Consider the following 144179-nt stretch of genomic DNA (forward strand, 5'->3'; position numbering starts at 1 on the left):
CAAAAAATCTAAAAAAATACATAAGGTTCTCTTTGGACTATCGGTTACTATTCCTAGCACTTTGGAGATTCGGACTTATGGACCTAGTACCTTTGGACTCATTCTATTACTATCCTGTGATTGTTCTGTCTGTCTGGCATTGTACTGTTGTATGCTTATGTGTGCAGGTATTTCCTTGAAAGCCCTTGATGGTTAATTCCAAGGCATTGAGATAAGGATTTTACCCGAAAACAGCCGTTACTCTGCCCAATTTTCGTCAGAATCTTAATATGCTTAATGAAAAATGGTGCTAAGACAATAATTTCATCTGGATCCCCAAGTGTTAATGTGTTGGTATTGATAAATCCAAAGGATGGGAACACTACCTTGGCTCTTAATGTCAAGTGTTGGCTTCTTATTTGGTTAGACCGTTTCTTTCCTTAGCTTTTATTTTATGCATTAGGTTAGCCTCTTCATCTCCTCCCATTCTTAAATTTTCAAAATCTTCTCCCTTTTTCCAAAATATTCTTATGTTTGCAATCTTTTCAAAACCTTTTTTTCTTAAAAATATCTTTCGCCCTTAGTGGCTTTTCTTCAAAAGTTTAGACACCGTTAATTGTCGAAACGAGTGGTTATACCCCACGATTTTGAAATTGATTGATAATAACGAGATCTTTTCCGCGTGAGAGAGCTAGTGGCATACTCGTTGATCTTATCCGAGTTGGCGCCCTTCTTTCATTTGCGATGCAAAGAACTTGTTTGTTCTCATGCTCAAGATCAATGGCTGAGTATTTCTCTCTAACGATAACAAAGTGTTTATTCGTTTTTAAAACGTTTTTTCCCAAAAGCGGAACTACATTAGCTCTGACTTCTCCATTGCACCGAGGAGGTATGTAGGCCCAAAGCTTAACGCTTTGCCGAGCTTATTTTGAAAATAAAACAAACCGTTTTTTAGCACACACACAACACAGATTTTCAAAAAGGTTCCCGTGGAGTACCACGGATATGAGGGGTGCTTTAAACCTTCCCCTCATATAATCAACACCCGAACCTGAGTTCTCTTCCTTGTTTTAAAAAACAAAACTTTGGGTTTTACGTTCTTTTCCCTTTTCCTTTGAAAAAATAAAGCGCGGTGGCGATTTCAAAACGGAATATTGATTCGAGTCAATACCATGGCTTCGATATCAGATTTTCCCCGCTACACACCCCCATACTACTATCCTCACCATCCGACCCAATGGCCCTTAATCCATAATTCTACAATAATTCAACCAAATACCAAAATAATTCTAATTAATAATTTAATTTCCAATTAAATTAAAATTAGAAAATATGGGGTGTTACAACTCTCTCCCACTAAAAGAGTTTTCGTCCTCGAAATCATACTTCTAGTGAAAAGTTCCAGATAGGAGCCCTTCATCTGACTCTCCCGTTCTCAGTTAACACTTTCTTAGTCGAACCTCAAAATTCATCTGACATAACCAACATAAGCATGCCTCATGCATTCAATCCCAACTCTTACGTCGCATTTGACCATTCAAAAGTATACCACTCGCTATATCTCCAAAAGGTTAACAACGATAGAACATTGAGGTACAACCCATATAATACGCCCAATCACTGAATAATATAATTACACAACCATGGTATGACCACCCCGATCAACACTCGGTAAGGCATTTCATCTACTAAACGTACCAACCTTAGACACACCTTTCCATATGAGCGATGAAATAATACTTACACTCTTCACCAACTGCTTCCTTCCAGAAACTCAATAATAACATTCCTATACCATTGAATTTCAACTATCTGACTCCTCTCAAGTCATACCAGCAATTATCCAACATGTTACATTCCGCTTTTTCTGCATTATTTGATTACTCATTACAATCATCATTACTAATTAGATTTCTCAGTTTTATCCAATTCCAACTCTCTTTACTCATTCGTTTCAGAATCCTTCTTTATCATACATGGTACTAATCTACCATTTAGCAACACTTACTCGCACTCAAAAACAAAGTTCCGATTTACTTCCTCTATTTAAACATTCTACCATCATAACGAGTACACACAAGTAATTATAATCACACTCATCAGCCTTAATATACCATTGCTTACAAAATAGCTCAAACCGAGTCTCGCTCTTCTCTAAGAATTAAATCAACTTCGTCCTTCATAGAGTATAATTCCTCATTATATCTGGAAATCTACAATAATACCTTACAACAGTACAAAATCATTATAGCATCATATAGTATACACTCATCATCTTAACTTCGCTGCATACATACTCGTTAACTAAGTACATCCACAATAACATACTCATCATTCTCGGCAATTATTCAAAAGAGTTCTAATTCTCTAGCACGACATCCTTGTAACCACTATATTCTAAATCTATCATATATATCAATTCATGTTCTCTACGTAGGCTCCCGGCATATTAATTCCTCACTGCCCACGAGTAGTACTCGCACACCACTCCGCATCACACTTTCGCTGCGCGACTCTGATTACCCGTCTTAAATCACCGTCCAATATGTTGCACTCTTTCATATTCACTTCTTCATAAGTTCACACAACATGGTGAGTGATTATTCTCACGGCTTAGTATCCATCATATCCTAAACCATTAAGGTAACAAACAAGCTCATCCTATCTATATGATTCCGTCTACTATCAACAAGAGATTAAGGGTGATCAAGTCCTCAATTTGTCAATAGATAGCCGACAACCATATTTAAGCATAAACCGTCGTTACTACATAATAGTGTCCTTTTCCGAGTTTGCACTCCACTCATTAACATCGTCATAGTCCAATAGTTCACTCTGAGTCTTTACAACTCGCACACTTCCCTCTCATTGGATCTTGTCAGTGAGATACCAACATCCAAACATTTTACATAATTTGCTTCATGGTCACTTAACATCACACACTTGTTAAGTACTTCCAACTTCATAATCGCTAATATACTCGTACCTTTCTATTTATCTCGTTCTGAATCAAAATCCTCATCTAGCAAAAGACCGCGATAACATTCGTAACTCGTGGTTTCACTCTAAATCCCAGGACATCTTTTGCGTCCAAGTATCATTCCACTCGGAATCTCAACAATTCTTCCTCACACCAATAGGTGTAAGAAATCCTCTATAATTCTTCTTCGATACATGTTGTTGCTTTGGCATCATAAATACGACTTCAACCGTACTAAAACTTATTTCACCTTTTCTACTAATTCACTCCTCACTAAAATCCATTGGTACTCAAATCTTCTTTATTACCGAACATCTCATCAACTTATTCCTCAATAACATATTCTACTCAATTTTGTTTCAAACAATCACGGTAGTAGGCATTCCTATTCAACAAGTTTTGCGCTTCCTTAACCGACTTCAGAATATCTCCTCATAGGATCAAAAGTTATGGGTTTTTAAAGTAAAAACAATTTTCCAAAACATACAGTAGAACCCGGTTCCTCCCACACAGGAACCGGTTCCTGGCTGCTTCCCATAACTCGTTTCTGATTTTTACTATGGGGAACCGGGTTGTCTCTATCTGGGAACTGGTTCCCAACAACCCAAAATCCCCACGCCTCTGTTTTTATAATGGGAACACATTTCAAACAAGTTTTAAACATCAAATAACAACATATATCATGGGTATTAAGTCAGCTTCGCAATGCCCCAAACGACACTTAAATCAGACACTCGGATCTCAAGATATGAATTTTCCAATCGTTGTCTGAAATTGCAACACTGACGCCATGCAGCGACACCTTAAATGATATTTCCAAAACTCCTCAAATGGTACACATAATTCCTAAAATTGCTTCTCAACAAACCTTTTAATTATTCCTTCAATCCGCTCAATTCTGACACTGATGTCCCGTGCAGTACCAACAAACAAGTTTAGTTCTAAGAGCACGCGTAACCGCAACCTCACCTCTTTGCAACATCATCCTGTCACAATTAAATATGTTACAGCTGCTGCAACCATTTTTATAACAAAGTTCATCTCTTTAGTTTTCCGACGCTTCAAACGGAACTCAAATCAGATGTCCAGAACTTCAGTTATGATTTTTCGAAGTTCTGCAGCTATTCAGCAATTTTCCTGCGTTTTGCTTACGAAAATTTCACTCCAAAACTCATTCTCTTCAACTCGATCATATTCCAAACAGCCCCTTATCATATCTCTTCACTTCCAAACATTCTTATAACTTGAGTAACACATCCCATCGCCGAAGTGCGATTTCTGAAACCTTACGACCGCAAACTTCTTTGTAACTTGCAGCTGAACCTCTTCCGAGACGCACGACTACTCAACTATGCAAAACAAGAGTAACCACATTTGAAGAAAACGATATTTTTCGAAATAAAATCAAGTTATTGTTGTTTTCTTTATTTCATATGGTAAAGCATTCAATTTAAGGAACAACGTCCAAAACGGCGTATAAAACGAACTTACGGTTTGAAAATTAGAAGCTTTTAAAGTTAGAACAGTTTTCAAAACGTGCTGCTGGAATTTGTACTGGAACCCGGTTCGTCCCACATGGGAACCGGTTCCTGGACCCAAAAATGCCATTTTTAACGTTCTAACACAGTGGAACCCGGTTCCTCCCACATGGGAACCGGTTCCCACTAACCCAGTAGCTGAAAAACATGATTTTTAAGACTTTTATGCATCCCAAACACATACCAACTCATACCATTACGAAATTGATCATCGATAACATCAAAATACTCCAAATACATGATTCTAATGCACAAACAACATACCACAACACCATGTAACAATACTACATCATCAATTGCAGTCAATTCATCAAATCATACATGTCAGTGTTGGTATTTCACAAAACCTAACATCCCAAATAGAGATTCTAATCCCTTAATTCAATCCTATCATCATCAAAATCATAATACTACATAATTAGAGTAATCACCCCTTACCTGGAATTAGGTTCTTGATTCTCCTTGAGCTTTGGGGTTTTTCTCCTCCTTGCCCCTCTTCCTCTTTGGTTCCTCTTTACGTTCCTCAACTCTTCTCTTCCACTTCTCATTTTTCACGTTCTGACACTTTTTCCTTATTTCCCTTATTTTATGAAAACATAAAATAGTTAGTAATGGGCTCACTCACTTAGCACCCCCATACTACTATCCTCACCATCCGACCCAATGGCCCTTAATCCATAATTCTACAATAATTCAACCAAATACCAAAATAATTCTAATTAATAATTTAATTTCCAATTAAATTAAAATTAGAAAATATGGGGTGTTACACTCTAGCAAAGAGAAAACTATCGTTTGTAAAAAGAAAATGAGTGAGAGCCAGAGCTCTCCTAGCCACCTGGATGCCATGAATTTGCAAATCATACGCCTACTTCTTGAATAACTCTGACAAAACACCATCACAAATTACAAATAAATAAGGGGAAAGAGGATCTCCTTGACGGAGCCCTCTCACTAGCTTGATGAAACTTGTTGGCATGCCATTAACCAGAGCTTGGTAAGAAACCGGTTTCATACACCTGAAAAATCAGGTTCACCTTCCTCAAAGGGAAACCCATACACTGCAACACCTCCAAAACGAAGTCCCATTCCATTCTATCATAATCTTTCGACATGTCAAGCTTCAGCGCCATGAACCCCTTTTTACCATTTGTTTTCTTCTTCATCCAATGGAAACATCTAAATGACCTTGGTGAAAGTGGGAAAAAGGAGGGCAAATGAAACAAAAATTCCACTAGCACAAAACAAAGAGGTGAAAAATTCCTAAGCGCGCTAAGCGGGTGCAAACCGCGCTTAGCGGCATCAGGGAAACACAGAAAAATCAGAATTGCATCTAATCTTTTAGCCAACTTACACTAATCACCTACACTAACTCAACTACAAAAAGTACAAAATTTAAAACTGTTGGGGTGCCTCCCAACAAACGCTTGTTTTACGTCGTTAGCTCGACGCCTTTATTATTTTTGGTGTTTGGCAAGTAACCTCCTCTTGAAACGCTGAAGCTCTCGCCTCAAGGGCAAGCCTAAAGAAAATGTCCTAACGAAACACTTAACAAATATTACGAAAACAAGAAAATTTACAACAACACTTGAACACATTGATACACAACACATATTTACACAAACTTGAACACAATAAAACACATACATAACGAATATGGAAAACAAACACAACTAACACAAAAATAACACATTAAAACAAACTACTATAAACATATTAAAAGACCGGGTGAAATTGGATACGCAAGTTGAGATGTGATGAATGGAATTTCAAAACTGGTGCAATTTTAACTTGTTTAGCCAACATTCACCATGCTACCTATACTAATATGTAAACATATACAAGTAAAAATATACAAGTGAAAAGATACAATATATACGATAAATACAAAGCTCAAAATCATATAAACTATTGCGATGCAATTCAATATCAAAACATAGTTCCCCGGCAATGGCGTCATTTTGTTGAAGCGGTAAAGTGGAAAGCAAAAGATTGAAAGTATTCCAGGTTTTAAAGTATCCAAAGGGAACGGTGCAAGGGAAAGAATTCACTTCAACAATTTTTGCGGTTCTGAGCTTAGGTTAAGATGGGTTTAAAGTAAAAGGTATAAACAGGAAAATTAATACATTCTTCGGAGAGGAAAACTTATCAGGTATGAATATAAACTACTCGTCACAAACTTAAACCTAAAGACCAGTATTACTCAACCTACAATACTCGTCAAAATCATCATGTATCTCTCACATCAGTGTCCCTTTCTGCAACACCTACGAGACATATCAAAACCAAGGTTATGTCTAACGTCACATTTTTTAGCCAAATAACACTATGAAGCCATGAGATGAGAATTATTAGGGACCCCACTCAAAAGTACTCCACACGCATAACACTCACCTTCAGTAAAAAAACAACATTCCAAATATTTCACAAATTCCCATTTTTCATTTCAATTACATTCAATCTCCACCTAACAAATAAAATCATCAATGGTCCAAAATCAGCCCAAGTGTCTCACACAGATTGATACATGAACCACTCTCAAAAATCAGAAAATTGAAACAAACTTCTTCCATTCAATCTAACTGATTTTCCCACCTTTTTACATCCAAATTTTCAGTTCAATCTCCCTATAAAATTACATGATCAGAAGCTGAAAAAGAGGGGAGGAGAAAATTGCAAAGAAATGTTGTAGAATTTATTTGAAAGCCTCCTCCAAAATCTTTGAGAAACCAACTCCTAACATCACCATAAACATCAAATTCAATCCATCATCCAAAACCTCAACTCATTTTTAACCGATCCATACTTCCCTCCATAAAAATCCTTCAGAACAAACAACTTTCATCAACCGAAATTCACTAATCCGCAAAATTTGCACTAAATTCTTCAACCAACATCTCTTCAACATCCATATCACAAAAGATTACGCATCTATTATCACCTACAGCTTTCTCGTAACACATTGTGACATCAATTCCTAAACCGAACTCATCATCACTTCAGTTCCAACAATACCGACGCATCACACATCAAAATCATCATCTAACTCAGCATTTCCAAATCTGCAGATCAACATCTACCTCACAACTTTCACTATATTTTTAGCAGATCTTCACAAGTGCTCTCCACATTAACAGCTTCCAGATACAACATCTTCACGCAACATCGATTCATCATCAACACCGTACCATCGACGAATCTGCATCATTCATCACCAAACCGACTTCAATCTTCATCGAATCCCATTGCAACAACTTACAAATCACCGAATTCAGCATCACAACCTTCATTCACGCAACATCATCAATATCAGAGTATCAAAGCACAGATCTGCAACAACAACAATAACCATTGATGGACTCTTCATCTCTGCAGGTAGCGTTTTGATACACCATATTTTTTGCTATCTATTTACATCATGTCATTATGCTCTAATTTTTGTCCTGACTGATTTTTAAACCGTTAAAGATTTAATTAAAAAAAACCAGAATATGGAATATTCAGTTAATCATCACAGGCGAAGGCAATCAAGGGATGTTTAGTACAAATGCAGGTTAGTCTCTGTTTTTAGCAAAAAGAATCTTTGAGATTTCTTTTGGAAAAATAAAATTTGATTTGATTTGTTCCTAATTTATGATAAGATCTTGCATGTGTTTAGAAAAGAGACGATTGAATTCAGAGTAAAGTCCAAGCCCATTCCGCAAGTATCTATAAAAAGAAACTTAGGAAACCTAGTTTACCAACCTTTCTTGAAAGGAAAACCATAGGAGCAATACGGATTGATGTGTTGGGAGTTCTTCAAGCTCTTCGTGTTTTCTATTTATTTGTGTCACTCATGTATCGTCTGATACATTCAGGTGGACGTGTGTTCTCACTCTTGAAGCTTTTAAGCAAGAGAGTTGAGTGTTGTTCTCGATCAAAACTTTTAAGCAAGATTAATTATTTTTCTTAGTTAGGGTGATTAACTAAGTATTTTGTTTATTGGAAAGTGTATATTTCTACTTGGGTTCCCTTGTTCACAAGGTATGTGATTGTTTTATCATTGCAGTGATTGGAAGTGGGATGACAATTTCTCAGGTCTATGTGTCGACTTCTATGCAGAAGTAGCGTTGGGTAGTGATTAGGCGAGAAGTTGTAAACTAGGGTGTTTAGATTTGAACTAATAATATTGATAGTGGACTTTTTTCCTGGCTTGGTAGCCCCCAGATTAGGTGTTGTTTGCACTGAACTGAGTTAATAATTCATTGTGTTATTTATCATTTTATCATTTACTTTCAGTTTTAATAAGTGAGTTGTAAGTCAACAGATGTTATAACATATGTTTTGACATTGGTTATTGTTAGGACATCTGTCTTGATATTTGTTATAAGTGCCAAAATTTCAGTTTTAATTTTACAATTCAATTTAGATTTAAATTGAATGTTTAATTAAACATAATAAATCATTTGTATATTTTTTATTTGGTGTTGGTTATTATTTGTTATAGGTGCAATTAGAAGAAGTTATTTGGTTCAAGAGAAATTTACAAGGCCCATTAAGTTTGCAAGCCATATACCAAGTCATAGTGCACTCTTTGTAAGTCGATTGCCTTGTGCATCGCCATCAACCTTACTTTTCAAACTTCAAACCTTTTTCACAATAAACCTTGACTTTGTCAAGTGAGCAAAAACACTTTTTCTCAAATAATGCTAAAACACTTAAGCATATTCAAACACCTTTTCAAAAACCCTAAAAACAACTTCACCTCACTCAAACCTTTTTGCCACTTGGCTTTTCAATTTAAAACATTTTCATAAACGAGACACTTAGTCAATTTCAAATGCAAATGCGGTTCCACATGTGAGGATAAAATGATTTCCACTCAAATGTGATCCAATCATCTATTCTTGTAGTGATGTGAACAAACTCTTATGCATGTGCGCATATCTTTGTTTTTTCGTTTGAACGCGATCGAGTACCTCTCGCTAAAATAAATTAACCCATCTTCATGGTTACTATCACCACGAACTACGAGGCTCTGACTTCTTCATTGCACATGGAAGATACGTAGGCACAAGACTCATGGAAGTCTTGCTGAGCTTACAAAAAACATTTCTTTTCTCATCTTTTCATTCTCTTGCAAACAAAATTGTTTTAGCTTTAAAAATACAGATTTTCAAAATGTTCCTATGGAGTACCACAAATGTGAGGGGTGCTAATACATTCCCCTTATATAACAAACCCCTTTATCCAAATTTCTCTTTGTGGGTTTTTTCGATATTTTCCTCTTTCCTTTTTAGAAATAATAAAGTTCGGCGACAACTCTTGTTTTGTGAGTTAAGTTAATCAATATCTTAATCTTTGATTTTCCGTCACTACAGTTGTGGATTGATGTCTTTGCAATATCTTAAGCATTATTTCTTTATGACTGAAGGATATAGATTCGTTGTTGTAACTGTATAACAAAACCAATCGGTTATGTTAAAAGCCAAGGGAAAATGTATTTTCTTTTTTAATTAAAAAATAAAGTAATAAGGAAACCCCTCGGTTTTAGAAAAAAATTGAGGTAATAAGTTTCAAGCAAAAAATAGTGAGTGATAAAAAATTGAAAGTAACATGTCATGTTTCCACCAATCACCATTTTTCTGTGCAATTTACACAATGTTTAGGAATAAATTTCTCAATGTTTTGTCAACCGAAGAAAGCAATATTGTTGTTTTTATTGACAACATAGGAAAGTTATTACAAAAATACAAGAACAACATCAACACCATTATGTGAGGTAAATTGTAAGGCTTGGAAAAATATTTTGTTCAAGATAGAAGAACACAAAACATTGAAGATTTTTTTGGGTCTTGCAATCCATTCTAAAGAATGATGCATACGAGTTTGGGTCGGCTAAATATAAGTTAGGATTATGGCAAAATCAATTTAACGAGTACTTTTATAGTAAAATTTAATTCTTTTATCTATCGGTTATTACTGAAACCAAAAGGATAGATCATTTAGCTTACAAATAAAAAATAAAATAAAAAAGATTCCATTTATAAAGAAATAAATACATAAATTGCATAAGTTGTCGAAACATGCCCTCAATTGTTTTCCCCTGAGAGAATATGTGGTTTTTATTTTTAAAACAAATAAAATATGGCGCACCTTAGCATTATACCTCAGTATTTTATTGGGTGGGGTGAGAGTTTTGTCATTAAATATATGATTCGTGGTAATGTTAAGTCGTGTCTATTTGAGTGACCATAGTTTTGTAAAAGTAAGAGAGTAACTCCTAAGATAATAAGACAATTCACACACTCACACACGCAGACTTAAAAGCTCTTTTGAACATCTTTTTCAACCACAAATCTCTTAAAAATTCTTTCGTCCGAGTAAACTGATTAAGAAACTATCAGCTTTTTTTAATTACCCAATTGATTGTGTCCTGAAACCTAATCGACAATGAAGAGGGTTACAATTCCTTTTTAAAAAATATTTGCAATTGTTTTTATTATTTTTAATTCGGTCATATGTTCTTTTGATATAAGAATGACATTTTTATATGAAAATATGAAAATGAATCTGAACAATTAGATTTTAAAATAAATGGTTTAACTTATGTGTCAATTTTTTTTCTCTCCTCCATTATTATAATAAATGATGGAGGAGAAAGAAAAAAACAATAACACATAATCTCCATCATTTATTTTAAAATCTAATAGTTGAGATTCATTCTCACATTCTCATATAACTTATCTATTATCATAAGATACGCCATTGGTTGAGAGAGAAATTAATAGCCTCATTAATTTATTAACATTCTCTCTCTTGATGAATCCAATGGTTGATATTTCTTCCTCTCATCTCTCATTTAAAAATGCTCTCACTTGATATGCTATATATATATATATATATATATATATATATATATATATATATATATATATATATATATATATATATATATATATATATATATATATATAGGGAGCATATCAAGTGAGAGCAATTTAAAATGAGAGATGAGATGAATAAATATCAACCTTTGGATTCATCAAGAGAGAGAATGTAATAACCACATTAATGGATTAACCTTCTCTCTCTTGATGAATCCAAAGGTTGATATTTATTCCTCTCATCTCTCATTTTAAATTGCTCTCACTTGATATGCTCCCTATATATATATATATATATATATATATATATATATATATATATATATATATATATATATATATATATATATAATCTCTCCTTTTCTCCCTATAACTTTTATTAAATAGACTTTTCCTATCATGAATGCCACTAATGAGTTGTATTAATTAATATTGTTCATCGAAATAATTGTAACTTTAGAAAAATTATTTCTCACAAGTATTTGTCATTTTACATTATCAATTTAGTTTTATTTTTAATTTTTCAATTGCACCCTCTAATAAATATTCTTACTTGATTCATTTTTCATTTAACATTAATATTTATTTGACTACACCAATAATTAATAAGATATTTTAATAAAGTCATTATTCTCTCTTTTTTATTTATTATAATTTCTTAATCTTTATAAAAATGTCAATGACAATTATTTTGGATGGAGTGACAGTATCAAATTAACCCCAAACAAAAATTAAAAATCTTCAACAAGTAGACGTCCTATCTATTTTAAGTTATTGTTAGTGCGAGGAGATGTCAATTCTCGAAGCTTCCTCTCTTGTGAAAGTATTTTTGCAAACCTGCAAGAATTAAAGTTAATATTTAACTATTGAACATATATATAAAGAATCATCAGCAAAAAAAAAATGGTTGATACTTGATAATCATAGAAAACCATAAATACCTTTTGAGAGCTTCTTGGTTGGTCTGAGCATTTCCAGTAGGCTCACACATACCGTTCTCTAAATTGACCTTAGTTACAGGTTTCTTCAATAACCTTTCTCCAATTTTGCATAGCTTTTCTAAATTCTCTTTTGTCGCAATATCAACGGAAGAGTCTATACCAGTCAATGTATCATCTTGAATTCGGAGATACTTGTCTTGACAATTAAGAGCTTGAGTGAAAGTAGCAATATAAAAATCAACCATATCTCCTGAGGCTTGACTAAAGATATCAATTAAGGGAGTGGATCCACTTTGAGCTAACCAATTCAGGAGACCCCATTTTGCTGTCATTTTTGCATCAAATTTTTGTTCATTCTTTGGGGTACTGTTAAGAGTCCCACATCGGACAATATATGGCCTAAACATGTCCTTATAAGTGGGGGCAATCCTCACCCTACAAGCCGGTTTTTAAGCCGGTTTTGTAGGGTTGAGTTAAGCCCAACCACATTTCTTAACATGGTATCAAGAGCCTCGTTTAAGATCCGGTGGGCCACCTTCTATGGTTTCCGCTATCGGGCCACCCACCGTTCATTTCCACGCTCCAGTTGTCTAGTCCTGGGCGTGAGGGGGTGTGTTAAGAGTCCCACATCGGACAATATATGGCCTAAACATGTCCTTATAAGTGGGGGCAATCCTCACCCTACAAGCCGGTTTTTAAGCCGGTTTTGTAGGGTTGAGTTAAGCCCAACCACATTTCTTAACAGGTACCGGTTCCCAATGAGATTATCAGAAAGCGACTGTATTCCATAGGCTTGATGGCAAAAAAGTCATTATTTTGATTAACTATCTGCTTCGTTACTTCATTGACGGCTACTAAAGTCTGGAATATTGATCATCGCCAAAAATAAATAAAACTAATCAGTAACATTCATTACAATATTTTAAAAGTTGATTTTCAAAATATATATACCGGATTATTTGCACAAACACCACCATCAATGAGGTTAAATTCATGTACGTTTCCTTCAGTGTCTTCGGTTTTGAAATTGTGACCTGGAAGATATGTGGGAGCAGCGGAAGTACTAATGCATATGTCAAACAATCGAGCATCCATGCATGGGGTTCTCTTGCTTTGATATGTTGAAAAAATAATTGGCTGCATCGACTTTATATCGAACGTAGGGATCACAATATTGGTGAGAGTCTCATGCACACGAGTTTCTCCAATCTTCTTCCTCACCACATTGTGAAGGTATTTTCCATTGTATTTTGGACCGGCCAAAGACCTAAACAATTTTCCCAACGGGCCCAACATGTACCTGCAAATCATACAAAAAAATAAAATTAAGCTATTCGTTTTTTTTTTCTCGGATTGAACTAAATACATATTTAATTTTTATATATACATACTTATTTTGTGGAAAAATATTTGGACAGTGTTCCAAGTAAAAAGGTTTGATTTCTTTTGCAGAAAAAAGTGGACGTTGTATATCATTTGGATTTGGAGCAGTTAACATGGCAGTTACAAGACCACCCGTACTTGTTCCTGTAATCACATCAAAGTAATCGGCAAGTCTGGCATATTCACCGTCCAATTCTTGAAGTTCTGATTCAAGGTACTCGAGCATAGTTGCGGGAATAAGGCCTCTAATACCACCACCATCGATGCTTAGAATTGTCACTAATTTTCCATAAGTTGGAGGCTGAATTTGTAGAAGTGAGGATTGTGTTCTCTCCATTGTTGAAGTGTTTTTTTTTGGAAAAAAGTTGAAGTTTGGATGTTTATACTAAAGGTGAAAGCTTATGAAATATTAATTAAATTATTTGGACAAATAGAAAATGTTGGAAGAAATTGAACAAGCTAGAATTGAAAATATTAAGTTGATTGTTAGATTGCATTTTATAAAGCTGTATTTATAGTAGATTTGAAGTTGGAATTGGCATAATAATTTCGTGGTAAAAAAAGTGTTGAATGCTTACTAAGTACGCGTTGAATATTCTGTGTAATTTGTGATTTTATAATTAGTTAAGGCAAAACAAAATGGAATAATCAGTGTTCTGGACTTTTCCAAATCTTAATTTCTTAGGTGGGGTTCACAAATGAGTGGTTCATCATTTAACCAGAACAAATCTAAATTTGATCAATTCCAGATTTTATATTAAAAATTGGATATGATTTTAAAAAAAAATGGTCAAAAGATAGGATATGTTTTCAAATCACTAAAATCTAAATACTTTGTGAATTGTTAATCTAAATTTAACAACTATCCATGGATTGAAGGTAGAGAATCCACTCTCAACTTTAAGTTAAAACAACATGATCAGTTAAAAAAATAACATCTCAAGAGACCTGGGAAAACAACCTAAATTAAGGCTTTGTTTGATGGTACAATAATACAGAGACAAAATAAAATATAAAATTGAATAACAAGATATGAAGTATTCTACTATCTTGTAATGGTAAAGCTCCGAAGAATTTCACCGCAAGTTCACTTGTTGGGGCCTTGGGGGTGTTGTTGTATGGGCAATAGAGCAACAATATGAAATGCTCTTTCACTTATGCCCACAACATGTTTGATAAAAAATTTCAACCAAACTTCTTTTGCATTGCGAAAAGAAGAGGCGCAATTTTTTATGGTCTAATGGTTTCTACTTTAGTTATGAGGTTTATGTTGTGCTTTCCCTTTTATTTGGAGAGACCCAATTATATGTGGGTTAGTGACTCATATGTGTAGGGGTGTTTAAAATCGAACCGGCCCAATAAAAATCACATAATCGAAACAAATCAAATTGAAATCATAAAAAACCGTATTTGATTCAAATGTGTTTGAGTTATTTTATAACAGAACCGCGCGGTTTGGTTCAATTTGCGGTTTGAATATTGCAAATTGAACTAAAACAAACCAAACCAAACCAAACAGCATTATATTATAAAATCTTACTAACAAATATATATATATATATATATATATATATATATATATATATATATATATATATATATATATATATATATATATATATATATATATATATATATATATATATATATATATATATATATGAGGAGGGATCAAATTACACCCGAAGAGTTACACCACGAGTTACACTCGTTCAATAACTACATCTCGAATTAATATTTTATAAATTCAACCGTTGGATTGAAACATAATATCATATAGATCATACCTATAAAGTTTGAGCTTAATCTATAATGATTTACTATGTCATTGAATTACATTAAAATTAACGTTATATGAAAGCTCATTTTGACGTTAATCTTTGGATATCTTGATGATATAGTAAATCATTATAGATTAAGCTCAAACTTTATAGGTATGATCTATATGATATTATGTTTCAATCCAACGGTTGAATTTAAAAAATATTAATTCGAGATGTAGTTATTGAACGAGTGTAACTCGTGGTGTAACTCTTCGGGTGTAATTTGATCCCTCCTCTCTCTCTCTCTCTCTCTCTCTCTCTCTCTATATATATATATATATATATATATATATATATATATATATATATATATATGAGAAATCAACTAGTATTATGTGTATATTTTATCATATTCTTTGTATGATGTTTATTTTAATTTATATCATCAAAAATAAATATCATTCATTTATAAATACTATTTTGACAAAATATATTTTATTGTATTCTTTGTATAATATTTATTCATGAATTCAATTTCATGTATATTATTCTTTAAACTTAAGATAAATTGTAAGACACATTTTTATGTATCAAAGGTGTGAAACACATTCCAAAGCTTCGATTCAATCATTTATCCGTTGGAAAGTTGGATAACGAAGGATATGATCATTCTTTTTCGGGCAATGAATGGAAGTTAAAGAAAGGCTCAATGGTTGTTGCTAAAGGAAAAAGGAATTCGAACTTGTATGTCGTCCAACTTGGAGTTTCAAAGATAGCTCATCCGACTTATGGCACAAGCGTTTGAGTCATATGAGTGAAAAAGATTTGAGCATTTTGGCAAAGAATGTGTTGTATGGTGTTTCCGATGCAGAATTGAGAAAGTGTTCGCATTGTTTGGTGGGTAAGCAAAGGCGAGTCTCATTTATGTCATTCGAACCAAAGAGAAAATCAGAAGTGTTGGATTTAGTACCTTATAATGTGTGTGGTCCGATGAAGAGACGGTCACTTGGTGGTGCATATTACTTTGTGACTTTCATTGATGATTGTTCTAGAAAAACATGGGCATATACCTTGAAGACAAAATATCAAGTGATAGATACCTTCAAGTCGTTTCAAGCATCGGTTAAAAGAGAAACAGGGAAAAAGCTCAAGTGTATCTAAATCAATAACGGGGGAGAGTATATATGACCTTTTTGACAAGTATAGTCATTGTGTGGCTCGCTATTACGTGGACTATTTGGTTACTAACGAATAAGCTTTGTTTCCGGAATGATGTTTGGAATATTAACAATACCGTTTGGAACATTAAGCTCGTGGTTTGGAAGTGATCTTTTTGCAGAAAAATTACTCACCCCAATTATTCCTTTTACGAGTTTAACAAAGAACTTTGTTTTTTCTCTCGTAATTATAATTGGTTTGTAATCTTTCTTTTTGTCGAGATTTTCCGTTTTATTGTATAATCGGATTGGAGAACCTTTAATTACCTCTTTTATAATATCTTGCTTAAAAAACAAACTAACATTCTAACTTGTAGCCGGTTGTGAACATTAGAAGATGTATAAGATACAAAGAAAAACATTAAATTAAATATCTTATTAATAATGAATGAATAGTTAAATACGTTCACATTTTTCTTTAATCCAATACCAACTATAAATTTAGAAAAAAAAAAGAAATATACAAATAATTGTACTGAAATATAACATAAAAAGTACTATAAAATTAACCTAAGAACAAAAACTAAAATCTTCATGAACAACAAGTAGAAGACGTTCTCTCTATTTTAAGTTCTTGTTAGTAGAGCTGTCAAATAAGCCCTATAACTAAAGGCCCTAATAATTTAACCCCATTAAAGCCCTAATATATTGAGCCCCCAATTATTAAAATTTATTTTAGGCCCTAAAATTTTAGGCCCTTTACAAAATGCATTTGTTTTTGGCCCCATTATGAGGGCCTTATTTTATTCCACTCAAAATTTTGTGTTGAACTAAAAAACGCTACATTCTGTAAGAACTAAAAAACGGTACATTTTTTCCTCTTCAAAAAAAAACGCTACATTTTTTTAATGAAGATGGAAAAACTTAAATTTGATAATTTAAGAAAAAGCCAATAAGGTGGGGAGGCAACAATTTCATCGTTTCAAATAGAAAATATTATAAAAAAAATAATGGAATTCGAAAAAAGATAACAAAGAAAAATAATAGAATAAACTATGAAGAAGTAAAAAGATTCCATTGAAAATAATTATTTAGCCAGACAAAAAAAAAAAGAGAGAAATAAATTAATTGATGGAAAAATAAGGAAGATTTAAAGACATGAATTTTATTCTCACAAAAATATCACATTTAAGCAATGGACAATTTTATATTTGCTATTCAAAATTCTTCACATAATTTTTTCATAAAAGTTGTTTTTATTTTAGAATTTTTTTAACCGAATCTTTTATTTTTTCTTAAAAGTTATTTTTTTGTTTTTAGAATTTCTTTAACGGTATTTTTTAATTTTCTTTTAAAAAAAATTAATTTTTTTTTATTTATTAAAATTTTAACCTATTTTTTTATTTAAAAGTTTTTATTTTTTTATTTTTAAATTAAGTTTTTTATTTTATTTATTTGGGGCCTAATGGCCCTTTTTTAAATTTTGGGGCCTTTTAACTTTGGGCCCTATGTGTTTAAGGGCCTACTATTTTTGAATTTTTTTTAGGCCCCATTATCATGGGGCTGGGGCTCAAATTTATTAGCCCCATAAATTGACACCTCTACTTGTTAGTATGAGGAGATGTCAATTCTCGAAGCTTCCTCTCTTGTGAAAGTATTTTTGCAAACCTGCAAGAATTAAAGTTAATATTTAACTATTGAACATATATATATATAAAGAATCATCAGCAAAAAAAAAAAATGGTTGATACTTGATAATCATTGAAAACCGTAAATACCTTTTGAGAGCTTCTTGGTTGGTCTCAGCATTTCCAGTAGGCTCACACATACCGTTCTCTAAATTGACCTTAGTTACAGGTTTCTTCAATAACCTTTCTCCAATTTTGCATAGGTTTTCTAAATTCTCTTTCGTGGCAATATCAACAGAAGAGTCTATGCCAGTCAATGTATCATCCTGAATTCGTAGATAATTATCTTGACAGTTAAGAGCTTGAGTGACCGTAGCAATATGAAAATCAACCATATCTCCCGAGGCTTGACTAAAGATATCAATTAAGGGAGTGGAACCGCCGTGAGCTAACCAATTCAATAGACCCCATTTTGCTGCCATTTTTGCATCAAATTTTTGTTCATTCTTTGGTGTACCAGTTCCAAGTGAAATTATCAGAAAGCGACTATATTCCATGGGCTTGATGGCATAGAAGTCATTATTCTGATTTACTATCTGCTTGGTTACTTCATTCACGGCCACTAAGGTCTGAAACATATCGATCATCACCAACAGAAAAGAAACCTAATCAGTAACATTCATTACAAGATTATAAAGCTTAATTTTCAAAAAATATTTTAAAATATATATACCGGATTATTTGCACAAACACCACCATCAATGAGGTTGAATTCATGTACGTTTCCTTCTGTGTCTTGATTCTTGAAGTTGTGACCGGGAAGATAGGTGGGAGCAGCAGAAGTACTAATACATATGTCAGAGAGACGAGCATCCATGCATGGTGTTCTCTTGCTTTGATATGTTGAAAAAATGATTGGTTGCATGGTCTTTATGTCAAACGCTGGGATCACAATATTGGTGAGAGTCTGATGCACACGAATTTCTCCAAGCTTTTCCATCACCACATTGTGAAGGTATTTTCCATCGTATTTTGGTCCTGCCAATGATCTAAACAATTTTCCCATTGGACCTAACATGTGCCTGCAAATCATACAAAAATTATATAATTAAGTCATTCATTTTTTTTCTTCTAATTTTTGAAATTTAATGAGATACAATTGTACTTTTGTATGTGGACACATACTTGTTTTGTGGAAAAATACTTGGACAGTGTTCCAAATAAAAGGGCTTGATATCTTTAGCAGCAAAAAGTGGACGTTGTTTATCATTTGGAGCACTTAACATGGCAGTTACAAGACCACCCGTACTTGTTCCGGTAATCACATCAAAGTAATCGGCAAGTCTTGCAGATTCACCGTCCAATTCCTGAAGTTCTGATTCAAGGTACTCAAGGATAGTTGCAGGAATAAGGCCTCTAATACCGCCACCATCGATACTTAGAATTGTCACTAAGTTTCCATAAGTTGGGGGCTGAATTTGTAGAAGTGAGGATTGTGATCTCTCCATTATTGAAATATGTTTGGAAAGTTGAAGTTTGGATTGAAGGTTGGAAAGTTGAAGTTTGGATGTTTGAAAGCTTATGAAATATTAATTAATTGTTTGGACAAATAGAAAATGTTTTTGGAAAGTTGAAGTTTGGATGTTTGAAAGCTTATGAAATATTAATTAATTGTTTGGACAAATAGAAAATGTTGGAAGAAATTGAGCAAGGTAGAATTGAAAATATTTAGTTGATTGTTAGATTGCATTCTATAAAGTTGTATTTATAGTAGATTTTAGGTTGGAATGGGTATAATAATTTCATGGTAAAAGTGTTGAACTTGAATGCTTACCACGGCTAAGTACGTGTTGAATGTTCTGCCTAATTTGTGATTTTATATAATTAGTTAAGGCAAGACAAAATGGAATAATAAGTGTTATGGACTTTTACAAATCTTAATTTCTTACGAATAATTTCTACGAAGGTGGGGTTCACAAATGAGTGGTTCATTATTTAACGAGAACAAGTCTAAATTTGGTCAATTTGAGATTTTACATTAAAAAATCAAAGCAAGTTAGAGTTTTCTTTGAGATAAAATATTCGTTTTCCTTTTGTGTGGAGGTTTAAAACTATGACTTGGACTCCTTCCGTTTGGGAGATCCTGTCCGTTTAGAACATAGACAATCTTTGGATAAGATCAAAATCAAACATTCGAAATTCTTTTTTTAAATAAAAAGTATAAAAAAAAAAATCTACGTACTTTGTGATATATGCCTAATCTAAATTTAACAATTATGAATGTAGTGAAGCTAGAGAATCCCCTCTGAACATCAAGTTAAAACAACCCGATCTGTAAAAAAAATGTTGGAGCGTTTGGAAAATGTCCTTTTAAGGAAGTAGAGATATGTAGTGTAGTGATGGAATAGAGACTTTGTACGGTAGAACAAACTTTTCGTATAATGGGTAAAGGTTTCATGGGCAGGATTAGCACTTGTGAAAAATAGTTTGTAATTATGGAAATTGCAGGAATTGGAAGTTGATTCCAATAGACAGCGCCACTGTTCTGCTGCGGAACTAAAAATTGAGACTATTGGGGAAACAACGGCGAGCAAAGTTTCGTTGAACACTACAATGAATTGACGTTGTTAATCTCCTACATGACAGATCAAGGGGGTGGGGGTACATGCGTTAACATTCCAACGCCCGAGTCAGTTTAGGATTCAAGATAGTGGTAGTGAAAGTGGAGATTAGAGATTTGTATATGAAAAATTCTTTATAAAGGTATTTATACTTTAGATTTATGAAGTGGGCTTATTAAGCGAGCCTTATGTAATTACCTTTGGCCAACATAGAAGACCTAAATGCCCCTATCCAAATTCAAATTTCCAACTTTTGTCCTTGATGATTCTAACTTGCCAGGATTCCTAAGATCAGTAACATTGCCAACATTATCTAAGTCAACACACTTTTGTCCCCTCATTTGTTTTGGGTCGTAGGGACTTTCCGTTTGTTTTCCAGTATCCCTTATACTCTCTTTAATAGTATCATTGCCAATTAAAAAAAATATTTTGCTAAAATGAATTATGAGATACTTACAATAGTATTACAATTCAATTTTTGATGTATTGAAGGGTAATTTAGTATGTAGTTTTATATGTATAAATAGACTAGTAGTAGTTGTCATTTAAACCTAATAATTTTTTCTTTACACTTTTGTAGCTGTCATTTGCAGAGCATTTAATATATTCTCATTCCTTCAGTTCTTCATAAAATCTTGTGCACTAACAATTGGTATCTAGAGCTCTGGTTCGGATCCGCGGGGAAACACGAGTGACACAGTGAAGTGTTGTGTGATTGATTTTGGTTCTTGTATTCATGTTGAATCTTGAACAAAATCGAAACAGAATCATATTTTCTGATTCTGCGGGATTGGGAAACACTGTGTTTGGTGAGATCAGAGTGACTTGCACAAGGTTGAGGATGAACGAAAACGACAGATCTGAGTAACTGGTTGTTCAAATCACTTCACTAGAAACAAACAATGGCTGATAAATTTTGACTCCAGAAGGAGGACAAAGATCAGATGTGCTAATGATAAGTACCTTAATGCAGAAGGTATGGGAAATGTCAAAGTTAAAGTGAAGAATGGGCAGACTGTTCTGATCAAGAATGTTTGGTATGTCCTGGAATTAAGAGCAATCTGATGAGTGTGGGTCAGCTCATTGAGAAAGATTTCTCAATTGTAATGAAGGACAACCTCCTAAAGTTGTATGATTCCAAATCAGAAGCTGATTAAGGAATATGAACAGGGAAGCAACAGAAAATTCAAGGTGAATGTGGAGACAACTGAAACAGAATGTCTTAGTACAGAAGACGCTGAAGGTTATATAGTAAGTTGTGGCACAAGAAGTTGGGGCATATGAACTACAAAAGCCCAGGGCATATGAGTTCTAAGAAGCTTGTGTGTAGCATTCCGAAGATTGTGAATCCTAAGAAGCCATTTGAGGTATGCATGAAAGGAAAGCAACCCATATTTCCATATGGGTCAGAAGTAGTCCCAAGAGCAAAACATGCTTTGGGAGTAGTGCATTCTGAAGTGTGTGGACCATTTCCAAAACCTTCGCTTGGAGGAAATAAATATTTTGTGTCTTTTGTGGATGAGTTCACAAGAATGATGTGGGTAACACTCATTAAGTTTAAGCATGAGGTGTTTATCGAATTCCAGAAGTTCAAGGTGAAGGCCGAGAAACAGAGTGGTCAGAAGCTGAAAATCCTCATAACGGATGGTGGAGGTAAGTATAACTCTACAGAATTCCAGAAGTTCTGTGATGAGAATGGAATTAAGAATGAGGTTACTGCTCCCTATACTCCTCAACACAATGGTCTTGTTGAAAGAAGAAATCGTAATTTGTTTGATTTTTTTTTTGTAAGCAAGAAATTTATTAATAGGAGAACCCAAGTTCTCTAAAATTTGATACAAAAAAACGAGCATGAGCTCCAGAAGAAAAATTACACGCCAAATAAGATTTATGATAAGTACAAAAGAGGCATTCTACTAAATTCGTAAAAGTTACATTTGGGTTGAGTAATTTTTCCTATAATTTGATACAAAAAAACGAGCATGAGCTCCAGAAGAAAAATTACACGCCAAATAAGATTTACGATAAGTACAAAAGAGGCATTCTACTAAATTCGTAAAAGTTACATTTGGGTTGAGTAATTTTTCCTATAAAAGCCCATCTCCGAACCATAGTTTTAAGGGTAAAAAAATTTAGTCTTCGCCCTTATTAATAAGTTGCAGAACCTGGGATTCGAACCCAAATCACAAGGGAAACAACGCTGCCAGCTTACCACCAAACCATGCATGTTTAGTTGTATATATTTGCAAAGGAGTTCTATATATTAATGCTCTATATTCTTTTTCAATAATATATATATATATATATATATATATATATATATATATGTATATATATATATATATATATATATATATATATATGTTTAATTTTATTAATGTATTATTTAATAATTTATTAACCTGTAATTTATTAATGTATTATTTAATAATTTATTAATGTATTATTAAATAATTTTATTAATGTATTGTTTAATTTTATTAATGTATTATTTAATATTTTATTAACCTGTAATTTATTAATGTATTATTTAATAATTTTATTAATGTATTATTTAATAATTTTATTAATGTATTGTTTAATTTTATTAATGTATTATTTAATAATTTATTAACCTGTATTATTTTAATAAGTTTAATTTTATTAATGTATTATTTAATAATTTATTAATGTATCATTTAATAATTTTATTAATGTATTGTTTAATTTTATTAATGTATTATTTAATAATTTATTAACCTGTAATTAATTCATTTATTATTTAATAATTTTATTAATGTATTATTTAATAAATTTAATAGGAGAAAAAGGTTCATACTGACAGTGTAAAATTATTTTACACTGTCAACCAATCACAATCTTTTATCAGAATAAATCACACTTTAAATTAAAAATTCTTTGAATGACAAGACACTTTCTTAGTTTTCTATTGGATGACAGTGTAAAATGATTTTACAATGTCAGTGCATATAAATTAAACTCATTTAATAGATTATTTATTTAATAAATCATTAAATAATACATTAATAAAATTAAACATATATATACTCCAAAAAAATTAGGTTTTTACGATACAAAAATTGCGACAGTTACTTGAAAACCGTCGTAACTCTAATATAGAGACGAGTGTCACGACGGTATACACCTACCGCCCTTGTAGTTTTTAAAAATTATTAAATATAACGACGGTTATCATTAAACCGCCTTAAAAATACATTCACGACTGTCTTGAGAACCGTCCTTAATTTTACATCACGACGGTGAACCTACCGTCGCCATCTATTACTGAAAAATTACCAAAGGTCACAACGGTGAAAAAAAATTTAAATAACCAGGTTTCATAAAAAAAAATACGAAAAAAACCATGTTTTCGGGGTATTTACCAAACTGTCTAGGTTTGGGATATCAGAATACTGAATGCGCCAAATGAAATGGCGTATAAGTGTAAATTTTGGGTGCATGCGCCAAATGAATTGGCATGCCCTAAAATCCAATATGTTTGCGCCAAATGGAATGGCGCATAAGTCTAGGGTTTTTGCCCTAGAAGCCAAACCATTTGGCGCCTTAGTTCTAGGGCTTTTTTTTTTAATTTTTTTTTAAATTTTTTTTTAATTCATTTTAGTTGAATATATTAAACTTAAATTTTTTTTTTTTTATTTTATTTGTTATGATATTTACAGAAATAAATTTGTAAAATATTTTTTTCGCCTTATAAATGTAATGCAGAAAACGAAAATCAAAATTGTAACATCGATTACAATATAATTTAAGAACTAAACATCGATTACAATATAATTTAAAAACTAAACATCGGTTACAATTAATTTCAGAAACGATACCAAAGATTAATGAAAAATACAACAACATGATCAATGACGTCCATCACCAAGATAGCCATCCGTTCCGCAACCTGGTCTTGTAATGACACGTTTACCGCGATCGTTGATTCCGCCGCGAATATTGACACCGCCTCTTTCCCTAGCTCTACCCCTACCCCTGCCCCTTTGTGCTTCTTGTTGGGTTTGTGTCACGGGGGCTGGTACTGGGATGTCGCGTGGATCGCTGTCTATGAATTCGTCGACGCCCCCATAATTATCCGGAAAACCGCTGTTGTAAAGTCGGCTACCCATTCCCTCAAATGTGTTTATTCGTGGTGGTGGAGTGGGGTGGGAAAAGACCTCCGGTTCGTAGCATCCCGCAGCACTAGAACTACCTTGGTTAAAGCCGAATTGGTTTGTAGGTGTTGCGTAGCCGGAGGGGGCGCCACGGTGAGAGGATTCACCATAAGGACCATCGTCGGGACTAAGATGAAGGCTAGATGAACCGGGAGTTAGGTTTTGGCCGAATCCCCTTGAGGACCCAACAAATGTTGCAAATCCGAATGGTTGTGAGTGGGTCTGATATTGGTCCGAGGAAGGATGGCGGTCTTCATACCCTTGTAATGGTGGAGATTGGGATTGGAACATATTTGATTGGCGGATGTTGCGTGCGGAACGGGATGGAGTTCTGAAAATATTTTGTTGTTGTTGCTGGATTTGTTGTTGTTCCTGGAGTTGTTGTTGTCGTTGCTGTTGTTGGCGGTGTTGCAGGCTTTGTTGTTGTCGCTGCTGAAGTCGTTGTTGTTGCCGGAGTTGTTGTTGTTGTGGTTCTTCTTCCGGTTGTTGTTGTTGTGGCAAGATGTAGTTCTGTGCACGGGGATCATTCAAATAGAATGGAGCTGCAAGAAACAGGTTAGGGGTTGTGGCTGTACGATACCAACTCATGTACTCAGGAGAAGGTTTCATTTCATGGTCACTAACGGGGAAGTTTAGGACATACTGGCGACGGTTCTTCCACATCTGGCGATGATCGGGTGCAAAATCCTTCCAGTTTTGGTGTGTCCATTGATGGTTCACTCTTTTTAGGTGCCACACTCCCAAGTCAACAGGAGGGTCGGGTATCCGTTGACGCATCCCAAATTGAAGCATCACCCGGTCACTTTGATGCATTTCTATTATGTTGTACCGGATTAAGCAGCATTTTGTCGTCCAGATTTCTGCATCCTGAGCTATAGGCTCATACTCACACTCGAGATACGGTCGCCATATGAACTGGATGCATGAGATTTATACATTACTTCGGGAAAATTTTTTTAAGGAAAATACTTATAAAAAAGAAGAAAAGAATTAGAGATAATACTTGATGGGGTCCAAGGTGATCAATTAGCGAGCGGTACATTGTGATATTTGACCGCGGATTACGTGTGAAGTCCATTTTTTTCACACAATATCTACAACAAAAATATAATGATTTAGTTAGAATGGAGTAGAATGTGTAAGGAGAAAATGGTATACTAAAAACTTACCTCAAGGCATAAGGAAAGTCCCAACTTCCGTTGTTAACCGGGGCCAGTATGGGCATCCTCCACCACCCCCACACCTGCACCAACAGGGCGCATCCATAGAATGTGCAGGACTCAGCAACCGCGTTTTTGCATAGTGACTGGTACAAGGTAGCCAGTACCGCAGACCCCCAGCTGTACAGACCTACTCTACTAAAATCCATTAGCAAACGAAGATACATAAAGTTAACCGTGTTACCCGTGCTATCCGGGAACAAAACGTTTCCAATAAGCAACAATACATAACACCTAGTTTTCTGCAGTATGGTCTCTTGGGGAGACGCATCATTCAAGTGAAAATTTTTATAATGCTCCTTTAACCTCTTGAGGTTAACACCTTGCCCCCTAGCACCAACGGCTCCTTCTATCAAGTCTATTCCAATTGCCTCTTGGCATAAGCTATTCGCCTGCATAACACAACCATTAATTGCCTTACCATCAACAGGAAGGCCGAGTAGCATATGAACATCTTCAAGGGTGATGGTGCACTCCCCTGTTGGAAGATGGAAGGTGTGTGTCTCGGGCCTCCAGCGTTCTAGCAAAGCAAGAACAAACTTGTGGTCAATAGAAGACTCGGCGATCCTGCTAATCGGACCGAAACCAGCAATGTTCAGGTATGGTATAATGCGGTCGTCCGGAGCGATGGTATGTTTACTACGAGTGCGAAAACGTTGAACGTTCTGAAAAGAGTAAGCATGCCCAAAAAAATCAGTTAGTTTATCAGGGACAGTTGCATGATTTTAAAGTAATACTAATACACTTCCGAAGGTTGCGATGTTCTGGGGGGTTCCTCTGTGTGTTTCGCCCATGGTTAGGAGAGACATGGTTGAAGGCTGAAAATTCGTAAGCTGATTGCAAAAGGATTGTTCTAAGAGTAGATGAGTGATAATGGTGATGTATCTCCAGAATCCCAAGTGCTTTATATATTGATGAGGAAAAAAACGGTAACATCATGCATGCTTGACATGTCAACACAGCCATAAGTGTTTGGTGTTGCTTCTGCAGGATGTGTTGGCATGCATGCAGTCAAACTATCGGTGACAAGGCATGGTGGGATGCATGCAGCTCAGGTCTAGGTGACAGCTCGAGTAGCATGCATGCAGGAGTAGGAGGAATCCTGGCAGGAAGCTGATCAGGAATCTTATCAGAAATTTTTGCAGTCGCATGCTTGTTAACAGTAACTCCATGCTGGTTTACAGTAACTCCTGGAATCGTTTCAGAACATGCAGGTGGGACCATGTGGGACCAGGTGGGCCCCTGGGGGGTCCACACATAATACATATGCGCCAAATGATTTGGCTTCTTCTCAAAAAATTCCTTCTTATGCGCCAAACCATTTGGCGACTTGCAGTTGAATTTTTTAACTAATGCGCCATTCCATTTGGCGCATTAGAAGGCCCTATTTTTTTTTTTCAAAATTAGGGTTTACGTGTATTATTTCAGAACTAGCTGCTAGATGTAGGGCTGCATGCATGCTTTGTCTAGGGGGAATCGTTGCAGGAATCTTATCAGGAATCGTTGCAGGAATCTTATCAGGAATCTTATCAGACGCGTGATGGGGTACTTGACATAGATCAGCGTGTCTATGTGTTGGCAAGGATGTAAGAAGCACAATTTATAAGGCCACCCAATATTTTCTAAACGTTACAGCCCACACCAACACTTTTATCCAATCTGACTTGAGCTTACAACACCCAAACACTTTCCCAGTCAAAATGACTTCATCAACCCAGTACCTTGTGCATGCCCATCTGAACGGTGAGACCTACTCTCATGAGATAGCCGGTTTTGTGATGAGAAACACTCAGGTTGTACCATTGTTGTTGAGCAAAAGAGCAACATTTTCGTACTTCATTCAGCGACTATACTCTAAGATTGCAATGGGTCCTATTGCAAGCGTTTTTTACCAATGTCCCAATTTCAATGAAGACAACACCGTCAAGTTTTACGAGATGGAAATTGCCAATGACGAAGACTTGCAAGATATGTTTACCACCCACGAATACTCTGGGTTGGATTCCATCGAGCTGTACGTTACTCTTCGGGTTGAGACACAAGAAACTAATGTTGTCCAGTCACAAGTTATTGACCCACCAGTCAACGAGCAAGACGAGGTTGACGTCATTGACGAGGAAGAAGACGATCTGGAAACTAAATTTGACGACATGGTCAACGAGGAATCCGACGACGAGCAGCAAACGTTGGTGCCTCCAGCTCATGCGTACGCACCTCCAGCACATATGAGTAACTTGAACCTCCAAGGTGACGAACCATCATCTGACATCTTCTTCACACCCTACATACAAAATGACGAAGAATTAAAGGAAGGAGACAAGTTTCCTTCTAAGGAGGCATGTCTGAGAAGAATAAAAAAATGGCACATGGCGAACAACGTTGATTTTGAAGTAGACCGTTCAAACCTGGAACGGTATGTAATCACTTGTAAAAATCCAGAGTGCGGGTTCAGACTGTTGGCCTCTTATAGGAAGAGAAGTAATGCATGGAAAATAGGGTCGATTACGCAGAAACACACGTGTGTCAACCCTAACAATTCCCAGGATCATACAAAACTCAGTGCCGATCTTATATGTCAGGAGATCTTGCCTCTCGTAAGCTCTGATCCGTCTCTGAAGGTTAAAAATATAATATCACACATCGTTACAACCTTCAACTACACTCCATCTTACAGAAAGGCGTGGGTTGCAAAAACAAAGGCAATTGAGACAGTCTACGGCAACTGGGAGGAGTCATACAAAATTCTACCCCGATACCTCAATGCGCTACACAGTTACGCACCTGGCACTGTTACTATTCTAGAGACACTGCCCGCGCATGCACCGGATGGAAACCCTGTCCAAGGAAACGGAATATTCCATCGGCTTTTTTGGGCGTTCAAACCTTGCGTCCGAGGTTTTGCACACTGTAAACCCATACTTCAAATTGATGGGACATGGTTATACGGCAAATACAAAGGAACAATGCTCATGGCGGTTGCACAAGACGGGAACAGCAACATATTTCCAGTGGCGTTTGCTATCGTCGAAGGTGAAACTGCGGCGGCTTGGAGTTTCTTTCTAAGGAACCTCCGAGAACATGTTGCTCCCCAGCCTGACATATGTTTAATCTCTGATAGGCACGCTTCCATAGAGAGTGCTTACAATAATCCAGCGAACGGATGGCATGACCCCCCTTCAAAACACGTCTATTGTATTCGCCACATCGCCCAAAACTTCATGCGGGAGATCAAGGACGGACATCTAAGAAAGGCCCTAGTCAATGCTGGTTATGCATTGACCCAACCCACATTCCAGCATTATAGGAGTGAGATTGTAATGACAAATCCAGAGGCAGGTACTTGGGTAGATAATCTTTCCAGGGACAAATGGACAAGGGCATACGACAATGGCGTGCGATGGGGCCATATGACAACTAATCTTGTGGAATCCATGAATGGCGTTTTCAAAGGCATCCGTAACCTTCCAAACACAGCACTTGTGGAGGCCACATACTTTAGGATGGCTTCACTCTTCTCAACAAGAGGCAGGAGATGGGGTGATGTTAGGCAAGCTGGTCAACTATTAAGCGATAGTTGCATGAAATTTATGCAACAGCAATCGGCAAAAGCGAACACTCATCAGGTGACTTCTTTCGACCGATTCAATCGCACGTTCAGTGTGCGCGAGACAATTGACCACAATGAGGGACTGCCAAGGCAACAATATAGGGTTCTTCTTGACGAAGATTGGTGCGACTGTGGAAGGTTTCAAGCTTTTCGTATGCCTTGCTCACACGTCATAGCTGCATGTGCGTATGCCCACCGCGACGCTATATCACTACTGTCTCCGATTTACAAGACTCAGACATTGCTCAGAGTTTACAGTGTTGCGTTTCCTGTGGTGGCCAAGGAGGATTACTGGCCTGAGTATGAAGGAGAGGTAGTTTGGCACAACGACGCAATGCGGCGAAAGAAAAAAGGGCGTCCCAATAGTACACGGATTAGAACCGAAATGGACGTCCGCGACAAAATGGAACGAAAATGCAGCATTTGCCGTCAGGTGGGGCACAATATCAAAAGATGCCCTAATCGTGGCTCGACAACGTCGCAAGTTTAGTATAATCTGTATTTTTTTTTTAATGCAACGTATCAGTTTCGCTTACCGCCTCTTGTAACCTTGCCTCCGTTTTTCATCAATAAATTGTGCTTTAGTGAATAACCGAAATTGCCAAGGCAAACATTATTCAGACATATTCTTCTGTTTTTCCAAAATATATTTTTCAGACCCTTTCCAGAATCGATTTATCAGATATATACCCGAACCGGTGTGCGAAAATACCGGAAACAAGTAAAATTTTTTTAAAAAAAAAGACACAACACATAGTAGCCAAATGAAATGGCGCCTATGTGTTGTTATAGGAGTGCATGCGCCAATTGGATTGGCTACTCCCATTTGCCCTAATTTTTTTAGGGTTTACGCCAAATGGATTGGCTAGTTGTGTATATATGCGCCAAATGGTCTGGCGCATTCACTTCTAGTCAGTCCCAAACCTAGACAGTTTGGTAATTTACCTGAAAACATGGTTTTTCTTGTATATTTTTTATCAAACATGGTTATTTTAATTTTTTTTTCCACAACGGTGACCTACCGTCGCCCCCTTAAGACTTTCCACTTCCGTGGTTTTGCTGAATATTTATTAAATGGCACTGTTTCACTTTCACATGTGCAAATATATTCATTAAGGTTGAGCGGCAATAAATCTGCAAAGTACGTTGTGAATCTGCAAATTCATAATGAATAGAAGCTGAATTCTGAAGGCTTCTTGGTTACTGAATCCTGAAGGCTGCAATTTGAAATATGAGAACTGTGAAAGGTTCTGTTGCAGGAGAATACTTTGGCCTATGCATTTTCTGGTTGGCACCAGCTAGTTATGGCAATTGATTGGACACAATTGGTGAAAGAAGAATGATGTGTTATTCTCACTCATGATCTTAGTTATTTGATTTGTTTATATAATATTAGTATCATGTTAGTCACATGTTATTTGTGAGAATTCTTTCAATAATGCATGATTTTGAGATGCCTCTCTCAACTTGCACTATGAATGTTTTGACTATATTATCATATAATATAATAGAATATACTTAGATACCATGTGTCAAGGAATGAAACTGAAATAATCTAAAATTATTTTATTCTTAATAATGTGGTAGTAGCATCTGATTCATATGCTCTCTATACGTGAAACACACTACAATGATGTGTTATTCATATGCTGAAAATTTTAAATAGCTAACTACAATGTCACTTTTTTTGTTGTTGTTGATTATATATGTTGTGTTAACTCTTTTTAATGTGGTAGTGAGGTTATCAATTTACAAACATAATTAGACTAGCCGGCCGTAATTTTTTCTAGAGAAAGAAGCTCAATTTCCCTTCTAATTTCTCTCAGGGGGTTCAAAAACAAACTCATGGTCTCTTGGACTCAGGTTCAAACATATTATTTTTCTCCCAGGTTGCAAAGGCCCTGAACCTGACCTTGTACTCAGGTTCAAACATATCATTTCTTTCACTTCATGATGTTGAATTATTGTTGTTGATGATTGTTGTTGTTGTTGTTGCAGGTTGTGGTTTATGAATCGGTATCGAATTGTTGACGTTACCATTGCGCGCCAAGTGTTGGTAAATTGCTTCAACCAAATTTCTTTCCTCTTTTCGGTTCTATTTGGATGTGAATTGTAATGCTGGATTTTCTGTTATTGTTTGTTGAATTTGTTGTGATTATAATTTATTTTAATATGAATATAGTCCCTAGATGAGATAAAAAAGAGTGTAACCATAACATCCAAAATTATTCTTTGCATAACATTGACAATTCTTGCAAGGTTCATTAATGCTTAGCATAATTGATTTATTGTCGAGTCACAGGCAAACGAGAGTGTTGAAATAACATAAAATTTGTGCCAGCACTCTAAAGAAAAGACATAATGGTAATAGATAGATTGGAAATGGGAGGATTGTTTCTACTCTACCATTATAGATCAAAGTTCCTTTTCATATGAGATTTGTAAATTCTAAGATTTATATAGTTTTGAAAGTTTTCTTTACTGTGAAACTTAGAAAAACTGGGTGTTATATTCTCCTGCTATCATGTTTGAAGTCGTCAGAGGACTCAGACGGGGTTTAATACATATTAGTGGTTTGATTGCACACAACATATAATGAAGGGTCAAAATGTGTCATGACTGTTATCTTTGTAGATTATCTGGTTTGAGGAGAAATTAAATTATATTTGAAGTAATTAGAATCATCACATCATTTCATAGCCATCATCTACGGTAATTCTGATTTCATAAGATAGTTACTACAAACACTGAATTCATGTCATGCAATGTCATGCCAAGCTTCAAAAGCAAGTGCTCTGTTCTCATCATACTTCAGATGAATTTTGGTGCTTCATCCCTAATATGGTTCAGGAATGTATCCCAAAGTGGAATCCCGAGCTCATAGATTACGAAAGCTTCTTACTAGAAAAATTCCATTAATGCTTCCTATAACATAAGTATTGTTTGGCTGTGCTAGTATGAAATGAGTTCCTATTTGTCTATTTCAAAATCATTTTATTACAGGTACACCTTACCTTGCCGCCGTTGTTAAAACTATATTCTACTGCCGTTGAAGATAGAGATAAAAACTTAACAGTTGTTTTTGATATGTTGGCAACGTTTATTGGTACTCTATGGAAATATTTTTTACTTTTTCTTGGTTGCTCTTGATCTTCGTCGTCAAAGTCCTCGTTCAGTTCAAAACATTATGGCATGGTTAATAAGGTTGCCGAGAGCATGTTCAAGCCTCTTTTTGTAAATAGTATTGAATGGGCAGAATCTGTAGTGGATGAAACTGCATCGGCGGGAAGCATAGATAGGGCCATATATTTTTATGGCATGGTAAATAAGCTTGCTGAGAACCATCGGTAAGTCACTTCCTAATTTCTCTATATTCCTTAGATAATTAATAGTTGTAATAAGAGCTTTACGGGTTTACGAAAGCTAAAGGACACTTTGTCCATGTATCTCTAGATTTTTTTTATAAGTTTCATTATTGGCAGAAGATTTTATAAATTAGTGTATTCAAGTGAACTACATAATCATGTCAACTATTGTTGTAGTTACATTACGAGATAGATGCAATTTTTTTATAGTATTATATTGAAAATTTTAACATGAGTATATAATAAGTTATGACTTGTTTTTATTTGAAATAATTATTAAATGAAATCCGTTTCTTATTTCTAGGTCATTGTTTGTTCCTTACTTCAAATACCTACTTGGTAGTTGTGTTCATCATCTTGGCGACGACGGAGACTCTAATGTGTCTAGTCTGGGCCTGAGAATTATTAAACATTTTGTAGATAACTTGGAAGAAGAATATTTAGTATTATTAGCGGAAACAATCCTCTGCCTTTGTGAACTTCTCGAGGATGTGGAGCTTTGAGTTAAATCTCTTGCTCAAGAAATTCAACAAGAAATGAAGTCTATGAGTGGGGAAAGCATTCGACAATACTTATGATCTTAGATTAGGAAGGTAGTTTTCATTGTATCGTGATGTGATGAGTGTGAGCTAGAAATGTGTAATCAAATATATGGAAATCGTATTGTAGTTCAATGTACATTATGTCTATTTTAAAGGAAGGTTCCATTATTTTATTCTGATAAAAGTTAAGTTCAATTATTTTTTTCACATTATAATGCTTATTTGATATTAGGAGAATAAAATAATAATAATTTAAAGAAAGTTTTAATATTTAAAAAATAATACAATTAATAAAAAAAAATGAGATGATAATAATTTAAATAAGAAAATAGAATATTGTAAATCAAAATTACGACAGTTTGAACTGCCAGGATTTCAAACTCACGACGGTATGAAATTGTCGCAACAAAAATTTGAAAAGATAATTCAAAAAATCAAAGGAATATTCACGACGGTTTTTAACCGTCGCCATTTCTAGTTTAAGTCAGTTCCAAGCCCGTCGTGAACTAGCGCGACGGTTGGCATGACGGTTTTGGCAACCGTCGCGAAACAGGTTGGGGACACACGATTCTGCGACGGTACTACAACCGTCGTAGATTATAAATTGCGGCAGTTTTAACTGTCGTAATCCGTCAAAATAACCGTCGCAATATGCCAATTTTCTTGTAGTGTATATATATATATATATTATTGAAAAAGAATGGAGCATTAATATATAGAACTCCTTTGAAAGTATACACAATTAAACATGCATGGTTTGGTGGTAAGCTGGCAGCGCTGTTGCCCTTGTGACCTGCGTTCGAATTCCAGGTTTTGCAACTTATTAATTTGCAATTTTTCCAAGCTTTCCAAAGACAACCATGTCATGCGCCCAGTCAGCCAAATATGGAATATGACGCCCAATCAGCCAAACATGGAATAGGGGGTGTCTGAAAACAGAATCTTTTTTCTAAGGGGCGAAGACTAAATTTTTTTTAATAGGGGGAAAATCAAAACACGCTACTATTGCAGGGGGTGAAATCTATTTAACCCTAGTTTTAACATCCCAAACAATATGAACTATGTTCCACGAGTCTCCTCCGAAAATGATCCCATTCCTTCTTAACCAAATTGACCAACACGTAGCCAACCAAACCACTCCCTCCTTTCATTTTCTAACCTTAGAACCTTTACAAAACAAGAAACATTTGATAAAACTTTCCTTAAAACCCGTCGCCTTATAATCCAACAAACCGATGCACTCGGTAATTTCCCTCCATATCAAATTCACGTTGTAACAGCACAACAAAGAATGAAGCGTCGTTTCAACGTTGCAAGAACAAAACACACACGAAATACTAGAAGAAGAAATGATACCTCTATGAGCTAATAAGTCTTTCGTAGGGAGTTTATTGAAGAAACACCGCCATCCAAAAATCTTCACCTTAATTGGAACATGCATCAAAGACTCCGGAATGCTGAAGTCTCCCCAATTCCAGCTTTCATTGCTTCATATGACGAGAAGCATGTTGAAGGAGAATAGGCTTCCTAACATCTTGTGGAGAGAAGTTATGGTCACGTCAGCGTATTTGCTCAACAAGTGTCAAACGAAGAAGATGAAGGAAATTTTTCCTTTAGAGAAGTGGACTGGAGATAAGCAAAGTGTTAGCCATCTGAAGGTGTTTGGTTCTGTATGTTACAAACACATTCCAGAAGCTAGAAGACAGAAGCTGAATGATAGAAGTAAAGTAATGATTCTGGTGGGGTATCACAGTGCAGGTGCTTACAAGGTTTATTGTCCATAAACTAATAAAGTTGAAGTCAGCAGAGATGTCATTGTAAAAGAGTCAGAAGCATGGGATTGGAGCAAGTCTCAATTCATTTGTGAAGATAAGTCAGAACTTGAAAGTTCTGAAAAGGAGTCATAGTCAGAAGATGATTCTGAAGATTCTGAAGATGAGACAAATGGTGAATCTGATTCTGATCCAGATTTGAATATGGTGGTAATCATGACTCTGCAGGTGGACCCTTTAAAGGATGAGCTTCTGAAGGTAGTCCAGCCTCTGACCTCGATCATGACTATGAAGTTGGAACTTTTTAAGAAAGAACTTCTGAAGGCGATCCAATTTATAAAGGTGGTCAAGCATTTGATATTGTTCAAAGGCCACAAAGAATTAGACGAGTACCCAGAAGGTTTGCAGAGTTTGATATGTTACAGGAAACTGAAGTAGACTCTGGACTCTGAAGGAGAAGTTGTTCTGTGTGCTATGTTATTAGATTCTGAACCCGTGGGTATTGAAGAGGCTCTCAAGAAGAAATTATGGCTAAATGCCATGAAAGAAGAACTTGAGGCTATAGAAAGAAATAAGACTTGGGAGTTGATTAAGCTTCCAAAGGAGAAGAAAGCCATCATCGTCATATGAGTTTTCAAGATAAAGATTAAGCTAGATGGATCATTTGGCAAACACAAGGTAAGGCTGGTGGCTAGAGGTTTTCTTTAGAAACCTGGGGCTATATTAATTTTAGATGTTTGCGTCTATAGCTAGACATGAAACAATCAGACTGGTGATTGCTTTAGCTGCAAATAGGAATTGGCCTCTGATGCATATAGATGTGAAGCATGCATTTCTGAACGGTCCGTTACAATAAGATGTATATGTGCTACAACCTCCTGGATTTATGAAAAAGAATCAGGAAGGGATGATATACAAGTTACATAAAGCCTTGTATGGATTAAAGCAAGCGCCCAGAGCTTGGAACTTGAAGATTGATTCATTTTTCAAGAAGAAGGGGTTTCAGAAATGTGAGATGGAATATGGAATTTATGTACAGCATTCTGAAAGCAATATGATTTTGGTGTATCTCTATGTTGATGACATATTGCTAACAGGTAGCTATTCTGAAGAGGTAGTCAAGTTCAAGAAGATTCTGATGAATGTGTTTGAAATGACTGACCTAGGAAAGCTGGTATACTTTTTAGGGATGGAGGTATTGTACTCTGAGAAGTGTATAATTTTGCATTAAATGAAGTTTGAACTTGATCTTTTGAAGAGACTTAAGCTGCAGAATTGTAAGGCTGCTATCACTCCATAAGAAACCAATCATAAATTGGATTATCACTCTGATGGTGAGGATGTGGTTGCTACAACCTTCAAACAGTTGGTTGATTCTCTAAGGTATTTGTGTAATACCTGACCTGATATTTACTCTACAGTTGGAATGATTAGTAGGTTCATGAGTAAACCTAAGTGGTCCCATTATCAACCTGCTGTCAGGATTATGAGGTATATCAAGGGAACTTTGAAGTTTGGAGTATTATTCCCTTATGGAAGAAAGACAGATTCATATTTGATGAGTTACGCTGATTCTTATTGGTGTGGAGATAGAATTGATAGAAGAAGTACTTCTTGATACTTGTTTAAGTTTTTGGGAGGTCCTATTTCGAGGGTGGTAGTGGAAACAATGCCTCTATTACCGCCACCGTCAATGCTCAGAATAGTCACTAAGTTTCCATAACTAGGAGGCAGAATTTGTTGAAGAACTGATGATTGTGTTCTCTCCATGTTATCCGTGGATCTGGACACAAACCCTAAGCTCCACCACGTAAAAATAGCTAGTGAATGTTAGACTGCTAAAGTTGTATTTATTAAAGATAAGAGGGATGGAATCGGTGGATATGGACACCAACCCTAGGCTCACCCAATAATGCCAAAAACCGTAAAATGTCTTTGAATTTTTAATTTGACGATTGAAAAGTCAAAATAAATGAATAACTAGATTAAGACCCTTAAAAATTAATTTTTATTTGCTTTTATTGAATTTTAATTATGTTAACAATTATTTTTTTCAATAAATATGATCGATAAATTTATATCATTAATGTTTTTTTATAAATTGTAATTGAGACTATGATATCGAATAATGCAAATAAAAAGTAGATTTTACTTGAGAGAAAACATATATGTTTGGAAGTTTAAAAATACATCTAGATTGTTTTCAAAAAAAAAAAACATCTAGATTATAATTTTGAAAAATCAAATAATTCAAAAAGATATCATTTGTGGTTTTTTTTTTAAAATTTTGATTTGCATGCCTTTTTGGTACTTTATTTATTTATTCATTTTAACTTAACTTGTTAATGATATGTATTTACTTTTATTCTTGAATTAATTTTAAATTTTATTTGTAATTATTTTCAAATAAATTTTTAAAACCTTTTTAGATTTATGTCTATTAGTGTGACAAAATTGAATTACGGTGGAGGTAATGTTTTTCAAAATAGAATATATTTCATAAGAGTATTAATGCAGGAGGATATAGTTTCATAAATTCACATTTGAACAACTATGGACTACACTTGGAGTTATTGAAATATGCATCAAGGAGGAGTGTTGAAATTGATGCACATTTCTAGAACATTCAATCAAAAATAAATGACAATGTTTAGAGAAAAACTAGAATAGTCTAAAGTTCCTACGTGTTTCTTGATTGTTTCAATAATTCTTAGATTAACTTATAGCCTAGAAAGTTCTATGTCAATGTAATGTAGAAAAGACAAACAAAAGTCTAGATAATTCTATTCTAGAAACATCCTTAAGCAACCAGAGCCAGATCTAACTCAGTGCTTGAATCTTTGCACAAACGACCCCGCGAAACTCTATACTCTCCTCCATGATGCAGATTGAATGAACTCGGAAAATGATCAGTTAGAACTTCCCTTGATGCACTCCTTTGGATTTTCAAACCAGTAATTGAGGTCGTAACTGAAATCGGCCACCTTACTATGGATCCACTTTCAAAATAGAAATTGAATATCTTCAAAGATAGCTGGATTTTCTTATCCAACATTCATGAAATCTTCTCATTTCGATTCCTCCACAGTGTCCAAACACACGTGAACCAGATGACGGTGAACTTCTCAATGATCTCTCAACCGCTAATTAAACCACGAAATTGAAACAAATTCTGCAAAACATTATTGTGAAAGACAGAAGATAAATTTAGTCATCTTAGGATTTCACTCCATATCAAAGAGGCTATCATACATTTGAAGAAAATGTGAGCCACATTTTCTTTCTTTCCGCATCTAAACGAGCATGAATTTTGAGATGCAACTAAGATGCCTCTTTTGATTTGATTATCCATAGTCGGAATTTTATTCTGCAAAAGTCTCCAAACAAATGTCGACACCTTTAGAGGAGCAAGTTTACTCCAAGCAATTGCACAAGCCTTATCCTCATTGTTACCTAAAGCCATACTATTCAAGATTGAAAAGTATGCATCTTTGACCGAATAATCGTTATTGGACCATCTCCACCTATCCTTGACATTTTCCTTCAAATTGATTTTCCCCAACCTATCTCTAATGCATTTTTCTAGCTCAATGTAATCATCCTCTAAAGGATTTGTCCAACTGATGATCCACTCTGAATCACCTCTATCAATCTTAATAAATTTGCTTACCGAAGTATCTTTTTTTACAGCTAACACATATAAGTTTGGGTATATATCTTTCATCCTCCTTCTCTTTTCCTTGTGTAACATGATGGATGTTGGTGATGATGGATGGAACATCACAGAGCATAAGTGGAGTTTGATGATGATGCAAAGATTTAATCATGAGGTAATAGTGAAGCATGAATAGGAGATTTATAGATTAGAAAATTTGTCGGTGTAATAAATTGCATTGCTTGGGCATGATGATGATATGTTTAGATGAGTTAGTGAACTGATCTTATGCAAGTTATGGGACTGGTGTAACAGGTTTTGTCATGAATATTGGCATGACATAGATTGGTTTTGATTATGAATAAATGACCAAGCCAAGAGTACTCAAATGGTGTTTGGAAACATGAGTCAATCGACCTCAATTATGTAATCCATGTATTTAGTTTCCTTGTAACTTAAGGCTTTGGATGACTTAGAATCTTATAATGTAAACTTTGTAATTTACTTAGCTTTCCATGGAAGTGGGCTTGTAAACCTCTTGGAAATCATAGAAAATGATTCAAAGACAAAGTACATTTGTACCTTTACAAACTCTAGTCAAAAGCTTTGTAAGTTATGCACAAATCTTAATGGTAATGAAATGGATTACTAGAATGCAAGTTTGATTTAAACATGCAAATTTCCTTATGGCCAATGATTAGAAAACAAAGTATTTAATGATGAGATTGTTGATAATTCCTCTTTTTGAGTGGTTTTGAAAGGATTTGAAGAGTGGATAGACAACTTCAAAAGATCAAATTGATGTATTCTTCTTTGTAATTTTCACTTCTTTAATGTGATTGTTGAAAGTATTTTTGGGTAAATATTTTCTGTAATATATCGTATCCACAGGGATTGGTTTAATATCACTGCCGTTCTATAGTTGATTATTTTGAGTGAGAAAAGTTAATTGGATTTGTTTTATGATTCTAATACTATCAAATGTAAACAATAATTTAAATGCAAATGATGAACGTTTGTTAACGATTAAGGAAATATGTTGAGCTTTAGGGTTCATCAACCTATTCCTATACAATTTATCAATTAATTCACAATTGAACAATCTTTTGAATTACTATCTTCACTTATCCTCAAATATGATTCCATGTCTGCAAATCAAATTAGATAGACTTTTACCGGTATGAGATTCGATCTCTCCAAATATCAATATCGATAATAGTAATAAGGAACGATAATTATGAAAACTCAATCACAATTCCATCTCTGCAAATTGGGATTGAATCAATATAGCAACCTAGGGCAAAAGTTAAATCCTTTCTTTCGATCAAAGATTCAACAATGGTGTAAAGTAAAAACAAGGTTTCTTATTGATAATAAATTCAAACAATTGTTCATAGGAAAGAATCAATGATATTGTATATTCATAGGTTAATTACTACCTTAAACTCAACAAGAGGAATTTAGCTCTCCATAGACATGAAGAACACACAAGAATTAATAGAGAGATTCATCTTCATCAACGGAATATCTTCGATTGGTAAAGATTTGGCCTTCAATTTTTGTTCTTGGCTGCAAACTCAGAATGCTCTCCTAATTTCGCTCACAAAAAAGTTCTCCTTACTTGGAAGCTAGGGCTTCTATTTATAAGTTTTGGGCCTTGTAACGCAGCCACCGCGCCTCGGCACGCATTGGCGCGGCGCGAACCCAAACAGAGAGTTTGGCGCGTCTCGCCCCTTTATTGGCGCGGCTCGCCCTTTAATTCTTCCTCCTTCTTTGTGATTCTTCCTCTCTGGAGCTTTACGCCAGCGTGTTTCCTAGTCTTTGCCTCTTAGCTTCAATATCTGCACAATTAACACCCAAAGTGATTCAATTTGTTCTAAAATTAGCTTCGAACCTTGAAAGTTCAATTCTAACTATAAAATCCGTAAAATGCACAAGATCTATTCACTTTTAGCTCAAAAGGTAGTTAATCTAACACATTAAATTACCATTAATTCACTCCTAACAGTGATGACCTGTGATCTAAATAGTATCTTAGAAATGACAATTCCCTCCACTTCAATTTAAATTCAAACCTCCTTTTTTGGATGAAACTCTCCAACACTTGAACTTTAAACATCATCAATGTAATATGTCCAAAATTCCATGTAGCATTGCAACAAGAATCAACTCATTAGAAGGTTGACACAAATTGATCATCTTTGCGAATCTTCTTCCAAGGCTTCCTTCTTTGTCAAATGAAAACTACAAATCCATGTATCCCACATCATAAGTAACAAGAGAGCAAAAATCCTAAAGAATCATCTGATCATCAATGACAAGACCCTTAACCAAAAGATAATTGATAGCTCAGCTTGATTTGCATGTTGAAAATGTGAATGAATGATCCCTTAAGTGAAACACTATAAGATAGATGAAAATAAGATTGGGGAGAAAAATTTTTGGGGTATGACATCATGCTTGATGAATGTGATAGTAGATCTGTTGGAGGATGAGGTTGAAACTTCTAGAAAAGGAGATATGAATCTTTGGTGGATAGGCAGTAGTTTTTTTGTCAAATTAGAGAGAATTAAAAGTCGATTCCTACAGGATGCGCCACTATTTGATTAGGGCCTAGAAATGAAAAGGTGAGGTAGTGAAGTTGTATCTTGATGTCATGGATTTGTAATTCTAATGCAGTGGAGAGGGGGCTGACTTACAAGGTTAATACTGCAACGTCCAAGTCAGTGAGAGAAATTAGAATTAATGTGTACGTGAAAATGTATTTGAATATCTGAAAATGAGAGGTTGAAAGTGCTCGCATGTGAAGTGGTGTGTTTTGCGTACATTTTTCAAATTGGATCGAGTGGTGACTGATGTGTTAGAGGGTGGAATTACTTATTTTTGGTTAGAACGAATGTGTACCTACTTTGCATGCCTTTCAATTTGAGGTTTGTTCTTGTGCCTTTCTCTATTAGATTGAAGAACTGCCCATAACACATATGTAAGAAGGAAAATTTTCATCTAGGTCTCTCATGTCTCTCTATATGGTTTGTTAAGTTCCCAATTGAGGATTGCTATGCTTACACCAAAAATGTTACACCATGTATTTACACCCTATAAAATACAACATTGCCATGTATTTCTTTATATAAAAACAAATAAAAAATAATGATAAAAAATTTTAGAAAATCAAAACCGTATAAGAATATGGTGTAGGTGTTAGTTTTAGTGTAAAAATAACATTTCTCTTCCCAATTAGCTCATTTTTTATGTAAGGATTATAGTGATTTTAGATCAAATGGTGAGAATCACCAATATAAATATTACTCCTAATATTTATATATAAATAAATATTAAATATATCATATCCATGATATGTGAGATATGATTATCAGTCTTTTTTTACCGATTGAATTGTCTTATCGTAAGACTTGATTACATATATTTTTATTATGACATCTTTAATGTCTCACATATAAATCATAGTTAATATTATAAGCACTTTTATTATTTTTAAAACTAAAAAATTAATTCAAAATTTTATTATAATAAATGACCTTATACGTGATAATGTGTGTGGCCCTTCATAATGTCCATAAACTTAGGCATTATCTGCATAACATTGCATATTTACTTATTCAGACAAATATTTCATGGCCACGATATTAATTTGAATTATAAACAGAAAACATAAATAATTAAGACAACCTTACTCTCTGACCTCTTCTCTCGCCATGCATCTCTCAAGCTTTGAAATCTGAAACTAATAGCCTTTCAATATTCTTTGGATATCTATTCTATTTTTCTTTATGGAGATCTTAGATGGAAACCAAAGTAAGCTCCAGTTATCTTTTCTTCTTATTACTATTGTTATTATTGCATGCACTTTGTTAACTGTTTGTATTCTCTTTAACTTGAGACTGACATTGTTAATTCATGTGATAGTTACGGGAACAACCAGTACTAGATATAAAATCTACAAAGAAATTTCCATTAACATTGAGGTTGATAGTTTTAGCTATCGCAGTGGTTTGTGGAATATATATTTGCTCAATTTGCTTAGAGCTAAAAGGTATACGCACAACTTCCCAGTTATTAGGTATTAGTGTCTTCAAGCAACCATGTCCTCTTCCTTCCAACGTCCAAGATTGGGAACTTCCATATTTGCATTATCCACAACCCAAAACCTATAGCAGGTATATTTATAGTGTTGATTATATCGTTAATAATGAATTTGCAGAGAGGAGTGTAGCTTCTTGTCTGTTTGTCTGCTATTTTTATATGATCTTTATTATATATATTATGGTTGATGAATTTGCAGAGAGGAGTGTAGTTGCAATCCGGTTCGATATTTTTGCATTATATCAATGCAAAGATCTGGGAGTGGATGGTTCGAGACGTTTTTGAACAGTCATATTAACATAAGCTCCAATGGAGAAATATTTTCAGTTAGCAAAAGAAGAGAAAATGTTTCTTTAATTTTGAAGACGATAGATGAAGTGTATAATCTTGATTGGTTTACCAGTGCCTCCAAGAATGAGTGTTCTGCTGCTGTTGGCTTCAAGTGGATGCTTAATCAGGTAGTAACCATATATATTAAGGGTTTGTTATTGGATGTTTTTTCACAACTATCAACTGAGCTGGTGTAACGGAAAAAAGATATACACATTATGAAATCACATCTCTAAATCATATTTTTCAATGTAGGGTTTGATGGAGCATCATAAAGAAATAGTGGAATATTTGGAGCAGAAACAAGTTTCTACAATATTCTTGTTTAGAAGAAATTTGCTACGTAGAATGGTTTCTGTGTTGGCCAATACATATGATAAAGATTTCAAGCTACTAAATGGAACACACCAGTCTCACGTGCATTCTACAATGGAGGTTTCTAAATTCTTCCCTCTTTATATGTCTTGTTATTATCTCCATTGTCAAAACTGATTTGGTTATGCTTTTGCAGGCTTCGATACTTGCGAAGTACAAACCACAAATCAATTGCACGTTATTGATTCCAGAGCTTAAGCAAACCGAGGAGACGATCAGAAAAGCGATTGCATATTTTAAGAACATTCGTCACGTTGTTCTTTACTACGAGGATCTTGTCAACAATCGCAATGTAAGACTAAGTGTATGTTTGAATTGACAGTAACATTGAGAAAATTACTATAAAGTAAGTTTGTTTTTGAATATTTGATGATACAGAAATTGAAGGATGTTCAAGAATTTCTTAAGGTGCCATGCAGAGAACTAGAGAGTCGTCAAGTGAAGATACATACTGCACCATTATCGTTGCAAATTGAAAACTGGGATGAAGTTCAGAAAAAGCTGAAAGGGACCAAGTACGGGAGTTTTCTTTATAAAGACTAATCAAATGTAGGAGATTTTGTCATAAGATCAATAGATAAAAATCTAATGCTCCTTGATTCTTGAATATTGTTTGTACATATGAAGAATTTTATCTTGTCGTTAGGCATAATATTATTAATTCCAAGCATTTTCTATTGCAAAATCATCTGCAAATATTGGAGGTAGCCTCTAGATAATTTGGGTTGAAGCATAATGTATTAGTTAATATTTTCAAAATTTTGAAGATTCATTTTTGAAGAAGCATAATGGTTTCATAACTTTTCCCATCAAAAAAAAACTATAAAAGGGAATCTTTGGCATTATTAGAAAAAGGGAATCTTTTTCATAAATCCTAAAAGAAGATAAAAAAAATAGAGAAACAAATTTTAAAAAGAAATTTTAAAAATCAACTTTTAATCTAAAAAAACATAGTGTATTTTTCTGAATTTTCTAAAATCTCTCAAATGTTAAAGTGTGTTAATAATGATTAACATAAAGAAATATAGGAGAAAGGCCATTTGATTTAGAATTTCAATAGAATGAACAAAAAATTTTAGAGTAATGATTACACCAGAGTATAAATACTATATGTTAGAAAAGATTAAATTATCCTTATAAAGATACAATAAAATAATAATAATAATAATAATAATAATAATAATAATAATATAATAATAATAATAACTAAAATAATAATAATATAATAATAATAATATTAATAACTATAATAATAATAGTAATAATAATATCATCTAACATCTCCCCTCAAACTCACGATGCTTTAGCAAAGAACATCGAAAGTTTGTCAATCAAAAAACAAAAGTGATGATGGAATGTGTCTTCATAAACAAGTCAGCAATATGTAAAACAAATGAGACAAATAGTAGAGTAATTATCACATACTAAAGATGGTGATGAGTGAAGTGACAATTAATCTCAATGTGTTTGATACGTTCATGAAAAACTAAGTTAGGGGTAATTTGAGTGGCACTCATGTTATCAATGCACCATGGTCAACATCTTGTAGTTTAAGCAACACATGAACCTAATTGCTCGACGGAGATATAGATGAATCTACACCCATATTCTCTTGCTCATAAGCCATGGTCTACATCTTGTAGTTTAAGTAACACATGAATCTCTTGACTGATGAAGGATAGTTCCTCAATGAAATATCAATGCACCATGTGATAGATCTTGCCAAAACCTCATCTCAATAGATATACACAACATAAGAGTAGATGTCTTAATTTAAATACCACAAAAGATATCCTTACTTCCCAAATTTAGGACTTGTGAAACAATTATCTCTAGGAACCCCTTAGATGAGAATCAAGTCCACAATGCTGAAGGAAATATGCTCATGATAGTGATGGAGCCAAACCCTAATTCAGTTGACCTCAGTTGAAGAATAATTGTCAACCTCATGCATAGGGAAATAAACCCTAATTCCTAACCATCAAAAACCTTTGATGGATAATAGCTTTGTATGATGATGAGAAAGAAGTCCACAGTGACCATAAGTCAAAACCATAATCCCATTGATCCATGCTCAAAGAGAATTCCATTTGAACCAAGCTTGCTTGATGTGGTAGCTCCACACCATAGGAAACCCTAGTTTATTCCATGATCCTTGATTCCATGCTTCAGATGTTTATTTAATGAATGAATGCAAAAATATGCAAATGACCTAATAGAGGTATGCAAATGAAATGAGAAGTCTAAGCCATATGGGTTGAGAAGGATAGGACAAATTTGGGGTATGACAGGCATACATCAATAAACGGGTATCTATGAGGAGTTTCAAGCGTTTCGGGATGACTTCATCCTTCAAAGTAACGCTCCCGAAATAACCCAAATCTTTGACAAAGCTCATCAACTACGTCTTCAGATACATCTCTTCTTGCGAAAAGGTCTTCCCTTTTGTATACATAAAACCCATTTCCTATCAGGAAATGAACCTTGTTCCAATACTTGGGGAATAACTCGACACATTTACCCCTCACTCCTTCTTTGACGGAACAGACCACTGCATGAGCCTCTAGACGGAAAAGGGTAACCCGGAAGAATATATTTTCAAATGGCCTCAACTTTTCAGAAAAATCCCCAAAGCCATGAATGGTCACCACCGGGGAAATTAAGCCTCAATCCCGAGCCTGAGTGATAGGGCCACAATGAACTCTGAATAAATGAAAGAAAAGGGTCAGAGAAGGCTTCCCTTTCAAGTATTCACACCAATAATATAATACTTTCACATATACCCAACTCGCAAGATGAAGTTGCGACTGAGCCATTATCAAATTCTTAAGAACTTCCATCTCAAATACATTGAAGGTATTCAAAACCCTATGATTGAGAAAATACATTCATAAAAAGGATGGCGCAATCACCATACTCGTTGTATATTCTATCATTTTCACCAAGAGTCAAAACGCCTCAAATTGTTGAAAATGGCCAACCCTCAAACTTTTCTAGAATGCTCCCACGAACATCTCTTGGTTTGGATAAATTGCCTTGATAACCGCCTCATTGAAAGAGATGGGGTACTCTCTCAATGACTTGGAGTGTCCTTGACGAACATTGAGCAAATTAGTTGGGACACCTTTTGGTGCTTAATCGCTGAAAATTAGTGGACCGGTTTTATGAAACGGTCTTAGTAACTAGTTACTAAGAGCCCCTGGTGGCTCGTGAACTACCTCAGGGTCGCCTCTTTGAAAGTGTTGTTCAAGAGCTTTCATTTTAAAGAATGAAACACATCAATAATTTCCATCTGAGTTTTGACGGAAGTGGCATGTTCCTAGGAGTCTCTCTTCCATTGAATTTCACCATTGATGAAGGTTAACATTTCTATAGAACTGAAGTGCTCTAAATCTCATCTGAGAGAGGGTAGAGGTGTAGGACCTCGTCTTCAATTTGAAAGTATTCATGGTGTCGCTCTTGGAGGGTTAGGAAATTCTCTTCCAAAGTTTGATTTGAACGGTGTAGCTCTTCCATTATAACATGCATCTTTGCTAAGGTTTCCTAGTCGTTATGGTTTATACTATTAAGCCTGGTGGCGCTCCGTTGTGTCACCATGTTGAAGAAGGTGGTTGATGCGATTGAAAGTTGGATTTGTATGTTAGTTTTGTGGAGGCACCACCGTGTGCCCAATTGTACTTGTGAAATACAATAATTGGGAAAAGCCTGCTTGTGTGTGCGGCTGAAAAATGCACTACTAGGTTTGTCAAAATTAGTGAATGAATCTCTAAGCCTTAAGGTTGACATATTTATTGATAACTTCTTAGACTAGATAATAAAGAGAAAAACAATTCCCCCTAACTTTCTAACGAGCATGTAAGAGTAGGGGAAGTTTGGTTCTTAAAAAAAATTGAATGTACAATTTCTTATTTGACTGCCATGACCTAATCTGATTTCTCCTGAACGTCTCATAGGCGTCACATGTGCTAAAACAGATGGAACATAAGATGATTCAAGCTAAACAATCTAGACCTAATCGAACAACCGAAACTCGCCCATTCGATTATTCAACAACTTCTTTGACTTACTTTGTCTCTCTATAAACCCAATAAAATCATCTCATCCCAAATTTACATAAAAAAATATTATTTAGTTTATTTTATGTAAGAATATTAATTAATTGTTGAAAGTGTTCTTTCTCTCTATGTTTAGGGAAAGATTGAAAGTTTCTTAAAACTTTAATCAATGGGCTCGTCAAGCTAGGGAAGTGACACATTTTGAAAAGAAAAAAAATTTCAATAACTAAATATAAGTTTTTTTAGTACTATCTCAAAATAAACAACTGTGTGTTTGAACATCAAAATGATAATATTTTATATATTCAGCTTTATCTCTTTCTTAATCTTATCCCCTAAATTTACATATTATTTTTTGTATCTTTTCTTTTTTATATAAAATCTTACATGCATTCCAAAAATGCACATACATAAAAATTGACATAATATTTAACATCAATTTTTAAATGTAGAAACACCATTTCTCCAAAATAAATAATTCCAATTTTCATGCAATATTAATTATTTATTACTATTATATTTTTTAATTAATACTATTAATTACACTATCAAATCAATATCTTTTACTTTAAATTTATCATAAAATTTAATTCAATCAACGTAATATTTTTTTGACAATAAAAATATTTCATTTTATAAGCATCACTTTTGTACAAATATTTAGTATACACTTGTTTAGGCAAATTTAATAATTATACTCTACAGTATAACATTAAAAGAAAAGTAATAAAGTGAAATAGTGAGCCATTTATGATTTATCTGTATATAGTAAAAAAAAAACATTGAACGGTAAGAAAAGAGAATATTACCGCTTACGTGCCAACACAACACACACGAATGAAGTAAAAAAAAAAAAAAAAACAGAAACAGAATCCACAAATAAGTGAGTGAATGAAAAGAAAGAGGTGGCGGCGGATTCTTCATTAGGATTACACTATTACTTCTACTACTACTTAAATAGTGTTACGCATATCCCTGTTTAACAGATCCAACGGCTTAAATCTAATCCTCTCACTTAATCCAACGGTCCAAACTACACCCTCGTTCACATATCAATCTAATAAAACCCTCTTATACCCTCGCCGCAATCTCTTTCTCACTCACAAAACAAATTCATCATTCTTATTCTTCATTCATCATATTCATCTTCATCACAACAACATAAACCTCTTTGTAACAGAGAGGGTGCGATTAGTAATTTATTAACCGTGAAGATGCAATCAACAAACGGTTCTGAATCGAAACCGACCGAACAGAATACTCAAACTCAACAACGGCCACCGAAAACGCCGCCGCATTCACTTACAGTTCCACCGCATCAACCGTGGGTTCCGATGCAATACCCGGCCGCAATGGTAATGCCGCACCATATGTTACCGCCGCAACATTATGCACCGCCACCGCATCATTACGTGCCTTATCATCACTATCAGCATCACGCGCCTCACGTGCATCAAGGATCTAGTGTTCTTGAAAATAAGACGATCTGGGTCGGTGATTTGCAGCATTGGATGGATGAGAATTATCTTCACCGATGTTTCGCTTCTAACGGCGAGGTATTTTCTTTTTCTTTCTTTTGTTTATATACTTTTTGTTTTTGTGTTTTTTTTTTTTTTTTGCTTTTTGTTGATTTTTAGGAGCATTAAATCGTACTTTTTTGTTTTGCTACTTTATGTCTTTTGATATTGATGTTATTGATTGTAAAGTTAGGGAAAATTAACGATGTTGGTCATTGGTTTGTCGTTTATACTTCATTTGGGTTTTCTGTCAAACTCACCAAGAATGAAACGGTTTTTTTCTTTTTCTTTTCTATATAATTGTTAGCTTTAAATTAAAGGTTGAGTAATTGAAATGTCTGAACTCATCATCAGTGTGATAAAAGATTTTGTTTAACAACGGTTGCCCGATTTCGACCGCCGTGGTGTGAATTAATCAGAATTTGTTTACCATATAAACTGTGAATATGAATTATTCAAAATTTGTGTGAATATGAATTAATATCATAAAAACTGTGAATATGAATTAAGCAAAATTTGTTCTTTATCACAAAAACTTAAAAACTGTGAATATGAATTAATCAATATTTGTTCTTTATCATAAAAACTGTGAATAACAGTATCGGCACCTTCCCATACCGTTTGTCGGGGCCGTTTTCACTAACATTTTTTAAAACCTTGATTGAAACAATTAAGAGTTTAGAATTAAGGAGAAGGTTGTAGTTTTTACCCTTTTGACTTGGGCTTAAGTGGTGAAGGTTTCAGGTACAGTTGTTTGTTGCAAGTTTAACTAAAAAAAGTGACATCATTGTTTTTTCTTTTGCCACTTTGTTTTGTGAAAAATAATATACTACTATTTTAATTTTGAAAACTTAATGTATGTTTGTATTCACGGTGAGAATGGCAGAATCGCGGTGATATTGTGATAGGAGCTACACGAAATCACAATGTCTCAGTGATTTTGCCAAACTCACGAATCATCCGAATATACACTTAGTTGTCATAGGAAATTGGTTCATGAGTTTCTCGTTTTGTTTGAGATGGACAAGCTATTGCTTATAATTGTCATGCATTTTTTTCTTTTGCAGATTTTCTCAATTAAAGTTATTCGCAATAAGCAGACTGGTCAACCAGAGGGTTATGGATTTGTGGAATTTCATTCACACGGGATCGCTGAGAATATTTTAGTGAATTATGCTGGGATGTTGATGCCTAATACAGATCAACCGTTTCGCCTTAACTGGGCAACATTTAGCACAGGAGATCACAAACGATCAGATAATGTTCCTGATCTTTCTCTTTTTGTAGGAGATTTAGCTGCAGATGTTACAGATAGCACGTTGTTTGAAGTTTTTTCTAATAAATACCCTTCTGTGAAAGCTGCAAAAGTTGTTTTTGATGCCAATACCGGCCGTTCAAAGGGTTATGGTTTCGTCAGGTTTGGAGATGATAATGAAAGGACCAAGGCTTTGAGTGAAATGAATGGTGTTTATTGTTCTAGTAGGCCTATGCGAATTGGTGCTGCAACTCCTAGGAAATCCTCTGGCTATCAACAAGGTATGCCAACTCATATAGTACCTCATATCTGAAATTTTACGATTTGGGTGTAGCGTGATGGTATTTGTTCCTTAGTAGGCAAGTAACAAAATCATAGTACTCCTTTAATCTATTTACACATTCATTTCCCCTTGTTACAGTTTCCAATCTCCATTGACTTGTTTTTTCATGTCTCTCAAGTTTAAAATTTGCATTTGGTTTCAACTAGCTGCTCGGAAAGTCTCGAATATCCCTACTTGTATTGGGTATTGATTAAGTTTGTTTCTTTGTATAGGAGGCCACTCAAATAACACATCCAACCAATCTGAAGCTGATTCTACAAATACAACCGTAAGTTTTTCAGCTTTTTATTTAGAACAATTAATTTGTCACTAATTTTTAACGGATGGTCATTATAGATATTTGTGGGAGGACTTGACCCTAGTGCTACTGCTGAAGATCTTAGACAACCATTCTCCCAGTATGGCGAGATAGTCTCTGTTAAGATACCTGTTGGAAAAGGATGTGGTTTTGTACAATTTGCCAACAGGTAAAATTTATATCGGTTTTCAAATCTATGTGTGATAAGAGATGACATGTTTTTTTTCCCTCTCTATGTGTGCTCACTAATTAAACATTCTAAATAATCTGCAGAAATAATGCAGAAGAGGCACTGCAGAAGCTAAATGGTGCAACAGTTGGCAAGCAAACAGTTCGCCTTTCTTGGGGCCGCAATCCGGCAAATAAGCAGGTAATCATTCTCGGTCATACTCTTTAGACCCATCTCAGAAGCTTGGTACTTTTCAAATTGTGAAGTACATGTGGTTCTAGATACGTACCATACTCGTGGTACTTCACTTTCAACTCGCAATCATATAGTTCATCAATGAAGTGAAGAGTGAAGAGTCTAGCAACTTATGAAATACTAAATTGTCAACATGCTGTTTGTCATTAATTGCATTTTTTTAATTATTCTTTTATATATCTCAACCGACACATTTCTTTGGATAGCAGCATAGAATGGACTTCGGTAGTCCTTGGAATGGAGCCTATTATGGGGGAGGACCTGTTTATGACGGTTACGGATATGCTTTGCCGCACCCTCATGACCCGAGCATGTATGCTGCTGCTTATGGGGCTTACCCCGTTTACGGAGGAGGACATCAACAGCAAGTAAGCTAAAACACTGCAGAGCAAAAGTAATACTCACAACAGCATCGTGTTTGAACGAGAAAACTGAACTTTCCTCCCTTGTAACTTGCTTGAATCCCTCCTAATTGTGGAGTGGAGTTGAATTTTGTTAACCTGGGGTAGCACGGTAGGAATTCAATTAATCATTCGTTTAGACTCGTAGGAGTAATGAAGAACTTAAACTTGTTTATTAGAATAATTATATCTATATATGACTGCACTAGCTATTGCCCGAAATCGAGAGTTCCTTGGCTTTTTGCGCGTTTCTTCTGTGCCAATATTTTAACTGCATGCTATCCAAAGTTTGTTTTCCATCATTTACTCTGTTTATGCTTAAAACTCGTTCACTTTGATGATCTAAACTAATATAATATGATGTTGACCAAAATTGTTTTGCACTTTGCACCCAACACATTTAATGATTTTTAAGCACTTGATTTGATTTGGCATAGCTACATGGTTCGAAACTAGAACTGTTTCAAGAGACAAACTTGCTTCTGCTGTTATTTTAACTGTACCAAATTTGCCTTTGTAAAAAGTTGTGTTTAACTTGTGTTTGTAAAAATAACTTAGGTGGCTGTGTTTATGTTTGTTTGTGTGCATGTCACAAAAGCAAATGTGGAGGTATATTATTTGTTGAGTCATTATTTTTAAATAAAGTGGATGAGATGAGATATTCGATTTCAAATAAACATAGGAAAAATGGTCAATATATTTGTTATCTTGGTTGTGGTTGAATCCGTCTCAAAATTAACGTGGAAAATTTAATTTAAATGGGGCGGGTTAGGGAAAAATCCAATTTTTATTTAGGGGTGCGGATGGAGGATGCTAATACCGTCTCGCATCTGCCAATTAATTTTTTTTTAATTAATTTTATTACTCATTTACACTTTTTAATTTTATAATATCATGTTTCTTAGAATTATTATTTATTTATTTTTGAAAATATAGTTTAACTAAAATTTGTCAAATATTATAATTATTCTTAAAATAATTAATTGTTTAGTTTAATTATTGATTTTTATTTTTATTGTTATTGAAAAAAAATATTTTTAATATATATATATATATATATATATATATATATATATATATATATATATATATATATATATATATATATATATATATATATATATATATATATATATATATATATATATATATATATATATATAAAATTTATGCGGATGGAACATGGCGGATCCGGGGAAACCCGTTTTTTGTTGGGGGCAGGGGAAATAATTAAGGAATGGATAATCCATAAGGAATGTTTCTGTTGACGCCTTGGATAATTGAATTGACTTTAATAGTTTACATATTATAAATATATATGATTTGGCGCACTTTTGGACATAATAACACTACCTTTAGAAGGTTTGAAGATTTTAGTAGGGTTTCTTTGTTCAATTTCGGGAAAGACGATATGGAGAGGCGCAATCTTAAGAACATCTTTTGATGGTTGTTCTATAGCATTCTATTGAGTATTAGGTTCCTTGTTGTCTTTCAAAGAATTATTAATATCTTATTTCCATTTTTTAATAATATCAGACATTGTTAAGGGTACTCAAGTAGTGAGATCACCCTTCTTTTTCAACTTCTTTCTTCAGAATTTCCTTCAATGGTTCTATGGTGGGAGGACCTCCGGCTGGACCATCGACCTTCCTTTCAAGAACTAATCCTTTCATCTTTACTCTACTCTATGCATGTTAACCATAAGCTTGTGCTCCATGGTTGGTTTTTTTTTCTTTCTTAACAATTTTCTTTTCCTTGCGGGGTGTGTTTGTCCCTTGTCTGGTGCATACCATGGTTGAAAATTTTTAAGATAAAGATTAATGGACATACTTAACGTTAGGATGAGGAGTTGAGAAAGGGGTTCAGAGGGAAAGAATAATGATGAATGTTTGAGTAGCTTGAGGCACGTAACGTAAAAAAGGAAATAAATTTGAATATGAAACATTTTAAGAATACTATTGCCAATAACATTTTGCAGCGCACTTTTCTTGGAATTGATGGACTTGAGAGACATAAATTCGACCTAATAACTTCTTTCAATGATATTTATGCCACACCATATTAAATAAATAAACTTTCATAACTAATTCTATTAATATTTATGCCAACCAATCACTTCGTCCATTGTCAAAAAGTAAAGGGTGCTTACATCTAAGAATATCAACAATGGTTTCTAAATTTAACACCTTACTTTTTTCACTTTTTACACTCCACATCATCATCTCTCTCTTTCATCTAATAATTTAACACACATTCAATTTTTACTTACTACAATGATTTTGTTTAATAAAATTCAACACCCTACCCCACCACTTTTATTTCATATTATCATTTTTTAATGTTTTTATTTTTGTGATTATATATTAATAATAATTATCGATTGAAATTAAATTAAAATAATTAAGAGTTAAATAATTTATTTTAATTTTTTTCTAATTTAATAACATTTTAATTTTATTTTTTTAATTTTATATTATTAATTAATTTTTTTCCTTGCAAGTAATAAATACAAAATATAGGATAGTCATTATTAAAACAAATAAAATTACATAAAACTTAAAATGCGATACAATATACTAAACACACAACACACCTAAAATGAAACACACATAACGTAATTAGTACAATAGACTCAACCCACAAACAATCTATTTAATCATGAAATATTCCGAACTTTGCTCATATGTGTTTGACTAAATCTTTTTGCAATTCGTGATGTACATGTGAATCACACATTACAGATCTAGCACGCACATGATTCGCAAATGCAGGTAGCACCTCGGTTGAGAATGACTCCGGTGTACTAGACCCACTTGCCTCAAGTTGACCATAATCTGTCCAATGTTGAGCATATGTATCTCGTTCATCCTCAACAATCATATTATGCAATATGATACATGACCTCATGATGAGAGCCAAATCGGCTATGTCCCACAAACGGGCTAGTTCACGAATAATTTTAAATCGAGCCTACAACACCCCAAATGCACGTTCAATGTCCTTCCGACATCCCTCCTGATATTTTGCAAATAACTTATCTGGTTCACTTTGAGAAAGTCTAATTGATTTAACGAAATTTGAATATGAAGGGTAGATACCGTCGACAAGATAGTATGCCATATTATACGGAAGTTGATTCACAAAGAAGTTCACTCTTGGAGTATTTCCCTGTTCAACATCATCGAACACGGGTGAACGATCTAAAACGTTTATATCGTTCAATGTGCCCGAATATCCAAAAAAGGCATGCCAAATCCATAGATCATAAGTTGCAACTGCTTCAAGAATAACAGTGGTGGTTCCCTTATCTCCCCGAGTAAATTGACCTTCCCATGTTGTAGGACAATTTTTCCATTCCCAGTGCATGCAATCAATACTCCCAATCATCCACGGGAACCCCCGCATTTCACTAACATGCAGTATTCTTTGCAGGTCATCTTGAGTTAGGGCTCTAAGATACACTGGCTCATACAAATGTATGATTCCTTTACAGAATCTACGCAAGCACTCCAATGCTGTAGTACCTCCTATTTTGATGTATTCATCGACCGCATCGGCCGCCACACCATATGCTAACATTCGCATGCTCGTGGTACATTTTGCTATTGGAGATATACCTTCTTTTTTGGCTGCGTCAAATCTTTGGGTAAAGTAGTTGTCACTACTAGATAGGTCCTCAACGATCTGAAGGAACACATGTTTTCGCATCCGGAATCACCGACAAAACATTGCATCGTCATATGTAGGTTGTTATGCAAAGTAGTCATCAATTAGTCTTTGGTTTGCCGCTGCATGATCTCTATTGAGATATTTTCTCTTGACACGAGGTGTATATTCTTCCTCTATTTGGTTCCTTTGCTCCCTGAACCGGTTGACGATATACCTCTCTTCAATTTCAAACTGCCTTTTGTAAGCTTCGATATCAAAAGGAAATTCTGATGAAGCCATTGATATTTTTTTAGTAATATGAGATTTTTGGTGTTGATACATCAATGGAAGAATGAGCCCCCATTTATAAGAAATTGATTGGTTGAAATGGACGGACTCCAAACAAATATTGCAATGTAGTTAAATAATTTATAATAATAGAAATCAGATTGAGTGGTTGAAATGGACAGACTCCAAACGAATAATGCAATGAAGTTAAATAGTATATAAGACACAAAGTGACAAAATACAAACAATGACTTGACAACACTTAATTTCCAAACAAATAATGCAATACAATAAAGTAACAAAATACAAACAATGACAATAATAATGCAAGACATAAAGTGATAAGATACAAACAAATATAGTAATAATGCAAGACATAAAGTGACAAAATACAAACAATGACTAGACAACACTTAATTTCCAAACAGATCTTTTTCCAACTTTTACAACAGCTCTTTGCTTCGGTCATCGAGATGGTCCTTTGAACTTAGCTTCATAAACATCTTCATCTTCTTAGCCTCGGTATTTTCACACGTTATGACGGGTAGGCCGTCATACACCATAATGCCTAGACTCAATTTTTCTAAGTTTTTAGTTACGATTTAGCCCCATTTTCTCCATGTTTTGCCCATGATTCCATACGATTTTTGGGACTTTAGGAGTGCGAATTTCTCTATAAATAAGCTTGTAATCCATTTTAATAGCATCCGAGTATATTTGCACTATATTTACATTTAGGTTCAACATAAAAATTATACATTGGAGTTTTAGTGCAACTTAGTTTTCTGCAAGATTTCAAGTTATTTTCTGTTGTTGTTTATTCAATTCTTCATTGTTATAGTTGGATCAAAGTATCTCTATTTGGAGCATATTTAATATCAAGTTCAGTTTCTATTATTTAAAGGTTTTATTCTTTACTACTTGTCATTATGAATCCATCAAAAGAATGTTTTGTATGTTTATTTAATATATTTGAGTAGTCTATTTTAGAGTCCGAAACGTGATGACTATTTCACCGACTTAATTTATGCAATTGCTTAGTTACTTAATTGTAATGAGAATTACAATGTTGTTTTGTAATTCCCATTTTGAAAAGAAGAGCATGCTACGAAAGTAGAAGCACCGAGATACCATTTACACGTCGAAATGGTGGAAACAGTATCCGACCTTGATATTCAAAATTTTAATTTAAAGATAGTGAACGCATCTATAAATTAATCAATAAACTATTTTCAACTTGTACAAGAATTTTTAAACTTAATATATTTACACTGTGAAATGCGGTATTTTGTGGGTTTAAGGTCTGGTGACGCACCGACAAAAGTGGTCGTCAACACTAGTTTATTATTTTCTATAGATAACAAAGTTCTAATTATGATTAGGTGCTTCATTTTACATGAATAAAATGGATAAATATGAATCATTGTTTCTGTCTCTTATTATTATTGAATTAAATTAATTATTTCCTTTTTCACACAAAATCAAGTTTTTCGCATAGCCTTGGATAAACATAGAAGCAATTGATAACAATACTTGTCAATTGGTCTATGTGGATATGATATTTTTTATAATACATTGATATAGTTGTATACTTGCGACCTATCATTTAGTGAGCTTGACATAAATGGCAGCAGAAGTACGCTTGTGTCTTGCATTCTCAAGATCATCCTTTTTCACAATCTTCTTAGCATACTTACTTTGGGACCCAAACATACCATATTTCATTTGTTTAGCATGGAAACCAAGGAAGTGATTAAGTTCACCTACCAAATACATCTTGAATGCTGATTGTGTTTACTGATCAAAATGTTATAACATCTTGCTTGACATTTCTCCAAACACAATATGATCCACGTAAATCTGAGTTATCATGAACTTTCCTTCTTCTTTCTTGAAAAATAGGGTTTTGCCGATTCCCCCTCTAATATATCCATTTTTTGTGAGAAGTTCATTGAGACGTTCATACCGAACTCTTGGAGCTTGTTTCAACCCATAAAGTGTCTTCTTAAGCTTGTACAAATTATTTGGTGAACCAAGACCGATGAACCCTTTAGGTTGTTCAACATACACTTCTTAATTCAAGAATATGTTAAGAAATAAAATTTTAACACCTATTTGATATAACTTTAATTTCAAGAGGCAAGATATTCCTAGCAACAATATGATGGATTCCAATCAAGCAACATGAGAAAAAGTTTCATCAAAATCAACTCCTTCTATTTGGGCATCATGAATCTACTCGAAGTTAATGAAGTATCTAAGATAAGCCACATCGATTTAATAAGCATTTTTGTCCATATCATGTCAACCAAATATATTAGGTATGACCTCAATGCACATGCTCTGTGATGTAAAAACCATGCATCATCACCATCATCCTTCACTTCCGCAAAAATGCAAATATAGAATAATTCCATATGATGTCATCCATCTCATTTTAGGTATCACCTGGGCCAACTCCCAAATAGGTCACTATTATGTCTAGTGCATTAGGCTTGGTCATTATGGAGTGGTCTTATAATCTTCCCATGATTGGAAGATGTGACAAGAATGACATTTCATCTAGTGTGATGGACATCTCACCATGTAGAAGATGAAAATACGACGTCTCTGAGTGACATCTCTCAATGAAAGCTAACATCATACCATGCATAAATCTTGCAGCCCAGATAGATGCATGACATCATGAAACTATTGTTCCTCAGACTATTGGAGCTTCGCAATATTTTTACCATGATTGATGCATATTAAAGCATCAAGATACTACAAAAAAATATACCATCGTCAGAAAGTTCAAATATTATAACACATGTGTTTCAAAAAATTAATACACTCACACACACACACACATTACTTCTCCATCCCACACGTGCCTAACAACATAGTTTGCATACAAAACCAATAGTGAAGTATCATAGGGGCCACCTCCAAATATTTCAGGAACCACATCATCAGCAACAGGTGCATCAACATAGACTGGTGGGGGATTTTGGGGCAATATCAGGTGACACTTTTCTTCAGGAAGGCGAAGTCGGAAACACTTAAATTCCAGAAGTGGACGCTTCCACATCAAATGAACTAGCACCAACCAATGGTTGCGATGGTCTAGCTCTCTCTGTGAACAAATACATGTTGGGACAGTCTCTCGTGCCTTAACAGATCTTGGTTGTCAACCATTATATCTATGATTAAACCAGACAAAATAGACTAATCAAACCTAGATGAAAGACATTCAAAATCAACCAATGCAGCTTAAATAGGAAGTGCACTTCCATATTTTTGAAAAATCAAATTTAGACAAAATACAAAAGTGCACCTCCGTATTTTCATGAAACACAATGAAAAAGATACAGAAACGTCTCATACCCTATGCTCTAAATGTAAATGCCTACCTCAATAAACTACCTAACTATGAATGTAGCTACCACGTAATGTACCTTAAGAAACCTATTTAATAATACATGTATCACAAATAAAAAAAAAAGAGAAATAAAAAACTTACCAAATGTGAGAAATGTAAGCTCTTATATAGAATGAACTTGAGTTGTGATTGATACAACTCTTGAATTAGACGCAATACTGTAGAAAATTTGAGCAATATTAAAAAATAATAGATTTGAAAGTTCTCACCCACACTTTTTACTTTAGTTTATAAGATGTTTTGCTGGAAACTCTACGGCGAATTAATATTATTCTTACCCCACCCCATAACATTTAGGCGCACCATCGAATTGACAAATTTGCCCTCGTGCTTCCGTAGATAAATCTCCGGAAGCACCCATTTTTTTTGTTTACGTTTACTTTGTTCCGTAGATACACCTACGAAATAATTCCGTGGATCCATCCACGGAAGCAGACAAGAACAGAAGCATTTTGAACCATAAAAGACCATTGATTAATAGAGTCATGCTTTCATGCTTTCATGCTTTCACGATCATCAAAGTCGTGCTTGTTAATAAAGTCACCTCCGACATCTACCACATTTGCGACCACCTCATCGATACTCACACTAACATCGACTAAAGAAGCTAATTTACTTGAAATATTATCTGGGTGCACCATACCTATTTTGTCAAAAATCACACAGAATTAAAAAATGTTGGAAAAAAACTGCAGGGACTATTCCGTAGATCCATCTACGAAAGTGTTCTTCCTTAACACGTTCCGTAGATCCATCTACGGAAGCTACGTTACATTTTTGCACAGAAAATGATTGATAATGTGAACAATGTAGTGGTTGAAAGTGATTATTTACCTGAAATTCAGACTCTTCTAGCTCCCTTTGATTTGTTGCACCAAAAAATTTGAGTCTTGGAGTGACATAAGGTATTGATGAATTAGGGTTTTTAGGGTGTGGAGTATGTGGTGTTTGGAGAAATGAAACAATGAAGGGAGTGATCATGCTGGTTCAAACTATATCAGACACTCTCGTAGATGCATTTACGAAATAATGCGACGCTAAGAGCATTCCGTAGATGCATCTACGGAATAATTCCTGAACTGATTTTATGTGTATTTTCTTCTAATATGTACCAGTATATTACGCTTCCAGAGATCCATTTACAAAAGCTGAAAGCAAAAATGAAAATTCCTGTGCTATGTAAGAAATCCATGAGGTTGGTTGAGAAATTTTCTAATATTATTCAAACCTCATTCCAAATTATATTTTTATATTTTTTCCTAAAATGAGTGAACACGACTAGGTGTAATAAGCAATCTCTCAAAAATTAATTATAAGATCATAACCATAGTACTTTAATGTAAAAACATTATTTATAGATTACTTAACTAATTATTTAATTAAAAGGGCCTTTTCGTGGTTTCGTCGTGTTGTCTTATGTCAGTGCTGCAACGTGTTATAACTTTTTCATTTTACTTTCCTTTTACATCATAAAATAAAATAAAATAGTACCAAAAAATAAAAAAAGGCAGTGTAATTGATATGATAATAACAGCTGGAGTGGGAGAGGTATCTTCTCCCAACACGTTTCAATGGCAAAGTTTTCTGTCTCCCCTCTCTGCTCTCCCCCCTCTCCTCGTCTTCAACTTCACCGGCAACCATTCTTCACCGTTTCTCCACCAATCGCTCATCCCGCTTCCTCCGCAACCGATTCCAATTCCACTTTCACTTTCGCCACCACTTCCAATCTCACTCCCAAAGTCGTCGTCACCAGAGAACGCGGCAAAAACTCCAAGCTTATCAACGCTCTGGTACTCACTTTAACAATTCCACTTTCTCTACCGCATTATATTACATTATGCTTGATTTTAACGCCTTTAACTCAAACTAACTATACATGCTTTATTTTTCTGATTACATGCAAGTCTGATATGTTTTTGCTTGATCTCGCTTTCACATGTTAGGATTCTATCAGTTTTTTTTTTTTTAATAAACTGAATGATATTTTGTCATTTACATGTTCGATGAAAGGTTTGAATTAATGTTGATATTGTAACATTTTTATCTATTTTGTTATGTTTCTATGTTTAAAATTTTTAATAATAAAAAATATTTTAATACAGAAAAATTTGTGCATATCATGTGTTTAGATCGCATTAGGTTTGTATAAACATAGGTGATTTAGTGTTTTATGGATGGGTTGAAGAGAATTTTTACTTGGGACTTCCCTATTTGAAATTCATAACCTAGACCGGTTACTCAATACTACCTCCGGTCCTATTTATAAGATAAATTTTACTTTTCAAATTCATTGAATAATCAATATAATAGACCAAATACATTGATTATTCGGATACTTTGAAAAGTAAACTTTCTCTTATAAATAGAACTACATGGAGTAATAAATACTTAAATATCACTTTCTGTATGATGATTTGGTTTTCCTTTCTTTTTATAGAGTTCTATGCTAGTAGGTCTATTCCATTTACTAAGTGTGTGTTTGAACTTTGAATTGCCTCTAAAAGTGTACAATACAAAAATGTACTGAGAGGGATTTTGAAAAAGGATAAACCTAAAAAATAATCAAATCATTGAGAGTTTGAAGGAATATGTTATAGTAGGACTTTGGGAGAAGGAGAGGAAGGGAAACACAAGGGAATCCCTCACAGTTTTTTAGAGTGTTTTTGAAAGGAGTGAGATGAAACAACATGAGTAGTTTTTTTTCTGTAAGTATTATAAAAAGAAGTAATGAATTTGAAAATATATTAAAAATCCTGCCACAAAGCATTTTTTATGACACCCCATATCGGTGTGGGGAGTACTCACCCTTCCAAACTCCCAAACAAAGGGAGAGGGGGGCAAACTTGCATTGAGATGATCAATTAACTTAGCTTATGTCAATAAAATGAGAAGGAGGATTCAAATGATACCTGCAGTTGTAAGATTAAGTTTGACTGATCTTATTCACTGAAATTATTGTGATAATTCCAATGTCAAGTGCAGGCCAAACATGAAATCAGTTGTTTGGAGCTTCCACTCATTGAGCACCTACGGGGACCGGATTTTGACAGGCTTCCTTGTGCATTAAGTGGTAAGCTCTTGGATAAACCAATGTCTTCAACATTTAATTATTTTGTGATGTAAAAGTTGTTATGTTTTTTTAATCTAGTACATATATTATATGATTTTATTATCTTTTCCTGGCAAACTTTTAGAATAAAATTTATATGTGTTTGATGGGAAGATGATGCAGAGGTGTCACTTCTGAATTCTATGTAAAGTTGATGACACAATATCATATCAGAGGCTGATAAGCTATTTCCCATCACAAATGGTTTTCTCTCATGGTATATGGTTCCTTTATATGGATCGATATCTAAATCGGAATAGCATGGAGAAATATGGAATTTGTAAATCCAAGATGTTCTTTTTAAACTTAAAAAGTCATTTACATGTTATATCTCTGATATCTTTTTTGTTACACATGATAGCACAAATGGAGCTTTCAACGTCATGCTTATTATGAATGCTTTATCACTTTTCACCCATTAATTTCTTCCAATGATTCTTGATTCTGGCAGATAATGCATTTGATTGGGTTATCATAACTTCTCCGGAGGCTGGTTCAGTCTTTCTGGAGGCATGGAAGTAAGGGTTTAGGTTTGATTGGGTAAATTGTGTAAAAGAAAAGCTTGAGTAGAATGTTATTTAGAGCAATTATGTCTGAAAATTCAAATTTCAATCGAAGTAATACATTTGTACAGAAGTTACCATTAGTTGTCTTCAAATGATTTTGAATGTATTTTCGGTGAATTACTTCTGAAAATTCAATATTTAAAGCTAACTAATTCATTAGTTACATTCAAATGATTTTTTGATTTGTTTTTAGCAAATCATGTTCCCCTTCAAAATTAACTTTGGGTTATTGTGGAGTGCAAGCCAAACATGCACCCCTCCAAAGTTAATTTATCAATCATGAGGTTTGTCTAAAATTTGAACAGGTTGTTGATGTTCTGCTTCATAATTTGTTATTTTTCTTCTGTGAGTTGTCATCTTTGCCCTTTCTTTTCTCTAATGAAAGTTTTATACCATTTTAATGATTATGGTAATATGTTATCCAATTGTCATTCATCTTCAATCTAACTCGTGCATTAGTTGTTAAAGATGAAAATGTCAATTTGTTGAATATTAATAATGTTTTTAATTGTTGTGGTCTAATTTGTTGATGCGGTTTATAGTTGGTCAGATTCAGAAATACAAAGAACTTTATATAATTTTGTGGAGCTCTTAATTGTCTAACAATTGATTAGCTCAGTCTTAATTATTGTCCTTAGAACTGCTGGGATGCCTCGCGCCAGAATAGGTGTTGTTGGATCAGGTACTGCAAGCATTTTCAAGGAGGCTTTGCAGTCTTCAAACAAATCACTTGATGTTGCCTTTTCACCATCAAAAGGTATCCATGTTTCTAGACTGAATTTTAATGGCTCCTACATTGATATCTCTAGTTTCTCTTTTCAACACTCTTTTTAGCACTCACTCTTTTATTGGGTAAACCACATGTGGGTCTTACCACTATATGTGAGATCTATTTCCAAAGTAAGGGACTCACACGTGTTTTAGTCAATACGAGAGTGATGTTAGAAAGTAATATCCTATATCTTTCGATTATTTTGTGGGTATTCAAGGAATATATGCTACAACAATAGTTCCAAGATATGCATCCAGATAGGTAAAATAAGGACTTGCTTTTACTTTGATTGTGCTGTGAATCACTAGGGTTACTACCAGAATTTTGCATTGGAGAATGTGAATATTGTCAAACCATCTTTATCATTATGTCAGTAGGTGATCATATTGTTAATTAGTATGAAGTATGATAGTAACGAGATTGAAGCTTGTTTTTAGTAAGTGACTTGTTAAGGATTTGATATTTTCAGCAACCGGAAAAGTTTTGGCTATAGAGCTTCCCAAAATCGGAAATAAAACCACCATTCTATATCCTGCTTCAGCAAAGGCTAGCAATGAGATTGGTATGTGAAACGTTCTTGCTGCTTTGAAAAAACAGCATTCACTATTTTATAGTTATTACTTGAGTTTTGATATTCTCATAGTTGTGATATTACATAAACAGAGGAAGGGCTTTCAGATCGCGGATTTGAAGTTACTAGGATGAATACATATACAACGGTATAATATTTTAGTCTCGCTGTCCTCTTGTTTTTCCAGAAAATATGGTCCAATACAAGTTTTTCTCGCAAGCACATTTGATTTGTGTTTTGTATAATTAGCCGAGTTAAATTATGTAGTGTAAATAATGATTCATTCCTTATAATATGTTTCGTGGTCTGTTTGGAAGTTATGTTTATGAAAATTATTTTCCAGCTATGATGTATTTGTTAAGTGTGTCACGTAATGCTGTTTCAAGGAAAATGTTACAAAAGCTTGAAATTGTTTCCCTTTCATACAATTTTTCCCTTATATTTATTCATTTTATGTAGCATTTTACAATTTTAGAATACTGGGCATGCATATATTTCTACACCAGCATCAATAGCTTATGTTAATTGTCATTTCCGAAAAAGTTTGATTGCGAATGGTTTTCTAGCTTTGGTCATAGCGAACTATTTCCCGCACCTGGGAACGATTAGTTTGGACTATTTATGGTTATATATGTCAGATATTTACTGTTACCACTAATTCTAACTTAGCTGTCAGGTACCAGTTCAACATGTTGACCAGATGGTTCTAAAGCAAGCACTTGCTGCCCCTGTTGTTACAGTAGCTTCACCATCTGCAATTCGGTGCGTTCTTTTTTTCCCCTTCCCCTTTTGCCTTTTGGTATTTTAATATTTTACACCCATTTCAAAAATCTGCAGAAATTTATCTCTTCCGTGCAAACTAACTGTGATGCTGTTTTGTACCTTAGTTAAGCGTCTAAATGACTCTTGCGGTTATAAAAGTCTTGAAAAGCTTGCTTTATATTCTTATTTTCACTTTAGAAATTAGTAGGGAATTTCCTTAGAAAGTTCTATATTATTTAGTATTTACCCACTGATGTTTTTTCCTGAGACAATTGACCTAGTTCATATATTCTGCCGCAACAGGGCATGGAAGAATCTCCTTTCAGATTCTGACTGGAGCAATTATGTTGCATGCATTGGTGAGACAACTGCTGCAATGTCAAGAAGATTAGGCTTCAAAAATGTGTACCACCCAACACAACCAGGCCTTGAAGGGTAAATTACAAATCCTCCTTTGAGAATACTTTTGGGGTTTTCTTGTGATAATTCTCTTCATAAAGTATTCAATACCTGTTATGTATATGCTAAGAGTGTTCTCTGTCTGGACAGTTGTCACAACTCAAATAGAGAAGATTTTCCTCTTCTATTTCTGAAAAATGCAACTTTCACCACTTAAGAGTGACTCAAGTTTTAATAACTTACCTACTTTATAAAAACATGAATAATCATTTCCATGGCTTTTTACCAACTCGATTACTTTCAAATCTACACCAGAGGATCACAAACTATCGGATTTCACTTACCTATATGGAAATTTCACCCTGCAAAAAAGCTATATGGAAATTATTTATCACATGGTTCATGTTTATTATTAATCATTATACATGGCAATCGCCCATTTGTGGCATTTTATTTTCAATACATTTTGAAAGCAGCTTTTTATTTTTTTAATATTAGTATTCTCCAATGTTAGTTTATTTATTTATTTTTTAGACTGATTTGAAGTTCTTTAACAATCTTCTTTCTCTGACAGCTGGGTGGAGAGCATCCTTGAAGCATTAGGATCCTATGATGAATTATTGAGGTAGTTCTCTGCCCATCATAGCAACCTGAAGGTGTTTCCAGCTGTTTCTTTATGTAGAGTATTTGATTCATTTATTGCATTGAGGATGGGTTTACTTTCTCTGTTCAGCTGTATTCTCGAGACTTCTGAGGTTATATCATGTACCAGTAGTAAATAATTCCCATCATGTAAATATTATACCTCTATTTATTTACTACCTATTCAATTGAGCACTCAAGGTGCCACTATGAAGATGTCTGGGTTGGAGATGTCTGGTTCAATCCTGGTTGAATTGAGACTGCAGTAGTTCAGCCATTCAGCTTTAAACTAGAGTTTGATCATAAGAAAGACTGAGATAAAATACACAGGGCGTGCCAAAATCGCAAGGAATTAAAAGAACGAAGGAACTTGCTTGGAGATTTGTTTAAACTGAAACTTCAAATGATAAGAGTGAGTGGAGTTTTCTAGTTATGGTGAAACACAGTAAAATTGCATATTTGATAAAACCATGCGCCAAGTAAAAAAACACAATAGAAGGTGACAAATTTTCTTCTGTTGCCACACGGTTATATAGTGAAAAGGACAATATCCAAATACAACATTGTGTCAAGATTGCAAGTGCATAATTTTGGATAGATGGTATTTTTGATCTAAAATAAGATGCAACAAAATTTGGAGCTATAGTATCTCTTAACCTTGGATTATTCTTTGTTTTTCTCTTTTATTTTACAAAATTGTCGAACTCAGTTAATAAAACGACAAATTATGTTTGTTAAAGTGGTTATAAGTTTAGATAGTCATTTTTTTCAGTATTAGGCTATTACTCATTTTTATAATGTTAAGTTTTATTTCTTTTTTCTTTCCTTGTGCCAAAATAGTGCCTTACATCCATGATCTAATTTTGTAAGTGGTACGACATCCGAGAAGTTGAAATATAAAATTTAAAAAGATTGAGTTAATTTTTGTTTAACTTTAAAAGAGTTTTCTTCTAAAATTTAAAACAAAATAGCATTTTAAAATTCTTGTTTTTGTTATAAAGTTAAGATAACACCTCCAATGATTACGAGACAATTCTATGCAAAACTTTAGTGAAGGATCTTTACTGTCTTATGAATTAATTTTACGGTGAACATTCATCGAAGGATACTTAGACTTTCACTCAAGGATACTTGTCACTCTACAAGGCAATTCTGCATCAAACTTTCACTAAAGGATTCTTATTGGCTTACAAGATTATAATACAATAGATCTTTGGACATTCACGAAAGATACTTGTCACTTTACAAGGGAATTTCTTATTGGCTTACAAGATTATAATACAATAGATCTTTGGACATTCACTGAAAGATACTTGTCACTTTACAAGGGAATTTTGCGTTAAACTTTCACTAAAGGATTCTTATTGGCTTACAGGATTATAATACAATAGATCTTCGCTAAAGGACATTTTCTGCCTTATCGGATATCTTACTATTGGAATAGTCGCCAAAGCAAATTCAATTTGCCCACAACAATGATGGCCCTATGCAAGGCTGACCCCATGAAAGGCAATCAAGACGACATAAAGGAATACGCCTCGAAACTTATGAAGAGGGAAGTTCGAATTAAAAAGGGAAAATTACTATAAGCTCTAAACATTTTCATTATAAGGCTCTAAAGGGCGATATTGTAGAATACCTCTTACGGGGCAACAAAACAAAATCAAGGGCTTAAGAGTTAGATAAAATCGTCTTTATAAAGTCTCGAGTGAGAGACTCAACATAAAGTTTTGTTTGAGGGACTTGACTTTAAGTCGAGTCCCTCATGCGAGATTTTATTTAAAGTCTCGTCTGAGGGATTCAACTTAAAGTCTCGCCCAAAGGGCTTGATTTAAAGGATTTGGCTTAAAGTCTCTCATGAGGGACTCAACTTAAAATATTGTCTCGGAGAATCGACTTAAAGTTTCGCTTGATAGACTTGACTTAAAGTCTTTTCCAAGGGACTAGACTATCTAAGTCTCGCGCAAACATAAATTACATTTGTTCGGATTAATCACTTTGTCCTTTTTCAAGCCCTCGTACTTGAGAGACTGTGTACCGATATAATTTTATTAGACTGTATGAAGGGATAATCCATGAAAGAATATGGAATGTCCAACAAATTGGCAGAGGGAGGGAGATTTGCTCCGCGAAGTTATATGTCGTCCAAAATGGGTCGCGTGGCCGTCTAAAAGTCCGTATTAGGTCGTCAAATTGGAATTCATCCGTTTGGACTAATTCTTACATTCTAGTTATCCAATAAACATAGTAGATGACGTGTCCCAATACAACAAACTAAAAGAAAAAATTAAGGAGGATAATCATCTTCTCACTCAAAATTAATTCTATCAAAATTAATTTTGTCTACCGCAGAACCAACATTTAGTTAATAACATCACCTCTAAAATCTTAAAATTGTAAAAGGGAAAACAAAAAAATCATCTCATTTTCTTTAAATGAAAAAAGTTAAAAGCTTTAGCATATAACATCAAACGTGAATTTGTGATTTGGAGTCACAATCATGTGGTGGTAGATGAGGACATAAGGGCTTACATGTTTGAAACACAAGCTTTAGCTTTTTCTTCATATCTTCTCAACTACCCGTCATCATCTATTTTCCGTTTCGTTTGCGATTTCGTATATTATGTCACCTCTTTCCACACCCTTTTTCAATCCAACATATTTTTATTTTTAATGCATGCCCCAAAATTCTATGACGTTTTAAACATTCCAGCTAAGCTTTTGTTTAGTACACTACTTGTATTCATATCAAATATATATTTGACGTGAATGTGGCAACTACTTGTGAATTGTGACAATATAATACTCTTCCTATGTCTTTATTAGTCATTCTTAATTGTTTGGTTTAGCCAATAAATAGAATGAAGATCTATCCAAAAGATACTAGTTAAAAAGAACGACAAACACAACATTGTCAATTGCCAGAAACAAAATAAAAATTATGCAAGTTTTATCATGTTTCACCTGCTACATAACTTTTAGAAAATATTCATGAAGGATCTTAATGATACTTATATTACAATATAAATTAAAATTCATTAAAACATGATTTCTGAAGTCACTGATTCTTTACAAAATATTTTAAGAAAACACTTTTTAGTTGTTTTCAAACGGGACATGTTCAAGATTTTTTCTTTCCTATTCTTATTAATGATTATATTATTTCATATTAATAAAGTTTGTCCTATTTATTGGAAGACATGCTTGAATACATTTGAACTTTGTTTGAAAATTTGAAGTGGAATAAAGGGGAGGATTTTAAAAAATAAATTGAGTAAAAAGAATAAAAAAATTTAGGTGGAGAGAGTTTTGGAGAATTTATTTTTATTTAAATTAAAATTTCTCTAATTTGGAGAACTGAAAAATTATATTAGAGGAGGGTTTTGAAGACTTAAATAAATTGTTCAAATATAATTTTGTTATAGTATTTCAAAAATTAAAAATATCTTAATAATAAACACTCTTTTATCATTTTAAACAATTTTTGTTTAAAAAATGTCAGATTTCTCTATATTTTTTTAAAAATTGTTTTTCAAAACCTTCTCTTTCCCTCTCCTCCGAACTCCGAAACAAAGCATTAGGAATATGTGTTTCATTGTAAGCAACTTCCTGATCACTTCAAATACCGACATGAGTTTGTTGTTTTATTTGATGTATTTCGACAAACACTGAATTTTTTGACTGATCTATAGAAGGGGAGATTGACACTTAGATTTGTTCTAGTCTACATATGAATAGAAAAAAAACATGAATGTGTGGACTTGATTGAATTTTCCTCGTTAGTGGGACCGAAGACCTAAAGTTTTATTGTGAGACAAACAAGCCTCAAACTCACTTCAAATAAAATGATCAAACATGAAAAAACGTGTTCCGACAATCAATACGCTTTCATACCATTTATATCTGATACTTTTAATTTCTTAACATGAGAGATATTGAAACTTTTACATAGAATCCAAAGACTCACACATAACAATAGTGTGTCTCTTAAGTCAATGAATATAATTTTAAAATATTTGATTTTGCAATAAAAAGAAGACATGTCCGTTTGCCTTTCAATAATTTACATAATAATTACCACAAAAGAGTAAAAAGGTTTGGTTGGCAAAGCACATGTGAAGTATGCAGCTTTTGCCTGGCCAAAACCCCTCCCTTAATCTCAATTATTTAAAGGCAATCACTACAATATAGTTCACTGGCAAAAGCTACCAACCCCATCAAATTTCACTTTCATTAGTCTTTAGGAACATAACAATTAACAAACCAACAATATGAGAATAAGTTAAATTTACAACATAGAGTAATAACCAACAGTTATTTATATATATATATATATATTTTTTTACAATGAGAGGAGCGTTAAATTAAATTAAAAGTAGTTAAATGGAAAGGGCACGTTTGGTTGATGATGACATAAACCTTTTGATTGAAGCCTCTACTTCTGCTACATTGTTCCCACCTTTCTATAATTAGTGCTTGCGTTCCATTCCAGCTTCTCTCTTCTTTTTTTGTCCCTACACTACTTTTTATAACAAAATCATATTAATTATAATGAATCAATTCTCAAGTTTGAGTTTCAGTCTCTCCCTGGATCATTCACTTTCATGCAGAGGGTTCAATGTCAAATGAAAAAGTAATTAAAATTTCTATAAATTCAGAACTTATAAAAAGGTACATTTATTTATTTCATTTGAAAAACGGTTTCTACTGTAACCAAAGTTTAATGTTATTATTACTATTATTATTATTAAATTATGATGCTGCTTGTGTAACAGTTCTTCTCCTAATTCACAAGCTATGTCTTCAGTTTCAACAACCAAAGATCCCAGAATTCCTCGAAAATTGCGTAAAGACAGAAAATTGGCCTTGCAACAAGATGTAATGTTTTTGTTTTCTGGTTCTTGTTTTATTTTCACTTTCTTGCTTGGAAACTGATATATGATGAAGTTTTCGATTTTCAGGTGGAGAGGTTGAAGAGGAAGCTTAAGCATGAGGAGAATATTCACAAGGCATTGGAGAGAGCTTTGAATAGGCCGATGGGAGCCTTGCCTCGTCTTCCTCCTTATCTCCCTCCCTATGTTAGTAAATTTACTCTCCCTTTTCGGAAGCAGACACTAGACACACCTTTAATCTGAAATTGAGTATTTGAGTGACAAATTTAATCTTGAAAATTATAGACACTAGGACTTGTGGCTGAAGTGGCAGTACTTGAAGAAGAAATTAGAAGGCTTGAAGAAATGGTTTTACATTGTAGGAAGGATTTGTATCAAGAAGAAGTTAACATGTCATCCTCCAAGATGAAACTCGAGAATTCACTTGAGAACAATGTAAACCCAAATGAGAATTCAAAATCAGCCAATGCTGCAACTAGGTCTACAACGACACTTCCCGGTGAGTAACTAGTCTTTTCATTTTAAAATTACCGATTAAGATTAAGCTATTTCAAGGCGAGTTTATCAAATTTTGCCTTATCAGATGATAGACAAGGAAAAGAGATTCAATCATGTACTTCTTCTATCAAGAGCAGCAAGCAATCCATATGTAAAGGTCCAACGGCGAAAGTTTCTATTAAGAAAGTTCCAATCGATAATAAATCATTACATAAACGTTCGGAACCTCCCAAAAAGAAGGTATGTCATGTATAACAATAGTTTCAAAGGAAAATGCAGTTGAAATTGCAAAACCTTAAAAAAGTAGATATTGCAGCTGCAATATTGCGATTTGCAATTTAAAACCATTTACTGTATGTAAAAGATGAAGAATTTTTCTAATTTTGCAGCAGCAGGAACAACGAAATCCTCGTCTACAAGAAACTCCACAGGAAGATGAAAGTCCAAATATAATCTCCGAAAATATTCTCAAGTGCTTAACTAGCATTCTCTTGAGAATGAGTACACTACCTTTTAGGCCTCTAAAATCTAAAAAATGTATTCAAGGGACAGAATTTTTGGATCCCTATGGTATTTTGGAATTTGGAAAGAGAGACATTGGTCCTTACAAGCAATTAAGTACAAGTAATATTGAAGCTGAATCTTTCAATCCAAATCAAACTGCTAAGTCTTTGTTTCTGCTGCATCGGTTAAAGTATGTTATTTATATTCTACTCAAATTCAAGCTATAATACTATTAGTACTTTTTAATGTGTTCTAATTTCCTGAAATTCGCAGAATTCTTTTCAGAAAACTGGCATGTACAAATATCGATAATCTCAACCATCAAGAGAAGCTTGCGTTCTGGATCAACATATATAACTCGTGTATGATGAATGTATGTCAAATGTTCCTATTTGAAAAACATCTAAAACACAGACACAAGACACGACACTGATACTGACATATCGACACTGATAGCCACATGTATGGATCCGTATAGGCAACTGCTTATTAAAAGTTCTGCTTTGTTTCAGGCTTTCATAGAAAATGGCATACAAAAGAGTCCTGAAAAGGTTGTTGCATTAATGCAGAAGGTGTGGTTTCACTTTTGTTTGTTCTTCAAATTTAGCATATAGTAATGGTCATTAATTAATGCGGGTTTCTTGTTACGCAGGCTACAATAAATGTAGGTGGAAACTTGTTAAATGCAACAACCATAGAACACTGCATTTTAAGGCTTCCATATCACTGGAAATATGTAAGTTGTGTGTCCTTTTCAAATGTAACTAACTTTTTCTGTGGCTGGGAAGTTATACAAAATTAATAAGTTTGTTACAGCTAAACACCAAACAGATCATATTATTAAAGGAAGTGAAAAATCATGAAACGGCATTAAGAAGTACTTATGGACTCGAATTGTCAGAACCGCTAGTCTCGTTTGCTCTCTCTAGAGGAACTTTGTCATCTCCTGCTGTAAGTTTATCTCATAAATCACTTCTTGACGCGCAATTTATTAGAGAAATAATTGTATATTTCTTATTGATGGAAATAGTGAATGATTACATGAACTTATATAGCTGATTACATGAGAGAATTATGACAGAATATTCTCCAACAGCTATATCAGAAGGCCTAAATAGGAAAGAAAATAATGCTAGAGAAAGGAAAGAAATAATAAGTAATTAAGTCCTAAGGCTAGCAAATAAGAAAGAAATATCAAGTAATTAATTCCTAATAGCCCCCCTTTAAGCTGGAGAATGTATGTTTAACAGTCCCAGCTTAGTAAAAATAGCAGAAAATGGTTGAGGTTCCAGCGGTTTGGTGAACAAGTCTGCCAGTTGATTGTTAGAAGTAATTGGAAGTAAATGAAAAAGGCCGGCTTGAAGTTGTTGACGGACGACGTGACAATCAATATCAATATGCTTGGTTCGCTCATGGAATGTTGGATTCATAGCAATATGTCGAGCAGAGTTGCTGTCACAATATAAAAGGGCCGGTTTTGTTAATGGGATGTGTAGGTCTTGAAGTAAGTATGTAAGCCATTGAAGTTCACAAGTGGTAGAAGCTAGAGCTCTGTATTCAGCTTCAGATGAGGAACGAGATACCGTTGTTTGCTTCTTTGAACGCCAGGAAATCAATGAAGAGCCCATGAAAATGCAGAATCCGGTGATGGATCTACGAGACACAGGGCAAGTTGCCCAATCTGAGTCACTGAAGGCCTTGAGATGAATCGGTGAATCAGAAGAAAAATATAAACCTTGTCCAGGAGCATTTTTAATGTAACGAACAATTCTAAGAGCAGCTTCGTAGTGATTTCTAGTTGGATTTTGCATAAATTGACTTAAATGTTGAACGGCAAAACTGATGTCGGGGCGAGTATTTGTCAAGTAGAGAAGACGACCAATGAGACGTCGAAAGGCAGTTGGATCATGAGGAGGAGAAGTAGTATCATAGAGAGGTTTTGTGTCTTTCAACATTGGAGTGGTAAAAGGTTTGGCTGCAAGCATCCCTGTATCAGCAAGAATATCTAATGCATATTTGCGTTGGCTTAAGTGAATTCCTTTGTTGGTGCGAGAAACTTCAAGGCCAAGAAAATATTTGAGATTACCTAAATCTTTGATGCGGAAAGTAGAATGAAGAAAACTTTTAACGTGATTTATTTCTGCTAATGAATTTCCGGTGAGGACAATGTCGTCTACGTATACTAGGAGAGCAGTGAAAGTGTTGAGAGATGACTTGATGAATAATGAGTGATCATATTCTGAATGATGATAGCCGAGACTAATAAGAGCGGAAGACAGTTTGCTGAACCATTGTCTACTAGCTTGACGAAGACCGTAAAGGGATTTGTTGAGACGACACACTTGATTAGGAGAGGTAGGAATGAGACCGGGTGGCAACTCCATGTACACTTCTTCATGTAAATCACCATGAAGGAATGCGTTGTCCACATCCAATTGTTGAATGATCCATTTTTCACTGGCTGCAATAGAAAGTAAAAGACGAATAGTAGTTAGTTTAGCAACAGGGGAAAAAGTATCAAGAAAATCTACCCCTTCTTGTTGAGTGTAGCCTTTGGCTACAAGACGGGCTTTGTAGCGTTCTATAGTGCCATCAGCTTTGTGTTTAATACGGTACACCCATCTGCAACCAATAGCAACCTTGTCTTTGGGTAAGGTGGTGAGGGACCAAGTATTGTTAGTTGCAAGTGCTTGAAGTTCATTGTTCATGGCATCAATCCATTGTTGGGATTTGGTGGCTTGTTTATAGGTTTGTGGTTCAATAGCATTGGTAATTGAAAGTGTGTAATGAAGATGGGATGGTGATAATTTGTGATAAGATAATACAGAATGCAAAGGATATATTAAGTTAGTGGTAGAGGAGGGAGGTGGAAGTTTAGCAGAACAATGAAAGTCTTTGAGATAGCCAGGGGCTTTAGTAGTTCTAGTTGATCTTCTTAGGTTGGTGGTGTCAAAGGATGGATGTGGGTTGGGTGGAGGAACAATGGAGGATGAAGGATCACATGTCAAGTTTGGGACAGAAGTTGATGGAGTGGAGATAGGTTGTGATCTGTCATACTTTGCAGAGTCAGCAGTATCATCAAATAGAAAAATGGAATAATCTTGATCTGCAAAGTCAATACTAAGAGAAGGATCAGTAATTTCAGCATAGGGAAAAGTAGATTCATAAAAAACAGCATTGCGAGAAATGAATATTTCTCTAGTAGAGAGGTCAAAAACAACATAACCTTTGGTACCAACTTTGAAACCTAGGAAGATACATTTTTTAGCACGTGGGTCAAGTTTAGTGCGATGTTGTTCTAAGGTAGAAACATAGCATAGTGAACCGAAAACTTTGAGGTCAAGAAAAGTAGGAGGTTTATTATAAAGTAATTCAAAAGGAGATTTATTTTGCAAAATAGGACTAGGCAATCTATTGATCAAATAAACGGCATGAAGAACAGCATAAGACCAAAAACATTTGGGAAGTTTGGCGTGAAAAAGAAGGTTCCTAGTGACATTAAGTATGTGACCATGTTTCCTTTCAACAATAGAATTTTGTTGAGGAGTGGCAACACAAGAGGTTTGGTGTAGGATTCCAAACTTATCATAAAATTCTTGATAGAGAAATTCTGATCCATTGTCTGATCTAATTGATTTGACAGATTTGTTAAACTGAGTTTTGACAAAAATAACAAAATTTTGCAATAGACTTCTTGTTTCAGACTTAGCAGTCATTAAAAAAATCCAAGTATGCCTAGTATGATCATCAACGATAGTTAAGAAATACTTATGGCCATGTAAAGATGGAATAGAGAGTGGTCCCCAAATGTCAACATGTAATAAATCAAAGGCATGTAAAGTAACAGAAGAGCTTAAAGGAAAAGGTAATTTGCATTGTTTAGCATAATGACATGAGTCACAAATTATTTTATTATCATATTTGATATAAGGAAAAACAGTACACACTTGTTCAAGGACCTTATTTGAGGGATGTCCCAAACGAAAATGCCAAGTATCAAAAGAGGAAATAAGATTTTTAACAGTAAAATCATGAAAAACATATGAAGATTTGGGCAAAGGATCTTTAATATAGTAAAGTCCATTGTGAAGTCTAGCAAGACCAATCATCTTCAAACTTGTAGCTTCCTGAATATTGCAAACAGATTCATGAAAGGTTAACTTGCAATTAGAATTGAAAATAAGAAGATGAACAGAGACAATATTCAATTTGAATGTAGGTAAATAAAGAACATTATATAATTTTAAAAAAGGAGAGAATTCAATTGTGCCAGAAAAATTTGCTACAACAATCGATCCATCGGGTAAAGAAACATTAATAGGACTGATTCTACGAAAAGAAGTAAAGTATTTCTTGGAATGGGTAACATGATCAGTTGCCCCACTATCAAGAATCCAATAATCTTTTGTAGGATCAATTATACCTGGTTCGGTGGATGCATTTTGATGATTCATCGAGGGATGGAGTGGAGCAGTGTGTGTAGTATTGACATTGTGAGCAGATGCTGTAGTAGGTTTGGAAGAATTTGGTAACAAGGAGAGAAGTTGTTGAATTATCTCAGCACTCAATTGTGGATTGGATGAATCATTTGCAGCAACATTTGAAGAAGTTGAAAAAGAACCGTCATTAGAAGAAGTGGTGTTATTGACGGTCGATTGAGTTTTTGGATGGTACCCAGGTGGAAATCCGTGTTTGAAGTAGCAAGTGTCAATGGTATGGCCGAGACGTGTGCAAAAGGTGCATTGTTTGGGTTGACCACGACCGCCAGACGAACTTCGACCTCGGCCACGTCCTCCGTTGTTGGAACCACGATTTTGAAAACGGCTACCATTATCAGAGGCATTGTAAAAAATTTTTGAACTTTGAATAGAAATATTTGCAGGACTTGATTCTTGTTGAAGAACCAAAGAAAAAACTTTGTTAATGGAAGGCAGTGGATCCATGAGAAGAATTTGAGAACGAACTGTGTTATAATTGTCACCTAATCCTTTTAAGAAACAAATAACCAATTCGGAATCACGTTGTTGTTTGATGATATTGAAAGCAGCACAATTGCAAGGTGTGTGGCAGGTGCAAGAAGGGAGGGGACGAAGATCTTCGAGATCTTCCCAAGATGTTTTCATAAAATTGAAAAATTCTGAAATTGATCGTTCACCTTGTTTTGTGGAGTGAATTTCTTGCAAAAGATCAGAGAAGCGGAAGTGATTTCCTTTGGTGAATCGTTCTTTCAATTCTTCCCAAAGAACCTTAGCATTTTCGACGTAAGCGACACTTTGAGCAATCGAAGGTGTAAGAGATCGAGTTATCCACGAGATAACAAGACTATTACACCGCTCCCAGACATCAAACAGAGGATCATATTCTGGTAAAGGTGGTAACTTTCCATTGATGAATTGTAGTTTGTTCTTGGCAAGAAGGGCTCGCTTCATTCCACGACTCCAAGTATGATAGTTGCTGTTGTTTAATTGTGGAGAGACCAAAACCAATCCTGGATTTTCACCAGGATGAATGTAATAAGGTGATGAGTGTGATTGGGAGGGATCTTTGATGTGATGAATAGCTGAATCAGGCTTTTCACCAGAGGAAGATGAAGAAATTTCTTCTTCTGCCATTGGAGAAGATGAAAAAAAAAACGTGTTTGTTATGATATCACTGATACCATATTAGAGAAATAATTGTATATTTCTTATTGATGGAAATAGTGAATGATTACATGAACTTATATAGCTGATTACATGAGAGAATTATGACAGAATATTCTCCAACAGCTATATCAGAAGGCCTAAATAGGAAAGAAAATAATGCTAGAGAAAGGAAAGAAATAATAAGTAATTAAGTCCTAAGGCTAGCAAATAAGAAAGAAATATCAAGTAATTAATTCCTAATACAATTTCTAGTTGGTGATTCATGAAGTTTGACAAATGCAGGTTAGAGTTTACACGGCACAGAATGTTGAAAAGGAACTCGAATTGGCTAAAAGAGAATACTTGCAAGCAGCAGTTGGAATTTCAACATCAAAGTTTGTTATTCCAAAGATGTTGGATTGGTATTTACTTGATTTTGCAAAAGACTTGGAGTCATTACTAGATTGGTTATGCCTCCAATTACCAAATGAACAAGGAAAAGAAGCAATTATGTTCCTTGAGAAAAGAAAAACCCAACCCTTCACACAGTTTGTAAAAATTATGCCATATGAGTTCAGATTTAGATACTTGCTGTACACATGATTTTGTTACAATTTTTTTTGTATATTTTTTATATGGCATTAGGGGAATAATTTGTACACAACATTACAGTTCTAGATCATAGTCACACACATAAAATATGTACATATATTTAATATATTCCCTTATCCCTTTGAATGAAATTTCTAAGACTATTGTTTTGTGCCCCCATAAGACCCAGGAAGAAAGGCCCAGAGGCAAAGCAAGGAAACACATGCGAGAAATAGATGTTTTCTCTGTCCTCCACCTCTGAAATATTGCCAACTGTCCAGATCAATCATATTGTTGACTGCGATCCACGTCACACTCCCTGCTTTTGGTTTAAACCGCTCCCACTATATAAGAGAGGAAGTGCGTCATTCTCATTACATCACTTCTCATTCTTTCATTGATTTGAGCGTTAGAGTGTTAATCAGGTCACGCTCTTTCCACCTTATCGGAAGCTCAAGACCACTGTAACGAAACACTACTTCATTGTTCATGTTCCCCGAACAACTCTAGTTCCACCCCATAACTAAGTACTTCTTCTCAACTATAATTAGGAGTGGGAATAGGCTAGGCTAGGCTAGGCTAGGCTTTATAAAGCCTGAGTCTGGCCTACGATAAGTTTACAAGGCCTGAGCCTGGCCTATGGCCTACTATAGGCTCATTTTTTCAGCCTGACCTGGCCTTTTTAAAGCCTGACCTGGCCTGAAAGCCTATTTAAAAGCCTTTTTTATTAATGTTTTCAATTAATTCATATTATTTAAGAAGCCTTATAGGTCGCATATATATGAACATTTAGACCGACTTGTTTAGCATTTTTTTCTAATATATATGCATATATAGACCAATCTATTTAACACTTTTTCTAATATATATGCATATACAGGCCAACCTATTTAGACTAATTTTAATATATATGAAAATATAGGCCGGCCTACAAGGCTTTATAGGCTTTTTTAATAGCCTAGGTCTGACCTATTTTATTAAATAGGCTTTTAAAAAAGCCCAAGCCGGACCTTTTTATCAAATAAGTCTGGCCTGCCCTGACCTTAAGTAGGCTAGGCTATAGGCCCCTGTAGGCCGGCCTGGCCTATTCCCACCCCTAACTATAATGTAGGAAAAAAGTTCAACAAGGTACAATCTACAATCTGTAGAATTGATTATCATTAATCTCACTTTATCATCATTAGTATTTTGAAGGACAATAGAAAAGGCGTGATTATAGGATCCTGATTTCTTATATCATCACTATTGCCTAGTACAAAAAATTATTATTTTTTTGTGCAATAGTCTCCAGCAATATTTACAATGACAGTAAGCAATGAATGCTAATGAATATTAGTTGCATATTAATTGGTACTTATGCATGCTATTAGTGTGTCAATGAACAAATGATGCATTTTACATAGAACAGAATATTACTGATAGTAGTAGAATTACTGAAGGACTTCCATATATGGTCCAACATTTTAAAGCATGATGACATTGGAATTGTTTGGTTATACAGGAAATAAGGATTGGTTTGTGGTCCAAAAGATTCATGATTATTGTGTCTTTTTATTTATTTTATAAAATATTGAAATTAACTCATTATAACCTTCAATTAATGTACTTGACATCTAAGTTAGAAAGTTGTGTTGGATTTTCCAGCTTAGAAGAGTGTTGTAACGAGTGAGATTTGAGAAACATTGAAAAACAAGTAAAATAATAGATTTGGATAGACTCCAATATCTGAATTGAAACCCCTATAATTTGATATATGACTTATTTTGAGTATTAAGACAAAGTTGTGCAACATTTATACCATGGAATATAACAAATAAATAAAAAAAACAAATTTTTCTTAGATGGAAGTTTCATCTTCTCTCCTAGATCTCCCTCTTTATTTTTTATTTCCAGAAAGGGTAATGCTAACGAGTGCCCCAGGAGCACTGGTTAAGAGATTAAAAAGGTAAGTTGAACATTGTTTAATAAAGTAAAAAGACATGTTTTTATCCAAAATATGTGTATTAAATGCATTGAAAATATAAATAATTAATTTTTTAAAAAAGATCAGGTGTATTCAATGTATTGAATCTAAAATATTTTCTTAATTTTGAATGCTTAACCAGTGCCCCTGGGGCACTCGTTAGCATGACCCTTCCAGAAAAGGTGGTAGTTTTTGGTCGTAATTTGTCTCAAAATTACTTCATATTATGAATCACACATTGAATAAGAAAAGATCTGAAAAATGTTTAGAAATGGAAATAGTCCACCTTATAAGTCCATTTTGTGAGATATAGTTATAATAAATAATAAAATAATAAATAATAATAAATGATAAAATAAGAATTCTCTGCAATTTCTTACTCTCCCTAACTTAAATGTTTTAAATGAATACAATCAACCTATTTATACTAAGGATTACGATATAAGAGCTTGAACATCATATAAGATGATGATTTCACTTATCTTCATCAAAACAAAGGCATTGATTAGCACTTATGATGAAGTGTTCAATTTAGAGTGTTATCATCATCAAAATCAAATGGGTTGTTGTATACGTCATATCTGCAAGCACATAGATTCATAAAGTTGTTGACATTTTTAAAGGTGCGTAAAACACAAGAAATGAGAGTTTGAATTAGATTTCACAGGAAAATATAAACTGCTTCCCAAGTCAAAAACAAAGAACTCAAGAACAAAAATAAATGACACAATTATTTTTATCCTGGTTTAATGTTAACGAAGTTAATCCAGTCTACCGCCAAAGTGATTTTTCCTTCTCAACAAAGACTTAATCCATTATAACCAAAGTGATTACAGAACTACAACAAAGATCAACTGTTAGTGTTAAAAACCACAAAGACTACCTGTCAATGTCTATACCCTAGTCTCTAAAAAAACTATCAACTTACAAGTTGAATACAAAGAGTTGTGTCTACAAAGATTCTTCTTGAAAGCAGATTACACAAATTTGAATACAATCAAATAACACAAAGTGTTAAGCAAGTATATGAACAAAAACTCAGTTGCTACAAGTTAACGAATAAAACTTCACTTGCTTTACAAAACTATACAAAGAATTAATCAGAGAGAATTATGCTGCTTTTCAACATAAGTTTTGTAGAGTGTGTTCAGCATTAGCCGCTTTCTTCAATCTTGTAAGTCTTCTTTTTATAGCCAAAAAGAAGTTTGTTGAAGGGTGGAATTAGAATACTAAATTCTAGTTGTTTTGTCCACAATGGTTAGTAAAGGAGTGATCGATAATATAGTATCAAAGTACAGTCCTTGCACCACCCTATCCATGTAGTGGAAACATATGTACCTCGTACTATTTCCTCACGCAAACCAGTTTTGATATTATCTTCTAGTCTTCAGAGGCTTCTGATAGTTGATGATGAAGAATGTTTAGAAGGACCAAAACTTGAATCTTCAGAACCTAAGTCTTTAGAGTCTTCAGAACTTGTTCATCCAGAATCTTGTCTTCAGAGTCTTCAGCATTTGGTCTTCAGAATCTCTGTCTTCAGAATCTTCAGAACTTGTTCTTCTAGAATCTTGTCTTCACAATCTTCAGAACTTAGACAACAGAATCTCAAAGCTAAATGAGTCTCCAGAAGCTCTTTCACAAGAGTCACAATCAGAAGCTCTATCACTAACGTTCATCAGAATCATTGTTATAGAAACATTCTAGAGCTTGACTGAGTCTGTAAACACCACTAGTTTCTTTTATAGTCAGAGTGTGTTGAGTTCAGAACCTGATGACGTCACACACCTTTTCTTCAGAGTCAAAACCTGTTAGCAAAAGCTACACACTAGACATAAACCATTAAAGTACTAAATTTTTCTCTAAGATATCATGTAATGTTATCATTAAAACATAAGGTCAGATGAAGAGCCAAATCTTATTCTTACAATTTTCCACCTTTTTGATGATGACAAAACCATTTATTTTAGTCATCAATTGTGTGCATGTAAATTAATTTAGAAAAAAATAATAAAAAAATTAAGATATATTTGAAAACCAACTTAGATCAATCAATGGTTTTCGAATTGCATCCATCTCATGATTCATATATCATTCTTTAATATATATATATATATATATATATATATATATATATATATATATATATATATATATATATATATATAGAATTTAGTTCAATGTCCTAAGTTCTGAAGGTGAGAAAAACACAAGAAGGGGGTTGAATTGTGTTGACTTTTTCTTATATTTATCTTTAAAATATGTTATCAGATTATGATTGCAATGGTTAGAATTTGATTCAGAGTCTGACGAATAGCAGCAGAATAATATTAAATATAAATGAAGGATAGGGCAAGATAACACGCAAGAAATTTATCTTGGTTCCTGCTACAAATCAGGAGTAGTCCAAATCCCTTGCACTTTCAAGAGATTTCAACTATAACCATATCTGATTACAAGTTTCTCAAGCACACAAACAAGGGACTTCCAATGCCTAAACACACAAGTAAGTGACTTTAATGCTCATGCACACAACTGAGAGACTTCTAATTTCTCAAGCACATAAGCAAGGGACTTCTGATTACTCAAGCACACAAGAAAGAGATTTATTATTTTCCAAGCTCACGAGAAAGAGACTTTTGATTGCTCAAGCATACAAGCAACAAACTTCTAACAATCTATCTAACAAATAAATGATAGGGATAAACAGATTACAACACAGAAAACTCTAAGACTAAGAACTTCTATTAATGTACAATTGGTAAGAAGTTCTAAGTTAGCTTGTGTTATTTGTTTTGGCATAGTAACTTCCCTTTTTGTTGTCAAGGCGTAGTGTTGTATATTTATCCAAATCTGCAACTCCTTTTATAGAGTTACATGAAAGTTTCGTTGGAGAGAACCTCAAGCACAAGAGAGTCAATGAAGAGAGATATCAACAAATATGTTGCAAAGCTTCCTTAAATGGTTAATGCCTTTGCAAACTAATTTGAACTTCCTTTGATACAAAAGAAATTATCAAATGTAAACCTTTAGGCTTATGCAACTTTCTGCTGAGTTATCACGTGATTAGAACAGGACAAATTGACCTTAGAGCCTGACAGCGACGTGTCAGAAAGTTCTCGATTCTTGATCTTTGAATAAGTTATGGATCCTGGTCCTTCAGAGTCTGAATCTTAGCTTCTGATCCTTCCGACTCTAACTCTTCAGAGGCTGGCTTGTTCACAGTCTGGAGACTTCAGGTTGTGATCATCTTGATCAGAAGTTAATTCTTCAGAGCCTGGTTTTCGGAATCTTCCTCTTAAGAGTTTCTCTTTTAGTGTTCAATGATATTTCAGAACTGACTTTCAATCAGTATATTGATCTGTACATCTGCATATTTGAACATACATTAGTCTATCTGATTGTTCTTTAAATACTTTGTTATCATCAAAACCTAAGGAATATGATATAAACCAATATTGTCCCAACAAGTTATTCATATCATTGATTCCTTTACTTTTGGTTTATTTTGAAAATCATCAATTTTTTCACTAATTCAGACTCATTTTTTCAATATATAGGCCAACCTATTTATCATTTTTTCCTAATATACATGCATATATGGGCCAGCCTAGTTATCATTTTTTCTAATATATATGCATATATAGGCCAACCTATTTAGCATTTTTTCTAATATACATGCATATATAGGCCAACATATTTAGACTATTTTAAATATATATATTAAAATATAGGTCGGTTTATAAGGCTTCATAGGCTTTTTTTAATAGCCTAAGCCTGATCTATTTAATTAAATAGGCTTTCTAAAAAGCCTAAGCCTGACCATTTTATTAAATAAGTCTGGTATGGCCTGGACTGAAATAGGCTAGGCTATAGGCCTCTGTAGGGCGGCCTGACCTATTCCCATCCCTAACTCCAACCCAGTCCATGTTCAACTTGCTACTTAACCTTCTTATCCTTGCCTAACACTAAATCTTAGCCTTCATATGCAATCTGCGCCACACTCCATTTGCATCGTTCCTAGTCTAGAGATCTTTGTGTGTTCTGTATCCCACATCTTTCACCGCCGCTTAATGTTTCTTCTTCACGCCTTTATATCTTCATTTCACCGATGATTTCTACTATTATCTCAATATTCAAAATGTTAGAGTTTTTTCTTTGTGATTTCTACTCTTTTATGATTTAGGGTTATGTTTGTTTGAAGTTAAGATTTTTGTATGTATTTAAAGTCTGGGTTCATAAATCTTAATAGTTTTATGTATGTGTTTTTCCTCCTTGCAGATAGGATCAACTTTTAGGACATGAACGTACTCATGAAGTTTACCCAAAAGGCATGTTATTATGTAAGTTCTTAATCTCAGATATATTATGTTATGGTTTGATTTGTTTTTGAAAGATTTGTTTTTAAAATGTATCAATGTAAATTATGTTTCTTAATTTTCTTGTGTTTTCCCATAACTTTAACTTTATTTTTTCCAACATGGAAGGGCTTTATAACAAGCAGAAGAAGCAGTGATTTGAAGCATGAAGCATATTTGAAGCAGATCTGAAGGGGATTTGAAGCAGATCTAAAGCATAAGTTTGTTTTCTAAATCATAAGTGTTTTTTTTTTCATTTTAGAATCACAATATCTATGAAGATTTTGTTTTGTAAAGTGTGTTTTGTTGTTGTGTTCTGTTCTCAGGTGATGAACTGATTTTCACCATGAGAGGTGATTCAACTGCTTGAATGAAATGAAGACAATATATGATTAGTTTTTATTGATTTTTAATTTTTTTAAGGATCTATGGTTACAGTTTTTTAATCTGTATTGTTTATGTTTTAAAAAGTTGACTTAGAATTTGGTTACAGTTATCAAATGAAGGTTGACATTAAGAACCTGACATGAGCCTTTAATTTTTCTCTCATTGTTATTTTTTAATATGTATACTCTTATTGCAGCTTGAAAGAGATCTATTGAAATATGAGTTCATACTAAAAGTGAAATCGTTTCAAAGAGTTATGATTCAGGTTTGTCAATAAATCATGTAATAGGATATAGTTTTGGTTATGCATCATAGTTTTTATCCTATTTAATAGTTAATGCATCATTGTTTTAGATCTGCATCACAGTTTTGGATCTAACAACAAGTTAATATGATGAGTCTAAAGCTTTCCTAAAAAGAATGATGGATCAAAAGAGGAGATGATTGAGCTTCTTAAATAAGGGTATGTTGATAATGTCATTTTTGATAATGTGATACTTTTTAAATATCAATATTTTGTTTCACTGATATGATTTTTTAATATTTTATTATAGATGAGTTTGTTTCTTAATCTCACATTTGAAATAGAAGATGAAAGCTTGGTAGATGAATTTGTTTCATAAATAAGATTAACATTAAAGATCAATAAAAAGTCTTCTTTAAAATAAAAGTTTGAAATGAAGCTTGGTAAATGGGAATGTCTTAATTTAAAATGAAATGAAGCTTGGATGAATGACTATTTCTTGATAAATGTCCATAATAAGAAAATAAAATATATCTTAAGATGAAAATGTAATTTATGTTATGAGTTTGTCTGTCAGAATTTTGTTTTATTAAGGCTTAAATGTATTTTTGGTCTCTGTAAGTTAGCGAGTTTTTTATTTTCTTTCCTGCAAGTTTTTTTTATTTGTGTCCATATATTTTACTTTCGCGTTCGTTTTAGTCTCTAAAATCAAAATCTGCAGGAAAATTCGCAGGAAATCTGCAGATTTTGATTTTAGGGACTAAACAGCAAACAAAAAATAAAGTATAGGGACTCACGCAAAAAAAATTATAAGGACGAAAATCAAAAACTCGCAAACTTACAGGGATCAAAAGTGCATTTAAGACTTTTATTAATTATTTGATTGGTTGATTTAGTAACATGTAATAAAAACTTGATCAAGATCAAATGGTAAAATGAGTTTAAATGTTTTAGATTTTTTTAATATATAATTAGTTTCAATGATAATTTTTTTTAAAAAAATGTAAAATTTGATTGTTTTGTTTGATTTTAAGTTTAGAATGATCTGAAACAAATAAGGGTAAAAATTTGATTGATTGAATTATTTTTAAATGGGCCAAATTTGTAAAAAAAAAAAAATTAAATTGATTTTAAATTTGGGCTTGAAACTCAATTTGGCCCAGATACAAGCTTAACCGAAAAAAACCTGACATAACTAACCGAATTCAATTGAACCAAAAGTTAAAATAGTCGGAAGTGGATTCATTGGACTCAAGGTTGGTCCAGTTTAAAAAAAATTTAAACCCGAATACGAACCGATGTACACCTCTAACTGAAATAATTGTAGACGTATATCCATTAAAATTTTCAAAAAAGGGTCCATTTTTCTCTTCTAGAATCCATCAACCTTAATGGATAAATATCCACAGATTTCATATTTTAATATCAAATTCTAATTGGTCAATAAAAAAAAGCAGATCCAAATTGACCGACTTAATATTGTCAAGCTAGAAAGGTAAACTCCCATAACTACCACTCCAACACGTACACAGTTCCGTATATACACACGTATACATACATTTATTTAATTTAATAAAAAAAACTACTCATCTAGAAGCATTATATAAAGCCAATATTATATTTTTTTATTTAAAAAACTCATATATAGAAACAACCAAATAAGTTAAATAATCCGACCGTCCTTTTCAGACCATCGCACGTGCAACATACAATTTTATCAATCAGTTAAAGCTCACACGTGCTAGATCTAAATAAATTATTTAGATACCATATGAAAACGATAATCGATGCAAAAGATTTTCAACAAAAAACCAAAGCATCGGTATACAAAGGCGGCTGGAATTACAACACTGTCCCTTAGGGCCATGACATTAGCAGTGACCCATACCATACCATATATGCCACTAGTCAACCAAAAAATCACAACCCTTTATCAATCAATCTTACTTTCGTAACATCTGTCTCTATATATATTATTACTCAACAATACTGATCCATAACCATAACCACATTGATTCATCAGGAACAAAATGGAAGTGATGAGTCCGAATCAGAACAAGGAGGATCATTTTGATTTTGATTTCAAGAGGTTTTCATATCTAAGTGCTCCTTCTTCACCGAAACGGTTTGGTGAGGCTTTTTACTTAAGTGCCCCTACTAGTCCATCAAGCTTTTACGCCCAATTTGAAGATGAAGATGATGATGGATTCGCGTTTCCGGTTAATCGAGAACAAGATTCTTCGCCTCGCTCGGCTGGTGAACTCTTCGACCATGGGAAAATCAAGCCATTGGAGTCTGTTAATTCGCCTCTTTTATCTCCGAATCGAGTCAAGCAATCTCCAATAGCGAAAGGAAAGAAAGCGATTGTAGAAGCTTTTTCATCTAAGAATAAGAATGATTTACCGGAGAGAAGAGGTAGAGATAGAACACCGTCTTCTGAATTTTCAACATCGAAATCTGGTAGAAGAATCATTCGTTCTGATTCTCCGTTTAGAAAACCACAATACACATGGATAGAAGAAAAACAAAGTAAACAATCGGAGGCTATTAAAGAGGAATCTTCTGAATCGGCTCCTTCATCTCATTCTTGGAAGAGTTCTCGAATATGGAGATTGAAGGATTTCTTGTTGTTTCGTAGTGCTTCAGAAGGGAGAGGAACGAGCAAGGATCCATTCAGGAAATTTCCTGTTTCTTACAACAAGAAATCGTCTGAAGAAGGTAAAGGTTCGTCGTCGCCGTTTAGATCGAATATACCAAAGGCTAGAAGAAAAGAACCGGTAGTTTCTGCACATGAATTGCATTACGCTAGAAAGAAAGCTGAAAATGAGGATTTGAAGAAGAAAACTTTTTTGCCTTATAAACAAGGGATTTTGGGTAAGTTAGCTGGGTTAGGATCAAGCACAAGATGAATGTGATGAAATATTTTATCATTCTTTCAATCTATGTGATAGTTTTTTTTATTTTCTTTATTATTTTCTGCATAAACAAAACTGTATTCTTTTGTTGAAATTTTAATTAATATATATACATTAATTGTTATTATGCATATTATTTATTTATTTTTGTTAGAATAGTTTTATAGAGACAAGGGCATGTGATGAATAGATGAAGACAAATGAGAACGCATATGGGCCGAATGATAGTATGATACTTTAACAAATTCAATTTGATAACGATCTTGCAGTGTTTGAAATTATCGGTTATAAGTTAGAAAACGGATAACAACTTCAAAATGTGCTGCACAAACACAAATGCACATGTTTCAATCTTTGCTTAGGGGAATGAAAAACTGAGAAATGAAAAGATGTCTTTTGAATGAGTGATTCAATGTAAAAATATTGTTAATAATTGCTAGGATTATGTTGGGAGTGAAAATGGAAATATTAATCTCTTTATTACTGTTTTTTTTTTGTTTTTTTTTTTTACTTTTTCAATTCCCGAATCAAACTTTATGTAACATTTTAACCACATTTAATTTACTTTTATAGATTCCTTAATTGAGAAAAGAGAAAAAAGTTTACCTTACAAAATTCTTCATTATTAGTGTTTACCAAAAGAAAACTTTTCATATAGATTCCTTACTTTTACCATGTAGAGATTTTTTTATGCAAAAAAGTTCTTAGTACATGCATTGTACTGAAGTAAAATAGAGATTCGCGTTTGTTATTTATATATTTTTTAAGTTAGTAAAATATTTTTATTGGAAATTTGTTTAAAATAGAAATTGTTTTAAATTTAATGTTTATAAAATAAAACAGTAATTTTAATATTCAATAATTTTTTAAAATATCTTTTGAATGAGTGATTCAGCGTAAAAAATATGGTTAGTAATTGCTGGGATTATGTTGGGAGTGAAAATGGAACTATTGATCTCTTTTTCACTTTATTATTTAACTCTTTCAACTCCCAAATCAAACTTTATGTAACACTTTAACCACATTTAATTAAACTGATTTGATATATATATATATATATATATATATATATATATATATATATATATATATATATATATATATATATATATATATATATATATATATATATATATATATATATATATATATATATATATATATATATATATATATATATAAAGACTTTAATTATTTTTTTATATAAAAGAATATTTTAAAAAATAATTTGATTAAATGATCAATTAAAACCGTTGAATTAATGAAAATCAATAGTTAAGATTTGAAATAAATTTTCTACACTTATTTTTGGAGTAAATATATCCCTCTTTATATATATATATATATATATATATATATATATATATATATATATATATATATATATATATATATATATATATATATATATATATATATATATATATATATATATATATATATATATATATATATATATATATATATAAAGAGGGATATATTTACTCCAAAAATAAGTGTAGAAAATTTATTTCAAATCTTAACTATTGATTTTCATTAATTCAACGGTTTTAATTGATCATTTAATCAAATTATTTTTTAAAACGGTTTTAATTGATCATTTAATCAAATTATTTTTTAAAATATTCTTTTATATAAAAAAATAATTAAAGTCTTTATATATATATATATATATATATATATATATATATATATATATATATATATATATATATATATATATATATATATATATATATATATATATATATATATATATATCAAATCAGTTTAATTGGGAGTTGAAAGAGTTAAATAATAAAGTGAAAAAGAGATCAATAGTTCCATTTTCACTCCCAACATAATCCCAGCAATTACTAACCATATTTTTTACGCTGAATCACTCATTCAAAAGATATTTTAAAAAATTATTGAATATTAAAATTACTGTTTTATTTTATAAACATTAAATTTAAAACAATTTCTATTTTAAACAAATTTCCAATAAAAATATTTTACTAACTTAAAAAATATATAAATAACAAACGCGAATCTCTATTTTATAATTATAATTTTAAAGAATAATTTTATAATTTTTAAGAAACGTTATTCAAAGTAGTTTTAAACTTTAAAAATTTTTAAAAATTTTGATATCCCAAAAAATTATAATATAAGGATAAATATTTAAAACCATTTTTTATTAAATTTATTAAAATTACTTTTTTATTCAATTTTTTTTAAATGAATTTTATGTTAATACAATACTTTCTTTTTCAAAAATATCCTTATTAATATTATTAATCTTATCTTGCTATAAAAAAAAAGTTAATATCAAAGATATTTAGGTATAATATAATATTTTAATAACATACATACAAAATAAGTATTCGAAGTAGGCCTGATAAAACGTGTCTGACTCGTTGGACATGACTGTTTTATCCGTATTTTTTCGTATAACATATCAAAGTTTTATATATTTGTCTCGTCCCGTTTATTTGCAAGCTTTTGTAAAAATGTTTTTACAATTTTAAGTTATAGAGATTCATTCGAGTCTTTATATTTTTTTCCAGGACAATACAAGATTTTAAGCTCTCACCCTAAAATATTCGTCCCACAAAAAGTTATATATAGAGAGGCATGATCCATTGACATTAGATGTAAGTCTAAAAGACTTACACCAAATTTCAACTACTAAAAGAATTGACCAAACGATCATATTAAATGAAATTAAAAAATTAAAAAACAAATACATATTTCCCTTTGTTTGTTAACCAAGCCACATTACAACCTTGAAAAGCCCTTGTGATTAATGCTTTTATATTTTCAATATAATTTTTGAATGCATAATTTAATCTTTTGTTTGCAAGATTGTTGGATGAGTATAAAGTCCCTCACCTTTGTGTGTTTTTCATCCCTTGACGAATTTTTGCTAGGTGTGGTTCATGATTAAGCCTGTATAGTTTTAGAATGCTTGGTATGATTTTTGTACTTAAGAATGATTCCGTTTATGGTATGGTATGTATTACTTAGTTTGTACGTTTTTAAATTGAGCCATACATTTTTTTGCCTTTCGAAACTTGTTGGTTCACGATTCTTTGGTTTATTACTTTTGAGTCTTTGATTTGATTGATTTTTGTTTGAGGACAAACAAGTTTAAGTTGGGGAGAGTTTGTTGAGTGTTAATTTGTTGTGAATCTGAGTATGAATAATTAGCATTCATCGGCTTAAATCAATTTCTTTTTCGTCAATAAACCTCACTTTTGTGTACATTTTGTATAGTTTATGTTATATAGTGTGTGTTATCGTGTAAATATCACTAAGTTTAATTGTGTTTATCTCATTTTTAGGTATTCAAGCAGTAATATTTATGCATTGCAAGATAGAGCATTGAATAAACTTTCTAACGCTTCAAACCATGCGTAAATCGGAGTTACAGTTCTCAAGTTATGGCGGAAACAAAATATGAATTTTTCGCATTAGAGCACAGTGCACGCACTAAGCGGGCTCTGCTACCGCTAAGCGTGATTTCACTTTTCAGCACACTATATTTTCACGTTTTTTTTCATTTCTAGGGTTATGGTTAGGGTATTTTTGAGTCCAGCACCATCATAACCATTTTTTTTTTGAGTAGAATAGCTTAGAAAACAATAATGGGTCTTGCATTTGGATGATCGAAAGTGAATTCTTCATCAATCGGAGCAGACAACATGTGAGATGTTTGTTTTATTTCTCTTCCTCTTTGTGTATTTCTCGTTTGTTAGGTTTTGTTTGTATATTTACTCTGAACATATGTATATTTGTCGATCATGGTGTTGTATAAAATTTGCTTTACAAATCAATCTTGTTGCTTTCCTTGATCTTTTTGCATTTATGTTTGGATTTGGGATGTTGTAGAAATAGACATCACAATTCACAAGTCTCGATTAGGAAGGAAATATGTTAGTTTCTCGATTCTAGAGATAGGGTCAGAGCTAACAATCACTTTTGTATAAAAACTTAATGCTTCCGTGTTTGAGTTTCGCGCGAGAGATCGCTGACGCGAGAATACGGATATTCTCGCAACTTTGTGTTAAACATAACCTTGGTTGTGATACCTCTCATCGGGGTTGCAGAAATGGACATTGATGTGAGAGATATATGATGATTTTGATGAGTATTGTAGGTTAAGTACAACTGATCGATAGATTTAAGTTTGTGACAAGTAGTGTATATTCATGCCTGACAAGATATTCTCTTTAAAGAATGTATTTATTTTCCCGTTAATACCTTTAACTTTAGTTCATTTTAACCCAAATTCAAAAACGAGAAAACCGTTGAATGACATTCTTTCTCTCCACTGTTCTTTGTTGACACGATAAATCACAAAATACTTTCAAATCCAATATTTTGCTTGTTGCTTTCCCGCGTCAACAAACTTCTAAAGAGGATAAAGTTTTAATCTGTTCTACAAGTCTTGGAACAACTCCAACGCCTTACCACTGGGTTGAAAAGCTTATTTTGTAATGTTATTGCCTTTAATTTTTGTTATAATAGTCTATTACTGCATTAATATTAAAAAATATGATTTTAAATTGCTTTAATTTCATTAACAATTTAATGACAATTATTTATTTATTTCAATTGCTTGTTTAATATTTCTACAAAAATACTTATTTAATTATTTAAAATAAAATATAATAAAATATGTTTTAAATAAGATGAGATTAAATTTCATAATTAGGAAATATTCAAATATTCTAAAATAGTCATATATATTTAAATTTAAATATAAATAATACATAAATATCTATTTTTTAATTTTAAAATAATATACAAATAAACACTTACTTATTTTAAATAAGATATAAATAAATATTACTTATTTCAAATAATGGATAAATAAATATTTAATTATTATTATTATCTAATTTAACTAATATTTAATTTATGTCTTACTTAAATTATAAAGAAATGCATAAATGTAATTTGATTAATATTTAATTTGTTATGCCTTTATATTTGATTAATATTTAAATGCTTAACTATTATTTATTTAATAGTTTATATTAATTCATGAAATTATTTTACTATAAGTATATTTAACACTATTATTATGTAATATTACCATTATATATTACATTTACCTGATAATTTATTTAATAGTTTATATATAATAATAATATATACATGTAAATAAATTACTTACATATGGTAATATATTTATATGATATAATGATAATATTTACTTGTAAATATATATATATATATATATATATATATATATATATATATATATATATATATATATATATATATATATATATATATATATATATATATATATATATATATAAATATATACAGTTACATGATAAACCATTATCAAATGATACTAAGATGTTAAATTTAGTAAGAAAACACATCCGATAACTATTCACCCTATGTTTGTATGATAAAATTCACGGTTGTATTGAAAGTTATTATCATATAGATCACGTTTGTAAAATTCCACATCAATAAAAAATTCTTTGATAGTTAAAGAGAATGATAAAAATTAACGGTTTTTATGAAGTTTTGTAAGACGTTAATTTTTATGCATCCCGTCGATATGTCAGATGATTTCCAATTGATGTTAAATTTATAGACATGATTTATACGATAATATATAGCTTTAAATCTAACGGTAGATTTTAATATACGAAAATGAGATGAAAAGTTATCGAATGTGTCATATTATTAAGTTTGACACTTTGGTGTCATTTGAAGAGTTAAATGCTATATGAAGAGTTAAATGCCTTAGAATTACAATAAGATACATGCACCCCAATGAATAGACACTGTTGTCAAGGTCGCGTGGATTCAACTCTCTATTAAAAAAAAGAGTTAAGCAAAATATTAATATTATTTCTCAACAATTTTTTCAGTTATATATTTCTAAATTGTTTTATAAGTAAGAATACATAAATGTAGGCTTTAAAAATCTTTTATTTTTTCCTTTATGTTAATTTTAGAGTTTATTTTAAACTCATAATTAAAAAAAATATTGATTTTATGACTCTTCAAATTATATTATATTATTTTTTTTGTCTAATTGACGACATAAATATTCAAAAACCATAGTTAAAGAAATTACATTCACATCCTCGAGTTTTATTAAAATGACATTGATACCACTCTATTTTTAAAACTTACATCAACATACTCTGAGGTCTATTAAAAAGACACTTACATTTTATTTAGTTTTTAGTGACAGACAAAAACTATAAATATAGATGACATTTACTTATAATTTTTGATCTATTACCACAAATCTTTGTTGAAATATATATGTCTGAAAGAGATTAGTGCATATTTTAAAATTAGAGGAATATCATTGTTATTTTAACAAACCTCGAGTAAACTAGAAAGTGAGTGTAATTTTTCTTTAATTACATGATAAAAGACTAACAAGGTGTTTTTTTTTTATTTATAAAAAGGCAATATATTCCAAAAAAAGATTGATACACAAAAAGGTAGGGGAACTAGGCCAAAACCTACTCAAAAGTATCTAAATCTGTAAAGAGGAAAATCAAGCCTATTTTTTACATAATCATTCCTAATATCAACGGATAAAGAGTCAAAAAGAGTGAAGGAATTAGATGTGCAAGGTAAATTAGCAAAAAAATTCGCACAACTATTATCTTCCCTACAGATGTGAGAAATAATGAAGTTAGAATCTAAAACGAACTTAATGCAGTTGAGCCATCTTTTATGAGCTGCCAAGGAACATGATCGAAGTTCTCCGGAGAGAAGGCCTTTTCCACCATAGAAGAAGTGACTCCATCCAAAAATTAGTCCAACCTCTATCTTTTGCCAATTCAATACCATGCAAAACTCCACAAAATTCCGCCAAGACCGAGGAATTCTAACTAAGAGGCTCAGTAAAAGCCAAACAAAAATCTCCCGAACAATTTCGAAAAATGCCACCACAACCCGAAGACGGAGTATTATGAACAAAAGAACCATCCACATTATTTAAAGGAGTTAAAAACTCAATATAATTTTTTTAAATTAAAGAATCAAATTGAGTTCCAATGTTAACGTACCAGATATAAAAAAATTCAACTTGATAAAAACTAAATAATAAAAATACATAAAATATAAAATAAAAATTAAATAATAAAAATTCATAAAGTATAAAATAAAAACTTAATAATAAAAACACATAAAATATAAAACTAAAACAAAACAATAAATAGATAAAATAAAACATAAAAATTAAGTAATAAAAATATATAAAATACAAAATAAAAACTAAATAATAAAAATGTAAGGCAAACATGAGTTATATTAATCAAAATGACATGTAAAAATTACTTTTTATTAAAATTACTGCATTAACAATACAAATAAACATAAATTTATTTTTAATTAAATTATAGAAATTAAATAAAGTAAACATGTTAGAGAAAAAATTAAACAGCTAAAAAAATTAAGGCTAAAATAAAAAAATTGCAAAATGAGAGAACGAAGTAGCAATAAGACATGTATAGACACGGTCATCATCATTAAAAAGAAAGACATATTATTGATGATCAGATATATCTAATGCGCATGAATTAGTGAAAGTCACATGCTTTTCCCACGAGGAATGCAGAGAATCCAGATCTTAGTGAGATCAGAGATACTTATAATTGAGGAATTAACCTAGCAAGCAACACTTATATGTGACATCCTTAATGATAGTGTTATTACTCTTATGCTCCTAAAAAAAAATAAATTTTTTTACATTGGTCGGAAATTTTATGAAAATACTGAATTTTTTTCAAAATTTCTAAAAAAAAGTTACCAGAATTTTTGAAAATTTAACAGATATTTCAAAAAAAATCTAATAGTGCATTTTCGAAAAATATAATAAAATTTTACACTACTGAAATTTGAAATTTTTGGTAATTTGTCAAAAATTTCAATACATTTCAAAAATTTTAGTAAAATAATTTTTTTTTTCAAAAAATTATACTGAAAATTTGATATGTTACCGGAAAATTTGTTCTTTACCACTCCAAATTTATTCATAGACATTTTTAAAATTATAGAAAATGGGGCGTGTCAGGTATAATTTGGGGGGTGACAGATTAATTTTTAGTTATGCAACATAATGAACTTGTTTTAGAGCGGGCCGTGTATTGGTCCAAGAAGTCATGACACGACACAACCATGAACCACCCACCACATAAAGCCTTTTTGCTCCATCTTATCATACCAAGAATTGCTATATTAGTTTGCAACATGTATTGGTTCAAAAAGTCACGACACAACACAACCATGATTCACTCACTTTATAAATCTTTTTTTCTCTTTCTCATCGCATCTGAATCTGATGTAAGACTTGTTCTACTAGTTTCTAATACCCCTTCAAATCTAATGAGTTTATCTTCTTTCTTTCTTTTTTGAAATGACTTGCATCTTTTTTGTTTATCATTTTGTTTAGTGTTTGAACCAGAATAAAGTGATGTCTATCTATATGAAGGTAAATGTGCAAAATATTTAGCAAATAAGAGAAGTAATTGAAAATTTTATTAAGTAGTTGGTGACTCTGATAAAATTGTTGTGAACAAAATATCAAAGAAAAACCAACTCAAAACAATATTGAAAAGAAAATTATTGTTAAATATATTTTTTTAAAGTTTTTCTAAAATCATAAGAAGTTATGAAGTGTGATATTCACTTAGATAGGGATGTTCATTGCTTCGGGTGAATTCGAACCAAACCAAAATTCGAATCAACCCATAATGTTTGGGTTGAATATTTTTTAGTTCGGGCAAAAACCAAATCAAATCAATAAAATCCAATAAAAATAGGTTCGGGTATCGGATTTTCAATTTTTTACCCGCAAGTCCAACCTAAACCAACCATATATGAACAAATTATTATATTTTAATTTGTTATTATAAAATTGCTAGTGTATCGTGGTAAATGAGCATAGAGCTATGAAACACATTATTATCATACTAACTCAAGTGACCGTTATAGATTCAAAAGCTTTAACGCCAAATATTTTTCTTGTTAAATATTTTTGAATCTATTAGAGAAAAATTGCTAGTATACTATTAATGATTAAACAGTATTAATCATTTTTTCTATTATCATGAAAAAAAATTTGTAAACAAGTTATTTCTTCAAATATTTTTATATTTTTTATCTACCCGATCAATTCAACATAAATTAAATTATTATTTTACGGTTTGGTTCGGTTTGAATTTTATCGCAAAAATTTGAAAATTCAATCCAAACCAATCCACATAATTTTAATCGGTTCGGATATCAAATTCTCTCAAACTGAACTACACCGACTTGCGAACACCTGTACACCTTATGCCTCATATTAATAATTGATCCACATATATTTTTAAAATCTCAAAAGACATTCTTAGTGAAGATGTTGTTAGTGTGGATATTTTACAAAAAGATTTGTATACTTCAATGATTGATAAAAATGGTTCATAACTATTGCTGCTAAAGAAAATAAGCTCGTTAGGTTTAGTTGACACTTTTCGTTTAGTTGTTAAGGATCGTATTGTTAATAAATTATCTGACAAAATTGTTTGTTTTCAAGGGTGCTTCTCATCATTCTCAGTAGTTTTTACTCCCTTTTAGTTTTTTCTTGTTTATGTATTTCCTGACATAACTTTTTTTTTTTTTTGACAATTTTTAATAATATTTTTGTTGTTTTAAACAAAAGACATTTAAATTTTTTTTATAAAATAAAATTCTAGATAAATCAAAAGCGTCAATTAAGTTCATCATTCCTATATCATTTTAAACTTCAAAAAAAAAATCAACCATCTCAAATTAAATATTTATTTTCATAATTTGAAATTTTAGATAGAGAATCAAACATGTGTTAAAGATCCACTTAAAATAATTATTTCTTTTTCAAAATTTTAATGAAAGTCCCGGATGAAGATATGAAAATAAAAACATATATTTATCTTAATAACTTCATCTCAATATTCATACCATCTGAATCTCTCTTTTCTCATACTAAATAAGCAACATCTCTGTTTTATCTTACTAAGACTACATATAACAGACACTAAATAATTTTTTAGTTATCAACACAACACTAAAGAATTTATCAAATTGTATATTTTATAAAGGAAAGGGAAAATTCAGTAGATAGCAAAATAAATAAGTTACAATTTAAACATTCAATAAAAAGAAGAAAAAAAAAAAAACTAGAACTAACACACCCTAGAGCTTCCTAGAGAACTCCATAACAAGGTTAGTATGATATGAGCTGCTTATATTACTTTTGTGTTTAAGGATACTATTGAGAGGTTTGTGTAAGTGTGGGTATTGGGCCAAAAAATCATGATATTGAGTCTTTCTTTTTAAAGTTTTTTCTTTAAATAAAATAGTCTTATCAAAACAAAATCATTTTAAAATTTTTTATTTGTGTTGAATTTAAATGTGAGCGGAAAAATCTTTCATCGATTATGAGTGAGTAAAATATTATATATTTTTATAAAAATAATTAAATGTTTTAAAATTTTAAAATATTATATATCGACAATATAAAGTAACATTACTTATAAAGTATATTATTAGTTATTTGTGACCATTATTTTTTTTATGAAGTTTGACTTTTATTTTAATTATTTATAAAGTAATATGTATGAGCGGTTGTATTTGTTTTAAAAATTCAATAATAATTTATAGCAATTAATCTCAATTTTAAATACATATTAATTATGTTGTTGTTCATATCTTCCTCCCAACTAGGGGTGAAAATAAGCTAGGATAACAAGGGTTTACAAGTTAGCCTACTCATCTTCAGGTCAAGCCACATTTTTTTTTAAATAGAAAAGGCCCAGGCTTTTTTATAAGTCTATTTAGTTAAAAATGCTAGACCTCATGCCAAAAAAAAAAATTTAAACCTACCAGACTAACCTATTTAAATAAATATGAATAATTTTTTTATTATCATTATGTTATGTTTTGTACTTTAAATTAAAATACATAAATAAAATGAGATGAAAACACCTGATGAAAATTATTTTCATGAGTTCTCTTAAGCAAATAGTCTCAAAGAACTTATGGGAGTAATATGTAAGTTAAAATAGGTCAATGCAAACAAATTTTTATTTTTTCGTCTTTTAGTTAATTAGTTTATTGGGTTAAATACGTTTTTAGTCCCTATAAATATGCAACCCTGCAATTTTAGTCCCTTCAAAAAATTTCTTCAACAAATGATCCTTGCAAAATTTTCCGTCCTCAATATTGGTCCCTCTCGTTAGTTTCCACTAACGGAGACTAACGTGACACGCCACGTGGAGGGCAGCTTGACAAATATTTGAAAATGTTTGAATTGCGGGGGTTTTAAACCTCTTCTAAACTAACCCAGAAAAAAACAAAAAAGTTGGTTCTGGATTTTTCTCAAACACCTTGTAAGCAAGTTTGACACATGTGTTATTACAAGGTTTCAGAACTTATCAGCCATGATCTAAGATGGGAAGAATGACGGCGAAGATGGGAAGAGTGAGAGAAAGTGCAAGAGTAAAGAAATTTGTGTGGGATTTGTTGCTAAAATATGGTAAGACAATTACTTAAACGTGACCTTAAGGAAAGAGTGGTTATAGGTTGCTGAGTGAGTAAATGAGCCATGTCTCCATCAGAAATCCTCAGAAATCTTCTGAATGAATGGTTCAAAATCAGCATGAGAAGCAATAGGAACCAAATAAATAAAAAGAGATTCCAATGCACAAGCTTTCATTTCTAGAATGTTGTAAACCCCATCCATTTCTTCAGATATTCAACACCATTATTCTGTTTCAGAATATTGCTTAATATCTCAGTTTGAACATACCCTATGTTGTTAGATACATCTTTTCATAGTCAAAATTTCCACTTCCATTGTTGTTGTTGTTTTTGTTGTTGCTGACATGTTTTAGCTCAATTAGAGTATGTTTAAACAAATTTGGGTAGAAAAGAAACAAAAGAGCACACTATTGATGAAAATGGTTTGGAATATTGGACTCTATAGAAATCTAAGATCTAAGGTTCTGGACTTTTCTTGGATCAGCTTTTATGATCTCAACGGCGAGGCTACAGCAAAGAGTGGCGACAAAGATGGGAAGAATGAATGGTGGGTCAGGGATGTTATTGCATGAGTTTAGAAGATCGAAGTTTGTTATGGAGGATATTAGGGGAAAGATAGAGATGAGATGTGTACAAGGTGGTGGTGTTGTGGAGTGGGAGAATGAAGATGGTGTTGAGAGGGGCTTTTGGTGCTTTTAGGTCTGGTGTTGATAATCTTGTGGCTAAAAAAATTCATGGCTATGTTACAAGGTTTCTGGGTTAGTTTAGAAGAGGTTTAAAACCCCTGCAACTTTAAACGTTTTTAGATATTTGTCAAGCTGCTCTCCACGTGGCGTGCCATGTCATCCTCCGTTAGTGAAAACTAACGGGAGGGACAATAAATGGTGACGTCTAATTTTGCAGGGACCATTTCTCTAAGAAATTTTTTTCAGGGACTAAAAGTGCAGGGTCGCGTTTTTGTAGGGACCCCTGACATAATCAACCCTAGTTTATTTAAACATTATTTTAATTGCTTATTTACATGTGTTTAAAACAAATAGGCTTTTATGTAGGCTAACAGGCTAAGCAGGCATTCGAAAAGGCCATGCTTAAAAATAAGTCTATGTCAAACTACATGTCAGACTAACTTTGATTTTTATGACAAGTCAAACTTAGGCTTGACAAAAGCTTAGCTCAGCTCAGCTCAACCCATTTCCACCCCTACTCCCAACCCATATATCTCTATTAGTTTAATTTGTTTTATAATAATTTTTTAAATAGTTATGATTAATAAATAAACGTAAAACAACATTTGTTTGTCTTAATCTATGTACTCCCACCACTCTAATACAAATAATTCTATCATTATATGTATCCTTGTCTATGTTCAACATAAAGATATAACTAAGTTTTGAGCAAACAAGTCATTACAAAAGAGTGTGATTGTTAAGTTTTTTATTTGTTTAGCAAGGTATGGTTGTCAAATCGTAAATTCAGCATTTTTTCCACTAATGCTTCTCGCTATCTCTAGAAAGAGTATTTACTAGTAAACTGCTGTTGTCATCATGTTTATAAACCACAACAAACAATTCAGTCCATCACACAATAATCCGAAAAAGTACACAATTAATCATCAATCCAATCACTTCACCTCCAATAATTCCAAGGCAGTGACAATGTAACCCTGATTTGAGTTCGAGAATAATGTGTTTTAGGCTAATTCAGTGATTCCAAATTGCCCCTGATCTTCCCCTAATAATAATGTCAAAAGTTTAACCTAACTTGATGTTTCACTTTGAAAGAAAATAAGAATAAACATTTTCTAAAAGTAAGGACATTATTCTATGAAAATAGTGATTGGTGACCACCGGTCACTATTAATTTTGTTGCATCAAATTCCACCAGTGGTGCCATAGCTGGCTCCAATAGCTAAAGACATATACCTTAGTTTTTTTTTTTGTTGGCTACATTTTAAATCTATATCTATTCAAAGTCACCACAAAATAAACCAGAACTTTCTACAATTGATGGATAAATTTGTCACCATTGAACATCATAGTCGTAGGTATATGGTTTTTATATATCCGTGACAGGATATTAGTGCAAATAAAATAATACAAGCAACTTGGTTTTGCATTGATTCTGTTAATTGAACTTCAAATATGAAGATGAATGCATATTTCGGTTAGGAATGTTTTGCAAGGTCATGACTAGCGCTCCAATAGATATGCATTTGAAGCATTTTTTTTTAAAGAAAAGAAGGTGTTTAGTTTCTCATTACTAAGACTTGGTGTATTCTTATTTGTATGGTTTTCGAGCACATGATTTGGTGGAATCTATGTAATCTTTCATAAAAGGCGGATAATTTCTTATTTTCGGATGCTAGACTCACACCGAACATGTTATATGAGTTAGAGTATTCTATCTTTCATAAAAGACAGGTAGTTTCTCATTTTCGGATGCTAGACTCACACCGAACATATTGTATGAGTTAGAGTATTCTATCTTTCATAAAAGGCGGGTAGTTTATCATTTTCGAATGCTAGACTCACACCGAACATGTTGTATGAGTTAGAGTATTCTTTGCTTAATAACTTTAAATTTTTGCTCAAATTAAAAGCATTTCAACAAATTATTCATATATAAATTAAAGGTTTCATTAGTTTGAAAATCTCTTAATTTAAGTTTTTTAGTTTATTCTCTTCTTTAATAAATATTACTTTTTAGTCTCTTAAAAATTATTTTGTAAGTCAACTTAATCCTTTCAATTAATTTTAAATTTTAAATATATTAAGTAGAATAAAATTATTGAATGTCCACCATAAATTTTATTAATTTTTTTATTATTGACTGTTTGATCATTTTAATAAATTTCATACAATTAAATTTTGATGGTCTATTAATTCTAATAATATCCTACTAATACCTAATACTCTTTATATATCTTTTTCTTCACCATATTTATTAACCTTCAATCCTAGTAAATTAAAAAAATCATTTATTTAACTTTTGTTTTTAATTTTTTTTTATACTTGTGATTTCTCAATGAGAGTTGTATTCTCTAAATTGGGTTCTTCCCAAAATCAAAAGAAAAAATAATCGAGACGTTAGCTATCATCCAGATCTCATTCACATCAGACATAATTAATAAATCATCATCTTTAAAGAACAAAAAACAAGTTTTTTTTCCAAAATTCTACAAAGAGCAAGAACACACCAATATTTAAATAAGCTTCTAATTTATTAGTGACAATAGATTTAAAAACCTTCTATATTAGGCTTATCTAATCGATTAACCCTAAGACTTAATCGATTAGAAGTATTAAAAAGTTCATGTATCATTTTTTTAGATATACTTTATCCTATAAATAGAGAGATTATCCTCATTTCAAAATATACCATAATTCACTTTGAATCTCTTTTTTCTCACTTTCTACTCTTTCTATTCTTTAGTGAAATTGTTTTAATGTCTTGTAAGTGAAAAATACTTGTGAGAGTTTAGTTGTACTAGTGTCTGTGTTTCCATTGTTATTCATCAAGAGTGTGATTCTCTTGATTGAAATTCTTGATATTGTCATGTTAAACTTGTTGTTTGGTTCTTGAGATTAACTAGTCGAAATCTCTATTTGGTTCATGAGCTTATCATGTTAAAAGTTTATTTTGGTTTGAAGGATAGTTTGTATTAAAAGCTCAAGATATTTTATTAGTGAAATTTTCAAGAAGAAATTTTTGGGGACATGAGTAGGTCAAGTAGTTGGTTGAAACAAAATAAATCCTTATGTAATCCCTCTAACTATATTTTTACTTTTTGTTATTTAATTTTCTTTCCTCTCTAATTCTTTCTTTCCTATTTTTTTTTTTTAATTTATCTCTGTTTAATTGTTGAACTAACTTAAAACTTTTTTTAAGAAATAAATTTTGATTTTTAAATGTACAATTTGTCTCCCATCTTGTGTTTGAAGTCACTTATTCAACAAATAACATTAGGACTTAATTGGTGTCTTAAAACTACTCGTTCCAGAAAAAAGGAACATTAAATGGTTTACTAAACAAACTCAATTCTTTAGTGGAAAATATATTGTTTTGTGGAAAGAAAATATGATATTTGGAATTTTTTTAAGGAAAAGTCCTTTCCTTTCACAAATCAACTTAATAGTGTTATGGTAAACAAAGAGACATATGATTTAAAAAAGAAGAAAAAGAAAAAGTGAAATATAGTTTGTAAGCAAAGAATATTATTTCTACTACTCTTAACATTGATGAGTTTTTGTGTGTTTCTCACTGCGAGTTTGCAAAAGAAATGTGAGATACTATTCAAGTTACCCTTGAAGGTAAAAGGCCTAAGAAAATACCAAAGCAACACAAAACACCTTTCCAAAGCACCTTTCCTGACAAATAAGTCTCAGTAAACTAAGAACAAAGGAAGTTTTAGCGATCAAAAGGATGAAAAGAAGACTCTATGGCCAACCAACTTGAAGGTTAAGAAACTAACCTCGCTTAGCACAGTGCCAAAATGTGTTTAGAAAGGTAAGGAAATTCATGACTTTAGGACTAAGTTAATTCAATATGAAGGAAGGATTAATGTTCTGGGCGAGGATGAGAGGCGCGCTTAGAGAGATAATACGACAAAGACAAGTTATAAATGAGCTAGTATTTCTTAGCAAAGAAGAAGGTAGGTGCGCTAAGCGCGGATGGGCGGCGCGCTTAGTGAGCATACCAGTTCTTACCTTTAAATAGGGGTGCCATTCAATTCAAAGGGTGCCCGTTAGTGGATCAGAGGTAGTTCTTAGAGAAAGTGAGGTTAACACCATATATCATAACAAGGGAGAAAAGGATATGGAAATTAAAGGAGAAAGTGCTTCTCAAGGAATCTTTGCATATGGTGTTCAACTTCTTTCTTCTAGGACTTAATTGTAAAGCAACATTGAGTAAGCGTAACTAATTTTCTCTTTTGTTGGGATTATATGTAGTTTTCGTAGTACACATTTTTTATTCCGATCATGGTGTTCTACGTAATTATTCTTAAGATTTAATATTGATGAATTCTTTGTTCTAAATTCATGTTTTAGATTAGCTACCTAAAATATATTTTATGGCATGACTTGATATTCGAAAGGTAATTGTCATTATTAGATCAAAATGTTCACTACTACAAAAAGTGCTTCTAACGTCAGACACGAAATGTATTTTACCTCAGCAAAAGAATCGAGGTAACAAAGGGCGTCATGAAAAGTAATGACTTAACACTTCGGTTTTGAAAACACAGAGGTAAAGGTTTATTATGGCATGGGTTCGAACCCCAGTTTCTTCACTTTTATTATTTACAAAAACTAGCACATTTTTTATCTCGTTTATCATAAAAACTCAGGAGTCATTAGTTTTTTTAATAAAACTCGTTACGGTGTTTACAAAGAATATTACATTATTTGTCCATGAAAATCATTTGTTAGATCTTCAATTCCTTGATATTCTAGGCACGGTCAAATATTGGGAACCTCTTTTCTCAAAACAAAACAAAAGGGTTTGTTAAAGGATATTCTCTACGAATCTTGCATGAATTTGTTTCTGGTGAAAAAAAGGGTAAGATAATTAATATCAATAATCAAAAATATTTTCGGTATATATAAAAATTTAGTAGACCTTGAATCCAATTGATTTTCTACTCTTGCAATCCATCGAAGAGAACTTTTTCAAGTTTCCTTATGTTTCAAGCGCTTCATATGTTTCATTTAGACTACCAATATCGTAAGAGAACTTATATAATGGACGTCCCTTAGGTTGTACACGGATCACTAATGGTGGATTCTTGAGCGATGATAACTTTTATATGGACGATAAAGATTTGTTTAAGACCGTTTATGAAAATAGTGAAAGAAACACTTAACTATCATCTCGATTTTCAATAAAATCGAGTGGTTAGAGTAAAATAATTTTTTTCCAAAAATGGTTACAATGTTTACCCAGAATATTAAAAATACATTGTATGAAATAAATCTTCGCATAATATCAAATTATTTACCCAGAATATTAAAATTACAGCATGAGCATGTCACATACAATATTTGTTTCATACAATGTATTTTTAATATTTTGGGTAAACAATGTAACCATTTTTGGAAAAAAATTATTTTACTCAAACCCCTCGGTTTTAAACCAAAACTGATGGGTTAGAGTAGTTTTTTAAAAAATGATTACATTGTTTACCCAAAATATCAAAAATACATTGTATGCAACAAATCTTCGCAGAATATCAAGATTATTTACCCAGAATATAAAAAAATGTAGCATGTCCAAGTCCCATACAAGGTGATAGAGACCCGTCTTGAATGTCAGATATGCCTTCACCAAGATTGATTGTTGATGTTATGATTATCACTGCTTTCGCTAGCGTATACAATTTACATGCTTGAAATGCATCCAACTTCTAATCAAGTGTGTGCATCATAAAAAGAAAAATGTTTTTTCAGCACTTGCAATCCATCAGTAAAGACTTTTAGGAATAAATCATAGTTGTTCAAAACCTTAAAGAACAACAACAACAACAAAAACATCAACAACAACAACAACATTTTTTGAGATGAATTGTAAAAGTTGAAAAAAATATTTTGTTCAAGGTAGAAAAAAACATTTTTTTCAGCTTTGCAATTCATCGTACAAAAATGATGTATTCGACAGTGGGACGGCTACAAATAAGATAGTATTAGGGTAACATCTATTCAGTGAGTCTTTTATAGCAAAATATGATTATTTTATCCCTCGGTTTATCAAAGAAACCGAAGGGTTAATTCATTTACTTTATAGTTGTTAACAAATAAAAACATAAAGTGCATTAGCTGGGATTCCAAGCATGTCCTGAATGGTATATCACCTCGGTGTTTATAAATACCGAGGTAACGATTTGTTAAATATATATATATATATATATATATATATATATATATATATATATATATATATATATATATATATATATATATATATATATTTATGGCACGTCTTGGAATAAAACCTCGATTTTTTTCTGGATGAAATGAAAGTTTCGTCATGAAAAATGTTATTTGTATAGTTGTTTCATCTATTGGATATGTTCAATATCTGTACTAACTTTTGAAACAGAATACTTCTTGTATTAGTTAATAAGCTGCGAGATCTTCTATTAGTTAATACGATTGATCTCAAGTTGTTGACTTGGAAATGAGTTGTGATGAGAACTTCAGGAAGTAATTTTAATAGCTGATTAAAATTGCATATTATTGGTCAATGACGCTACAAGAGAATATGTCAATGAGATGTAATGCAACTATATCACTGTTAGCATCACAAGTTCAATCTATTTTGTGTTACTCCAATTTCACGAACAAACAATTTTGAACAACGCATTCTTAGAATTATAAGAACTATAGAACGATCTTTGAAACACAACCAGTGTTTATGGATATGATAATTTGCACTTTCTCACAAGCTACAACAATTTTCTTAGTGCTTTGAGAGTCAAACATATCTATGAGAATTTTTGTGTGTTGGTGCAGTGCTATTTTTGTAATTTAGGCAAAAGGATATTGTCTCTTGTGTAAATTCTTTTTGAAGAAGTTGTTTGTTTGGTACCGAGCTTAACTTATCAAAAACTCATGTTTGATTTGTGAGTTTCGCCAAGTAAAATCTCTGTTTGGTTTCGAGCTTAGCTTGTGAAAAGCTCTTTGTTAATTCTTGAGACTAGCCAGGTAAAATATCTGTTTGGTTCCTGATCTTTTTCTGGTGTAAAAGCTCTACTAGATTTTGAGATTAGTCCGGTGTAAAATCTATTGTTTGGTTTAGAGATTAACCAATGTACAATCTCCTATTTTTTTATAAAAAAAGTTCATGAGCATAGGTTGTGAAAAGATCACTTATCATATAATGAAAACTCTCAAGAAGAGATTCTTGGGGATAAGATTAGGTTAAGTGGTTTGACTCAATACGTATAAATTGCTGGCTTATTTCCCTCTTCCGTCATCTCTTTATATTTCTGTTCTTTATTTCTTTTTATTGTATTTTCATCTCTTCATCTCTCAAAATTTCCTTCTATTATTTACTGGGTTAAATATACAACCCCCGTGTAATATTAGTGAGTTTTGATTTTAGCCCCTGTAAAAAAAATTGGATTCTTCCTTGTAATGTTAAGATTCTATGTCTTTAACCCCTCAAGTGACATGAAATCTTCAAATTTACTTACGTGGCATGTCCACTTGGATTTTATTTATTTATTTATTTTGAAAATCCACATGGAGTTTAATCTTTTTAAATTAAAAAATTTAACTTTTTTTTAGAATTTTATTACTGTTTTTATTATGAGAGGTAAATCAAAATTCACTAACATCATAGGGGTAAAATACTCTTTTTGTTTTTGATATAAAAATAATTATTTATTTGAATATTTTAATTAAATTATATTTTTTAATATAACTAGTGTCCTCGTTTTGAATTTCTGCGTTTGCACTTTCTACTGCCACTCTCTATTCTTGGTTGTCTTATTTAGTCCTCTAATATTCTATGAAATTATCATTTATTCAGTAAGGGATCATTTGAAGGGTCATCCAAAATCTCCAAGAGCCAAATCCATTAGAACATGTTAACTGGTTACTTGGTCCTCCTTCCATAATTCGCTTGCCTGTGTCTCTCAGCTCCTTGTTAACTGCAGTCCATTTGCTTGCATCATCTGGAGTTTCATTGTCTATGCTACTTTGCTTGTTCTCAGTTGCTTATGTATGTTGTGTGTTCAACAGTTTTGATTGATAGGTTGCTTCTTCTCTTTATGGCACTTATGACATACCTTTTGACATTTATCACAATATTGAGGCATTCATTCATACTTCACCTTTTGCTGAATTTTCCTTCCCTCAATGTCCTTGATGGTGATCGTTTCACACAGCTCCTGTGTCACATTCACTTCCACCAAGATTCAGGCATATGTTACTTTTAGTTTACCCGCTGTGCACTCATATGTGAATATAGAGTTACCAATAGTGCCCCATATCTTTTCCAAGCTCCTAGCTCACCACAAACAGAAATGCAAATGTGGTAGTTTGATCCATATAAGAGCCCTTCATCATCATTGTATTCATATCTTGCGTCGTATTGAATTTGAGGATGAAATATCCTTCTTCGTTGCTGTACATAGAAGGCATTTGGCTCCTTAGGAGCTCGGGATGACCCTTCAAAGGATCCCTTATTGAATAAATGATAATTTTATAAAATATTAGGGGGCTAAATAAGGCAGCCAAAAATAGAGAGTGGCAGCAGGCAGTGCAAACACAGAAGTTCAAAACAAAGACAGTATTTTATATTCAAAATTAAAATTTAATTAAAATTTTCCAATAAATAATTATTTTTATATTTAAAAATATAATTTTATTAAAAAATTCAAATAAATAATTGTTTTTATATCCAAAATAAAAAAAGTATTTAAACCCTATAATATTAGCGAATTTTGATTTATCCCCTCTAATAAAAATAGTAATAAAATTATGATTTTTTTTTTAATTTTTAAAAATTTCTACATGGATTTAAAAAATAAAACAAAATATCATGTTGACTGTCACGTAGGCAGCTAGAGAGAATTTTCGCTGCAATGTGGCAGTCAAAGGGTACTTGAAGAAATCTGGAAATTGTAAGAGAGACATTACAAAAAAACTTTACTAAGAGCTAAAATCAAATCTCGTTAATATTATAAAGAATGTTGTATATTTAACCCTTATTTATTTTATTGCTTTATCTCTGTTTGATTTTTAAAATTAGCTAAAACATTTTTATAAATCAAAATTTTAATAATTGGACATTAGTTTTCAACTTTCACAATTCACTTTTTTCTCATCTAAAATCACTTGTCCAACAACTTATCCAAATAAGACCATGCAAAATTTAGAACGAAAGAAAATACAATCCGTTCTCAATAAGATTGCACATAATCTGAACCAAAAGAAATATTTTCAAAAATATCACCCTAGTAAAATTTAAAATATCTAAACAATTTACGTGATAAGATAAGAGACATCTTAATATTTTTTTATAAAAATAAATCTATATATATATATATATATATATATATATATATATATATATATATATATATATATATATATATATATATATATATATATATATATATATTTGTTAGTAAGATTTTATAACATAATACTTTTATTTTTAATATATATATATCAATTTTTAAAAAAATATAGGTGATATTCAATTTAAAAAATATATTTGTTAATATTCAATTTAAAAAAATATATTATATCAATTTTTTATTTTTAATATATAGATGATCAATATACTTTTATTGTAACAATCATGATTTTAATGTTCAATTTTATTATAGGTGATATTAAAAACACGTGAATATAAAATCATCCCAAAAAAATCTTCAACTCATTTGAAGAAAAGTTGTAAAGGAAGATTAAATTCATATTAACATTTTTACCAACTTTTGAATCAAGTATGGTTGAAATTGCCATATTAACATTTTTACCAACTTTTGAATTCTTCTCACGAAAATAAATAAAGTATAATCTTCTATATAGTCCCATGAATAGCCATGTTAATCAACATTATTTAAGAATCACTCTCCACCATAACTTTTGCAACTCCATCACCCCAAACTATATCTTCACTAATTCCATGTCCCATAGCCCACATATCAACAGTAAGTGTGGTCACGACATAGCCCATATCTTTGAAGAGACACCACTTTGTTAGATTTTATTATTTCTAAATCTATCATCACATAAAAACTTCCACTTTCAATCCAGCTTTGTGACTACGATGCGACAATTAATCACGCTTCAATTTTTGTATATTATAAAAACCGGGTCATGAATGATGCAATAAAACAGAAGCACATGCAAAAACAGAAAAAAATTAGGAATGCCTAAAATCTAATCATTGATTCCGATATGCACCATACGTAAAAGGAACTTTATTTTAATATATACTTGTCAACCTTTCATAGTAACACCTTGATTACGACGCAGCTACTGCCAAGGTCCCCCCACTTTGGAAAATAAACTCACATCTGTTAATTTTTTTGACATTATTAGTACTAATTAAGTAATTATGCACCGATTTAATTTATCTTTCTCCTATAGTTATTGATCCCTTTTCTTTTGATGAGATAAGGATTGCATGAAGGTACATGTGAAAAGATATATTAAAAATATATCTTGACCAAAAAAGAAGATATTAATCTACTTTTGCGGTTATATGAACAAAATAATGATATTTTAGCATATAAGCATGGGAACTATGGTGGGTGAAGAGTGGGATATGTGCCTATGTAGCACCACATGTATTATGGGACATGGTACATGTAAGGGCATAGGAAGGGGGGTAGCCCACTTTCTAATATTGTTTTTGAATATTTGTATTTTATTATTTTCCACTTAAATATATAGTTCTTTTTTAATTTAAGTGTATCACTAATAAGATAAAGGAAAAGTGTTTATCAATTAGAGATAAGAAATGAAACAAATTTTTCACTCAAGATGCAATGGCGTTTCTGCTGACCTAGATCTCCTTCTTGTCTGCTTTTCTGCCATGAAAGCTTTCTTTTTCTCATAAGCGCGTGTCATCTAACCTCCTGAACGACAGGTTATATCATGTCTTGTTATTGGAATTTTAGACTCGAAAAAACCTCACAAATTCTTCGCACAAGCTATTCTTAATGTCTGTTACATTCCCATAAGCCAGCTTTCTAAACCTTGTGTTAAGGGAGACAGATTACCGATTACAATTCCTGAAGATGAATATCAGCTAGGTTTAGATGCCTGCAAACACAATCTCCATGGGAAAATCATATGGCCCAAAGGCTCAAGCCCTCTCACTATTGTTGCTTTAAGATATAAGCTATCTGAGCTTTGGAGCTCTATTGATAAATGGGGAGTTACCTCCCTTGGGACAGGCTTCTTTGAATTTTCCTTCTCCGCTCTTGAGGATGTCCACCGTGTGAGGTCGATTAACTCGTGGAACCTCAACCCTGGTGTGCTCAAGTTGTTCCCCCAGTCTATAGATTTTATTCCCTCGGTGGCTAATCAATCTTTGGCTTAAGTTTGGATCCGTATTCACGGTCTTGCTCAAGAATATTCGCGACCTAAAATTATCTTCGCGATTGCAAGCAGCATAGGTACACCCATCTGTATTGATTCCTCTTCTAACAAGAATTCTTTTGAAAGGGCTTTTGGTCACTTTGTTAGAGTCTTAGTTGATATTGATCTTACAAAAAAATTGTCGTATATCTTAGTTGAAAGAGTGGGATTTGCTTTTTTTTGTTGAAATCAAATATGAGAAAATGTCGGTTTTCTGTAAGTTTTGTAAATGCATTGGGCATGCTATGGAAGAATGTAAAAGAAAGAAAGCAGCAGAGAACAAACAAGAAGGTAAAAATCTCATGGAGGAACAGGGAACATCGCAAGTGCAGAACAAAAACAAGCAAAAATAACATTATCAAAAAATCATAAGAACCATTCCCATCGAGGAGGTTGTTTTATCTAAACAAAAGGCAGCATCCGTTGGACAGTCTAATGCAGCTTATCAAGAATTACCTAGAAGCAGGTCGAATATGGATATTCCTACCCACAAGGCAACAACAGTTAGGCTGCCTATTGCTGATTCTAACCTCAATACAGACCCTATAACCAGCCCTTTGGTCCCTAATAAACCCCCTGACTCTACACTCTTGCTGAAGTCTCCTCTCAACAAACAAGTGGATCTTACTCTTGCGGAGAGAGGAAATTCTGACGTTGGTCATGTCAGTTCAGAGGACTCAGAATTTACCGATGCCACACAGATGGATCTTGCTGATCCAGGTGCTCAAATCCTCAAAAAATTATGGGCAGACTTAACTGAAAGGTTGGAGAATGATGTTTCAGATAATGATGATGAGGATTTTGACCTTGAGATGCTTAAGTTTCAACTAGTCACTTCTAAATCACACAAAGAAAATTCGCCAAAAAGCCAAGTCCAAAGCCAGTTATCAAACTAGATCCCAATCTGGTACCTCTAACCAGTACTGATGAAGTGCATTTTTTAGAATGCACGGGGCCTGGCCAATGCCCCCACTAGATTGGTTCTAAAAAAATTTCTTCTTAATCACAAGCCGGATTTTGTTTCCTTGCAGAGCCTTAGATGGATTTGCAACACTTCCTTCCCAACTTTCTCAACTCCCTCAACCTGCATATCTTTGCTACTAACCTTAGACCTCTCAACCTTCCCAATTTATGGTATATTTGCTCCAATAACTTCTCTCCTCCGATTATTTACGTAACTGACCAATTTGTTGCTTTCAAAATTGTTATTGATAACATCTCTGTTTATATAGCCGTTGTCTATGCTTCTACTAATGTTGTGACGCGTAAGATTCTATGGGCAGATCTCTCTCCTGATTGATTCTTATCCTGCTCCTAGGTGTTTTTTGGATGATTTCAACACAATTCTTGGTGCGCATGAACATCGTGGTAGGAACACTCCCTCAAGATCTTCTATCTCTGACTTTCGTGATTGGACTAACATGCACTGTCTCTCTGATTTACCCACTAATGGTCCCTTTTTCACTTGGTCGAATGGTAGAAATGGTGCCCATTTGGTAGAGAGACGCCTTGATAGAGTGCTTTGTAATCAAGCCTGGATTTCTGATTGCTACTCCTCTCAGGCTTTCACTCTTCCTAAACTTAGATTGGACCATTTCCCTTTGTGCTTGGACGTTTCTTTCTCCCCTATCAAGTTAAAATCTAGTTTCAGGTTTCTTAACATGTGGACGTCTCATGAGGGTTGCAGAGTGCTTATTGCGGATTGTTGGTCTCAAACTGTGGTTGGCTACCCTATGTTCAATTTGTCCCATGAGCTGAAACTTCTGAAGGGAAGACTCAAAATCTGGAACAAAGAGGTCTTTGGAGACGTTCATAAATTGGTCCAGGATTCCACCCTTCTTTTAAATAATATTCAGAATCAGATTCATCTTGTTGGCATGAATGCTTCTCTTAAAGCCCATGAAGCCAAAGCTCAAATGGATCTCGAAGATACATAAGCTAAAGATGAGCTTTTTTGGATGGAGCAGGCTAGAGTGAGATGGCACAAGCATGGAGATATAAATACCGTTTACTTTCATAGAGTTTCCAAAATCAAGAGATCTAAGAACAAAATCACTAGTTTGCGACATGGTGATAACATCATTTTGGATCCCGGCGCATTGGCTGCTCATGCCGTCAATTATTTTACTAATCTTTTTGGTTTTGTAGGTACGGTGCTGGATACTCATCTTACGAGTATTATTCCAGTGACGGTTACGGATGCCATGAACTCTATTCTCAGTGTTCTTCCTTCCATTGAGGAAATCTCTATTGTGGTTTTTGGTCTTAGAAAAGAGAGTGCCCCAGGTCCAAATGGTTTTAGGGGATGTGTTCGAAAATTATTGCGGATAGGCTTTCTAACATCATGCATTTTCTGGTGTCCAAGGAACATAAGCGTTTCATAAAAGGGAGAAATATAAAAGATTGTTTATGTCTCGCATCTGAAGCTTCGAATCTCCTAGATAAAAATTTTGTTGGTGGGAATTTTGCTCTTAAGATAGATATCTCAAAGGCCTTCGATACCTTAGATTGGAGTTTTATCATCAATGTCCTAAAGCAATACGGTTTCAACAACATCTTTTGCCATTGGATTTCAACTATTCTTTAGTCTTTTCACATGTCAGTGGCTTTCAATGGTTCTACACATTGATATTTCCCCTGCAAGTGGGGTGTCAGACAGGGAGATCCCTTTTCCCCTATTCTCTTTTGTCTTACGGAAGATGTATTGAGTCGGCACATTTCTTTAATGGTTAATTACGACAATCTCATTCCCATGAAAGCTTCCAAGAACACAAACATTCCAAATCATATTCTCTATACGAACGACATCCTTATCTTTTGTAGAGGTAATACCTCCAATATTATTGCTCTCAGGCCCCTATTTAAGAATTACTCCTTAGTCGCGGGTCAAACTGTCAACAATGCCAAATCCACTCTTTATTGCAATGCAATGGATAACAACAGAGCTACTCACCTCACTCGTCTTACCGGTTTCAACAGGGGTTCCTTACCTTTTCTCTATCTCGGTGTGCCTATTTTTAAAGGGAGAGTTGAGCGTGCGCCTTTTCAATCCTTAGCTAATAGTATGGCTTCCAAATTAGCAGCTTAGAAAGGTTCCACCCTTTCTTATGCAGGAAGGTAACTTTGGTTGGTTATGTGATTCACAGTATGGTTTATTGTAACACCCGAGGCCGAAGAAGGCGAGGGTTGGTTGCACCGCATGTAACACCTGAGGCCGAAGAGGGCCAGGGTGGTCGCCACATCGGAATGAGAGGAATCCTGAGGCCGTGCAGGTATGGGACTGCATGGTTGAAGAAAAAGCTTATAAGGATTGATGGGTACTACCTATATTAACAAGATGCATCTTCTTTTCGGTAGCTCGTTCCATAAGAACTCCATAGTTAAGCGTGCTTGACTTGGAGCAATTCTGGGATGGGTGACCTTCTGGGAAGTTTCCTGGAAAGCGTGCGAGTGAGGTCAAAGCATGTTGAAAAGATCCGTGTTGGTTTGTGGGGTCAGTCGATCATCCCGAAAGCAGTCTGGGGCGTTACATTTATCACTCTATATCTATTTATTCTTGGCCGGTTTCTCTTCTTAAAGACGTTTAGAAATCTTCTTTTCGGTAGCTCGTTCCATAAGAACTCCATAGTTAAGCGTGCTTGACTTGGAGAAATTCTGGGATGGGTGACCTTCTGGGAAGTTTCCTGGAAAGCGTGCGAGTGAAGTCAAAGCATGTTGAAAAGATCCATGTTGGTTTGTGGGGTCAGTCGATCATCCCGAAAGCAGTCTGGGGCATTACATTTATCACTCTATATCTATTTATTCTTGGCCGGTTTCTCTTCTTAAAGATGTTTAGAAAGCTTCTTGCAATTTTATTTGGAGCGGTAATATCAACTCTAAACAGCTAGTTACGGTGGCTTGGCATAAGGTCTGTCAACCTAAATCTCACGGTGGTCTCGGCATATGATCTCTTATCGTTCTTAATAATGCTTCTTATTTAACGTTATGTTGGGATTTCCTTAACAATGACGAGAGTTGGGCCACTCTGGTTAGAGCTAGAGTGTTACAGAAGTTTGGAATCATTTGGCATCATATTTTCTCGTCGATTTGGTGCATTATCAAGTCTGAATTTCAGTGTTTACTCTCTAACACTTCTTGGTCGTTGGGAAATGGAAATCGCATCAGATTTTGGAAGGATGCTTGGTGTGGCCCCCCTCTGTTAGATAAAACTCATACTCATGTTCTTGTTGCAAATGATATAGATCCTAATATCCTTGTCTGTAAGTTGCTGGATAGAGGAAACTGGAGCATACCTTCATCTTGGTTCATGTTGTTTCCTTTTATTTCTCATGCCATTTCGTTGGTTTCGCCTAATATTTCTCTTCCGAATTTATTGGTGTGGCCTTCCTCTTGTGATGGAAAGCTCTCGCTAAAGGATGCGTACCATTTTAAAGTTGCTCCCTTGATCAAACTCTTCTGGGCTGCTACTATTTGGAACCAAGACATCTCTCCCTCGAAATTCATTTTGGTCTGGCGTCTCTTGTATGATAAGATTCCAACTGACGACGCTCTTCAAACTCGCGGTTGAAACCTCTGCTCCATGTGCAGTATTTGCAGGCTTTAGTGTGAATCTACATTTCACATATTCTTTCAATGTCCTTATGCTTCCAAGCTTTGGAGTTGGGTCTATAATTTTCTAAATTCAGCTCACAACATCACTTCGATTGATTCCGTTTGGTCCTGTGCCGAAATAGCAGCTCCCTCAAGGTTCTCTCATCATCTCGGCTGCCATTGTCTATCTTATTTCTTTCTTATGGCAAGTCCGAAATAGTGTTAGACATCGTAACAACATCCCCTATTTTAATATTGTTGTCTCGAGTATCTTGGCGCGTATTAGCTTGACTGGTAACCTGTCAGCCTTGCGTGCGTCTTCTTCTATGTCAGATTTTTGTTTGCTAAAATCTTTCAAAGTTAACATCAATTATCCTCGTGCTCCCAAGGTTATTGAAGTTCTTTGGCATCCTCCGATTATGGACTAGCCTAAATGCAATTGTGACGGTTCTTATGACAGTTCTTCTTGCCGTTGTGGTGGTATCTTCCAAAATTCACTTGGTAACTTTATTCTCGCCTTTGTTGAGCCGACTTTGGATCTAAATTCCTTACATACGGAATTCTTTGTTGTATTCAGAGCTATTGAGATAGCTAAAGATCGAGCATGATTGAAGTTGTGGATTAAATGCGACTCCTCCATCGTGGTCCAAGCTTTTTCAAAGGAAACTTTGGTTCCTTGGCATTTAAAAAATAGGTGGTTTACTTGTAAAAATATAATAGCTAATATGACTTTTGTTATTACTCATATTTACAGAGAATGTAATTCCTCTGCAGACTCTTTTACTAACTTGGGCCGCACTTTCCAATCACTAACTCTTTTTGATGTCATCCCCTTAGATATTAGAAGTGATTTTGTAAATAATAGATTGGAGATGACTTTTTTCTGATTTGTTAACTCTTGAGAGGGTTTGGTTTGACCTTCTCCTTTTTGTGTATGATCTTATTTTGGGATAAGAAATGATGATCCTAAATCTACTAAATAGTTATAGTTTTTTTATAATTAGAAATTTTTATTAAATAAAATCATTGATATATTCTATAAAAGATTGCAAGAGTGTAATACTTAAAATAGTATGAGACTTTAAAAATAGGCATAAAGCTGAAAAAACGATATTAGAAAAAATGTTTCAACTTTGCTTAAAAGATTTAATCTTCATTGCAAAATTAAACTACTATTTTTTTTCTAATTTTTTTTTTTTTTAGTTTTCTTATTTTGGGTTAAGCTACTGGTCAAATGACAGTTTGTATTCTAGCTACACTTTTTAATTTAAACTTGCAATTAATATACTTAAGTATTTTATTTTATTCAAAAAATGTATTAGTTAAATATTAATTTTTTTATTTTACAAACTGATTTTTAAAGTAAATTATATATGAATATACAAAAGTTACCATTTATTGCTCCCATCGTTTTCCACCGTTTACTCCATTGGCATAATTTATTTGTGTATTATCAATTACAATTGAACTCATTCCAAAACAACACATATCCACAGCCACATGCAATATTAACACCTTTTATTTAAAGTTGAGTAGTTGTTACCTAAATTTTTCTTTTATTTTGTTGAATTATACCAAATGAACAAACTAATCGAATTGCAAAATTGTTCGATTTCATAAGAAGTGTTATCGACTGACTTTCAATTATACATAAGATTCTAGTATCAAAGTCTCTAGGTTTAATCCACTCTAAGACAAGGTTGAATTATCAATTCTAACAAAACCTACAATTTATGCACTAAATCGTTACCAACAGAAAATCCTATCATCATGCAATTATTGAAAACAATTAAAACAATCTAATCATGTGATCAACTACGAAATTAAATAAGAGAGATAGTACTGGCACATTCCTCCTTTCTTTGTGATTAATCCACTCTCTAATGGCTGCCCATTGAAAATTAGTTGGACTTCCAATATAATTTGTAACAAAATTACAAGAGTTCCTATAACCACTAGCCCAAAATAAATGTTGAAAAATAAATATGTTCTTTTTGGATTTTGACTTGAACACAACTCCACGAACTGAACTCTATGGAAAATCTTTACTCGAATTTGCTTATTGAATCTTCTAGCCCTAATAACCTGCCCTTAAGTCTTGGTTTGCAGCAATTTCCACACAATTCTACCTGTATCTTAAGCATTGGTCAGTGGCGAAGATTGACAAGAACTCCTACCATGTCCGTAGACTTCCACACAACACTACCAAGGTAAACCTTCGGATAAAAACCTCCTTCTTTTTCATTGGAATTGTCAGAATCAGTTCACAACATCACACACTCTTGTAAGCCTTTGCAATCTTAAACAATTCTTCAAAGAAACATCAAATTTAAAGCGAATCTCCTTGATTAATCATGAATCTTGAAAGATAAGATTTGAATTCATGCAATGATTGAAAAAGAATGAGATAGAAGATGAAAGAATCTTTTTACAAGTGTTCTAGAAAAATTCAAAACTCTTTTAAAATGAGAGAACATGTGGTTTGTGAGTTTTCAAATATCAATGGAAGTGTAGGTTTTCTAAGATTGTGAAAGGTTTGAGATATAAAAAGATGTATAAGTGTTGGAGGTGAAACACAAAAATGAGTGAAAAATCACGTTTGATTCGAGTCAAGAACACTTTGTGATTTGAGTCAGGTGGCAAAGTAATATGGAAAAATATTTGCACTTAAAAAGATACCCATTTTATTGTGATTCGATTCAAGCAAATTTTGATTCGAGTCATGAGGAAGCCATGATTCAACTTAATTAATACAGTGGCTGATAGGAACTTTGTGATTTGACTCATGTAGAAGTTATGATTCGACTCACAGGACTGCATGATTCTAATCATGTAGAATTTGTGATTCGACTCACAAATTTGTAGACCCTCATGTTTTCCCTATGTTTGATTTAATTCGACTCATATGATGTGTGATTCAAATCACACAACTAAAATTTCAATTTTTGAAGTTTTTAAAGATATATTGAGATTCTACTTACACTACAAAAAAACATTTATTAGCCACGTAATTTTCATGCCACAAACAACAATATCATGTCATAAACCATCAATTAGCAATGTGAGTAAACACGGGGCATGAGCACATGTGGAAACTAAAGTGCCACATAAAAATTACGCCACAAATATGTCATGTGATATTCACGTCGCAACACTTTACCACTTGAAAATCACGCCACAAATTTCTACATAAACTACAGGTTTACTCAGCTACAAGTCAGATTCCAAAGATATGCGCAGAAGTATGGTGCAGTTTGACCAATTTGCGACGAGGTAAACTGATAAGTGCCTAATTGTAGTTATTTTTGTATACAACTTTACGGCACTTATCGACATTTTGATTATATTTGTACATATTGTGTATAATTTGAGTTTTTGATTCATTTATCTTTTGATCGTTTTTCATTCATTTTATAGGTATTGATTCATATTGGATCCTCGAGCAATAAAGTTTCGAAGACACGACTTCAAAAATGCAATTTCGGAAGAAAATCAAGTCTGAGACCGCTAAGCCCAAACTGCAGCGCGCTAGGACATTTATTCTTTGGCAGAGGCAGAGCTGAATTTTTGAGCCCACTCAACTGGCTTAGAACGGCCCCTCTTAGCTTGCTCAGCTGGCTTAGTCTGGTCCCCTGTTTCAGCATAGATATGTTTTAGCCTGGTACCGCTTAGCCCACTCAACTTGCTTAGCCCGGTCTACAGTATTTTGTTTTGGTATAAGTAGATTCTTTCATATTTTTAGGTTATGGTTTGGGTATTTTTGTCACAATTCCATCAATTTCATTCTTAGGTTATATTAGCTTAGAAAACAACAAATGGAGCTTGCATATGGATGAATCAAAGGTGGATTTCTCATCAGTCGGAGCTGACAACCCGTGAGATGTTTGGTTTTTCTCTCTTTATCTTTGTGTATTTCTCTTTTGTTAGGTTTGTTTGTATATTTTCTCTGAACATATGTATATTTATCGCTCATGTCATCTTATAAAATTCGCTTTACAAATCAATCTTGATGCTTTCCTTGATCTTTTTGCATTTATGTTTGGATTTGTGTTGTTGTAGAGATAGACATCACAAGTCTTTATTATGGAAGGAAATTTGTTAGTTTCTAGATTCTATAGATAGATTTGGAGCTAAAAATCACTTATATGTCGAAGCTTAATGCTTCCGTGTTTGAGTTTCGCGCGAGACATTGCCGACGCGAGAATATGGTTATTCTCACAATTTTGTGTTAGACATAACCTTGGTTGTGATACGTCTTGTAGGTGTTGCAGAAATGGACACTAATGTGAGAGATGCGTGATGATTTTGATGAGTATTGTAGGTTTAGTGCAACTGATCAATAGGTTTAAGTTTTTGACGGGTAGTGTATATTCGTGTCTGATAAGTTATTCTCACCGAAGAATATATTTATTTTTCTGTTAATACCTTTTACGTTTTAATTCATTTTTACCCAAGCTCAAAAACGCAGAAACTGTTGAATGGAATTCTTTCCCTCACACTATTCTCTATGGATACGATAAAACCCAGAATACTTCCAATCTTTTACTTGTCGCTTTACTGCGTCAACAAAATGGCATCGTTGTCGGGAAATGGTGTTTTGATATTTAATTGCATCGCAATAGTTTCTATGGTTTTGAGCTTTGTATATATCATATGTATTGTATATGTTTACTTGTATATTTTCACTTGTATATGTTTACACATGAGTATACATTGCTGGTGAATGTTGGCTAAACAAGTTGAAATTGGACCAATTCTTAAATTTCAATCTTCACTTCTCAAGTTGCGTATCTAACATTCACCTATTTCATCTTTTAGTATGTTTATAGTTGTGTTTGTTTTTATACTTTTATATATGTGTTAATTAATGTTTGTATACATATGTGTATATTTGCATTTTCTTTTATGTTCGTGAAAATGTGGTATATAATTGTACCCGTAACATTTATTGAGTATTTTGGTTATGACACTTTCTTTAGGTTTGCGCGGGGAGACATCACTATGGCATGTCGAGAGAAGGTTACTTGTCAAGCAGAAAAACAATAAAGGCTAAACAAGTTTACACATTTATGTTTACACATGAGTATACATTGCTGGTGAATGTTGGCTAAACAAGTTGAAATTGGACCAATTCTTAAATTTCAATCTTCACTTCTCAAGTTTCGTATCCAACATTCACCTATTTCATCTTTTAGTATGTTTATAGTTGTGTTTGTTTTTATACTTTTATATATGTGTTAATTAATGTTTGTATACATATGTGTATATTTGCATTTTCTTTTATGTTCGTGCAAATGTGGTATATAATTGTACCCGTAACATTTGTTGAGTATTTTGGTTATGACACTTTCTTTAGGTTTGCGCGGGGAGACATCACCATGGCATGTTGAGAGAAGGTTACTTGTCAAGCACAAAAACAATAAAGTCAACATAAAACAAGCGCTTGTTGGGAGCCACCCCAACGGTTGTAAGTTTTGTTTATTTTGTAAATGAGATGTTCAGGTGAAGTGGAAATTAGGCTGAAAGATCATAAGCAAATATGATATTTCTGAGTTTTTTTGAGATTGCTAAGCACGCTAAGCAATTTTGGCCTCTTTTGCCTTGATCCAGTAGAATTCATGTTTCACTCGGCTGCTTCTTCCCACTTTCACCAAGGCTATTTAGTAGTAAATAAAAATATTTTTATAATTCATTTGAATGGTTATTTGTCGTTCAAATTTTGGTCCGTTAGCTTGGGGATTTTTAAGGTGATTTTCCAAGTTTGAGTGTTTCAATATACAGATGTATGGGCATTCATTAACCCTTTTTAGCCTTTTTGTCAATATCCATGTTGCTTTTGAACTTAGTGTTTGTCTATGAGTATTTCCTTCTCCTTTTTGCATGAATTTTGATCTTTGTTTTCTTGAACCCTTAACCATGATTCGTGGTTTGAATTTTTACCTTGCCTTAAAAAGTAGGGAGTATCTTTGATGTTGGATGAATTCAATTTAGGGAGAGAAATATTTACTTGCTTATTGGTTGTTGCTATGAGATTGAGAAAAAGAAAAGAAAAAATGTGAAAAAAGAAAAGAATAGAAAAGAAGAAAAAAGTTTTGAAAAAGAAAAAGAAAAAAGAGTAGCGAATAATTGTGATATTAAGTATTGTGTTTAGTTTGACAATTTGGGAATGTAGAAGAAATTTGATTGATATTTTGTTGTTTGAAACTTTGTGGATTGATCACCCCCTTAGGTTTAGGCAAGTTTTTGTTTCGATTAGCTTTAGAAATTGTCCCCTGTTTGTTAACCAAGCCACATTAAAACCTTGAAAAGCCCTTGTGATTCCTGCTTTTGTGTTTTCATTATGAGTTTTTGGATGAATGCATAATTTAGTGTTCTGTTTGCAAGATTGTTGGATGAGTGTTAAAGTTCCTAATTTTTGTGTGTTTTTCATCCCTCGGTGAATTTTTGCAAGGTGTGATTCATGATTGAGCTTGTATTGTTTTAAATTGTTTGGTATGCTTTTTGTACTTAGGATTCGTTTTTTTTCATGTTGCCGTTGTAGGATTGTAGTAAGTATTACATTGTTTGTACGTTTTTGTACTAAGTCAAACATTTGTTTTTGTTTTTTTCGAAACTTGTTGATTCATGATTCTTTAGTTGAATACTTTTGATTCTTTAAGTTTATTGATTTTTGTTTGAGGACAAGCAAGTTTAAGTTGGGGAGAGTTTCATAAGTGCCAAATTGTAGTTATTTTTGTATATAGTTTTCTGACACTTATCGACTCTTTTCCCTGAAATTGTGTGTGACGTTTTCGTTATATTTGTACATATTGTGTATAATTTGAGTTTTTGATTCAATTATGTACCGCTTGATCATTTCTTATTCATTTTATAGGTATTGATGCATATTAGGGCCTCAAGCAATAAAGTGTCGAAGACACAACTTCAAAAATGCAATTTTGCAAGAAAATCAAGCCTGAGACCGCTAAGCCCAAACTGCAGCGCGCTAGGACATTTATTCTTTGGCAGAGGCAGAGCTGAATTTTTTAGCCTGCTAAGCCCGCTCAGCTGGATTAGCCCGATCCCCTATTTCAGCATAGATATTTTAGATATTTTTGAGCTCGCTAAGCCCGCTCAGCTGGCTTAGCCCGGTCTGCGGTATTTTGTTTTTGTATAACTAGATTCTTTCATAGTTTTAGGTTATGGTTTGGGGAATTTTTGTCCCAGAACTACAAAAAATCACTTTTAGTGACTGAATTAGAGACCGAAAAAAACTTAAAAATCGCTCACTAAAACATTTTGTGACCGATTTAGCGACCATTAATTTATGGTTGAAAAAGTGCTAGTTGCTAAGCTTTTGTGAAGGATTCAGTGAGCGAAATTTAACGACCAAATTGGTGACTCAATTTAGTGACCGAATTTAATGTTCTTTTTTATAAAACAAAATTAAAAAGTTATGATACCCATGAATCAAACTCATGACCTCTACATATTTTAACAAGATGTTGCCACTATACCACTTAACATCTATTCTTTTATTTTATATATATATATATATATATATATATATATATATATATATATATATATATATATATATATATATATATATATATATATATATATATATATATATAAATATATTATTTGTTAAAACAATAAAATAGATGAAACTTTTATAAAAAATAAAAAATTGAAAGAGAATTAAAATCTTGAGAAAATAAAAGGAATTAGTAACATAATAAAGTGGATTAAAAATAGAAAAATAAAATAAAAAATATTAGTGATCGAAATTTCGGTCACTAACTTATATATAAATTAAATTGTATATAAAAAAAATTTCGTGACCGAATAGGCGGTCACAAAATTTTAGTCTCTAAATTGGTAGCTGATTTATTTTAGTGACCTCTTAAAATTGACTTATGAATATCAAATTTTGGTTTCTAATTCGGTCACTAAAAGCGAAAAAATCTCGGCGTAGATATTTTTAGCCTTCTGCTTAGCATGCTCAGTTGGCTTAGCCCGGTCTGCTATATTTTGTTTTTGTATAAATAGATTCTTTCATAGTTTTAGGTTATGGTTTGGGAAATTTTTGTCCCAATTCCATCAATTTCATTCTTAGGTTAGATTAGCTTAGAAAACAACAAATGGAACTTGCATATGGATGAATTGGAGGCGGATTTCTCTTTAATTGGAGCTGACAACTCTAACACCCCCACTTTCCCTATGAGCTAAATATAATCTATTAATACACATATTAATAATAAAACAAAGTGGAATGCCACATCCTCATAAAATCTACAATATGAAATTCGAGTCATAATTAAACTCTCTTTAAAAAATGTCAATAATCGGAAGTCATAAACAATTATCTATCGGCACATAGCCTCGACAGCTCAACGTAGAAATGCTGCACTCTTTTAAGGCCATACGCGTATGTGGCCTATTTCTAGAGATTTGTTGGACCACTTAAGTGGATTTTTATGGTTGAGCTGTCGAGGCTATGTACCTATAGATAATTGTTTATTAAGTGGATTTTTATGGTTGAGCTGTCGAGGCTATGTGTCGATAGATAATTGTATTTAACTTTCATTGGTTGACATTTTTTTAAAGAGAGTTTAATTATGAATCCAATTTCATATTATGGATTTTATGAGGATGTGGCATTCCACTTTGTTTTATTATTAATATGCGTATTAATAGATTATATTTAGCTCATGGGGAAAGTGGGGTGTTACAACAACCCGTGAGATGTTTGCTTTTTTTTTTTTCTCTTTATCTTTGTGTATTTCTCTTTTATTGGATTTGTTTGTATATTTATCGCTCATGGTGTTGTATAAAATTTGTTTTACAAATCAATTTTGATGCTTTCCTTGATCTTTTTGCATTTGTGTTTGGATTTGTGTCGTTGTAAAGATAGACATCACAAGTCTTGATTAGGGAAGGAAATCTGTTAGTTTCTAAATTCTAGAGATAGATTTGGAGCTAACAATCACTTGTGCATCAAAGCTTAATGCTTCTGTGTTTGAGTTTCGCGCGAGACATCGCTGACACGAGAATACGATTGTTCTCTCAACTTTGTGTTAGACATAACCTTGGTTTTTATACATCTCGTAGGTGTTGTAGAAATGGACATTGATGTGAGAGATACATGATGATTTTGACGAGTATTGTAGATTGAGTACAACTGATCGATAGGTTTAAGTTTGTGACGAGTAATGTATATTCGTGTTTGATAAGTTATTTTTATCGAACTGTAGCTTTGTGACGATAGGTTTAACTACGATTCTTCATGGTATCAAGGATCATGATCGTGGAACTGTAGCTTAACAAAATTATTCAAGTCCCACATCGAAAGTTTCCCAAAATATATTTGTGTTTATATAGCTTAGATATTCATGGACTGTTGTAATGTTTGTGTATTGGGCTAATGCTACAACTAAATAGGTATTAGGTCCATAATATTTATTTTATGGATTTTAATAGATATTAATTAATTTATAAAACTTTAATTAGAAGCATTAATTTAGTTAGAAAAACTATTAAAGATTTATTAAATATTAAGTCAGTTAAAAATTAATTAATTAATAAAATATCCTAGTTTTTATATTTTATTTTCCCAAATACAAAAATATATAAACAATATTTACAAAAATATTAAACTGCCCACAACTTAATATGTATGAAAATGCTTTAATCAATCAATATAGTTTTAGAGTTTTGATCAACTTCAACAAGAGAAAAATTAAATTAGACAAAATTCAAGAATGGAGAAATTAAATCTTAATAAAAAAATTACATTCCTTTGAGTGAAGAAATGAAATGAGTCGACACTTTGCAAAAATGGTGAGGAAGGGATGGAAAAATTGTGAGGGATGAGGATTGTATTTAAGGGAGGGAAGAAGATGAAAATTTTAAGTTTCTCTCTTCTGATAACGTGAGAGGGCGGTTTTGTGGATATTAAATAGGCAATTCATAAATGTGATAATCACGTAGCAAAAAAAAAGTAACCGTTAAAGTAGCGACGTGATTACCATATCGTTAAAATTGCAACGTCAGTACGGAAAAATATTAGTGACATAGGGAATATTTTGCAATATTAAAGGTGTTAGTCAACCTGCTACTCAGTCGATTCCACCCGTTAACATTTCCCTCTCAATTTTTTAATTTTTGAAATTTAATTAGAGATATATTTTACACGCCACAATATTATTTTTTGAAAATTTCAAACTTCCCCCCATGTGAAAACATGATGTCTATTTTTTATTATTGTAAATATTAATTACAGACGTGCTTTAAACGCCACATCATTTTTGAAAATTTTCAAACTTCCCCCATGTAAAAACCCGACGTCTATTTTTTTATTGTTTTAAATATATAGCAACGTGTTTATCGCGTTGCAAAATAATGTCTTTGGGGACATGTTTCTTGTAGTGTTGTGATATGACTTGAATCAATCTCAATTATGGTTTTTGTTCTAAAGACTTAACTAATTGACCTAAAAAATACTATTCATACTCAAACACAAACAGTTTTAATTAAGCATGCTAAAATATATATAGATCCAAAACTCGGTCCTTAAAGATGCAGAATTGAAGAGGAGACTCAAATATAATAGTAACATTAAAGTAAAGCATAAGAGAATAGCCACAAAATCATATTGTAGAGACACGTAGTATCCCTTTTAATGTATCTAAGACATGCAACTTCATAGTTTTCTTATGATTGGGCCTTGGCTCAGTCCAGAATAAAAGTCTTTAACGCCTTAGTTGGCAGAGACAAATTATGGATTTTTTATATTTCTTTTGAGACACTTTGAAGTATGCACAATGGATGTCACATGTTCTTCATATTTTAGAATTTTCGGAATATGAATACCCTGTCCGAGTCTGCACTTATACATACTCTTTATATGTCATTGACAAACAATGACCTAACTCGACCTATACTTCATGTTTCTTATTTTGAATTGTGGTCCTTGGATCTAGGGTCGTTCTACAATAACTATGGCCCGGATAGCGAAATGGCTCACTAGACTGCATGCAGAACAGGTGCACTATCCTAGACGGGAAAGTAGGTAATCTCAATCCAAGATCAATCAAACTTATGCTCGTATCTCGCAGCAATAGATTAGGAAGATGTTATAACCGCCCTACTAAATAAGAGTGAGAATGTTTTATCTCTCAGGTAATTTGAATTAAAATCTCATTCACCTCATCTTACTCTCATACTGAGTTAGGTGTTAGAGTGCTAACCTTCCAGGTCAACCTCTCCTCCACCGTATCAGAAGATAAAGTACACTCTTGCAATCCACATACATTGTTCATTGATCAATTCTAGTTTTCGCGTGGAACATTTGTGTCGTCTGTTGAAATTGGCATATGATTTCCGCATTTTTCACATTCATCATTCATTTCTCCTTTTAGTGAATTAAAGCTTCCTCGATATAGAAATTCAAATCTCTTAAATCTAAACTATAGGTCTCTATTCTTGATCCTCTCCAATTTAAGACTGATATCGCTTGTTAGATCTCCTTCAAGATCCACAAGCGATAACAAGTTCTAGAGCTACTCATTTCGCTGCATAACGCAAAGCATCCACAACTACTTGAGCTGTCGAAGATCCACTACCTCTTCCTTAAAATGGTACCGATAAACTCCTTGTGGATTCTCCATCCTCACTATCACCTAAAGATCATATCCAGCCTAGGACGTCTCAAGGCGTTTCTAAACCTCTCATTCTTAGGATCGACTTTGTGGTTCCAACCAGGTGAATCATCGCTATGGCCTCTAGCGCAACCGACCACTACTACGAAAGGTATATACTATACCACCCATTTCACAATAATTCATTGAAGGACTATGGTGACTTCTTGAAAATCAAGCATAATCATTTTTTTAATTATTTTTTAGTTAAAAATAAGTTATATTTTACCACGATGGGATAAAACAGTTGTTGTGAAATCTTGAAAAGTTCATGGGTTCAAATCTCAGTGCCGGCAAATTTATGATTTCTTTAATATTATGGTGGGGTCTTTCTTTTTTATTTACTTTTAAACAAAATGTAAGCAAGATTTCAATATGGTTAAAAACTAGTGTTTTGATAAAATAAAATAAAATAAATGGGATATCACCACAGTTGGTTTATCCAACCGTGGTGAAATGCTAAATTATTATTTAAGAAACACAATTTAGTTTGTCATGTTTATTCAATTTCCATTTCCTTACGAAACACACATTTAGCGCTTAGGAAACCATCTGAACCCTAACAATTTTTTTCATTTCCATTAACAGTGAGAACCCTAAATACTTTTAATCTTCAACTCCTTCACCATCTTTTCATCTCCATTTCTTTACCATCAAATCTTTTCAACCTAGTTCTTCAGTAAACATGGAAAAACTCCATCGATATCTCTCTATTAAACGTACAAAGCAACCAAATATGAAGGAACAACTCAAAGGAGGAACACAAATGATACTTTTAAGAAGTAAGGATGAAACTTATTCGATTTAGATCTTTGACTTCATCACGTTTATGGTACGTAAAATATCTCTACCATGCATGTAATAGCAATGTTGTTGAGATATGTTATGATTATGTTGTTGTTGTTGATGATGTTTAGTGCCTAAACCTCAAAGGTTTATTTGTTGTTGTTGTTGCTGTTATTTTATTATTATTATTGAATGAAATGATGGTCAAATTTAGTGTTGTTGTTATCGAGTTATTGATGGTTTCTTTATTGAGATGTTGTAGTTTTGTTTCTATTAGAAAATGAAGGTTTAGTGTTTTTATTGTTGTTATTGAGTTATTGTAGGTTAATTGTTGTTGTTGTTATTGAGTTATTGAAAGTTAAGTGAGGATTTTTAGTTATGTTGTTGCATGAATGATTTGAGGATAATGTTGTTGTTGTTGTTGTTGTTGTTGTTGTTGTTAAGATTGATTTAATGTTACAGTGTTGTTTTTCTTTTGTTGTTGTTTTGAACATATATGGACTACTAATCTAGCGCCACTCATAAAAATGAGTGTTCTACTATATATGGAACAAAAAAATTAAAGTCTAAAGGTGCCACAATGATGGCTAAATTAAAAAAACTCTGTAACTCGAGTTTAATGATAAAACTTGAACTTTTTATGTACAAATTCTTCCCTTTTACAGGTTATATTGTGTTCCTTGTACATAGCAAAGTGGGTACTTTGATAAATGTTTGGACACTTTTAATTGTTCAAAAAGGTCCACGTTAGTCCCGTCCAATTTTTTGAAAATTACGTTATACCTTGTCAAAGATTTGAATCAAGGATACCTTGGTTACTACACGACATCATTACCACTAGGCCACCCAGCTCCATATGTAGTTAAGATTTCTGTAAATTAATTTAGTTTCTTTACCGATGACAATAATAATTATCCAACAACAATAATAATAATAATAATAATAATAATAATAATAATAATAATAATAATAATAATAATAATAATAATCCAATGGTTTGAATAATAATATTGGTTAGTAATAATAATAACAATAATAACAATAAAAATAGTAATAAAGTTTTGAGTAATAATAATAATAGTAATAATAATAATTATTATTATTATTATTATTATTAATATTATTACTAGTCGAAGATTCTTGCGTCTGCATGGGTAAGTTCATTTATAAATACAGTCATTTGATAGAAATGTAATCTTAAATTAAATTAAAATTATGTTTATGTTTTATGACTTATTTACATGTGTTAATAATAATGGTAATCTTACGAAATATAATAGATCATTAACTTTCATAGATGCCTAAAACTTAACCTTATTAAAAAAATATTCTTTTAAAAATAAATAAACTAATAATTACTGAACATATATCTCAACTTTATTACGTGAACTGATTAAATAAATAAAGCAATCAATGAAACAAATTAAGAATCACTCTAAGAATTATTAAGAGACAATCCAAATATGCATGTAAAAATATTTAAAATGAGCAAAATTCATAAAATTTTATTTGCAACAAAATAAATTGAACAAATATTTTGTTAATTAAAATAAAAAAAGGTATTGCGGTGATAGTGACCCGTGAAAATAGTGAGTTTAAGTGACAAAATATTTAATTTTATTGTTAGAGTTCTTTATGTATTGAAAATTAGTTCATTACTAATTCCATTTAAATAATCATACAAAAAGAAGAAAAAAAGCTCGTGAATGGAGGAAGGAAAAAATAAAAAATTTGACATTTAAAAATAAGAATTTTGTGTCTCAAATAAAAATAATTATTAATTAAAATAAAATAGACATTTTATCGATGGTGGTTGGTGGAAAAAAGAGAAATTTTGACATTTAAAAATAAGAATTTTGTGTCTCAAATAAAGATAATTGTTTATTAAAATAAAATAAGTGTTTTTTTGATAGTGACCCGTGAGAAAAAGAGAAATTTTTACATATAAAAATAAGAATTTTGTGCCTCAAATAAAGATACTTATTAATTAAAATTAAAATAAATATTTTGCTGATGATGACTCATAAGAAGAAAAAACATTCATTTAAAAATGAGAATTTTATGTCTCAAATAAAGAAAATAGTTAATTAGAATAAAATAAATATTTTGTCGATATTGATATGTGAAAAAAAAAAGATATTGTGGTGATAAGAATCAATAACATAGAACATTTTAAAATAGATATTGTGCAAAACACTAAAAACTCATTGATTAAAAAAACGGAGACAAAAATGAGAAGTTGTGAGAACATGAAGTAAAAATAAGAAAACAAAGAGGGAGAGAATATAAAAAAAGAGAAAGTGAGAAATTTGAATTTTAAAATTAGTGTAGAGAGAGAAAAAGTCTTCAATGATGTGAATAAGTGAGTTAATGAAATAGGGAAGATGAGGGAAAGAGGGAAGAAAGAGAGTGAGAGGGAAAAAGCTTTTTGAAAATATTAGGTATGAAAGGAAATATTTAATTGGTTAGTACTATTTTATTTAGTTAATTATGAAAAAAGATATTTTGTAGTGTAAATAAAATTTGAGTTAAATGGTATATTAGGTAGATCATTGACATCTTCCATTCTTAGATAAATAGTTGATTATTATAATTATTATTATAATTATAATAATAATAATTATTATTATTATTGGATTATTATCATTATTATAATTCAGATAATAATTATAATAATAATAATAATAATAATAATAATAATAATTATTATTATAATAATAATAATAATAATAATAATTATAATAATTATTATAATTATAATTATTGTTATTATTATTATTATAATTATAATAATTATTATTAGTATTATTATTATAATTATAATAATAATAATTATTATTAGTATTATAATAATAATAATCATTATAATTATAATTATAATTATAATTATAATGATAATTATTATTATAATTATAATAATAATAATAAAAATTATTATTGTTATTATTATTATTATTGGATTATTATTATTAATAATTATAACATGAAGATGAAACTAAATTGATTTACAGAAAACTTTAATACACATGGAGTTGGGTGGCCTAGTGCTAAAGTTGATGTACATTAGCCATTTGTCCTTGGTTCAAGGACTCAATTGTGATCACAAACAATATTCACGATCATGACATGAAAAGTGGAAGAGGGTTTGACAAAGACCAACTGGAGAGTTCACATCAAATGCCTCATGTGCAGTCGCTAAGAAGATTGTAAGTAGATTCTTTTATCGATTAGAATATTAAATGTATGGTTTGTTTGTGTAGGATTTGTTGTGATTAACTTAAATTGATATTGTAATGATATCTTATTCATGTTGTGTAGGATTTATTTATTGATTGTCCAATCAAGGTTCCTTTGTTCCACAAGTACGACATGATATATTAGTGGAAGAAATTGGAACAAAGGAATCCCAAATGAAAGAGTTGGACAAGATGTAGGATAAGAAGTTGGAAGAAAGATTTGCACATGAGCATGAATCTCAAAATAAAGGGTTGGACGAGATGTACGATAAGAAGTTGGAAGAAAGATTAGTCAGAAGCGGGAAATGCGCAAGAAAGAGTTGGAGGATCTTTATGCAGTATGTAAAAATAGTGTTTTGTGTGTTGCAACTGTTTTATGGTCTTATAACATGACATATGTGATGTGTGTTGGTTTTAATGACCTAGGGTTAGGCATGCATTGATTGATATGTAGAAGTCAAGGCATAATAATGTCACGCGTTCTTCTTTTTTAATCTTGAATTTTCTTTTCCCTTTAAGGTTTCTCTGAAAGTTCCACTGTAGATTGGATTTTGAAACTGCTCTGTTTTTTATCCTTTAGATCTTCATTATCTTAGTAATCCTATCCTATTTTTCTCCAATTTGGTTTTGTTAGCTAATTTCTCTACGTGACTTTTGATATTTTCCTTATTTGTGGTCATTTTCCCATTATTGTTTTCCCGGCCTTTCCTAATCTTTTGACTAGATCGTTATCATAACTTCCACTTGGTGGTCATATGCCTTTATCAATTTTGTAAATTGAACTATTGTTAGTTGTTTTTACTTGTGTAGATAATGCTGCCACCTTATGTCAACCCCCTGCCCCCTAAAAAATTTGTGGGGTGAATATGTTAGAATCACACATATTTGTGAAAGCTCTGGGAATTTTCTTTTTTGTCTAGATTTTTGAATTATTAGGAAACAAATAGAAAGTTTAGCCCTTTCACCTGATATGGAAGGGTAGGTAAAATTTTCCATCATACTAATTTTTACTCTTGGTGTGGACCGGTAGAACACGAAAAAGACTATCAAGTACCACAATGACCAATTAATCATTGATCTAGGAAAGACTTTTCTTCAGAATTATGTTGATGCAGAGTTCTTGGGATCACCTTACATTTTTGTGAATTAGTTATCCACTTATCCCTATGAGCTTTTCAAGGAAATTGAGAGATATGAAGATTGGGTCGTAGATATCCCTTTAGCTAGGGTTCACATTTATAATTGATTTCCAGATTGCTCATTTCGTGTGTACGTCGTTGTCTTCTACAACATATGATTCTGACTCATATTTGAGGCCTCTGAAAGAACATTTTTTAATTAGTTAGTCATGAAGCCTTCCAAATTACTTCCTTAGTTAGTCATGAAGCCTTCCAAATTACTTCCAAATCACTCAATCAATTATTTATTTGATTGTATTTCTTTAAATGGCTAAGTTATAGCTAGATTCTTTGAGAAGACTGAGAGATTTGGTAAGGGTATTTTATTTTTATCAGAGAAACATAAGAGATAGGTCTCATTGACCAAGAGATATCTTAGTGAAATTATAATTACTTGGAGTACAGTGAAAATCTCACAAGTGAGAGGGGTGGATGTAACTCCAAGTTATGGGATATACTAGGAAAAATCATTTGTGTCAATCTCTCTCTTGATTTATCTATTTTCTTGAGCATTTATGTTTAACTTATGTTACTTTTTAAAGTATTACAAAAAATTGTAAACGTCAACACAATTCAAACCCCTTATTTCTTGTATTTTTCTCACCTTCATCTTCATCTTTTCGTTTGCATTTTTGACCAGGATAACATTTTTGTTGAACCTATCAATGTAGCTTCATATGAGGGTGATCTTTCTCCTGCCTTATTGCTACCAAGATTTCCATAGACTTAGGATGTCTCTTGGAGATTGTGAAATGAGTCTTAAATCATTTTCAAAGTTTAGCCCACGAGTTTGGGGCACATGTCCCAGGGCTTTAAAACACGTCATAACCCTTTATTTTAAGTTAAAATGAACCAATTACAATAGAGTGGTTTCATTGTGTTACACAATGTGATCATGTAACCACCTTTATGCATGGTTTTTCAGGATTTTTTGCTCCACTTAATGATCCCATCACCAAGGGTTTCTTAAGAATGGGAACAATATAGTTTTTTATTCAGGAGGGGAATGTGTTCCCCCCATGGGAACTCTTCCTTGTGTCAAAATAACTCTTAACAAGGTTAGAGGTTGCGCGACACTATTTAGACTGGGAGATATTTCATGATCAATGCCATTCGTACTTCTGTCATGTGAAATAGAGGTTATGCGTCGCTTTTAGTGGTGGTCACTTTGCTTTGGGATCTAGTGGGTGAAGGTTTTCGCCATGAAAGGGGTCTAGATTCAAAATAATCACATTTGTTGGTTTCGGAGAAACATCGTGGATGTGGCCGTTGGAACTCTTGAGTCAAGAAAGCATTTTCTCCAACTTATTTTGTAACATCCTGGTGTGAGCCTGAGGCTTGAAAGGTATCGTCGAAAAAAGGTGCCTTCCGGCATTGGGCGATACCAAATAATTGTTTTTATTCAGAATGACCTTCAATTTCTTATGGACGACCACCAGGAGATCCTTGAGAAGGTTTTTGGTTTCATGGTTGATGGATATGACTTATAGAATTCTCATTCCTTTAGATGGGACTCGTCGTAGTTGGACAAGAACTTCAAAAGAAGAGGATCACACAGTTATTTTGTCCCCTCATTAATGGATGCTCCCTACTACTTTGCTTCCTAAGGTGCACCATGGTTGGGAATTTCTAGAGACAACCACCATAATTTGGGTTTGTCGTAGGTTCACCATCATATCACTAACAACGGTGGAAACACTAAGCTAGTTTTGCTTATCAATACCAAAATATCTTATTGAATTTAGAGAATATGTTTGAGGCTATATGTGAGATGACATATGTTGATCTACTACTCCAATAGGTAGAGGGTGTACTTACAAATAATTTGACAATCAAGTCATTGAGGGCCGAGAGTGTGAGATTTAAAATTTTGAATAATGTATACTTGAGTTAGGATTGCTTGTTAGACTTTTCTCGGGTGAGAATATGGTGTAAGAAAATAGTCTATAGAGGGGGTGAATAGACTTTTCAAAATCAAATCAACTGATTTTTCAAAAACGAAATATCGGAGGTTTTTCATAGTATTTGTGCAAAAGTTTTAGAGCAAAACAGAGTGAATTATATTTGAATAGAAATTAATACACATAAACACATATTAAATATACAATAATCACAAATTGAATTAATGATGATACACTAGGTATTCAATCGATGCCACCGTATAAGTTACGAGAGATGAGTATACAATGATTCAATTCGTGAATTATAAACTCAACAAGTTTTACAAATTTTAATTACCACTAAAGCTCAATTAGATTCTAATTCCAACAAAACCTAATCTTAAGCAATAAATTTCTATCAATGCAAAAAACGATAAACTACTCTATGACTGAAAAAACCTAGGCATGCAATATACTACAAAATATGAATCCAAGAGTAAAGGGTAGAGAGATGACTCGGGGATTTTTAGTGCTTTAAATTTGTCGGGCTTACGTGAGTCCACGTGCACTTTTGAAAGTATCTGTATAATTCCATTAGTTTGACAAATATTCAAAGAGTTCATACAATCACTTATCCACAATAATGCTGAAGAAAATAAAACTTCAACTTTCGATCTTGACTTGTATACCTCTCCACGCCAAACTCTTCTACGCAATCTTTACTCGATCGAAGCTTTACAAATTTTCCAATATCACCAATTCTGCTCCAAGCCTTCGTCTGTAGCAATCACTCCTTTGATCCTATTGATTCCTTAAGCGATGAATTGTCTGAAGATCTGAGAAGAAATCTGCCTTATCATTAGCCTTCCACGCAGTCACTACTAAGGCAATTTGGAGAGAAGAACCTCATTCTTTTCACCGGAATTCGTCATCACCAGCAACAACTTCTCAATCTTGCAACAACCTGAACAATCTTTAAATAGTCTCCAAGAACGATTAGTTTCAAGACAACAACTCCCCCAATCAATCATAAATCTCTTATGATCAAGATTTGAAACACGAACTGAGGTTGAAGAACAAAAAAAAATTAAGTGCAAGAACTTTGAACTTTTCAAAGTGAGAGAGTTGATTTCACAGAAAATCACAAATGAATATGAAATTCCACCCATGAAAAAATGTTGACAAAAGGTTTTATATGTCCTTGAGTTTAAGCACAAAAATAAGTGATAAAAAGTAGTTAGATTCGAATCAAAGAAAGTTTAGTTTTTAGTCAAATGAGCAAGTGAAGTGGAATAAATGAAAATCAGATTTTGACCCATTTTTAGTTGATTCGAATCAGGTACAAAGTGTGATTGGAATCATGGATCCCGTGATTCGAATTAAATCAAACATAACTAACTGAAAAATGCAGAAAAATTGTGTGATTCGAATCATGTGTAAAGTTTGATTCAAATCAAACTAAGTAGAAGGTGACCAGAAAAGTGTGATTCAAATCATGTGAAAAAATGATTCGAATCAAATATTTGAAAAATTCCTGGTATGTTTCTGTCCAATTTGATTTGAATCATAAAATGTGTTTGATTCTCATGATTCGAATCAAACATGTAAAATCTCAATTTTTCATGTTTTCAAAAGTACATTGAAATTTAACATATCTTACTTCAAATAAAAAAACATGTAAAGTTCTTATTCCACCAACTAATGCAAATGACTAAAAACCTCATGATCAAATTCAAACCTAACCATTGTTTTCTGCATGCTAAAATGATAACGAATCGATTTCAAATTTGATTCAAGAGATGTGCAATCATAAGAGAGACTCAATAAACGATAATAAACGAAAGCGATAAGACAAGCAACAAAATAACCGTATCGGAGATACTCCCCCTGCATATGATAAGGACATGCAACCAATTTCACCTAGAAATGTAAAGCTACAACTTTATTATGGATCTAAAATTTGGAGACCCTAGAACCTTCTCTAAAACAAGTGTAGTAAAAAACAAATATTATAGGATTGTGTAAGTTTTATCACTTGATAGTCTCCAAAGACAAATCTAATCTAATATATTTTTAAGGTGTGTCCATCTTGTGGTCTATCCTACTTTTTTAATACTTAAATGACCCAATTTCGAATGGATTGTCTTGACCTAATTTGAAACAAAACTCATGATTTGAGTTCGAAATTTGTTGCATATGTGCTACCTCATTAATAAAGTACTATCTCCGTTCCTTTTTAAGTTTCGTTTTGGTACAAAGCTCTTCAAACAAGATAGTGAATTGTTAGAGTTATTTCTCTATTATACTCTCATTTATTTTCTCTTTCTAAATAAATTCAATCATACTCTCTCTTTTTCCAATAAATAATTGAGAAAACAATTAATTTTATCAAAAATATGAAGTCAAGTTAATGATAAAGTAAGGGTATAATTGAGACATTCACTACAACACGGAAGACATACAAAAGCGCTTTTTTTGGGCTTTAACAGCGCTTTAAAGCGCTGCCAAAGCCAGCGCTGGCGTAGGTAACGAAAGCGCTTTTAAAAGCGCTCTGGTAGACCCCCCTATAAGAGCGCTTTTTCCAGAAAAAGCGCTCTGGTAGACCCCGCTATAAGAGCGCTTTTTCTGGAAAAAGCGCTCTGGTAGACTCCCTATAAGAGCGCTTTTGCTGGAAAAAGCGCTCTGGTAGCCCCCCTATTAGAGCGCTTTTCCAAAAGCGCTTTGGTAGGTTGCGTTTTTTTTTTAATCTTTGGCAGCGCTTTTTGTAATAAAGCGCTTTCGTATGTGGACCTTTAAGAGCGCTTTTTAAAAGCGCTGTCGTTGCTAAATGAGGTATTTTAAAGTGCAGCCTGTAATTTCAGCCTCCCAGTTCGACCTGTAATATATTTTCAACCTGTAATATTTTCGACCTGTAATATATTTTCGACGATATATTTTCAACCATAGGTAGGACTATATATATACTAATATAATACCATTATAATATCCAAAAAAATTTATATATATATATATATATATATATATATATATATATATATATATCATTATGTCAAACAAACTAAATCTCTAACATCAACAATATTATACTTCAAATATTAATTGGCAACAATATGAACAAAGTTAGTAACCATATATCCTAGAGTACTATAATATTCTCTTCAAATCGACACAAATCCTACTGCATGAATAGCTGATTTATATAAAATTGACACAAATCCTCTTTGATTTCTTCCAACTTAAGTCTCGTGTAAGAAGCAGCACGGAATTCGTCAAAGTACTACAGAATAAAAACATAATATGAATGATTTAGTTAAATATAATAAATTATAAGAAGTTATCTAATTAAGTTATAAATCCATACCGTGATTGGAATCTCTAATTGATTCATTTGAAGGATTTCTTTCATAAACCTCAAAACAAAGTATCTGCAGTCTGAACTGTTTCGCTGTATCGGACACTACATAGAAAAACAAATAAGATTTTATAGTTGTCTTGTTTTATCAAGTAGCATAAATATTATAAGCAAAATTGTGAAAAATAATGTACCTGCACTTTGATCCAAGTAATGTTGTTTGATTTATTTTCTTCGATAGAAATTCTGACTTGCAACTTCTTGGCTACTCAGATGCAGACTGGGCACGATGTTTGGATACACGGCGTTCTATTTCTGGCCATTGTTTCTTTCTAGGAAAATCTTTGATATCCTGGCGTGCGAAGAAACAACCCACTGTGTCAAATACCTCGTCTGAGGCAGAATATCGAGCTTTATCTTCCGCAGCGTGTGAAATACAGTGGCTACTTTATTTGCTTAAAGACTTGAATGTGTCGTGCACCAAGATCCCCGTGCTGTATTGTGACAATCAAAGTGTTGTTCACATAGCGTCAAATCCGGTTTTTCATGAGAGAACGAAACATTTGGACATAGATTGCCACCTTGTGCATGAGAAAGTGCATAAAGGAATAATCAAGCTTCTTCCTATTTCATCTTCTGAACAGCTTGCAGACTTTCTTACAAAAGCCTTGCCTCCACCTAAGTTTCACTACTTCATCTCCAAACTTAACATGATAAACATTTATCATGCTGCAGTTTGAGGAAGGCTATCAAATAAATAAATAGATGATGTGGGGCCAGTATTGTTAGATATAAGTTTTCTTTTTCTTTTATTTATGTTTTCCTTTTCTTTCCTGATAATATAGGTCACGTGTTTTTTATTACTTCACACACACATTATTCATGCTTTCTTTCTGGGCTTGGATAAAATAGTTGGTTAGAGTTTGTATTGCAAAAAGTGTGACTCTGCTGCTATATATACGGCAGTCTCTTTTACCTTTTCAAATCATCAATGAATGGAGATTCACTCTAATATTTTGTTACTCAATAACTTTGATAGAAAATAAAGTTAATTTTTGGGCGCGTTGTTCTTGGGAATGTGAAGACAAAGGCTATTTTCTTGTAACTCATTTGTAATCTCTTGTAAAAACTTTCTGAGTATAGTGAATTGGAGAATTGTTCTCTCCCAGAGCAGATCATGATCGAATTGGGTAAACAAACATTCGTCTTTTTTTCGCGTTATTCTATTATATTTTTTGTGTACGAATTATTATTGTTGTAGACTATTTATTTTGATTGCTATTATACTTTACCTCATAAATTGGATATTAAATCTTGTCGTAATTTATAACAAGATTTACAGTATATGAAATGGAAATTATCGAAATGGGTAAGTAATGAAAGAACGATAAGAAGTGCCCGAATGTATGAGGTCATCCATGTGCCTAAAAATAGTGCTGATTGATAGAAACCCACACTTTATTTCAAATTGCTAAACTTGTTTAGTACAAAACAATGAATATATAATAATAATAATAATAATAATAATAATAATAATAATAATAATAATAATAATAATAATAATAATAATAATAATAATAATAATAATAATAATAATTTTGTTTTACCATGTATTCGAAAATATTATCTCCTTACATTATTATAATTTGATTATTAGATTTTGTAAGCTTTCAATTTTGACTCTCGTATATTTATTATAAAAAAATCGAGTCTCATAATTATACAATATAAAATTTTACACTATCAACCAATAAAAATAAGTTATTTAGTCATATAATATAAATCTACTTAATATAAATTCAAGGTTGTCATGATGACAACCTTGAACGCAAACTTAACCCTAATGTTGACATGTCATCTTCATAGTAATCAAATGCTGACATGTCATCTTCATATTAACTTTGGAAAATCAGATTTTGACCCATTTTTAGTTGATTCGAATCAGGTACAAAGTGTGATTGGAATCGTGGACCCCGTGATTCGAATTAAATCAAACATAACTAACTGAAAAATGCAGAAAAATTGTGTGATTCGAATCATGTGTAAAGTTTGATTCAAATCAAACTAAGTAGAAGGTGACCAGAAAAGTGTGATTCAAATCATGTGTAAAAATGATTCGAATCAAATATTTGAAAAATTCCTGGTATGTTTCTGTCCAATTTGATTTGAATCATAAAATGTGTTTGATTCTCATGATTCGAATCAAACATGTAAAATCTCAATTTTTCATGTTTTCAAAAGTACATTGAAATTTAACATATCTTACTTCAAATAAAAAAACATGTAAAGTTCTTATTCCACCAACTAATGCAAATGACTAAAAACCTCATGATCAAATTCAAACCTAACCATTGTTTTCTGCATGCTAAAATGATAACGAATCGATTTCAAATTTGATTCAAGAGATGTGCAATCATAAGAGAGACTCAATAAACGATAATAAACGAAAGCGATAAGACAAGCAACAAAATAACCGTATCGGAGATACTCCCCCTGCATATGATAAGGACATGCAACCAATTTCACCTAGAAATGTAAAGCTACAACTTTATTATGGATCTAAAATTTGGAGACCCTAGAACCTTCTCTAAAACAAGTGTAGTAAAAAACAAATATTATAGGATTGTGTAAGTTTTATCACTTGATAGTCTCCAAAGACAAATCTAATCTAATATATTTTTAAGGTGTGTCCATCTTGTTGTCTATCCTACTTTTTTAATACTTAAATGACCCAATTTCGAATGGATTGTCTTGACCTAATTTGAAACAGAACTCATGATTTGAGTTCGAAATTTGTTGCATATGTGCTACCTCATTAATAAAGTACTATCTCCGTTCCTTTTTAAGTGTCGTTTCGGTACAAAGCTCTTCAAACAAGATAGTGAATTGTTAGAGTTATTTCTCTATTATACTCTCATTTATTTTCTCTTTCTAAATAAATTCAATCATACTCTCTCTTTTTCCAATAAATAATTGAGAAAACAATTAATTTTATCAAAAATATGAAGTCAAGTTAATGATAAAGTAAGGGTATAATTGAGACATTCACTACAACACGGAAGACATACAAAAGCGCTTTTTTTGGGCTTTAACAGCGTTTTAAAGCGCTGCCAAAGCCAGCGCTGGCGTAGGTAACGAAAGCGCTTTTAAAAGCGCTCTGGTAGACCCCCCTATAAGAGCGTTTTTTCCAGAAAAAGCGCTCTGGTAGACCCCGCTACAAGAGCGCTTTTTCTGGAAAAAGCGCTCTGGTAGACCCCCTATAAGAGCGCTTTTGCTGGAAAAAGCGCTCTGGTAGCCCCCCTATTAGAGCGCTTTTCCAAAAGCGCTTTGGTAGGTTGCGTTTTTTTTTTAATCTTTGGCAGCGCTTTTTGTAATAAAGCGCTTTCGTATGTGGACCTTTAAGAGCGCTTTTTAAAAGCGCTGTCGTTGCTAAATGAGGTATTTTAAAGTGCAGCCTGTAATTTCAGCCTCCCAGTTCGACCTGTAATATATTTTCAACCTGTAATATTTTCGACCTGTAATATATTTTCGACGATATATTTTCAACCATATGTAGGACTATATATATACTAATATAATACCATTATAATATCCAAAAGTATATATATATATATATATATATATATATATATATATATATATATATCATTATGTCAAACAAACTAAATCTCTAACATCAACAATATTATACTTCAAATATTAATTGGGAACAATATGAACAAAGTTAGTAACCATATATCCTAGAGTACTATAATATTCTCTTCAAATCGACACAAATCCTACTGCATGAATAGCTGATGAATATAAAATTGACACAAATCCTCTTTGATTTCTTCCAACTTAAGTCTCGTGTAAGAAGCAGCACGGAATTCGTCAAAGTACTACAGAATAAAAACATAATATGAATGATTTAGTTAAATGTAATAAATTATAAGAAGTTATCTAATTAAGTTATAAATCCATACCGTGATTGGAATCTCTAATTGATTCATTTGAAGGATTTCTTTCATAAACCTCAAAACAAAGTATCTGCAGTCTGAACTGTTTCGCTGTATCGGACACTACATAGAAAAACAAATAAGATTTTATAGTTGTCTTGTTTTATCAAGTAGCATAAATATTATAAGCAAAAGTGTGAAAAATAATGTACATGCACTTTGATCCAAGTAATGTTGTTTGATTTAGTCCGGGATACCTGTGCGTCTCGTTGACTTCGGAACACTTGTATTGATCTAACAAAAATATAAAAGCATATATTTAGATCAATCTCACAAATAATTAAATATATAAATATACAAGAATATTTAGAACGGTCTGCGCTTTAAGTTGTACAACTTTAACACCGCAGACAATCTTGTGAATTTGTAAAACCCTCACACAACGGTTTCTCTGCATCGCTTACCAACCTCTCGAACATTTTGGGACAATCCTCAAGATCTTCTTCAAGCGCTTCTGCAATCTCTTCGACTCGATCATAATCATATGTGTCTGTGCAATCGTCGTTTGAAGCATACTTCGTATTACACCTCGACTCAACATTCCCGTTACTTTTCTCACCATGCATTGTTCAACATGTATAACTTCTATCAATTCCAAACCGTAGTAAATGCGATGCCAAGTTATTCCCGTCAACCTTACCCCCATAACAGCAACCCAAGCAAGGACACGGCATTCGAATCGGGTCTTCGGAGTGCGCAACCGCAAACTTAACGAATTCCCATACCCCTTTCTCGTACTCTTTCGATAATCGGTTTGAATTCATCCATGTTTTATCCATGTCTTAATTAAACTAAACAAATGTTTTTGCTTCTTGGTTTCTCTATCAGGTACTAAGGAATTCTGTCAAGATAAGAAATAGCTATCATCATTATGTCTTGATCAGAATACCTAATGAGATCCTATAAAGTGTGAATAATAGAAATAAATCTTGTCAAACCACTCAAGTCTTGAAATATAATGTAACTACTGTGAATAAGCAACACTTAAGCAATACCTAATGAGATCCTATAGCTTTCATATTGGTTAAGTTGGTAGTTAGCTAAAGATAGGAAGTTACAGTTGTCTCGATTGTTTGAGTCTCTAAAAGAAGACAGTACCTTATTTCAGCCTACCCCCGATTTCTTAAAGAAGACATTACCTTATTTCAAGGTAATATAAGTCCACAAACCAAAAAACTGGATGAGAGACACTAAATTGAAATTAAATAGAACCATAAACAATAAACTATAAGCAGAAAACAACAAACTATAAGCAAGAAGAAAGGGCTAGTAACTTGAGTTGGACTTGATGTGGGAGACGGGTAGGTTTGAATCGGCGTTGTACAAGTAGAAACCAGAGCCTTCAAAGTAACTGTAAAATTAAACACACACGATGCAGTTAAATACACCACTAC

General features: G+C 32.7%; 8 protein-coding genes and 1 long non-coding RNA gene across 18 annotated transcripts; 7 read left to right on the top strand and 2 right to left on the bottom strand.

Moving 5' to 3' along the window:
* Positions 1-11812: 11812 nt before the first annotated feature.
* Positions 11813-19955, bottom strand: LOC131660880 (patatin-like protein 2). Of its 4 annotated transcripts, XM_058930238.1 has the most exons (5): positions 13696-14153; positions 13256-13604; positions 13050-13165; positions 12305-12667; positions 11813-12200 (listed from the first exon to the last, which is right to left on the bottom strand). In XM_058930238.1, exons 1-5 carry the CDS (start codon positions 14022-14024, stop codon positions 12125-12127), a joined length of 1233 nt encoding a protein of 410 aa, XP_058786221.1. In that variant the 5' UTR covers positions 14025-14153; the 3' UTR covers positions 11813-12124. The 4 variants fall into 4 exon arrangements, with proteins under 4 accessions (XP_058786221.1, XP_058786222.1, XP_058786223.1 ...); XM_058930239.1 differs by lacking the exons at positions 12305-12667; positions 13050-13165; positions 13256-13604; positions 13696-14153 and adding exons at positions 18386-18864; positions 18969-19317; positions 19421-19955 and having other exon boundaries at positions 11819-12200; XM_058930240.1 differs by lacking the exons at positions 11813-12200; positions 12305-12667; positions 13050-13165; positions 13256-13604; positions 13696-14153 and adding exons at positions 17050-18275; positions 18386-18864; positions 18969-19317; positions 19421-19955.
* Positions 19956-30870: 10915 nt separating this feature from the next.
* Positions 30871-34061, top strand: LOC131660881 (uncharacterized). Of its 3 annotated transcripts, XR_009301056.1 has the most exons (4): positions 30871-31781; positions 31857-31914; positions 32862-33205; positions 33528-34049. It is a non-coding gene; the product is annotated as an uncharacterized LOC131660881 (long non-coding RNA). The 3 variants fall into 3 exon arrangements; XR_009301055.1 differs by having other exon boundaries at positions 31857-33205; positions 33528-34061; XR_009301054.1 differs by having other exon boundaries at positions 30871-31914; positions 33528-34048.
* Positions 34062-35219: 1158 nt separating this feature from the next.
* LOC131657826 (uncharacterized) lies at positions 35220-37155 on the top strand. Its single transcript, XM_058927184.1, has 7 exons — positions 35220-35534; positions 35766-35937; positions 36022-36158; positions 36271-36379; positions 36635-36711; positions 36796-36814; positions 36959-37155. The coding sequence occupies exons 1-7, from the start codon at positions 35220-35222 to the stop codon at positions 37153-37155; spliced, it is 1026 nt and encodes a 341-aa protein (XP_058783167.1).
* Positions 37156-39289: 2134 nt separating this feature from the next.
* LOC131657827 (uncharacterized) lies at positions 39290-44544 on the top strand. Its single transcript, XM_058927185.1, has 6 exons — positions 39290-39367; positions 43120-43370; positions 43496-43754; positions 43882-44061; positions 44138-44293; positions 44380-44544. The coding sequence occupies exons 1-6, from the start codon at positions 39290-39292 to the stop codon at positions 44542-44544; spliced, it is 1089 nt and encodes a 362-aa protein (XP_058783168.1).
* Positions 44545-49007: 4463 nt separating this feature from the next.
* Positions 49008-52544, top strand: LOC131660882 (polyadenylate-binding protein RBP47C-like). Of its 2 annotated transcripts, none has more exons than XM_058930241.1 (6): positions 49008-49612; positions 50641-51109; positions 51384-51439; positions 51508-51638; positions 51743-51839; positions 52100-52544. In XM_058930241.1, exons 1-6 carry the CDS (start codon positions 49271-49273, stop codon positions 52268-52270), a joined length of 1266 nt encoding a protein of 421 aa, XP_058786224.1. In that variant the 5' UTR covers positions 49008-49270; the 3' UTR covers positions 52271-52544. The 2 variants fall into 2 exon arrangements, with proteins under 2 accessions (XP_058786224.1, XP_058786225.1); XM_058930242.1 differs by having other exon boundaries at positions 49015-49612; positions 52103-52544.
* Positions 52545-54973: 2429 nt separating this feature from the next.
* LOC131655335 (uncharacterized) lies at positions 54974-56242 on the bottom strand. The gene is made up of 2 exons (XM_058925220.1): positions 56091-56242; positions 54974-55031 (listed from the first exon to the last, which is right to left on the bottom strand). The coding sequence occupies exons 1-2, from the start codon at positions 56240-56242 to the stop codon at positions 54974-54976; spliced, it is 210 nt and encodes a 69-aa protein (XP_058781203.1).
* A 4911-nt stretch (positions 56243-61153) lies between these two features.
* Positions 61154-67159, top strand: LOC131660884 (uroporphyrinogen-III synthase, chloroplastic). The gene is made up of 9 exons (XM_058930243.1): positions 61154-61441; positions 62634-62721; positions 63212-63278; positions 63965-64083; positions 64568-64660; positions 64762-64817; positions 65346-65431; positions 65735-65866; positions 66405-67159. Exons 1-9 carry the CDS (start codon positions 61223-61225, stop codon positions 66457-66459), a joined length of 915 nt encoding a protein of 304 aa, XP_058786226.1. The 5' UTR covers positions 61154-61222; the 3' UTR covers positions 66460-67159.
* A 3718-nt stretch (positions 67160-70877) lies between these two features.
* On the top strand, positions 70878-85432 carry LOC131660885 (uncharacterized). 4 transcript variants are annotated; one of them, XR_009301057.1, is made up of 13 exons: positions 70878-71143; positions 71248-71350; positions 71434-71550; positions 71650-71863; positions 71948-72102; positions 72252-72556; positions 72640-72739; positions 72879-72938; positions 73019-73102; positions 73183-73317; positions 84823-84884; positions 85029-85120; positions 85226-85431. XR_009301057.1 is itself a non-coding variant. In XM_058930247.1 (12 exons), exons 1-11 carry the CDS (start codon positions 71091-71093, stop codon positions 84844-84846), a joined length of 1350 nt encoding a protein of 449 aa, XP_058786230.1. In that variant the 5' UTR covers positions 70878-71090; the 3' UTR covers positions 84847-84884; positions 85029-85432. The 4 variants fall into 4 exon arrangements, 3 of the variants coding, with proteins under 3 accessions (XP_058786230.1, XP_058786228.1, XP_058786227.1); XM_058930247.1 differs by having other exon boundaries at positions 85029-85432; XM_058930245.1 differs by lacking the exons at positions 84823-84884; positions 85029-85120; positions 85226-85431 and adding an exon at positions 78294-78733 and having other exon boundaries at positions 72255-72556.
* A 1904-nt stretch (positions 85433-87336) lies between these two features.
* LOC131655336 (uncharacterized) lies at positions 87337-88572 on the top strand. Its single transcript, XM_058925221.1, has one exon. The coding sequence runs from the start codon at positions 87561-87563 to the stop codon at positions 88437-88439; it is 879 nt and encodes a 292-aa protein (XP_058781204.1). The 5' UTR covers positions 87337-87560; the 3' UTR covers positions 88440-88572.
* Positions 88573-144179: the final 55607 nt, after the last annotated feature.

Source organism: Vicia villosa, linkage group LG3, assembly GCF_029867415.1.
Source record: "Vicia villosa cultivar HV-30 ecotype Madison, WI linkage group LG3, Vvil1.0, whole genome shotgun sequence".
NCBI classification, from domain to species: Eukaryota; Viridiplantae; Streptophyta; class Magnoliopsida; order Fabales; family Fabaceae; genus Vicia; species Vicia villosa.

What these genes read in the sequence shown, in the direction of transcription:
- LOC131655335 (XM_058925220.1), bottom strand. Translation starts at nt 56,242, where the DNA reads ATGGCTTCATCAGAATTTCCTTTTGATATCGAAGCTTACAAAAGGCAG. An exon ending in AGAAAATATCTCAATAGAGA is followed by an intron (nt 55,032 to 56,090) that starts TCATGCAGCGGC and finishes TGCTAGATCTGT; the next exon opens with AATGTGTGATTCACATGTAC.
- LOC131660885 (XM_058930244.1), top strand. Translation starts at nt 71,091, where the DNA reads ATGTCAAATGAAAAAGTAATTAAAATTTCTATAAATTCAGAACTTATA. An exon ending in TTCCATATCACTGGAAATAT is followed by an intron (nt 73,103 to 73,182) that starts GTAAGTTGTGTG and finishes AGTTTGTTACAG; the next exon opens with CTAAACACCAAACAGATCAT. An exon ending in GAACTTTGTCATCTCCTGCT is followed by an intron (nt 73,318 to 78,293) that starts GTAAGTTTATCT and finishes TGACAAATGCAG; the next exon opens with GTTAGAGTTTACACGGCACA.
- LOC131660882 (XM_058930241.1), top strand. Translation starts at nt 49,271, where the DNA reads ATGCAATCAACAAACGGTTCTGAATCGAAACCGACCGAACAGAATACT. An exon ending in GTTTCGCTTCTAACGGCGAG is followed by an intron (nt 49,613 to 50,640) that starts GTATTTTCTTTT and finishes TTTCTTTTGCAG; the next exon opens with ATTTTCTCAATTAAAGTTAT. An exon ending in GCAATCCGGCAAATAAGCAG is followed by an intron (nt 51,840 to 52,099) that starts GTAATCATTCTC and finishes TTCTTTGGATAG; the next exon opens with CAGCATAGAATGGACTTCGG.
- LOC131660880 (XM_058930237.1), bottom strand. Translation starts at nt 19,743, where the DNA reads ATGGAGAGATCACAATCCTCACTTCTACAAATTCAGCCCCCAACTTAT. An exon ending in AGTATTTTTCCACAAAACAA is followed by an intron (nt 19,318 to 19,420) that starts GTATGTGTCCAC and finishes TATGATTTGCAG; the next exon opens with GCACATGTTAGGTCCAATGG. An exon ending in GTGTTTGTGCAAATAATCCG is followed by an intron (nt 18,865 to 18,968) that starts GTATATATATTT and finishes GATATGTTTCAG; the next exon opens with ACCTTAGTGGCCGTGAATGA.
- LOC131657827 (XM_058927185.1), top strand. Translation starts at nt 39,290, where the DNA reads ATGGATGTTGGTGATGATGGATGGAACATCACAGAGCATAAGTGGAGT. An exon ending in TCAAGTGGATGCTTAATCAG is followed by an intron (nt 43,755 to 43,881) that starts GTAGTAACCATA and finishes TTTTCAATGTAG; the next exon opens with GGTTTGATGGAGCATCATAA. An exon ending in ATCTTGTCAACAATCGCAAT is followed by an intron (nt 44,294 to 44,379) that starts GTAAGACTAAGT and finishes TTGATGATACAG; the next exon opens with AAATTGAAGGATGTTCAAGA.
- LOC131660884 (XM_058930243.1), top strand. Translation starts at nt 61,223, where the DNA reads ATGGCAAAGTTTTCTGTCTCCCCTCTCTGCTCTCCCCCCTCTCCTCGT. An exon ending in GTCTTTCTGGAGGCATGGAA is followed by an intron (nt 63,279 to 63,964) that starts GTAAGGGTTTAG and finishes TATTGTCCTTAG; the next exon opens with AACTGCTGGGATGCCTCGCG. An exon ending in ACACAACCAGGCCTTGAAGG is followed by an intron (nt 65,867 to 66,404) that starts GTAAATTACAAA and finishes TTTCTCTGACAG; the next exon opens with CTGGGTGGAGAGCATCCTTG.
- LOC131655336 (XM_058925221.1), top strand. Translation starts at nt 87,561, where the DNA reads ATGGAAGTGATGAGTCCGAATCAGAACAAGGAGGATCATTTTGATTTT.
- LOC131657826 (XM_058927184.1), top strand. Translation starts at nt 35,220, where the DNA reads ATGCTGAAGTCTCCCCAATTCCAGCTTTCATTGCTTCATATGACGAGA. An exon ending in AGGAGAAGAAAGCCATCATC is followed by an intron (nt 36,159 to 36,270) that starts GTCATATGAGTT and finishes TATTAATTTTAG; the next exon opens with ATGTTTGCGTCTATAGCTAG. An exon ending in GAAGCATGCATTTCTGAACG is followed by an intron (nt 36,380 to 36,634) that starts GTCCGTTACAAT and finishes TATTGCTAACAG; the next exon opens with GTAGCTATTCTGAAGAGGTA.